Source organism: Haemorhous mexicanus, chromosome 5 (assembly GCF_027477595.1).
Source record: "Haemorhous mexicanus isolate bHaeMex1 chromosome 5, bHaeMex1.pri, whole genome shotgun sequence".
Taxonomy (NCBI): Eukaryota; Metazoa; Chordata; class Aves; order Passeriformes; family Fringillidae; genus Haemorhous; species Haemorhous mexicanus.
In genome coordinates, this window is record NC_082345.1 from 62456509 (window position 1) to 62592721 (window position 136213).

At 41.8% G+C, this 136213-nt stretch overlaps 3 protein-coding genes across 4 annotated transcripts; 2 read left to right on the forward strand and 1 right to left on the reverse strand.

Moving 5' to 3' along the window:
* The first annotated feature begins 10650 nt into the window (after positions 1-10650).
* On the forward strand, positions 10651-41777 carry NAMPT (nicotinamide phosphoribosyltransferase). 2 transcript variants are annotated; one of them, XM_059847360.1, is made up of 12 exons: positions 10651-10813; positions 22620-22776; positions 24018-24121; positions 26955-27083; positions 27548-27706; positions 28057-28193; positions 29989-30214; positions 31399-31518; positions 34014-34031; positions 36704-36844; positions 36991-37125; positions 38868-41777. In XM_059847360.1, exons 1-12 carry the CDS (start codon positions 10754-10756, stop codon positions 38979-38981), a joined length of 1500 nt encoding a protein of 499 aa, XP_059703343.1. In that variant the 5' UTR covers positions 10651-10753; the 3' UTR covers positions 38982-41777. The 2 variants fall into 2 exon arrangements, with proteins under 2 accessions (XP_059703343.1, XP_059703344.1); XM_059847361.1 differs by lacking the exon at positions 34014-34031 and having other exon boundaries at positions 10652-10813.
* A 25518-nt stretch (positions 41778-67295) lies between these two features.
* SYPL1 (synaptophysin like 1) lies at positions 67296-72682 on the forward strand. Its single transcript, XM_059847936.1, has 5 exons — positions 67296-67364; positions 68030-68148; positions 69315-69519; positions 70344-70532; positions 71419-72682. The coding sequence occupies exons 1-5, from the start codon at positions 67296-67298 to the stop codon at positions 71533-71535; spliced, it is 699 nt and encodes a 232-aa protein (XP_059703919.1). The 3' UTR covers positions 71536-72682.
* An 11725-nt stretch (positions 72683-84407) lies between these two features.
* Positions 84408-118682, reverse strand: CDHR3 (cadherin related family member 3; the record flags this gene model as incomplete). The annotated part of the gene is made up of 19 exons (XM_059847362.1): positions 84408-85620; positions 88344-88392; positions 89459-89490; positions 90938-90951; positions 92326-92507; positions 95073-95317; positions 96909-97080; positions 98789-99015; positions 99625-99723; positions 99879-99978; positions 101426-101594; positions 101889-102078; positions 103396-103544; positions 107536-107640; positions 107740-107834; positions 108805-108890; positions 111148-111316; positions 115646-115848; positions 118586-118682. Coding segments are annotated over 19 exons (2697 nt in total), but the record flags the coding sequence as incomplete, so codon positions are not given.
* Between the last annotated feature and the right edge of the window lie 17531 nt (positions 118683-136213).

The following is a 136213-nucleotide window of genomic DNA, read 5'->3' on the forward strand; positions in this document are numbered from 1 at the left end:
ATCAGTGGGGGAAAAGAGGAAACGCTGTGTGCAGGGGCCATGCTGTAATTCAGTTCATTGCAACTTATCACATTGGCAAATTCTCCAAATGTCACCACAGAGAAAGGGCAAAGCCAGACCCTACAGGTATCTGTTAGGTCAGTGCAATCCAAATCAAATAGCTCAGACTGGGGCCCCACGTTGATTCCTGATGCAGCACAAGCTGTCACACAGAATGCCTGCCCTCTCTCTCCCTAACAGGCACAGGCAGCTCTTCCTTCTACTCCTCAGCCTCATAATTTAAGAAAATGTGGGGTTTTTTAAATTTATGCATCTGTCTGATCTGTATTGATATTGAGGTGTACAGTTCATTCCTGTCTCTTCCTGCCACAGTAGGCTCCAATCTGCAGTTTCCATTTCATGTTTAATTACAAAGCACTAAATAAAAATTAGGACAACTGTGAGTAAGATTGTAGAGTTTTTCATGGGCCTTGGGTCTTCAAAGAGACAAGAGCAGTTGTTGGTTGTAGTAAAGCTGTTTATTGCATGAATACAATCCTTGAAGGCAAGGATTTCAGACTATTAAAGTCCATGCTAAAGCTTTCTGGCACAAAGTCCTGAGCAGAAGCAGCAGCAGCTCCCACACCTTTTTCTGCTTCTTTCCTCTTCTTTTCTGCACCCCAATACAGGGATTTTATTCATAAATAATCCAGTCAGCCAAAAGCAAGATTCTAAAACATTCTTCCTAAACCTATCCTGGCTTGATTCTAATGTGTGAAAGTAATGTCAGTTCTTACACAAAATCTACACATATAATTTTATCTATTTACACAAATGGTTCTAGCTACTCTATCTAGAGAGGCAAGCAATGTTCTGCTATGTTTTCATTGTCTGGAACTAATTTTGGGAAAGGTAACGCTACAGTGAAAAACGTTCACTCTCCTGTGAAAATGCAAAAAGTTTAATAAACGACAGTAGGAGACAAGGAGCATAGAGCAAAGGTTATTGCAGCTGGGTGCTGTTATCTTTGGGGATACCCCTTAAATACCTTTCCCCTTACATCAGATTGTTGCATATTCATAGACCCTTATGCATAGTAAACTTTTCCCCAAACTAGTTTAAATGTTCCAAGAATTGTTTAGCATGGCTCCTCCTTGGATCTGCCTTTTTAGAGCATGTGTATTCCTTGGTTGTGGTTTTAGTCCATTCTTATCACCTCCAATTTTTAGGCCTTGGTCCACACTGTCTTCAGACAGTGAGTGCTGATAGTTGGCATATCAGCAGGTATCTTCTTCACATGTTCATTGGATGTTATCCCATCCAAGCAGGCATTTTAACAGGAGCATACTTATATCAGCTATTTCACTGCTATGTCTAAACTTAATTAACTAGAGAGAAAAAACTCTATCTATATAACATAGTTACTTTAACACTACACATATAAAATCCATTTTAATATTTGCAAAAAGCCAATATTATAATATGTATCTATAACACTACTGACCTTTAAACTAAGCTTTAGGGCCTTTTACTAGCTAACACAGTCTCTTAAGGCACTTAAGGTATATTTCTACTTACTTAAAACGAAAACTTACACTTCTATTTCATATCTGTGTGGCTTAATAGATTTCAGCTTCTCTAGAGGTTCTAATTCAAATGCTGCATTCCCTTCTCTCTCTGAGGGACTCAGAGACCTTCCTATTTCATGCATTCCAACACAGAGTAGAATTTAATAGAAAGAAAAGGAGCTAAATCCAGATGCAGCATTCACAGAAAACTCAGTGTATCACAGCAGGTGCCTTGTTTAGCCCAGGGAGCCCTGGATGCCTATCGGTGCTTCTGTGAGTGCCTGCAGCCCGACTGCTCCAGCGCCTGCCTCTCCCCAGCCCGCTCCTTTGCTGACATCCCCAGCACATTTCTAGGCCATGCTCCTTGCACACTAATGGGATTAAGCTCTTCACAAAATGCAGCTGCAATCTTTTCCCATGTGGACGGTGGGAGCAGAAAATTGCCCACGTGTTTAAGCTGCAGCCCCAGAGCAAAGGGCAGTGCAGGGGCTCCCAGCCCCGGCTCCTGAGGCTGCTGCCAGCCAGGCTGTGCCCTGTGGGGAACATTGAGGGTGGACTGGGTCTGCAAGAAGGCCAAGAAGAAACCTACATCTCATCTACCTTGTAAGGATTGCAGGGCAGTGCTCTGGGAGAGTGTCTGCTGCTCCAGTGACTCTGCATTTCCTGTAAATCAGTCCACAGAGATCTTGGGAACCACAGGGACCTGTGCAGTACAAATATTGTATAAGACCACTTTACAAAAGCCCAGCAACTTTTTTTTCAGAGATTATTTATGTTTGAGACATCAAAGAGAAAGACCTCCAGCTCTGCAAATCAGTTTACTTAGACACAACTTCATCATTTTTACACTTACTCACTAAACACACCAATTTTAATCCTGCTCAGTTCAACAGACTGCTAACATCCTAAATTTAAGCACCCAAGGCAGTTTTTGTCTGCTATCAGCTTAGGCTAATATTCTAAAGACAAATCTTTTCCCTTCATTTTTACCTTGAGAAGCAACAAAATACAAACCTATAAATTTCCACGAGGATGTCCCTGTTTTTAAAGGAATTCTCCTACACAATCGTATTTCAACCTCTGCACAGAAGGAGCCCAAGGAATGGCTCAGTCCAGCAGCAATTTACATACAGCAGCTCTGAAGGAGCAGAAATGCTCCTGCATCTGTGTGCTGGGAGTCCTCACCTGCAGCTGGGATGACTTAGCAGAACAGCACTGCATCTCTATGCAGCACCACAGCCCCAGCCACGTTACAAACACCCTTGCTGACTGAAATGGTCTTGATTTGTCTCTGAGACAAACTGTAATCTGGGATGCACTGTTATGAGAATGGACAATGCCTGGGGCTGTGTCCAACCCCTATCAATTTATATTTACTCTCCCCATGAACAACAGGAGCAAGGTATTTCCCTGATAAACCTCACAGTTCTTTTTCAGAAAGGATGCCGGGGGGGAAAAAAAAAATCACATTTCTTTAAAATTATAGTGCAACAAATTTTATAACCTTGTGATACTTTTTGGTCAGAACACTGTCTGTATAGTAGAGCTTGCCCTCCATACAATTCTTTTAGTGAGCATAAATATATGATTCAGTTTGTTTTTCCCCTTCTCTTTAAAGACACTGTGCACAAGAGTGTACTAAAGTCAGTGGCAGCTCACTAGAATACCACTGCATTTTACAGGATCAGGCTGAACTAGAAAGTGTTTGAGCATGTTAACACCAGCCCAGAGAAAACCACAGTTCAAGACTGAAGTTCAGGTGAGGACAGTGGCTGATGTCATAAACTGAAACTGTAACTCCTCTTACTGATGGGTTGTAGCAAAATGCCCTCTGTCAGTCCCTCTACTGCTTCTTACAAATGCGTTGATTTACCCTGTTTTACTTCAGGTGTTCTCCTGCAAAGCCAGCATGAATATTACAGAAACTGGGCAATCAGTAAATATGTATAATCTTCCATGCTGTCTACTCATCAAAAAAAAAGAAACTCTGGATAATTGGTGTTTCTAGGGAGTTCCATTTTTTGGGTTTTGGTTTTGTTTCATTTTTCCTTCACAGAAGGCGCAAATCAAATGAAGAAAACAGAACCTTCAGCTTGCTAGAATGAAAATGGAGACCTGAATCATTAGAAAGTCATCTTCTGTATTTATAAACTGGACAGGTGGCATTTGATGCTCAGACATAACTGTGGCAGCTTGGTTGAACTTTACATGTGCTGCAGAAGTGTTGAAACCTTGTATTTTCACCTAGACACACAACTGTGTGTCTGTCCCATGGTCTAATCCACATTGCATTGTGAAATACAAAACAAAAGTCAATCAGTTTAGCTCCAGGTCTCTGATCCCTCCATCACATAAAGCTCAATTATGCCCTGCAGACATTGTGGTTGCTGTTGTGACTGTGTTAGTGTAGGGGCTCTGGTTGGAATCAGCCCACACATCAGGTGATAAACAAATACATAACTAGAAATGGTCTCAGCTCCAGAGGATTCAGCATTTACTCCAGAGCAGTAAACATTGATTAAATCATAAACTTAACTCTAGATAAACAGCAGTAAAATCTTCAATCTGTGACAGAACATCACAAATTCTGCATTGGCCAAACACTGCTGAAGAAACAATTTAGAAGTATATCTGAATTCAGAAATAAATGTATTGGAAATATCTCATTATTTTTCCTATAAAAGCCAGAGACATTCATTATTATGAACTCTATTTGACCAAGCTGATACTCACCACTGTAATGAAGAGGAGGATAGCTGGTTTGGGAGGCAGAGAAAATACTTCATGCTGATTTGATTCAAAAGGAAAAGAAACTCAGCTCTTTGGATGTTTGGGAATCTCAGTGTGTGGACAAAGTACAGGTGATTGAGTCTAATATTCCTGTCAGCTCCCTTCCTGCACTGCATCCCACACTCCACAGCCATCACTTGACCAGCTGCAGAGGCTTATTTTAGTTGCACACTGCATCAGGGACACACTCAGTACAGCTCAGAGGTTACAATTACAAAGTTTATTGGCTCAGGTACAGCACTGCACAAACCACATTACACAGTGGTTGGTGACAGTTCAGGAAGTGGTTTTGCCATTTTTATATGACCTGGGATATAGAGAACCAGCTTTATTAACCCAAGCCAGCTCCATACAACTCTATATCTGAGCCACAGTACAAAACCAGGAAAAGCCAGAAATGCAAGACTTGCACTGTTAACCTTATGAAGCCACATTGGATTCAGTAAGCCCCTGCTCAGGAGGGTGCTTCTTGATTCAAGCTGATGCTGGACAGATGCACTCAAATACCCATCAACAACATTTACTTGTCACCCAGCTCCTGAGGAGAGCTCAGCATGGAAAAAAGAGACTGCAGGCCCACCTGAGTGTCTCTTGGTAGAGGCACCTCAGTACACCCAAAACTGGTAAACTGTGCTGGATCCACCGTGCCAACTCAGAACCAGTAAGGCAGATTTGTAACAGTCATTTTCAGCATGTCCTGTGGCATTTCACCCGTCTGTGTGACAGCAATTTCAAGCTACCTCAGCTTTACAATACTCTGAGCAATGAAGTGACTGAACTTCTCTTATTCTTTGAAGAACATGCAAACACCTCAGTACTGGCTATGCAATGCATATCAAGAAACAACAATTTATGTGGTGTGATACAAAGCTGTCCCCATAATCTAAAATTTGTCTCTTCCAAAAGTCAAGGCAAGAAGTCTCACAGCGTGTCTGGAAGTCTACCAATCCAAGTGCCAGCAGAAACATAGGCATTGGCTTCCAGAGAACTGACCTAGGGGCTCAATGTAGTTCTTAAGAAGTTAGAAAGAAAAGCTGACTTGCAGTGAGTCATGCTCAGAAGCACAAAACCAGACAAAAATGTGAAGGCCAGAAATATTTTTTCACTTCTATGGAAAATAATCTACTTCTCTGTGATTCCTTGTGACTGGGATACTATTTACCAGGACTATTGGTGGATATGGTTTAGCAAAGAGAATTAAATTCTCCAGCACTTTAAAATCTGCTTAGATGATTTTAACCAATTATGCACTAATTTATTCTGGAGTCCCAGACAGGTATCCAAGCTGAAAGAACACTATGAGAACACAACTAGATATTGCAGAATGGTGTAGGATGGGAAGCTTTAGAAAGGATAAAAGAAGTATAGCCTTGGAGGAAGAAAGAGTCCACAGGTTCCACTCTGTTTTCCTTACAGCTTCACAGCAAAGAACTGTATGCAGCAAGGTGGCAAGTGACAGATGTCTGATAAACTCCAGCTGCACCAGCCTGGCCATCAGGCACCAAGGCCCCTGCTGCAAAAATTGTAAGTTTAAAAACTACCACAAGTAACTAAAGCACAAAGAAGCACATTTAAAATCCTGCCCTTTTGCCAGCATATCTGAAAAGAAAAACAGCAGTATTAAGAAACAATGTTAACATTCAATCTGTCAATATGCCTTGGAATTATCACCCAGATAAAGGGAGCACAGGGGATTTGTTCAGGCTCAGAAGTAACAATCAAAACTACCAGAAACACTAGAGAGGAAAATTCATGCCCTGTACATAATAATGGTGTGTGCAGAAATTCCAGTCACAGCAATCTGCTATGTAGGGGTGACGGGACTCTCACAGATAGATTAAATAAATATCAAGTTTTGCAGCAGTGATTGAAGAAAGGATATAGTGTAATATCTATCCTAATTTGTCTGTCCTTGCATACTTCCTAAGACATCAGCCTGAGGACATATTTAGAGCATAGCCTTCCTCCAGATACAGCACCACATTATGGACTTTATATACACAAGATGCTAAGTGCACAATTTTGCTACACAAAGCATCATCATTTATTATCAGGAATCCCTGAGGAACAAAACACATCCCTGGATTAATATGAATTCATTACAGCCACCATTACAGCTTTGTTTATTAAAAATATCTAAACAAGTGCCTCTAAAAATCTCTCACATGCCAAAGGAAAATGTTGGAAGATAATTGTTGAAGAACCTTGCCTCTGTTTGTAGGCAAATGGTAGCAGAAACAATTTAGCTGAGCTCACATTTAAATTGAAGAACATTATTTCTTGGTGTGGTTCCTTCTGGAGGGAGAAGTTAAGCCCCATATATGTTACAAATCCTGATTTCAACAAGCCAGTTGAACAGTCCAAAGCCAGTTTTACAGAGAATAGAGGACAGATACAGCACAGAAATCAAGTATTTGAGTTTCCCAGAATTTTTTCTCTTTCAACATTGTGACAGTACTCCCACCATCTACAGCTGCCAGAGTTGTATTTCATTTTTTTCCAAAATTAAAATATGTCCTCCTCACCAGCCAATAGTGATTTAACTTAGCTCTGTTCAGCATAGTACCATTTTCTATTAATACTCTGAAATGCCCTAACTTTACAATATTTCATTATAGATACAGCTTAAGATATGTTCATATGAGCGAAATTAAACCATTATTCAAGATCTGGCACAATGTAAGGTGCCAGAAAGAGCCAACAAGATGCTGACAAAAACTCTGTCTGAGCAAATCATCATTAATTATTCCACTGAAGGCTTGAAGATATATCAGCAGAATTCTGTCGTGAAAAATTCCATTTAAAAACAAAGCAAAACAAATCAAATAAACTGTAGTATTTTTCTGACTTTTCCAGTTTCTTGCTAAGGTTTAGATAAAAGACTGATCTGATAAAAATAAGTTTTGCATTTTACTAATCAGCTTTATATTAAAGCAGAATTTAAAAAAAAAAAGTTAGGCTTTGTCTCCTGCAGCAGAGAGATTTCACCATGAAAAAGATAAGGACAGATAACACAGATAAAGGATGTGTTAAGGGGCAAAGTCCTGATGTGACACCACAGAATAAAATTTTGTGACAAAACATGGGAGATTTGCATATAAAGATAATTTCAAATGATCACATGATCGTGTTGTCACATTGATGGGACACTCCACAAAAGGAATTCTCAGAAGGAACTAAGGAAGGGTTAAGTCCAGGGAATTTCAGAAAAATAATTTTTTATTTAAGGTAGACCAGCTTTTAAAAAGGTAGACCAGCTTTTAAAACTAGCAAGCACTTTTAGATCAGTCTTGCCAGTGGAAGAGAGCAGACTGGTTGTCTATGCAGCAACAACAAGCAGAGATAAAAGGGGAAGAGCTACAGAGAAACCTTAGAAAGAAAATGGAAATTAAATTTTTTTTGCTCTGATGGGGAAGTTATGGTAAGAAGATAACTTTGTGTCCAAGAGACTGAACAAAAGAAAGCAGAACATCTAAGACAAGAATTAGTTGCAAGTTCATGGTGGCTAACAGCAACAAAAGCAATTACCATTGCTATTTGCAGATTTTGGTAAAAAACAGCACTCAAACAAGATGGCAGAGGGAAGTGTACATGAAACTCCTGATATATGGAGTCTCTTGATGTTTCCAACTTCTTCACAGACCTTTCCCTGTTCTAGGGAAACCCTTTCCCTCCTAAGAAAACTAGTGAAAGTAGTTTCCCCAAATCACAGAATGGGTAGAGCTGGAAGGGACCACAGTGGGTGTCTTGTCCAACCTCCCTGCTCAGGCCGGGTCAGCCTAGAGTACATGGCACAGGACTGTGACTGGATGGTTCCTGAATATCTCCAGCAAGGGAAACCCCACAGCCTCCCTGGGCAAGTTATATATATTTATATATATAAAACTGGTGCTTTTCTCTCATGGAATGGCATGAAACAAGAGCATGCTGATGTCAACAGGGACTCACAAGGGTAACCAAATTAATGTGGCCCACAGGGACATTATGGATACACTAGGATCTGTATAGAATGATGTCAGAAATACCTAGATCTCATTCCTAATCTTACTCTTTAAAATTTTTTTAGGCATTCTTATTTCCACCAAAATCTGACTGGTGAAACAGTGTATGAATATGTGTCTGAATCATATTAATAAACAGTAGTTATACAATTTTTTTATTTGTTTACAATCAAGCAACAACTTAAGTTTTAATTCACTAGTGATATTACAGAAAAGGCTAACTGAGAAGCTTTCTTTCTTTTTTTTTTTTAGTGCAGCAGAGTAGCATTGTTAACAGGTAGTTATTTTTCCATATGCCTGATTAGCAGAGAGCAAGACAACAATCTTCCAGTTGTGCAGCAGCCATGGCTGTGACAGGAACTGGATTTGCTGCTTTGGAGCAACAAATACAGAGAGTGTTCTATACTACTAAGTGTATAATGCTATATACTACCAAGTGTTATATAGTGTTATATACCACTGAGTGTTCTAGAGTGTTATATACTACTACAAGTGTTCTATACTAGTGCTCTAGACTACCAAGTTCTAGTACTACCAAGTGTTCTCTCGTCTCAGAACAATTCACAGACTCACAGAATCCATTAAGTTGGAAAAGACCTTTGAGATACCAAGCCCATGCTCTGACCAAACACTGCTGTGCCAACCAGACTGTGAAAAACGCCAATCACTTGTTTTTTAAGATTTTAAAAGTTTAATGATAATAAAATGGTTATAAAAATAGCAATATAATTAGAGTAATGATAATTTGGACAATTTGGATTAGGACAATATGAGACAACAGAAACAAAGAGTTACGGACGTCCGGGTACCTTTTTCTGGGCAGCATAAGCCCAAAAGAGGACACACATTAAGAGAGGATTAACCCTTAAAAGCAATAACTTGTTCCATATTCATACATCTCATACAAGATGCATAAATTCCATTCAAACACAGGAGTCTGTCTGGTCATCGCCAGCTGCTTTCTCTTAATCCTAACGGCGTCTTCATGACTGAGCGAGGCGGGAAGAAGTTCGTTTCTCCTGATAAGACAGCAATAAATTCTCTTTCTCTGAAAGATTTCGGTGTCCTGTGGCTGCTATCTCACTGCGAGTCCTTTCTTTAAAAAAAAAAGTATCTTACATAGCATAGTTTGTATTTTAACATTTTGTTATACCCTAAAACTATATTTAACACACTCCTTAAGAAAAGTAATACAGCATAACTTTCTAACATAGCACATATAATATTCATTTTAATATTTACGAAAAGCCAATCGTAAACCACGCATTTTTCACACAGACCCTAGCACTGAGAGCCACATCCAGCCTTTCCTCGAGCTCCTCCAGGGACTGTGCCTCCACCACCTCCCTGGGCACACCGTTCGGAGGTCGAACCACCCTTTCCGTGAGGAAGTTCTCCTTGATGTCCGAGCTGAACCTGCCCAGGGAGATCGAGCCATTCCCTGGGGGAAGGACCCGACCCCCGCCAGGCTACAAGGCCCTGTCAGGGGCCGGGGGGGAGATAAAGTCACCCGAGCCTCCTCTTCCTCCTCTATGCGAATGCCAGATAAATGCGGCTCGAAAACCTCAAGTATTTCCTCGAATGAGAATACCAGTTAAGGCTGTAATGAGTATAAAAGAAAGCTTTTGGAAAGCGGGTGTAACTTTATATGTAATCCCTGATCAACAGCAACTTTGAAGAATGCTCGGAAGTATTTTCTGTCAAAAAGTGTCATGCTCTTCCACTGAGGCAGCCGGCGCCGAACGTCGGCAGTGGGGGGGATGGAGATCGGGGTGCTCGGGAAGGCCGGGAGGTCCTTCCCCACACGGGCATCAGCCCCAGGCCCTGGTAAAAGGGACCGCAGGGCGCAGCGCCTGCCCCGGAGGGAATGCGGGAGCAGGTGCGGGCGGAGGTCCCCCCGCGTGCCGGTGGTGCTGGTGCCGGCGCCGCCTCCCCTTTCCCGGAACCGCGGCTGCCGAGAACCGAAACCGGGGCCCCTCCGCGCCTGCGCGCCGCCCCCGCTCGCCTCCGCCCCGCCGCCCGTTCAGCCGAGCGCGCGCCGCCGGCCACCGCCAGAGGGAGCTCGCCGGCCGCGCGGTGACGTCACCGGGCCGGCCCCGCCCAAACCCCAATGAAAGAGAACGTGCGGCGCGGGACGCTCCCCGCCCGCCCCTCCCCCTGCACCGGCCAGCGGCGGGACCAATCAGAGCCCCCGCGGCGCCCCGACCCCGCCCCTCTCGTCGTGACGTCAGGGAACCACCCACGGTGGCAGTGCAGCCCAACCAATCAGCGTCCCCGCGCGCGCCCGCCCAGGCCGCGATCCCGTGTTTCCGCCCCGCCCCCTCTCTCCGTGCTCCCCCCGCTCAAAACGCCAGCGGTGGCGGCGGAGCCCGGTTCTGTCCGTGCGGGCGGTGGCGCCTCCCGGGTCTCGGCGACATGGAGTGCGCTGCGGCGGGAGCCGAGTTCAACATCCTCCTCGCCACCGACTCCTACAAGGTGGGCACGGACAGCCGGGCGGGAGAGAGGGGGTCACCTCTGCGGACACCGGACCCGCCGGTGCGCGCCGTCCGCGGGACGCCGAGCCAGGCCGGTCCCGCCGCCACCGGCCACCGGCCCCCTGCCCGCCTGGCCGGGGTTGGGAGATCCCCCAGGGCGCCAGTGAGGGTGCCCGGCCTCACCCGGGCGGTGCGGCGGGGGACGGCGCAGGCCTGGCCGGGGCTGCCCCTTTCGCCCCCGGCAGCCCCGAGCCGCTGCCCGCGGGGTGCCGGGGGCCGCGCAGCCGTGGGGCAGCGGCGGGGCCAGAAAAGAAAGTGAAAGCGGGCGAGGTGGGCGCCGCCATCCCGCCGCCTCTGGGCGCGGGGGGCGGCCATGGCGGGCACGCGGGAGGCGGGGGCCGCCCGGCCCGAGCATCGTCCGGCCCCGCCGGGCTGCCCGCCCCCCGCCCTGGCCGGGGTCGGGGAGGGCGCGCACGTCGCTGCCGCGGGGCAGTCACTCCTTCCCTCTCCCGCGTCGCGTCCCTCACGCTCCGTCCGCCGCTCGCTGCCTGCGGTCGTGCGCCTGGCGGTGATGCAGCGCGCTCCGGGAACCGGCTGGCGCAAAATACGTGTTTGCTAGCCCTGTGCTTAGCTCCCGGCCACTGCGGTGTCACATTCGCTAGGCAAGGTAGAGGCTCAGAGGGGAGAGGCGCACCGCGCGGCCCTCCCTCCCTTCGTTTCTTGGAAATAGCGGAGCTGACAGCAGTGACAAAGTGCAGGCGCCCTGTCCGCGCTCCGAGCCGGTGCTCTCTGCCCCGGCAGCTCCTGCCGTGCCTCGCAGCGAGTGTGCCCGGGCCGGAGAGCTGCCCCTGCGCTGCGCTCATGGGAGCGCTCAGCCGCCGCGTCCTGGGCAGAGCCCGCTCGTGACTCCCCCTGCCTGGCTGGACACGTGTGCCCGGCCTCTCCGGGGATGGAAGGCTCGCTTATTTCCTTCAGGAGCTGCGTTGCAATGTGACGAGGTTGTTGTTGTAAACAAAACTACAGTAACAGTCCCGGTTATCGTTGTAAAGCATTTATTGTGTTTTAGATCTTTGAGCGTTGGGATGCTGGGATGAGTTTCAGGGATGAGGGTACTTCTGGATAGAGGAATTGAAAAAGCAAAAGCTATGTTGTGACCAGGTCTCGTTACTGAGTAACTACCAAAGTACAAACGTCAGCAGTTGCTGACTTGTGGTGATATTATTATTACTATTATTTTCATTATTGTTGTTATTACTGTAAGTTACATCGAGGCATAAAGAAAGTTAACAGCTATTGTTGCTGTTTGTGGGAAGGAGTTTTGGAAGGTGGGGAGATGCTGATAAATCTTGGAGCAGCTCAATCAAAGCATCCTGACCTGCGACTGAGGACTTGCAAAGCTGCTTCCATTCTGGGTGTAATCAGACTACAGCGCTCTTTATGAACAGGGTTTAAGTGTTTGTTATCTAACTTATTCAAATATAAAAGATGCACTTTTTTCCATGTTTGCGACGAATCACATTAAATACTGCAGGCCTGGGTTAAAACAGTAGCTACTTCAAATCTAATTTGCACACTACTTTTTCTAAATGCGCTGGGTGTGCTCAAGGATTGGTGGCAGTTCAGCACACTGGAGTGACATAAAACCAGTTTGCTTCTGTTTTGTTTGCTGTCTCATAGTATAGATCATTTGGTAACATTCCAGGAGTGGTAGACATCTTAACGACGTCAAATAAAGGCCTGAGGTGTTTTTTGGGTTTCTTTCCCAGTTTAAAACCAAATTTGGATGAGGTTTTCTGTGGCAGCTTAGGAGCATTTTGTATTATATTTAGAACAGTTGCCCCCTTCAGCTGCTTTGTTAGGGCTATTCAAATTGTCTGTCTTTCCATATGCTTTTTTCCAAATCTTAGGAACAGCAGTGTCTCTGAACAATGCTTAAACAAGTAGCTGCTTTTATCTTGTTAGGTAATATGAGCAAACATCACTTATCTTCTCCCTGGATGATACTGTTGTTTCCTGATCAATGAAACACACTTAGTGAGAGCACTTTCAGTAAAATTGCACTAAAATATCTGATAGTTTGCAATGTCAAGCTTTTTACAGAAGTTACCAGACGCTTTTACTAGCAATTAAAACAACAGTGAGAGTTGATTGGGGAATTTTTTCTTTTCTTTTTATTTTGTTTAGATAGTTCTGCTGTATCCACAACTGTAGCATCTGTTTGTATATGCAGAACTGTCTGTACATAACATTTAGACTGAGAAAAAACATGGATCAGCTCAGAAGCTTACATGGTGATCTAATTGCAGTAGGTGCCAGTCCATACAAGCTAATGCTGGTGACAAAAAATCACATGGGAATAAACACCTGTAAAAGGAAAAATACATGCAGAACATAGTGAGTGGTACAACCCTAGCTTAGGCAGTTGTCCATCAGAAAAAAAGTTGTGGCATCTCAGGGTCATGTCTGTCACAACTTGTTTGTTTGAGTACTAGCTCCAGTGTCCCAGTTCTCTGTTGCTGCAGTTGGAAATTTGGGGTGAAAAAACAACTCATTACTGGTTTAGTGCTATACAATTTCAGAAACAAAGTAATTCAATAGGCAAAGATTTGTCTATCCAGCCTCCCCTCCTTCTACACTATTTTCCTGTCTGCATCTGCATCATAGGACATTTCCTTTTAAACAACAGAGATTATTAAATATTAAATATTAACAATATTATTAAATCAGTTTCAAAATCTTGCAAGTGTTTTTGAACAACTGCTGCGTATCATGCTGGTTGCTAATAAAGTGAATATTCCTAGGCAGGAGTAGTTCCCAGCAGGTGAATATGCACTGGTTCCAGTACCGAGCTTCTGTTATAGACTGGAAATTACTCAATTGTACAAGTGCTCCCGGATTTTGGGGCTGGGCTTCAAATTATACTGTTTATCTCTGAACCCAATAACAAGATAAATGTTTTTACTTCACTTAGATTCTTCTTCCTGTGTACTTTGTTCTGTACTCTTAAGCTTTTACAAATCCCCCAAAAGTATAATTCCTCCTGTATGCTGGTAATTATATGCCATTCCCTCCGAGTGTGGGCATGGGCATTTGGTATAGTGTGTGTGCAACACGCTGATAAGTAACAGCACTCTTTTTAATTCTTCTGATCATGAGACTCTCAAGAGATTCATCAATGCAGTGTTATCTGGGGAACCTCATTGTCTTTATGTGCACTATAGCAATGGCATTTCTATTAATGAAGTTTTCTGCTGGTGACTTGGCATTACTGAAAAGGGGAAGTATTTGAAGCCAAAGCCCTTGTTGATAGAAAGCTGCAAGTGAGGGGGTATCAGCTGGCTCCTTGAAAATCACTGTTTGTGTGGTGTGATATCTTAGTCTTGTGTCTACAGCAAGACACAATTTATATAGCTCCATCTATACAGGTAGCTATATATACATTATACAGTATTCTAAAGCAGTCTTGCCCCTCTGTGACAGTGGGGTTCTGTTCACTCTCTGCCCTTCCCCAGTGAAAGGGTCCATGCCTCTCTGTGCCTCATTTTTCTGACATCATTGATACTCCTCCTCTGCATTTTCTTTCTCTCTGATTCCCAGTGCTCTGTGTAGCCCATATTTGTTTATTTCTGCACAGGCAAGAAATATTCCAGAGTATAGGCAGTATGAAACTGTGTTGAGAGGATCAGCTTGGCAGAGCTGTGCTGTTCAGTGGGAAGACAGCCGTGACTGGCACGGACCAGGCCTGGGTTGGATGGACCATGAGCTGCAAGTGGGGAAAGCCTATTGACTGAACCTTGTTTGCTGGAGTAATAATAGCTTATTTTGCTTTTGCCAATGAGATCTGTTACTGTTGCTTGGCATGTTTTGTAATTAAGCTGATAGTTATAATAAGCTGCCATGCAATTACCTCTTAGGAGGAGCTGACTTGCCATCTAGACTGTAAATGAGATCTGTTTCAGAATTAATTTCTTTCTGGATGCTTCAAGGAAACCCAAAATGTATGTTTTAATTCTGTATGCCTTACATGTTGAATTTTAAGTATTTTTCACTTCAGATGACTTTTTACTCTGTGTGGATGTAGGAGAGCACTGAGTTCTGAAACCCTTCACGTGAGTGTGTGTTTATTCTAGGCTCTGACAGCCTGTATATTCTTTATTTAGAAGACTAGAGGTATATGAGGAAGAAACATGAGTACTCTTTAGCCTACTGGATTTGGCTAGTACTTAATGACTGCAAAATATTCTTTACAGCAGCCCATATATTTTTTTTTTTCTAATTTAAATCTTGTGGTGGGAGTGTGAGCGTGTTATCTCCTGTAATTCTGCCAGTGGAAAGCTTCGGAAGCGTCTGGCTCGATACTCCTTGTAAGACACAGTCTTCACACTCTCTAGCTTCATTATTTTCCAAGTTTTGATTTGCAGTCACACGGTCCTGTTACAAACCCCAAGACACCATTGCTCGAAAGGAGCATGGCAACTGTAGAGAATTCAAACAATTTTTAAATTAATGGGAAGCAGCCCTTCTTGAAGCACTGCAGCTTTCATTGTTGAAAAGGTAAATGTTTTTCCTTTTTCATTAAGAAGTAGGAAACTTACCACAGCGTGTGTGGTAGTACAGCAGACTAGTGACAAATGTGTAGATAGTAAACATAAGGCATTTTGTCATCTCTTTTGTGATAATCTTGGATGTAAAACTGCTGGCTTGACTGAGGTAATTTTCTTCCTAGTAGCTGGTATGAGGCTGTGTTTGGATTTGTGCTAAAAACAATGCTGATCATTCAGGGATATTTTTGATTTTGCTGAGTAGTGCCTGCACAGAGTCCAGACCTTTTTCTGCCCCATACACCATCCCGCCAGCAAGGAGGCTGGGGGTGCACAAGAAGCTGGGAGGGGACACCAGGACAGCTGACCCCAGCTGACCCAAGGGATGTTCCATACCACATGACGTCATGCTTAGTGAATAAAGCTGGGGGAAGAAGGAGTAAAGGGGGGGATGTTTGGAGTAGTGGCATTTATCTTCCCCAGTAACTGCTGCACAGGCTGGAGCCCTGCTTTTCTGGGAATGCCTGAACACCTGTCTGCCTGTGGGAAGTGATGAATGAATTCCCTGTTCTGCTTTGCTTACATGCAGAGAAGTTTTGCTTTCCCTTTTAAACTGTCTTTGTCCCAACCCATGAGTTTTCCACTTTTACCCTTTGGTTTCTCTCTCTTGTCTCACTGGGAGGAGTGAGTGAGTGGCATTTGGGGCTTGGTTGCCAGTTGGGGTTAAACCACAACAAAACCCATGATAGTCTTTAGTGGTAAAGCAATCTGCTGCAAAATGTAGCTGGTTTTAAGCACTGTGGTTTGTCTGAGAAATTGAGAGCACTTTCAGTTCCAGTGCTTACACCTGACCTTGTGTTTTAAATGAATGTGGACCTGGTCATGCAAGCATCTCTGCTGATAATGCACAACTTCCATAGGAATTCAATTGCTTGCATGTGCTTTCCTTATTTTTCATACTGCTGACTGGTCTCTTAGCTTCTTTTTTCTCTGGTCCTCTTATTTTTCAATACACATATAAGAAATGATGGCTGAACTCAAATATGGAGACATTAGAAGTGATACAAGGTCATCATTCAGTCATAACCTCCATTAGCTTATCTCTCTCATCTCTTAAGAGCAGCTATCTCCCAGTATTCTCACTTTGGTTCTTGAACATTGTCTCAATCTTATGCATTCTAATAATGGGCCTGGAGTCTCTCTAAGGCTTTTTTTTTCTCCTATGGTAATCTGAAGCTCATATAATGAAAATAGTAAGATTCTATTTGGCTCTTATATATTTTTTTTCTCATTTAAGAATGTCTTGCACTTTACCTGCTGTTATTGGATGTCCTTTCTCTTGAATTATTAAAGATTGATTCTTCTGGCATTTCTTCTCTTGTTCAAATAAATTTATCATTTAACCATACTGGCTTTTGGTTTGGTTTTCATTTCCACTGTTGTGGTGCACATTCCTTCTGTGATTGCTTTAATGCTACCAAAGCATCCCTGTTGAATATAACTGTTAGTCACAGTTGTGTTGGGTCTTTTCCTGAAGAGGGTCACAATGCCTTATCACTGCTGTTAATTATCTCATCTCAGTGAGGTATATCTGATAGAGCAGCCCCTTTGCTCCTAAGTCCTGGTTCATCTCCTTATTGTTGCTAATAATGTTGTTTTCCGTGTAGGTTTTTGGCAACCTTTGCTTTTAGCTGCTCTGTTGGCTAAATCTTCTGAAGGTTTAGGTGAAGCAGTATTTCATCACATGGCCTGTTTCCACAATATTTGCAAATAATATGTAATACCACAGCTCATGGAAGTCTTGGGGTGCTTTGCAGAAGTCTCCCTGGTGTAAATACCAGCAATGCCACTGCACTAAAATTGGGTAAGGCAGTGGGGGTGAGTAAGGCTGACTGGGGGTGAGGATCCCCCAAATGTCTCTTGCAGATCAAGGCTTGCAGTACAGTGACCAAGGCTGTGACCAAACTTTGGCCCCTGTGCTGCAGACCTGCAGTGCCTTGGCCAGGTGGCCCAGAGTCCAGGCCATGCTACTTCTGCTCTACCTGCCACCTGTCCTTCTGATTCTCTGTGGTTGTGGCTGCGTGGCACTATGGGTTTGGTGGCCAGGTTGTTCTGTACCCATTCAGCACTAAGGATTTTAAGGATTTTTCAGAATAGCTCCAGAAGGTTCAAATACTGTCTTACTTGAACAGGTATCATCTTGTCACGTGAGAGTTACAGTACAGGCAGGATCCTGCTGGGTGAATGTTTGGGGGTTTGCTTTCTCCACTGTAGACAGGGCTTGGAAGCATCTTTCTGATGGTTCATGTTGGCATCTGACCTAGGGGAGCATCAGGAATTACCACCAGTGGAGATTTTGGCCACACCTGACTTCTCATGTCCTATCTGTTTTTCCCATGTTTTCAAGTGGTTGAATTCCGTAGGCTTAAATAACCTTTTATAGTAAGTATGTCACAATATCCTATACAACAAAGCTTGTAGATTATAATATTTATATTTTATGTCAAATATCTTCTTATCTAGCTTAGAAAAATGCAGCATTTACCTCATACTATTTTATGATGAATACCCATTAATTCCCTTTTCTTAAAATTTAACTCTTATTGTTTGGGGTTTTTTGATCTAAATGCAATTTGTGGTTCATGGGTTTTTTTCCTCAAAAAACTTGATTTAATTAAATAGATGTAGTCCTTGATGAGAGTATTCTTTGTTCAGAATATACCTTTATTTGCATTAAATTAAACAAGGAGCTATCACAACTGGAATAAAAGTGCTCTATTTCAGTCATAGTACATAATCTTGTAGGTAGTAGTGCCAAGGCTGTTTGTCATATGTTTTATAGACAAAACCTAAACCACAGCCTTTGAACTAAACATCAAAAGGCCTTTGAAGGTACTTGGGAGAGTTGTTTTCTTGTAAGGGTCTCTTAATCCCAATAGAGGCTTTTGTTTGCTTTTCTGTTTGTTGGTTGGGGTTTTTTCCTTCCTGAAGAGAAGGGCTTTGCTGCTGACTTTATAGTCACTGCTACTTATCAAGAGCTCATCTGTACAAGTCCTGCTTCTGTCATCCCCTAACTGAAAGCATAGAGTTATCAATGCTGCCTTAATCTCTTAAGTCACATAAAATTTAATATCATATATTGTACATTGCCTCTGGTTGTTCTTTCTACTCTCCTTGAGGGTATAGAAAGATGCAAATCTTCATCAGACAGCAAGGAAAGATCAGGCATTTTTTTGAAGCATAGTTTTCATTGTCCAAGTGCCTTATAGTGTTGTGTCAGGTTTTTTCTTGTTGGTTGGTTTGTTTTGTTTTCATTTGCATTCTTTGTGTCTTCTGTGAACTGTTCCCACTCCTAGACCCTGACCTTTTTTCCCCCACTTTTTTTTACCACCAGGCATTCCACTCCATGCCAAGCCTCCTGACCACCACTATGGCAGATGGGTATTATTCCCCCAAGTGGTAGAAGCCCAGAAATGACAGCTAATACAATCAGCTGCTGTGACATTTTGTGGGCAGATACTCCTGATAAGTATGGTGCCCTGTCTGAGGGCTTGGGAGCAAAACAGATGGTCAGATAACTCAGCAGGGGTTATAGGTGTTGTGCTTAATTTCTTACACGCCTATACAACATAGAATCAAAGAATACTTTGGGTTGAAAGGGACCTTCCAAGGCCATCTAGTCCAGCCCCTTTGCAGTGAGCAGGGACATCTTCAACTAGACCAGTTTGCTCAAAGGCCCATCCAACTTGACCTTGAGAGTTTCCATGGATGGGTCATCTGTCAACTCTCTGGGCAACCTGCTCCAGTGTTTCACTAACTTCATCACAAAAAATTTATTATGTCTAGTTTGAATCTAGCCTCCTTTAGTTTAAAACCATCACTCCTTGTCCCGTTGCTGCAGGACCTGCTAAAAAGTGTGTCCACATCTTTTTTAAAAGCCCCCTTCAAGTAGCCAGTGGTTAGGAAGTGTGGTATTTTTAAGATTGTGATTGTGCCTTTAAATATTGAGTAATATTTAAAAGGGTGTCTCAGCTTTGTAGGTAAAACTAACAGCTTTGTGGATTGTCAAAAGAGGTATCTTTAAAATTACAGCTGTAAGGTTTGCTCAGATTTAAATCTTTTAATTGCCAGGGAGGTGTATTTTCAGTGTTCAAATAGTTTTTAAAGTGTGAAGAATATAATTGAATACAAGTGTGACTTGCAAAGCTAGTTCCTTATCTCCTTCAAGTACTTACAGCAACTTAATCAATAAAATTATATTTCTGTCAAACAGGAAACGTTCATATATGTTTTAATCCCTAGAAGTAACTCTCTTCTGGACACTAGCTAGTATGTATTTTCAGGTTAAGATCTAATCTTATGTCAGAAAAGATAGCTAAACCTGTGATGCAATGTTTAAGAAACCTGAGTGGGGTTTTTTTAGGTTGAAACTGTCAGCAAGGTAGTCAGGAGGAGCTGTGTCCCCAGGTATGCAATATAAAGGATAAATCTGTTAGCATTTCAGCCTCATTTCAACTCTCAAGTTCTGCTTTGCAGCCAGAGCACTGTGTTTTGTGATCATGCTTCAAAGCAGAGCTAGAATAAGTCCCTAGAAGAATGTACTTAAATGCAATAAGAAAAGGTGACACTAGCTCAATGGGTGCACTAAGTTAATTTGGGCCTGTAACCATTTTGGCAGAGAAGCATGCTGCAGGAGGAGATCCCTTTGCACTGTCAAAGTTGAATATATTTTCAAGATGTGAGTGGAAGATCACACAGATTTTCATTACAATGTAGGTGTGGCTTCTGTAACTTGCCCATAGTTGGTAAGCTGTATAGACTTTTTAAAGGAAACCTGAGTATCCTATCTCATGCAGGCATAGTTTTCATTGTTTGAACTGTTGAGATGAGTACAGCAGCATTGCTTTGGTTTGCTCTCGAGCTTGCCACAAGGAATTGAGATATTCATGTGGAGAATTGCTCCTGGGACATGTGCTGTGTACACTTGCAGCTGCTGAGCTCTGTGTCCAGCCTTTACTCTGAAATCACAAACTCAAAAGTCCTGTAGCAGTTGTAAAATGGGGCAAAATTTTTCATGGTGTTGCTGTAGCTTATCTTGGTGGCACCAGTGGGAAGGGAGGAGTTCCCACTCTGTGTCTTTACAGTGCATGAACATTCTAAGGATTTATTACAGGATCTTTTTCTTAGAGTGCATTTAATACAATTTAATACATAATATGTGTGTGTGTTCATATACCCACTAGTTAGAAAGACATGTCAAATGGAGCCTATTGGTGTTTGCTCCATAGTAAAGAAGTGAGGATGGTGTGTGTGTGTGTTTTCTTTTGTGCAGGGATTTTGTTTTCCTTTAAATGTGATGATATCACGCAAAGAGTTTTCTTTGAGCTGGCAGTGTGATGTACTTCTTGGAAGTTCTGCATAGAACTAGGAAAGGACCTGCTGTAATTTGTGAAGCGAGACATTTATTAATAGCTAGAACTAAATCTAAAAGCCAGGTTTTGTCTTTGGGTCTAACATTGCTACTCTTAGGCATTCTGCTTTTGAGTGGCTGTGGAATTGTAACAGAATAGGTTTGTGCTCCATTAAATGCCTGTGGTGCTGTGCTTTGTTTGAAGTCAGGGCAGAAAACGTGCAATGACAAGCTTGGGTTTTATTTGATTGGCCTTGTAAACTTCATACAAGCAAAGACAATAGAAAGGTCAATTTAAAGATCATTCTTGAATGTTTCCTTGCAGCATTGGAAACACAACCATAACAGCCTTGTCCTGGTACAGGAGAACCAAAAAATTCAGTTGAGTAAGTTCATTTAATTTAACTCAATCAGAGTGAAATACTACATTTAAATGACATTTGAGAGGAGAAGGGAAACTGTTATTTTAAAATCCTTTAACATACAGTTTTAGGAATGTAGGTAAGGCAACCTTCAAATATTTTTATTTGAGAATGTTGGGGATATGTTTAAAAAATCAGGACAAGAAGGAAGAAACAGTAAAACTATCCCTTTTCCAATTCCTTGTGGTATTAGAAAGAAATTTTTAAGATTGAGTAAATAACAGCAAGGAACATACAATGAATTCATACTCGAACCTGTGAATACGGGAATTTGAAAATAATTCAGACGTGAGTTTCCAACCATTTGAATTTTGTTCTGAAGTACAATATTGGTTTCTTAGCTGTAGGAAGTTTTTCCTTATGGAATGTATAGACATGTTCACAGACTTCTCATCATGATTTAAGAAAACTCTTGATACCTTCAACTTTGGGGATACTTTACCTTGATTTGTGTATTCTGTAATTTAAACATTGATAGTGTGAAGTTTCTGTTATTGTGTATTCTTTTTGTTCAGTATGGAATTAAGGATTTTGAATGGAGTTTGCTTTTCACACATTAGGAGATGAAATTTTGCAGGTTTAAAGTTTTAAGTGTTTAATAGAGTGTACTTGTTTCAAATGCTGTTATTACTCAAAGTAAATTTCTGTCTAGATTTACTATGAGGAGCTCTGAAAAGCTGTAATAGTTGAATTCAGCATAACATTGTTTTATGGCCAGTTTGCATGTAATACACACAGGCAGCAACTTCTCATGCTTCCTTTATGTAAACTTTTTCAAAATTTGAAAAAAAGCCCATCTAGCAAACTTTGTAGGGAGGTACAAACCTGAGGTAGATTTTAGCAGCATTTCTGACAGTTACAGGTTTGTAAACTGGCTTTGCTGTGACCAGGGCTTGAGAGACCCGCTCTGCTCACGGGGAATGGGACACTTGGGTAAAGGCCATTGCCTCTCCCTTCTTCAGTCTGGGTGGGTTTATCTGAGCTATGGCATGGTAGCCTTCCAAACTGAAGTCAAATACAAGCAGGTGTTTGGTAGTGGCATGGAATTTTGTGCTTCCTGTAGCTATTGGGCTTGGCCAAAGTGTGGCTGATCAAAAACCGACCTGGCATGTTGGTGCTCAGTGCTGCTCCTGAAATCCTAGCCAGTGTCTTTCCCAGTTAGTCAAAGCCAGGTCACCATGGGAGGGGGAGGTTAACCTCAGGAAAGATTTTGTAAAGAAGCAAGGAATAACAGAGGGAAGACAGTCTTGAACTGAAAATTGAAAGAGGTTAAAAACCTGGAAATCCTGTAACTACTTGTCTAGAATGTGAATGGATAAATAATCACAGTCCAGAAGAGCTGGGAGTTACTTTTAAGCTTTAATGTACAAATGTGATTTCTCTTCTGCTTTGTAGTGATGTTTTGAGTTCTTACTGAAGTTTTTCTTGATGTAGGTTACACACTACAAGCAATATCCACCTAACACAAGCAAAGTGTATTCCTACTTTGAATGTCGTGAAAAGAAGACTGAAAATTCCAAATTAAAGAAAGTGAAATATGAAGAAACAGTTTTTTATGGCTTGCAGTACATTCTGAATAAATATTTAAAAGGTAACTGTCTCAAATTCCAGTAAAACCTTTTCTCTAATTAAATATCTAACTTTTTCTCAAGCTTGTAGTCTTATAGCTGAAACAATTCCAGGTTATCCTGATACACCACAAGTAGTGACATGCATAATATCTTATTTATGTGATTGTGAAAAAAGTTGTCCACCCTCATAAATTGGTATTAACTTCTTAATCCAGACACCTCTCTACGGTCTTTATTTATGCCAATGCTATATTAAAAATGAAAAGGTGTTCATGTTGCAGCTTCAGTGGGCAAAATTGAAACAAATGGAAAGAGACCAAAGCTGTGCATAGAGTCACAAGCAGAGAGAAGATTTGATGGAAATACACTTTGCATGTTGAACATTAACTTCAGTTCTGTATTTACTGGTTTGTTTACTGTGTAAACCAATAATGGTTTTAAATTTCCTTAAATTAAATTTTAATTTTCCCTAAATTTTAGATGGCAGCTACACGTGAAAGTGGTTTTTGTACTGATAATTTTAAGAGTAACATGTTTAAGATCTTTTTTGCCTTATGTACAAATGTCACCTGTTCTGACCTGAGTGCATGTTCTTCTGCCAAGCTTTAAAGGAAAACTTTAGTCATATGTCTTACATGTTTTTGTCTTGATCCAGTAAACATCTCTGCCAATTCCACCAAAGACTGAAATTCCACTGTAATTAAAACACTTGATAATTTTGTTTCTTTTGTCTTTAGCAATCTGAGGGTTGTTCTCTAAGGTAGATGACTGGCCCTACAGCAGCAGCAGCATGCTTATTCAAATAATGCAGTTAGTCTGCTGGTTCCTAGCACAAGTGGTCAGCCAAAGGTTGGTTGCAAAGTCTCTCCATGGGGAATCTCCCTGGAATGGCATAGCTTAACCCTTGTGCTAGATATGTCCTTGCTGCATGTACCAGCTTGCACAATCAACACATTTCCTCTGCAAAAAGCACTGCTGTTAAACCTCTTGACTGGTTTTTGACCGTCATAAAACAGAAATAATCTCAAAAGTTTCCTGAGTCATCTGCAAACCAAAAGTGTATTTTACCCTCATGGTTTCTTGAGCATTCTAATCTGTATAAGAAATTAAAGTTTGGTTTAAACATTGTGCGTTTCACATTTTCTTAATATCTTTGTCGAAGGCTAAGTAACTTTGCTGTACCTAAACCTTTTTGTTATTTATTTTATCAGTTGATGAATATTGCAAGTTTCTAAGCTTTAATCTGTTTCTGAAACTCCAGGTAAAGTGGTGACCAAAGAGAAAATCAAGGAAGCCAAAGAAGTATATAGGGAGCATTTTCAAGATGATGTCTTCAATGAAAAGGGATGGAACTATATTCTAGAGGTAAAAAAAATTGTGAAAATAGTTGGAGATCATTGTGACGGATTTCTGAATCAACAGTAGAATAACTATGGCAGTCTCTCCTTTTAATCTTGATAGTAAAGACTGGATAAATTTAGCTTTTCATGTTTAGTGTACAGGGAGTAGCAGCTGTCAAAGAATAATCATATAATTGTAATTCCTTAGAGAAAAGTAATTTTCATCGTTTCAGATGCCAAATGCAGCTTTGCAGGTAATAAGGATTTATGGCTGCCATCAGCCAGCTCCTGTGAGTGAGTGAGTGAGTAAGTGGGGGCTTGTTGGCAGCTCTCCACGTGTGCTACAGCACTGAGTGCTTGCCTGCATCATTTACATTTCTCTCTCTAGCTAATCATTACAGTGTTTACTCCAATGCAGAAAGCATTGCAACTTCTTGGGTAAATAAATAGTTGGAGAAAATGCATGTTTTGTTCAGTTGTTTTATAAATTTTTCAGAGCTATGAGTGTTGAATTTTATTATAAAATACAAGACTTGAGCACTTCTGACACATGAAACCTTTTAACTTTAGTCTTTTCACAATTATCCTTTTCCCCTTTTGTTTAAAAAAGTGTTAGACTTCAAGTAATTGCAGACATCTCTTCTCTGTAAAAGCAGCAGATTTAGACCAATGGCATTCATCAGAGCTGTACTAATCTCTGCAGAGCAATTAAATGCTTAGTTTCATTGTGGGTTTTGGTGAGTGAATATTTTTGGCATTTGAAAGCCCCTTTTTTAGTCCTCTGCATTTATATTTCCCTGAATACCCTAACTGTATGTACTTTTATGGTGGCATGTCGTTGATAATGTATCTGGATGTCATCCTGCCACTGGAGTGGGCTGTAGGAGTGCAAGAGAAGAGTGACTTTCAACTTAAGTGTTGCAAATGGCAACAAGGTAAATAAGCCCACAGTTTTCGAAGAGAGTTATGGAGAGGTTTGTAGAGGACTTGCAACCAGTTCAAATAACTACAAATGTGAATTCAATATATATTTGTGTTTAAGCTACGTTATACATTGTGAACTGCTTTCATCTGTGTTAAAGTAAGCTTGATCCCTCTTTGGATAAACAGAATTGATACACTTTTAATTTTGCATGTCTGTCCTCACTGAGTTGTCATGTGGCTTGACTAAGTCCATTCAACTTTTGTTCTAGTCAAAATAAACATTCCTGCATACCTTCTCTGTATGTTTATTCCTTTGTCATGTTTTCTTATTAAATTAAAATTGTGTGTGTGTTTATTTATATCTATAAAAACCCAAACATGATTTTCATGTCTTGATCTCATGTACTGGTGGCTCTCAGACTGGAAGTGTATGTACTCTTTGAGTCTTTGTGTGCCCTTTATGCACAGAGTCCCTGCTTCTACTCCCTGAATTCCAGTGTGTGTTCACACACCTGCCACTGTTTCTCCCTAGCTCAGTTGCCTCAGGCGAGGTAGGGAAAGTGGAGGGTGCAGTGGCTGTGTGAGTGAAGTGCCAGGATGAATTTGAGATGTACACCTATCAGTTTGTACTTGAGAGTAAATGAATGGGTAAATACTGATAGGGTGAAGGGCTGGAAGAAAGAAAAGGATTTCCTGGAGAGAACAGTGGGCTGGTGGAAAGGCTGGAAGTTGGCAGGAATCGGTGATGAGGGATAGAGATGCAAGTCCTGAATTGTACAAGTCAAGTCTATCCAAAGTTTTTGCAAAGGGCTATAATACAGAGCCATGGCATGATCATATCATTTTTTTTCCATGGGCAAAATCAACACCTACAGCAACTTTGAAATATTTTCTTTTTTTTTTTTTTTCCACTTAACTATACTTTTGCCTTTATTGAATCGTGAATAAATTATTTTGAGCCTTTTTGAAGGCTTTGTTGTCTTTTGTTAATCCATTATCTTCAAATCTGACAACTAGACCCTGTGTGGTATATAAACACAGTTTGCTTCAGGTTATTACATTTTTGCATAAACTTTTAAACTGTAAGGTAGAATAGATTTCTGATGTCTGTCGAGTACTGGAGAATATGCTTTGGTGCTACTTATGAATCTGTAATTTCTCTGAATTGATGCAATATTTGTTGCCTTTAACAGGATATCTCATGGAAAGCTTTCTGTCAAAATATATTACCATCCAAAACATTTTCAGTATTGCCAGTACAGCTTGCAGAGCTCTTTGAGAAAGTTATAATTAGTCTTCTAGAGTTGCTATTTGCAGGTTACTCTTTTTCAAAGGCATATTTTACACAATGTCTAGTCCTTTGGGGATAAAAGACTGACAAAGGAGTGACATTCCAATGTAAGACTTCATGTTTAAGACATTTAAGTAATTAAGATGAAAATATTCTCTAAAATAGTGATTAAATGGATCCTGCTGTAATAAATGAACAAAGCACACATTCATACTAAGCAAAACTAGTGGATTTAAAAAAAAAAAAAAGAATAATGGCTAAACTTTTTTTAGCTTACTACGTATGAAAGCATTGAAGAAAATGAGTAGTAAGTATTTCTCACTCTGTGGGTAGAACTTAGATATTTTTATAGAATGCTTAAGTTCTACCCTTGGGCTCAGTTTGCCCAAGGAATACAACTGATAACCATAATTTTTTTGGATGAAGAGACTGGGTTTTAAGTTACAGGACTTCTGTCCTTTTTTGATAAATGCGGATATTTAAAATTTATTTGGACTGGTGGGTTTATATTTAGAGTTGAAAGAAATTAAAAAGAAGAAAACTTTTACTCATTCATAGCCTTTTTGTCCATTGCAGTTAAAGAAAAGAGCTGTAAGTCCTGACCCTCTCCTGTTGTCTAACAACATTACTGTTCCTTACACAGAAATATGATGGCCATCTTCCCATAGAAATAAAGGCTGTTCCTGAGGGCTCTGTAATTCCCAGAGGAAATGTTCTTTTCACAGTAGAAAACACAGATCCAGAGTGCTATTGGCTCACAAATTGGATTGAGGTAAGTTTTGGAAATTTAGCACCTTTTTTCTGAGTACATATTAATGCACTTAAATTGAAGGTTGAATCCTGCATTGCTTTACAGGAAATCTCTGGCAACTTTCATTTTCTATTTTAATTCTTTTCTGGAGTCATCTTACACAGACCTTTTCCCCCCACCTGGCAAGGGACCATAATAATTGTACAGGAAGTTCACAGCAGAGCAGTACTTTTATCCATAAAAAAGGAGGGTGGGAGGAACTGTGTGTCTGTAGTTTGCTAGTGATAACTCCTGAGAAGGTCAATACCTTGCCTACCTTATAAAGGCTAATTACTTAAGCCCTAAAGCAAATAGTTGGAGGCCTCAGTGCTTTCTGAACAGGGAATGAAAGTAAATAGACCTTTTTGTGCCTGAATAAATGCCAGGTGGGCATTGTCAAGCTCTAAACAAATATGCACCTAATATTATGATGGATTTTGTTTTAGACTATTCTTGTGCAGTCATGGTACCCAATCACAGTGGCTACAAATTCTAGAGAGCAGAAAAAGATTTTGGCCAAATATTTGCTGGAGACTTCTGGCAGCTTGGAAGGACTGGAATATAAACTGCATGACTTTGGCTACAGAGGAGTTTCTTCACAAGAGGTAAAACTGCTTGTCTGGCATTTTGAAAACTCTGATTGTTCCTATCTATGAAGAGTTGTAGATGTGTCTGTTAACCTCTGTGGCCCTGTTCTGCTCTGAAATTGTGAATGCACAGAGCACTGTGTTTGGACTAAGTGTGGAGGGGGAGGTCTGGCATGGTGGTGGGTACAATGTCTGAACTGTGAGCACTAGGCTGGGAGAAGTTTTCTCTGTATTCCCAGTGTAAGTGAATGAAGAGAATATTGATGATGTGGGAATTGAGTCAGAGTCTTGCTGTTACAAACTAGTGCTAGGTGGTGACTGGAGGCTTTTGAATTTGGCATAGTAACTGACAGTTGCATCTTCTCCAGACTGCAGGAATAGGAGCTTCAGCTCACTTGGTGAACTTCAAAGGAACAGACACTGTAGCAGGAATTGCATTAATTAAAAAGTACTATGGTACAAAAGATCCAGTTCCAGGATATTCTGTTCCAGCTGCTGAACACAGGTAAGATACTAGTCTAAACTCTTCTAAGAATAGCTTAACAAAATGTAATTCTTTTCTTACCCCTCTTTGTATCAGAAATACACCATACAGTATTAGCCATGACTGATCCAGCTGTTGAAGCTGCAGTTCTGTACTGATGCCTCTGTATGTTCTAGGGGCACATAAGTAGCATGGTTGTTCTTAGCTATAAATGTATTTTAAATGTTTTTAACCTTCTTATCAGTGTCTTTTTAGAATAAACTTGAAGGTTTATAGTCTATAGATATTTAGGATTCACATTATGAACTTCAAATTTTGTCTTAAATATAAAATCATAAATTGACAAACTCTGAGTTGCAGTTCTGGACTCTCACTGTTCATGTTCTCCTTCTAAAAGAGGCAGTTGCTCTCAAGCTTCCCATCAGTATAACTTGTAATGGTAAATCCTTGCTGTATCACTAAGAATAGTGAATGAGTTTTTTTAAGAGTAAGGAAACTGATCTCAAACGTTTGAGAGAGAGAGAGAGCTCTTACTTTTTTTCAAATCACGTCCTGTACAAGGTTGGGAGTGAATGCAAATCCTTGAATTTCAGTTGCATGTCTACACACCGAAATGAGAATATAAAACAAGCTTGGTTGTGTTTCATAGTGAGCACAAAACCCAGTTAAATATTTACTGTTGATTTTAAATAGTTGTTATTCACTTAGGATTGCAAGAAAGGCTTACATGAATAGCCTTTGTAGGGTAGTGATCATCTTTAAGGCAGCACTGCTTCATAGAACTTTTGTACCATTGCTGTAGCGCCACTCTAGAACTCCTGCCTGACCAATAGACATGACAGTTTTTGTCTGAAATTTCTGATGATCAAAATGACTATAAAATTTTTGGTAATGAAAGCAAAAACAAACACCCGGAGTCAAGACCAAGTGTCTTTTGCTTAAAGTGGTGGCATTAGAGCAGAGAGCTTAAACTGCCCCACCTAAAGTTTGCACCACCAAATGTGACTGCAGTCACCCTTTCCAAGTTAATACACAAAAAGGGTCTCATACAAGAGGCCCAAGTTTTTACAGAATTGTTTTACTGTTTCGCAACCTCCAATACAGGGTGGTGTTGTGAGCGTGGTGCTTGCCCCTGGTGTCAGCAGGGCTCTTCTGAGACTGCACCAACCTCTGTGAAATAAAGTTTGTTTGTCTCCCTGCTACCATGATCTGGGACTTGGCCACACAGCAGATAATGCTGGAATTTTAAGGTAAAAATTCAATGCCCACTGACTCTTATGTTGTGCATGAGAGCATTTTAGGTCTTTGCACACAAGTTACTAAAGTCACTTATGTCAGCTGGTCTGAGCAGCTACTGCAGATCAACTGCATTCAGGAACTGCTCTCAGCAGCTCTGGTTTATGTGCTCTCCTGTGGCCTTGTACCAAGGGTAATGTTCTGAGGTTCCTCCAGGGGACTGTTTGTATAAGTGACAATATTCATTTTATATCACTATTAAAAAAGAAAATAAATTCTGTTTTCTTCTTTAGATTTTTCTAACACATGGCAAGGTGCTGCATTCTCGACTTCCCGTTTTGTAGTATGAAGTTGTCAGAGCAGATATTCTGTTCTTGCATCTGTAGTTCCCTAACTGTCTGAATTAAGTCTATTTAGCATATAGTATCTTTATAATCCATGCAACACAGAGCTGATAAGCACGTAGTTTCTGCTGTTGTGTAATCATACTGCTTATCATTGCCTTGAACTGATGCTGGTAGGAAATACAGAATGACATCTAAATCCAATTCTAATATGAATTTTTCAATTGCCTTTGCAGTACCATAACAGCTTGGGGGAAAGATCATGAAAAAGATGCTTTTGAACACATAGTAACACAGTTTTCTTCAGTGCCTGTGTCTGTGGTTAGTGACAGCTACGACATTTACAATGCTTGTGAAAAAATATGGGGTGATGACCTAAGGCATATAATTGAAGCCCGAAGTCCAGAGGCACCACTTATTATTAGACCAGATTCTGGGAATCCCCTTGACACTGTTCTAAAGGTAATCCTTTCTTGAAGCCATTTGTATACAAGATTGGGAGGTCAATTCTTTGTTTTGTAATGACTGACTAGCAAACATATAAGGCTCTAACTTGGTATGCATTGTATGTATTTGATGCTGGCTAATTTGGACCTATGAAAAATGTAAATGTTTACTTCACCCCAGTATATGTATGGAAACTCTTTTGCAGTCCAAATAGTTTCATATTTTTCATCAATCCCATTCTTGCATATGGTTCTTGAAGCTTTTGCAAATTACCAGTTTTGGTGATGTAGTGATGTTGGGATGCTTTCATAAAGAGAAACTTTTATCACTTAACAAATGCAATGGGAAGCCACTTCAGTGCTAGAAAATGCCAGGCCAATAACAATTCTTACTAATAAGTTTAGCTATCTTGGCATCCCATGTTAATGTAATTCACAATTTTGTGCTGTAAATACATGTGTAGCCCTCTTCTCTCTTTAATAAGATGTGCATTTAAGTCAGTGGCACTGACTCCACATTGAAAAATGCTTCTTGCCTTATTGCTCCTTAGAAAGCATAATGATTGTTTCAGTTCCATAATAAAAGCTGTTGATACCTCTGAATTTGAGTAACTGTCAGCACTGCCTAAGTCAGAAGGTAGGGGCAATGTTAGTTACACTGGTACTCTATCAAATTAGATCTATACAGATTTAACACTTTTTTTCCCCCCTTTGAGATAAGTGGCATATCACAAATTGGAACTCTGAATGACCTTTATCAGAGCTGATAAGAAAATCTCCTGGCTGAAGTGTTTCATTTTAAATATTTGTGGCTTTTACGAAATCGTGAAAAACTGAAAGGCTCATCCACCATCTTAAGGGAAGTCAAAAGAAGAGTAGGATCTTCAGCTGACACATTTCATAACAAAAAGTTACATCAAGCAAGGGGAGAAAGGGTGGAAGCATGGTTCTGATTAGCTCTTGGGTGCAACTTCTTAAAGACCATATTGTCTGTGCCTGCTTTAAGGGCTTCCACCACAATGGCTGGCATGCTTTTTTTTGTGTGTGGATAGATTTAGAGCATGTTTATGTGGGTATATTTGTGGACTTATTTTGATTTTTTTAGAAAAAGCATGACTCAAATGTGGAAATTTGGGGTTTTTTTTGGAATGGCAGGTTTTTATTTTAATTTTGAACTATCTTCTTTCCACTTTTCAATAGGTCTTGGAGATCTTGGGGAAGAGGTTTCCAATTACAGAGAATTCAAAAGGCTATAAGTTGTTGCCACCGTATCTCAGAGTTATTCAAGGGGATGGTGTGGATATCAACACATTGCAAGAGGTAGGAGATCCTGTTCACGTGTCAGGGTGACACTGATAAGGTTGATATTTAATCTGGACTCTGTTACAACTAGTCAGATGTTTCAGCAGACTGCTGACCCCACCCCTGCCCTTCATTCCAGACATTGGCAGTGATATCATAGTGCATAAAATAAATTTGTTAATACTCCACAGGAAATTATTAAGATGCATAAAAAAACCCTAAAAGGCATTTTCTAATCCCCCTGTTGTAAGCCTTCTCTTTCCACTGTCTCTCCTTTTGTTTGCTTTCATCATGCTTGTCAAGTCTCATTGAGGTCAAAATCTGGCAGTGTTTGGTCATTTCATTGATGTCTAAGGCACACTGCATGGTCACTGTGCTGCAGCAGTAATTAACTGCTTTGGCTCATTAGTTATGTACCATCTGAAGTCTGCTTGTCCTCCCATGTTGAAGGTGTGATTTTGAAGGAGACTTTTTAAAACCTAGGGTAAGGAAAGCAAGTTCCTTGATTGAGCAACTGGTGGACTAAGGATTATTTGAAAATCCTGAAAATATGTGTAAAAGATTAGGCTGTAGTCTGAGTCAAAATTGCACTTTTACTGAGACATAAGTTATTTAGTAAATTCTGCATGCTTGAAATAAGTCATAAATTCACCACTATTGACTAGAGGTAGATACTAGATAATACAATATATCTATAAAGGTATAGACTGCAGTAGCTACAAATGACAAAGGGCATGTAAGAGGAAGAGGATTTGACATTGTCTGGTTTGTCCTGAGTCTTTCATCTTCAGCTGTATTAGAGTTCAAAACCGGAAATAAGTCGAATTAAGTTAAGGTTTATTTTACTTGAATTTATTGACACTTGTCTTAGCTTTCTAGACTGACACATTTTTAGGTTCTTCTCAACAAAGCTGACTTTTGCTGCCTCTCAAAATTATGAGTAAGGGAGGTATCAGTTTGGGTTTTAGTTAGTCTGAAGCCATCTGCATGTCTAACATGGGCACATAATGTGAACCTCAGTGACACAACTGAGATGTGTCACTCAGATCCCTAGAGAGCAATTAATACTGAGATTGTAATCTGATAGATCAACTGAAGTGCAGGTTTTTTTCCCCCTCTAATGGCCTTTAAAGTAAATTCTATTCTATTTTTTTGTCCCATGTGGCTTTTTGAGAATGTACAACTATGCTAATATGCTTAACATAACACAAGCATGAGAGGTTAATCATTAGATAGCAGGGCAAGACACTCTGTTAAAGAGAGCAAAACCCACACAGAAGAAAAACATTTCTGGTTGTTCTGAACAATGATCTAAGGGGGCTCATGTGTTAGGCAAGTATGTTATGGCTGAGATTTTTATGACTTGTGAGAGGACAGAAGCTGGACTGTTCTTTCTTGTAAGGAAGCCTGGTTGCTTTTTCTAAGTTATACTGGACAAAATTCAAGGATGTCATATAGCATTGGTTCCAGTTAAATATTAAAGCAAGTGTTTAAAAATCTTTGCACTAGAGTGAAAAATGCTCTGCTCTCCAAGTTCTAAATAGAGCAGGAAAACAATTGCAACAGCTAATGGGAGAGAATGGGAAGAATAAGCAATCCATTGTTCAGGTGATCTGCCTGTTTATATATTTTCTTTATGAAGCTGTAATTAATTATGAAACACCTACCTGTAACATGTAATAAAAGAGAGCAGAAGATCCAGTTCCCCAAGACATACAGAGCAGACAGATCACTGCTGCCCAGTGGCATCTTCTCATTTCTTCCTGACTCAAATCTTGCTGTGCCTCATGTCATTGAACCACTAGTCATTAAAACAATTTAGACCTCACATGTAGCAGCAAACTAACTCAGCCAAAAGGGGATCACTTTGGTGGTTTAGTGAATTAAATTGTACCCCAGAAAGGGGCTAATACTTGCCAGCACTGTACAGAAGAAAACAAACTTGTTTTGAGCTGGGAGAAATGGGTAGGAAGTGCCATTTTTTTCTTTGATAGCAGCAAATTAGGTTGGACCAAAATGACCATGATTTTGCAACCTAACTTTAGTTTTATTTAAATATTGTGAATCTCTTCATCCTTTTATGTCAGCAAACCCCAGGTTTTACCATGCTGACTTTTAGAAGATTGTGTAATAGCATAACATTTAAAAAAACCCCTAAAGCAACAAACAAAACCCAAAATAAAACAACCCACCAAAACCAAGCCAACACTGAAGTATAATTCATTCTTTTCCAAAAGGAGTTTAAATGAACAAATACAAATATATCACTGTGGCCATCTTTTTTCCCCCTTCTTGTAGCCTATGCAAGATTTTTATTCCAAGTATGCTGTATCAGCTTTCAATTCTAGGCATGATTTATTGTTACAGATCAGATGAAAGGTAATGGGTACAGTAGGAAAGTCTAAAATGGGTAATGAGCAATAGTCTGATTTAGCTATCCAAAGTAGCTGAAACAACAATATAGAAAACAACTCAGAGTGTAAACTGGATTTTAAAATTCTTTGTTTTAATAGGGGATGCTGGTAGAACAGGTAAGGAAACTTTTTTGACTTATTTTGCATTTTCACTTTTAAAAATCATTCCAATCTGCTAACTCCACACTTTCAAAGGATTTTCTTTGAACATTCAATTTCCAGATGTCTTTAAATTTTTATACAAAATTAATCCTCTAATCTGGAGTCACAGTTCATGTATTAATCATGCTCATAGTAGTCAGAGGCAGCTGGTGAAAACCTTGGCACCTGAGTTGTTCTCTCTGTATAGGTTTGAAAGCATGAAGCAAAAAATTCTTCTGTATCATTTTCCTTGGGGGAAGCTTCAGTTGTTTCAGATCTCTCCCTTTTCTTCTTCCCTATTACCACTGCTGTTTGCCATCTCTTCTCCATACCTAAGCAAGTAATAGTAATATCTGGGCCTTGGCTGTGGGTCACTGGTGTAGTCAGAGGTGTCTTTCAGCTTAGTCTGGATTTCTCTTCCCCTCCTCTCCAGACAAAGATCAATCTAAGTATGGAAGTCCCTTGAGAGAGTAGAAAGCTAGAAGCCATTTCTTCACCCAGAGTAAGTGAGGAGTTGTGCCTGTAGCATGAGGTGAACAAACCATCTGTAAGTGAGAGCAGGAACAGGAGCTGGAAAGGGGTTCATGTTTCTTCTCACCCAGGCACGAGGGTTAAGCAGCCATGGCCCAGCTCTGCTGTACTTGCACTAACACCTGTTAACCTGCAGGTATCCATGAACATGAAGCCTCAGCATCACGTGCCTTGGTGTAGGATGTTGTTTATACCAGGTAGTTGTTACCCTGCAGGTGTGTTCAAGTGAGTTCAGTGTCATTCCTGGCCTGGGCAACTGCCCAGTGAGGTGAGCAGAACACACTGGCTCAGGCTTGGCCAGCAGCTCACATGGCTTCAGGCTTGCTCAGGGTCTGGACAGAACCAGAGGCCATGTGGAGTTTACCTGTATTTACTCTTTAAAAGACAGCACAGATAAGTAGAGTCCATATCCAGGCCCAGTTAAATTTCATTTCTTGTGGCACCGCTGGGTGTTGTTCTCAAGCAGAAGGTATACAAAATACCATTTCTTACCCTTCCTTTGTCAGCTTTAGTTACTTTTGTGGCACTTAAAGGAGAATTTAATTAATTTCAGTTGTTTATCCTCCCTGAGTACCTCTTTTAACTGCTTCCAGGAGAGTCTAATTACCTGAAAATAAAGATTCCTTTTGCTCTTGGTCGCTGAGAGGATATGATGCCTACTGCTAAAATCCACAGGACTGTCACATTTTTAAGAGGGCATTTGTTCAGAATACAAAGCTTTCAAAGGGTTCTCTTAAGTAGAAGTCATGGTGGTAGAGCTTGAGATGAATTTTGTTTGACTTGCCAAGTGAGGCTGAGTAAGTTGGTACCATTGGAATGATGGAAACTCACTGGTAAGATTTCTCCTGGGGAAATCTGTGACAGAAATGTAGTGGAAAGGTGTTCCCAGCATACCCTGAGGAGATGACTCTGCTGTCCACATGTCCTGTTGGCTGGCCTGTGTCAGGCATTCAGACTGACAGTATCTGTGAAGACAGCCTGCATGTGACTTAAATGCATAAACAAAATACTGGTGTGCTCTTTTGTTTACACTCCCAGTCTGAAATTGGAATTGTGTTTTCCATTTTTTCTCCCCTTTTATGAGCCTTGGTTGTCCCTTAAAAAAGCAGCTTGACATCAGTAGCTCCTGAAACAGTCCTGTTCAGTGTTAGTCTGGCATTTCTTCTTGATGCAGGACACTAAGATTGCCCAAAATATTACCAGATTTCTGACTATGCTGATTTTTTAAACTCTGCATTTTTCCCCTTAGATTGTTTTTCCATTATGCTTCTCACCTTCCTTTTTTTCTGGATGGATGGTACTTGCTGTCTCACCCACTCTGCTTTTGATAGTAAAATGTTAGAAGAAGAGAGTTTGAACTCCTGTTCTGGGGCTATGACCATCATAGGCTGTCATAAGAGTAACAGGTCAGGGGAACAAATCTTAGCCCTTTATGAGCATGACTAAATGAACACCCATTACTCCAGGCTAGAGGATGTCACATTTGTCAGGGTAGAATCAGGGTGGAGGGAAATGATCAGTAACTTTTACCTCCACTCTTGATAGCAGCACAGTTCACATTGATCTGTACCTGCTGGAGAAGGTGGCAGAGCAAACTCTCTGAGCAGTTTTATGTGTTTTAATTTCCAGTCTTTCTCTAGAGTAACATCAGCAAGTTCAATGAGATTTTCAAGAGATTTGCTCTGTTCAAGTCATTGGTCAGAGAGGGTAATAACTTTCTGGAGCTGAGCAGGATGGCTGCATTGTTTCAGGATACAGGCTCTGCTTCCAGGTCTTTCCATAATTCTGAGGAATTGGAAGGCTCTGAAATACTTCCATGAAGTCTCTTATTTTCTGTAAAGCTCTGTTTCTCTGGGCATGCCACCTTAGTTTGGGAAGTATACGTGCTGGCCTGGTAATTGTGTTACAGCAAAAGCTTTCCAGTTCCACACTGGAGCTGTAAGTAAAAATGCAAACAGTGTCCCAAGTATTGACCAAATTATTACATACATCTCCTGGAAACTGAATGTTAGTTGGCTTAATTGTCTGTAAAAGCATCTTGCTTAAGTAGTATATTTTTATGGGAAAATGGCGTGGCCTAAAAGTATGCTCCATCATAATTTTCTTTTTTTTATTAGATTGTGGAGGGAATGAAGAAGAATAAATGGAGTATTGAGAATATTGCCTTTGGATCTGGTGGAGCTTTGCTGCAGAAACTAACCAGAGACCTCTTAAACTGTTCCTTCAAATGTAGTTACGTGGTGACCAACGGCCTTGGGGTATGTCTCTGTACAACTTCTACCACTCTGCTTTCTGGAGAGGCCTCCCCATTTGAAAACCTGTGTGACATTTCCTGTTACATTACCACCATCTGCATTAGGTCCCACAAAGCCCTTTCCTCCTAAAAAAATCCTCTTCATTTTAGATAAATGTCTTCAAAGATCCCGTTGCCGATCCCAACAAAAGGTCAAAGAAAGGACGGCTGTCGTTGCATAGGACACCTGCAGGAGAGTATGTGACACTGGAGGAAGGCAAGGGAGATCTTGAAGAGTATGGACAGGTATGAATTTTCAAAATCTGTTGCATCATTCTTCATGCAAAAATAGACCAAGGAAAAGCAGGTTATAAATTAATTTAAGAATTTATTTCTGATCTGTCGTTTTCTTCAATTCCCATCTTATTACCTCAAAAATGACCTCAGTACCAGATTTGGTTAACAGCAGGATATTAGAATGACAGTAGAATGTTCAGGCTTTACAATTGCAGATCTTTGTTTTTCTTTTGTCTTCAGAAACACGAGAACATGACCACTTTTCCTCCAAAGTCTCAATGTTAGAGAAGATATACTGGCCAGGTGTAGTTTTGTTTGGTCAATATTGCACAATTTGAGTAGTGACCCTGGCTGGAGGTGGAATAGCTGTAACTGCTTTAGCAAGAGTGTAGCTTTAGTTACAGCTGTAGCTAAAATGTGTTTCTACTTCCCCACTGAGGTTTTTTTTTTAAATAGTTCCGGGAGTTAGTTCTCTGTACACAGAGTAATTCTGCAGTTTTTAATGATGTACATTTAAACCAGGAATTCAGTTTCCCTGTGAATTCTTTACAATTGCAAAATGGAATGCTATTTCTGTGAAATAAGCACAAACTTTATGCCAATCTCAGGCTTTCAATTTGATATGTCTTGTGTTTCAGCATCTGACAATGAATCATTAAACTGCATGTTGAGTCTCTTCCCAAGTTAAGAGGACTGAAAATAAGTTGTCAGATTGCATTTCTGCTTTTAGAAGTTGAAAGTTTTCTGGTGTACAGAAGCTGGTTTTGTACCACTAGGCAAAGGGTACTTATTAGGCACACTGCTTTACATAACTGTAAGCCTAAAACTTAGATCTCTGAGAAATTTCAAGATTAAAAAAAACTGACTTACACACAATGAAGATATTATGCTCTGGACTCAAAGATCTTCTATAAATTTGAAGCTTTTTTCTATGCAGATATTCTTCTACACATGTTAATTATGAACATTCCTATATAGGTAGAGAGGGAAGGACCTAATGGTGAGAAATCAGTTCAACACAAACTGCAAGACTTTGGCTCTGAAATTAGGCAATATGTTGTCCCTTCATTTTTGTCAGGTGAAATTACTCATTAAAATTTTTTAGTCCCAGGAAATTAGAGAGGGCCATTGGTGTGGTACCAGTTCTGGGGCTCCCTGGAAACGACAGGGAAATGTACCCTTCAGTGGGCCCTTTTCTCTAAAGCCACAGGTCCTTGCAGTAGGTCACCAAATGCAGGGACTCCTCAGTGTTGCTGCTGTGCTGACTTTTGTTACCAGCTGTGCTTGTTGCCCTTCCAGTGTGCTGTGTGCAAGCCTGTCCTGATATGCTCTTTTACAAAATATGAATAAAAGGCACAGTGAAGAAAGATTTTTTTTTTTTTAATTTTTTTTTCCTAGAGGGAAAAAATACTTCATTTAAACCTCTGTAATTGACTTGTATTTGGTTGTGTGTCACCTTTCTTACAAACTGCTCTAGCAAGGTGTATTTAGTGTGTATTTTGCTTTGGCCAGGTATAGACACCACACTCAAGGGACTGGTCAACACAAAGCTGCTGTCTGTGCACAGGATGACCCAGGCCCTTTCTTCTGTGTAACCATTAGTGAAAGGTGTCAGAAAAAGCTGTAAAGATTTAGTATCTTGGCAGTCTAAAGTTCCAGCCTTATCAGGCTGGGCTTGTGTGCTTGCTTTGGAGTTTGTGTAATCTGTGTTTGCCAAATCACTCTTGCTAAAGCAGCGGTGTTTCTTGCAGGACCTGCTTCACACTGTATTTAAGAATGGAAAGGTAACGAAGTCATATTCATTTGATGAAGTCAGACAAAATGCCAGGCTGAAGAACAGTGAATTACAAACAGCATCTCACTGAGTTCCATTCCATGTCTGTGTATGTGTGTGTAACTAGTTCGTACTGCATAGCTACTGGTTTATTGTACAGATTTGTGTGTTTGTGTTTTATGACATTGTAGCCAAATTATTTGTTGGTTTATGGACATACTGCCCTATCTTTTGCCAGTCTTTAGAAGATGAAATCAGGAAATGGTACTTACCTTGTAAAACATATTTAATGCTGAAGTGTGCTTTTTAGGGCCCTTTGCCAGTAGTGATTCAATCTGGTATTGATCTTTTCACAAATGAGACAGAGCTGCGAAACTTTTTTATATATAACAGAATATCACAAAATGGATTTACATAAAATTATCATGATTGCTTTATGTTTATATTTAACTTGTATTTTTGTACAAACAAGATTGTGTAAAATATATTTAAAGTTTCAATAATTAAGTCTTTCCAACTTTTCATAATTTTTATGAGCACAGACTTTCAAGAAAATATTCAGTGGGGGGGGAAATCCATTGCCTTTTGTCCATTAATCAGCAAATAAAACATGGCCTTAAAAGTTTGTTGTGACATTGTTCCATTTGACAACTAAATCAGGACTCGTATCTCCTTAAGATCCCATAGAGTTGCTGACCTCACCATTTCTTGTAGTTGTCTGTATTAGTAAATCTGCATTAAACAAAATTACTGTTCTTTCTAGAAGGTTTAGGTATTACTGACCTTGCTGGCACAGTAAGGTATGTAAGTGAAATGCCAAATTTGAAAGGATTCTCTACTGCAACTTAACTTGCCAAGTCTATCCCACTTGGTATATGCACCTCAATATTTTAAGAGTAAAGTTTTTAAGAGATCTCCTCTTCCACTATAGAATATATGTGTAAAATACTGAAATGCAGAAGCGGTGTATTTTAAAGTAATTACACTTCTGGGTTTATTTTTCATATACTGTAAGTGACATGAATTTAAAGCAAAATACTGGACTGGGTAGTGCACTTTTTTACTTTTTTGTATTTTTTTCATTGATTTGCCTTTTGTCAGACTGGATGTTAAATTGTAAAAATGTTTAACTATTTTTGTTAACAACTTTAATAAAACTATGCTAGCCAAACTCCTACATGAATGGCAGACCTGTTTCCCCTTCTCCCCCCATCTGTTTGGGGAGAGGAGGGGCTTTTATTTTGCAGAGGGTAACTGTAAAACAATGTGTTTGAGAGATACTTTTGAACTGTCTGCACTTGATTGTATTTGCTCTCTGCATATGCTTGATATAAGTATCTGCTGGAAAATGAAACTGTTGAGGATTTTATTTGAGAAGCTATGTAGTAACCTCTGAAATATTTGATAGTACTGTAGGATGGCTCTCACTAGAAAAGTACCTCCCTTACTTAAAGACAAGAAAACAACAGCAAAAGCAAACAGTTCCTGTTCTGCTGGTGATCAGCTATCAGCCAATTGCTTAATATACTAATGTAATTAATGCTTCTAATTAGTAGATGATGTTGCTGGAAAATGTTAAGGCCTAAGATAATTTAAGCCTACAAAATTTTATAAAACATGCTTTTAAAGGAAGATTGAAAAGCCATACTTCATTGTTCTTACTCTCACCAAAAAGGGCCACATCAAGGCATCCATAATATTTCCAGGGTTTGTGGTTAAGATGTTTATGCCCAGTCTCAATAGTTCTTGTTAATAAAAACCTGTTTTTCACTTGTAGTGTATGTGATTATACATTTAAGTGATGTATTGTTTCAAGAATAGTGTTTTAGTAAAACTAAAAGCTGACCTTTCACACTGAGGAACTGCCTTCCCTTAGCTATTAATTATATTGTTTGGTTTTGGCCCAGAAAGATTTTGAATCTGGCCTTAGGATCAGTAGCAGGTAAATAGTACAGAGCCTATTTCACTCCTCCACATGTGTACTAGGGAATTTTATGATGTATGGTTTAAAAAACAATAAAGTAAATGCTGCTTTCATTCTGTACCAATAAAAATTTTGATAACTATTGACTACCCATAAGTGATATTTTTGTACTTGAGAACTGAGGATATACTGTGGAAGCACTGTTTTCATGTGTACCATGAAATACATTATAATTGTTCAGTATTGTCTAAAACTTTTCAGCTTATTAGTTGAAAACTCAAAACAAATTCTCTACTTGTGCATGTCACTTTCAGAAAGTTGTAATGTCACTCATTTTATTAAATGTTAATAACTTTAAAAAGGGTGGGGGGGAAGAAAAACACCTGGTGCTATTCAGACCTGAACACTTGTCTCTTTGTGTTTGGCAGTTTGACATTCTGGGCATCAAGGAATTGACAGAAATTACTGCAGTGCTTGAACCATAAAATGTCCTAATTCTTCCACATGAAAGCAAACAGCATGTTTGTTTGCTTTAAATTACTAGATTTGTAGTCATTGATATATTTTAATTATCCCCATTTCATAATATAATACAGTATTTGTATTTAAAAATAGGAATTGGGAATTTTGTGTTTAATACTCTGATTTGTAACCATATTTAGCGTAAGAAATGGATTTTGTAAGACTATTTTTTTTCTTCAGCTGCATGATTATTTAAAAAATACTTTTTTGGTACTTTGAAAGATCTGAGGAGAGAACAGAAGAGTACTTAACTGTTTGGTTTGCCAAAATCAAAACAAAGCTTAAACAGTTCTTTTCTCATAGGTTTTTACATTCCTTCTTGTTTAGTGAAGAATAAGTATTCCTCACTTAAATCCTCTGTTAAAGTAATTTTAATGTACTTGGCATCAAATACCAGTATGTAATACACATGGAAATAAAGTTTAGTTCTGGCAGTGAAAATCCTAGCCATCTGACTGTGTCCTTAAGTTCTGATGTTGGGCATCAGATGTCATCCCGTGCTCTTTGTTGCCAAACACAGGCCAGAGCAGGGCTGTGCCGGCACTGCGTTCCTTTAAGGAGAGCTGCTCAGCTGCCTCCCACACAGTTGGGCTTACATTTACAGCCAGCTCACTTCTAGAGGAGAGAAAGCAAACTGAGCTCTTTTTTTTTTGTTTGGGGGGTGTGTGTGGTTTTGGGGGTTTGGTTTGGTTTCTGGGGTTTTTTTCTCCTCTTTTTTTTTTTTGTGTGTGTGTGTGTGAGTACATCTATGCTTCATCATTTTGTCTGTGTTGAAAAGCAAAGCACTTGGCTTTGAATTTGATATAAAAGATTATCTTCTATATTTGACATAATCCTTTCTCAAAGTTTCACTATTTCAACTTTAAAGTCACTAGAATGCTTGTCTAAAAGCAAATTACCCATCAGTATTGCATTCTTCAGTTTGCTGCAGTACTATAAAAATAACATCAGCTCTGTAGCAGAAAGAGTCCTTTGGACTGGATTTTTGTAAGTAGAAGGAGTTAACTCCTGCATGACTTTAAGTTGCAGCAGGTATGGTCCCAGCAGGAATGTGTCAGTAAGGGTGGGTAAGGCACATCCTGTAATGCTATCACCATTTGTTGCTGCTCCCTTCAGCTCTTGCTGTAAAAGGGGCTCTTATAGCCCACAATAATGCTGAATTTCAAGGTTCTGTTCCATGGTTTACAGAGAGCACACACAGCCCAAGTGCCAGGGCTCCTCCACCTCCTTTGCATGCAATTAAATCCCAGGAGCTGCAGCACTGCTGATTTCCTCATTCCTGTCAGCCTTTGTCCAAGTCAAGTCACTCACCAGCCCTGAGTGGGTGATGGTGGCTCCCAGGTCAGCTGCAGGAAATCAGCAGGGAAATTCCAGGCCTTGGCCTGTGCAGAAGGCAAGGGATTCACAGGAAGAGCCTAATTTATGTCCTCCAATCCTACTGTAGCAATTGAAGTTATACCTGTGCTGAGCTGCTTGAGCCAGGGGCTGTGAGGGTGCATTGGTATGATGGTAATTGCCTCTCTGCCTGAGAGTGCCACCAGGGTCCTGTAGGTGCACCTCTCCATCAGATTTGTAAACAGCTGGGTGAGAGCTCATCCTCTTAAACCTGATGAACAGGGGCCCTATGTGGAGAGCCACATGCCTTCTAAATTACCAGGTGATAAGGAAATAATGAGGTTAAAGATGCTCTGTAAAGTCATGCTTACTAAAATCACAGTTGCTAACCATGGATGTTCCTGGGGGGATTTTCCTGTTTTACTAGCAGCACAGCTGATCTTGGTAATGATTTTAAACACCCTTCACAGAAAGACATTTGGTTTTAATTAATCAAAAGGGCTGAAAAGCACTTAGCAATAGAGTATTTCCAAAAAGTATTTTACTGTGGCACCATATTTTGTTGAAAGGTACCCTGATGTCTGGTGTAATACAATCCAGGGCAATCCCCAAGACGCGCGAGAGAAGTCAGCAGGATTCTTCTCAAGTAACATATTTTGTTCCATATAATTTCCTTACTAGTCTTTGCATGAGTACTCCTAATTGCTTTTTGAACAGAATTTCTAGAATTTTCGAGTTATGGTGAGGTTTCCTGGCATCAGAATGGCAGTCTTGTCTTCTGCTTCTGGCTAGAGCAGAGGTCTTTTAAGAGCAGATGAGGAGCCATCACTCCTAGCAAGGTTTTTACTTCTGTCTTACCCAACTCTCCTCAGTTCAAGGGCAAATTTATTGTTTGTTTACCATTGAGGGGAAAAAAAATCAGTAAATTTGAATTGTATAACTCCTTTTTTTTCCCTAGCAGTTTAGTTTATATAGAAATCAATCCAAGATATTTCACAGGATCGCTAGATAAATTTGCACGAGCATACTCTGATTTTAAGTATATGTATGCTTCATTGATAACTTGATAGATCTGAGGATCTGATTCTTGGTAGTTGATGCAATGCTCATGTCAAGTAAATATACTGCATATAGCCAGGTAATTATAAATTGCTGAAAATGGCTTCAGAATTTTCATATAATTACAGTATGTAAGAAATTCAAGTGGGTAGATATAGGATGCATGGAAAGTTCTGAGGGCTGGACATTTTTACTTCTTTGTCATTAATTTTAGTTATTAATGTAGCTATTTAAAGCTTCCACATCATCTCTTCTAGGAAACTTGTTTGATACTGTCTGAGTACTCTTATCATCAAAATATTAATATAAGTAATACATGTGTCAAACAAGCTGCATGGACTCTGAACCTTATCTCTTATAAGGTAAAGGGGAGAACTTCAGCCTCAAGCTTAATTCCCTTTCCTGCAAACAGGAGAAGAAATGAGCTGTTTTCTTCAGCCTTTGGGACACGCTTTCCTCAGCTTCCTGGTAAAGAACAAGGCTGGCGTGCTCTTCCCTTTCAAGGAAGTTTTCCCTATTCCAAAAGATGCCACCCTATTTTAAGCATAAAGAATTGCAGCTCGTTGTTGGATGTGTCAGAAGGATGACATACCCCAGCAATTTAAGAGGATAATCTCTGGGTGAAATGGCTTTGGGTAGAGATATGTCTGTAAGTCACAGAAAGGTCAGTCAGAGCATGACAACTAATCTCCCTCTGGTGGGGGTGCCTCCCTGCCATTTCTGTCTGAGCAGGTTCAAGTCTATCCTGTAATCTGCTGTGAAAACATTGAATCTGTTCAACCAAAACAAAGTGTTGCCAGGCCCCTGTGATTACCAAGCAGTGGTCTGTTAATGTGCCCCAGTCTAACCTTAATCCATTTTTCAAGCCTTGTATCTGCTTCTTAGACCAAATGCCAGTGGCAAACTGATAAAGCTCCTGTTCTTCCCCCACACTGTGGGTTTTGCAGCCTCACCTCCAGCACTGCTGCTTGAAGACCATTCATTGTTTTTATTGCTACTGTAAGTCTCCAGAAGATAAAAAGAATTATTTCACCTCTGTACAAGGTTTTGCAATCATTACACCTTCAAATAAAAGCTAATAGATTCATGCATTAAGATCAGAGAGAGGTGGCCCTTTGTTACCTTTTGTGTCCAAGCTGTGACCATGAAAATGTTAAGAGACATGAATCTGGCAAAAATAAGGATATGTTCTCCTGAAAACTGGTTTCCATGTAAAAGCCCTGTACTGAAACATACATTTAGAACTTTAATAGTCATTAGTGAAGCACTGCTGAATACCCAAGCATTTTAGCTTGGTTTCTGCAGGTGCTTCTTGACAGTCCAGTCTCACCTGTGTCCCATGTGGGTTACCCACACATAATCCCATCAGACAGGGGCTGCACTGGCACGTGGAGTAGCAAGAGGAAGTTCTTGAGTTCATGGAGACCACAATCCTGTCTTGTGTCTGCTGGGAAATCCAACACTACATGAAATAACCTGTCCCACTGCCATCCTGACCTCCAAAGGTGGGTTTGCTGAGCCTAATTCAGCTCCAGCTCTGGTTATAGCTGTGCAGACTATTCCCATGGCTGTTTTGTTGGCAGAGAGCACACATGCTTAATTCCTGGTCTGTCTTTCACAGCCCATTGTGGATTAGGCAAGACCTGGGAAGAGTTTCAGTCGTTTCTTCTCTCTTACAACAGAGTCCTGCCCAAAGGCATTTTGAGACAAGAACCCATATGGTTATTGAATATGTGGTATGCTGTAACCCAGCATGAGAGGAGGGAGTGACTTTGGGGTTGTGGTATGATTGTAAATAATTCCTTCCCAAGTCAATTGATTAGACACGAGTGCTGTCACTGGGATGGTTGTTGTAACATCACAGCAGACACAAGGCAATCAAGGCAAGTCAGCTAAGGCCTCTGGTTCTTTCCCAAGTGACTTTCTCTATCCACTACTCTCTTAACACTCATGGAATTTGGGAAGTACCACTACCATCAATCCCCCATGTGTAATTTTCCTACAATGGCATAAATCTCTGTGTCACACTCTCTGTTCTTGCCTGGAATTTGAATTGCCAGGGTTTGATTTGGTTTGGCTTGGCTTGAGTGCTTCTGCACTTTGTACTGACATTTTTATTAAGCTATTTTTTATAACACCAGGACTTTCTATTGAAGAGGTAGCAGATGAATCATAGCATGTCACTTTATGCAAGGTTAGGATTATTTTTTCCTGTGCACATTGGTTTATGCCAAACTTCATGTCCTATTATAATTTGTATTCACAGTGTTTCATAAAGTCCTTTTGCAGTTCTTCACAATCAGCTCCCACCTTTATTGCTGTGCATGACTCAGCACCTCCAGCAAGCTGTCACCTCCTTACCCACCCTTTTCTACATTGTTTAACATGATAAGCAGCAGGAGCTCCAGCACAGATCAAGTGGAATTTCACCCTCTGAGGAAGCTGAGTAACTTCCTATTATTTTCTTTGATCAATGTTGTATACATGTAAGGACCTCTCCTCGTGTCTCAAAACTTCTTTGAAAACTTTATCATAAATCTTGTTGAATGCCTTTTTTAAATTAAAGTAGGTTATAGCCACACACCTATTGACTCCTTTAAAGGACTTCAAAGAAGGTAACTTTCTCTTCCATTTATCAATCAGAATCTCCCTCAAGAGCTTAAATTCATTCTTTCGACTGTAATTTCTCCCTTAGTCTTACTGTGCCTTTGTCCACAAGATCAAAAGTCTTCTGAAAAAATTGGAAAATCCAGCTCCAGACAGCTCAGGGAATTTTGTGAAATGGATTCTTGTTCTCATGCTGTTCTTGTCCTTTTGCAGTACAGTGCTTGATGGTGAATGGCACAAGATTCTGCAGTGTGGGACCTTGGGATAAGAAAAGCACTGAGCCATTGGGACAAATCTCTTCAGGTTTGAATTAAAGAGGGACAATTATCAAGGAACAGACCAACTTATGGGAGGCTTCACCTGGTGATGCCTCTCAGGGACTTGCATGAACAGGAAAGCTGGACATAATAACAGAGCCCCACCAAGCACTGTGGGCTGGAGGCAAAGATAACCTAGTTTGCACAGTGCTCATCCTTGGACTCTAAAAAAATTCTGTTCAGAAGGGGACTCAGGATTAAACCAGATTCCAGAATATTTTGAGTGAAGAGCCATTTGTTTTGAAACCACAGGCATTATCTTCATGTCCCAAAAAGATAGATGTATAAACCTGGTCACCTCTGCACTTGAAACAAGGATTTATTGGAACCAGTAGTTCCAATGTGGGTGCCTCTGTCATGTTTGCTGAGCATCAAGTGAGCACTGGCAGTTGATATTTTATATAATACTCCTTGTATAGGGATCACATACACAGATGTACATATGTACAGTTTCTACACATGAGAATGCAAATCTGTCTATATATGAATAGACAGATGTTTACAGATGTGTATATATTCTAACTATAGAAGGAAATATCCATAAATGCTGAGGACATTCTATTAGTGATTCATGGACTATGATCTTTCATAAACTCTGTGTAACTGGATCATACTTGCTCTGTTTCTTTCTGATAACTTCATTTTATACATCTAAGGGTTGTGTAAGCAGCCTTTTCAGCCACCAGCTGACTGGCAGCTTAAGCTGAAATGAGAATCTGTGGTTACTCCCAACTCTGGCTCTGAATTGCTTCTCGCCAAGACACTGCATGTCAGTCTCTGGTGTTGTGTAAGTTGGTATTTGGCTACCTGCCAGTGGATGTCATGGGACTGTGATCAGGCAGGTCAGGTTTGCATAACAATAACCTGTCTTTGCCCCTCTTTATTACCCCTGACTTTCTCAATGAAAGGTTTATGTCATTGTCTAGGTCACCACTGAGCAAACAAATTGTGGCAAAGAGATCCCAGTCCTGTGGCATCACTGCTAAATGTGGTCCTGCTCATTGGTGATCTGCAATGATCAATATTTTGAGATCAATGAAAGAACCAGTTTTTAATCCACATGGTTAATTACCAGGTAGTTATATATTATTTGAGTTTTCTAAACCAAGTGCAGTGTTGTACTAATGCTTTGGAGGAATTAACATTGCATTTTGGTGGTTTTCTTTTTTCAACAGACCTGGAAAAATAAAATAACAAAAGAGAAAGCACCAGCCCAATTTCATTGCCTTTTTACTACCAGCTAGCAAAATGCTCTGAATTGCAATGTTAAGGACAATCTTCCTTCTCCACTTGGGATCCCCTTCTCCTTTTAGGTTTGAGCAGGACCTGCTGCTGGCCAAATCCTAGTTTCTACTGCAATACCTAATGATGAAAAATAATGTCTTTAGGTAAAGAATGTGTTGGGAATATTTGGCTGCAGAAAACACAGCCCCAGAGGAGAAGTGGGTTCTGTGCATTAGCTAGGTGAACTCACAGGAGAAGCAGGGTGACCATCACCCTGGGGACAGCCCAGGCCTCTTTTGTCAGCCATCCCCAGACACTGAGCTGCTCCAGCCAGGACCTGACAACCCATGGTGGCTCAACAAACCCCTCTGGGAGAGGAGCCTGTGCAGCTTTAGAGCAGCTCAAATGCAAATGTGTGCTGTGTTTAGGGATTACCTGTAGTGCATCAGAACAATGCACCACAAGACACCTCCCAGGGCCTGCCCTGGTCACCTGCCTGGTTCCTCCAGCCCTGCTCACTTGCTCAGAGTCAGGAGTGTTCATTTTCTGCAGAAATACTCAGATAGCCACTGCAGCCTCCACGAGCAGTTTCCTGGGGCCTATGAGATCCCCACGGGGTAACAGAGAGCTCTGCCTGGGGTGGGGTCCACCTGTGCAGGACAGGCACAAAGCAAAGCAAGGCTGTGCAGCTACAGGGGGCCAGCTCTGAGAATGCCAGATCCCTCTGCCTGCATCTAAGAAAAGCCAGAGGGGTGAACACTGCTTTGTGTAGCCTGTTAAGCTTTCCTGTATAGCTTTCACTGGTGACCTATCAGCTCCTAAATCCTGGCTATAACTTACTGAAATACATTTTGTCTTTGCTATCACACCTGCCCAAGTGGATGTGGAAGGAAGGAAATGGGCTGGAGCTGGCTGAGCACACTTTGAGCAGCTGCTCCCCTGGAGATGCCAAGCTGCAGTCAGCATGGCCAGGCTGTCCTGGGCCCTGCAGCAAGTCCTTTCCAGCAGCAGCTGCTGCCCAGATGCTGCTCTCAGGAGGAGCCTCTGGACCTGCAGCCCAGCAGCCCCTGGGGTGATTCCACTCACAGATCAGCAAAGTCCAAAAGGCTGGTTCAGCCTCCAGAAGGAGAGCACACCCCTGGGTGATGGGCAGGTGTGGCAGAGCCCGTGGCCCATGGGAGACACTCTGTACTCCTGCCTCATTCATTGGCACTTCCTTCCAGTGGGCTCAGTGTCAGCTTGGTGCTGGGCAGAAATAGGCAGCAGCAACACCTGGAAGGAAAAATAATTTCAAAATTGGAAAAATCTGGGATTCCCTGATGTCTTTCTCTGCTGCATGAATAACACACCACACGGCCTCAGTGTTTGTAAGTAGACTCTCTGTATTTTTAGCAACTGATCTATGAGATCATTTTGCTATTTTCAGTTGTTTGTGACTTGGGATTTTTCTGCTAGGAACATAGTGAGTGGGAGAGCACATACCCTCAGCTTCCAGTGAGGGCCTGAGCAGACCCTGTGTACCCAGTAAATAATACTCATTTTCTGAACAGCTTACCTCCTGGAGCATCATCAGTCCAGGGCATCTGCTGCAGTTTGAGAAATGCCCTCTAGTGTTCTACCAAGATGCAGGAGAACAAGCACACTGCCAGGAAAAGTGCAGGCAGTCTTCAGTGAGCTGGCCAAAGCTTCCATAGAAGCAGGCAGTCTGCCTGTGGGCCTGGATGGGCTCTGCCATGCCCCATTCACAAGCAAACAGCCTCTTGCTTAAAGCCAGAAATACCATTTGGTGGATTCAGTGCCAGGGGTCTCACAGCACCTTTCCATACCCTGCAGCTCCTGCACCATTCCCAGCGTCCACACAGTGCTGGCTACAAGCTCCCAAGTCTGCCAGCTGGGCACCACTGGCAGGCCTGGTCTTCCAAAGGGACAGCTGGATCACCTCCCTCCTGCCTGCCCTGGGGCCCTGCAGTGCCTCTACTGCATCCCTTCCCTCAAAGCACAGAGCCTGTGACCCTGAGTGCTGCTGTTCATGCATCGAACAAGGATGCAATAATTAATTGACTGAGAGATAAACCACAGATTTAATTGTACATCAGGCCTGCAGGATTCCCTCAACACCACCCACACGGTGCTAAAACTGTTGATTTCTGCACTGATGGCAGAATTTTAACATGTATTAAACTGAGACATCCTTTTGCACCCAGGCCCAGGTGATTTGCTGGGGCTGCCTGTGCATGGCACAGCCCTGGCAGTGCAGGGGTTGGAAAGCAGGGCTGCTGGCCACAGCTCCAGGCCCTCCTGCCTGGCACCTTAGACACAGCCTTTGCCCCTTGCTCCACCCAACAAACTTGTTTCACATTGTAGATGAGATTTCCTGGTAGCAGCCTGAGTTCTCCCTTACCTCCCTTTTCTCCTCCATCAGCAAGGTATGGACGTGCACCCACCTCTCTCATGGCATAAATAATCTCCCACTGCAACAGGCCTTATCAAAAGAAGTTTATCCTCCTTCCTTCCCCAGCCAACCTGCACCACATCACCCACCCTGCAGCAGTCCCTGCAGCAGTGGCCACCTGGGTGCCAGCAGCACCACTGTCCCCTCTGCCCATGTCCCCCCAGCCAGGCCTGGAGGGGACACTCACAGTGTCTGTCTGTCCTCACAGGGACTGTCTCACAGCAGGACGAGTGGGCTTGGCTCACACCCCAGCCCTGATGACCTTCAGACCTTGGCAGAGCAGCAGAGTTTGCAGCCAGGATGAAATTCTGGCTCTGGAAACCCGAGGTAAACCTGGGGCCAGAAAAGCTAAATTCCACCTGTGCACACCCCCAAGCTGCAGCTCATTTTTCCATGTTGAGAGCTTTGGCAGGACTTCCACCAGTGATGTTTGAACAGTGACCCAAAAACCCCACATGGAGCCACAGGGCACTGGAGGAACTCCCCAGCAGCCTGATGGCCACCTCTGGCTTTCAGTGAGGAACAACTGTCTCACGCTGGCAGTTTGGTGTTCCCACAGCTTCACAGCCACCAGCTCAGCCACAGAAGCCTTAAGCATAAGAATACATTAAAAATGTACTTTACTACATTTTTTATAGAGATTATAAGAGTACAAAATGGCACTTTAAGTACCAAAAGGAGGCTGTTTATCTATTTTTATTTCCTTTTGGGTTAGAAGAGGGGAGTGAAAGAAAATATGAACTTGCTTTCTCCAAGAAAACAAACTGACCTTTGAGTGTTATAAAAGCCTTTATACAAGAATTTGGCTGAAGAGGACTGGAATTTCTTCTGTGAAACGTGTTTTTCCTTTAAAAATGCCAGTTTGCTGAACCAGAACAGTTTGCAGAAAGGCTTGGTTTAAGTGAATCTGCCCATTTGATAACTACTAAGAAAATTTTTGAACTGCTGAAAGGCTGAATTTGTCAGCATAAATCTCCAAATATGAAGTTAATCTACAGGTAGGATTTTAAAAAGTAGAACTTTAAAAATAGAAAAAATAAATACAATTTAAATCAAAATGAAGTGGTTTTGCATTATTTAAATCCAAAATGTTTAAACTGACCAAAATATTCCAAAACTCATTGTGATCATCACAACAGCTTTGAGATGTGCCTTTCTGGGGTGTGGAAAGGTCACTCCCTCCCAGGTAAAGCTGCTCTGGAAAGCTTCAGGCAAGCGTAGACCAGGCTGTGGGAGGAAGTTTCATGCCTGTGCTCTAGAGAAAGCTGGGAACCTTGTTCAATGAAACAGGTGATTCAAAGGTCATAAAACATTCATTGCCATAAAAAATAAAAATGCCTGGGGCTTTTGGGGTAAATCAAGTACAAGCTCAAAGATCATCCATCAGGGATGCCTTTAATAGATATTTAATTAATCAATCATTGGATCATGCAACTCCTAGTTCCCTTCTAGGAGACATTTTCCCTGTTAATTAGTTTATCTGTGCACTGATCTCACACCACAGCCCAGTGTCCTCCTCCTATTCCTGTCCATCTTTCTGAACTCCTCTGTTGTTAGATGGAGCTGGTTTCTTTCGAGGACCATCTTTTCTTTAACCATTTCTTTAGTAGATTTATTTTGACAATCAAACTAGCATTAAAAATGCTGGTTTTAATGCAGCCCCAGGGTAACTGCTTTGGGCTGAGATTCCTGCTTTAGCTTTCAGACACAAGAAACCAGTACTGGGCTTGCTGAGGGTGCTCAGCTGCAGCCCAGTGGCAGGATGTATCACACCCAGCTTTGCCTCTTGCCTCTTTTCTCTCAACAGGACCACAAGGTCTTGTACAGGGAAATTATTTATAACCTCTACTAATCATAAAAGAAATTAGGTAAAAAGCCACATAGGAACACTCTAGTTAGGATCCAGAGCTGCATTTTGCCAAAAGAGAGAGCTGACGTCTCCTGGAGTGAAAGGCTGTGTTTGTCCTCCTCAAAGGACAAGAAAATACAAGGATGTCCCCACCACTGTGGACAGATGGACACATACTCCATCCTGCACCTCTTCGAAGGTGCAAAGCCTTCATGCCCACTGGTGGGCTCACCCTCAGGCTGGTGCTGCTTCCTGGGGGCTGGGATCTGCTGGAGCAATCCCATGGACACAAGAGCACATTAATGTGTTTTGTCATAAGGGTGACACCAGATTGCCTTCATGGCTCTGCTCAGCAGTGTGTTGGAGCAAGGCTGCTGGTCAAACTTGCCACTGTGTGATGGGATTGTGAGCTTTGGGAGAAGCCAGAATCAATCATTCTCAGCAACTTCAGCACCAGCCTCTGTTACAGGAAGAGCCATCTGATTCTGTGAGCACTTTCCCCACATCCCACTATGGTCCAAGCAAATTTCTTAGCTGCCTCCTTACGCCTGTGCTGGGGCACTTCTCGTTGGGAGGGCTGGGATAGTGTCTCTCTCCCTCTGTGCTCCCAGGCTGAGTAGCTGCTCCCCAGCTGGCAGGGACACTGCCACCCTCATCCTCACCATGGGGTTCCCTGAGAGAGCGTGGCAGCACCAGGGACTGCACAGCAAGGGCAGGGGACAGTCCGTGCGTCACACATGTCACCGTGTCACTTGTCACCCCTGCTGCAGGGTGACTGCTGATCTCTCACTGATTGCAATTCTTTTTAATGAGAGTAGCTGGACTTTAAAGCTCCAAAGGAGTGGTTTCAGGCAGGGGAAGGTTGATGCATGGCTCAGTCTTGCTGAGCAACTCCATGTGCTAAGGCTAAGATGAATTAGCTGTGGTGGGTGAGACATGTGTGGATGTGCCTCTGCTCCAGGAGACACAGCTGCCCAGGCAGCCCCTGGCTGCTGTGACCTCCCCCGGCTCTATGGGGATACAAACAAATTTTCCATGACTTGCCTTAGTGGCAGGATGCACATCTGTGTTGGGCACAGTCACAGGGAAGGATTTCAAGAGGCTCCCAGTGCTGGCAGGGAGCTACCAGGACAAGAACCACTGGAAAACAAGCCAGCACAGCTTGGCACTGACCAGCAATCTGGTGAGGCCACAGCAGCACGCATGGGCTTGATGTGTGGGTGCAGGTATGGCTGGGAGGGGTTCAAGAAAAGGAAAAGGAGACACCATGTAGACAAAGAGGAACAAATACGATTTTTTTTTTTTCCAAGGAAAAAACTACTTTTAAAACAAAAATAGGAAACCCTGGAGGAGTTGGGGTGCTGCTGCTCTGCCATCCTTGCTGTGAGCAAGGCAGGGATCTGAAAAGCAGCTGCCAAACAACCTGGGGAGTGTGAGTCCAAGGCACATGGCAACCACAGCTGGCACCAGCTCAGCCCCAGGCTTTGTTCTCCTGGGACTGAAAACCCATAGGGTAGTTATCCCTGACTCTGCTCTCATATCAGTCACTACAAATCAGACACAGAGTGACATTAATGCCATCTGTACCTCAGTCTCAGACCCTCATACGCATTTCACAAGGATTCCCTAACTTCTTGGTGCAAGTCTCCTTTTCCACACATTTTAATGGAAGTGAATTAACCTGAGCCTGTTAATGTGTAAATCAAGTTGAAATATTTGCTGGTAGAACACAGAGCTTGGGTTGACACTGACAGCTATAAATGGAGCTAGAGCAAAATGTAGCATCTGGAAACAGAACATCTGGCTATGCACACGAGGCTGAACTGGTTGGATGGGGAGCACTGATTTTCCCCTACAGTTGCTGCCACTAAAGCTAAGAACCACCTGCAGCACTGGGGAAAGGATAGATGAAACAATAGCTCTTTCTGTCTTTTCTGTTCTTGGCAACATGGGGAGAGCAAATTGTGAGGGGAAAAAAAAGAAACAAATACATATCTGCCAAGATGAGGTTTGCTCTTTCGGCCAGTGGGCTGAGCAGAGCTCATAGCACCTTTTTCAGAGGAATCACGACTGCAGTGCAAATTACAACACCAGTGTCAGGAAATTCAAAGCTTTCCCACACGGAATGACCAGAGGAGATTTTTTGTCACTGAAGACTATTAGCCTTTTCCCCAAAGACATCACAGGATTTAAAAGGGCAAGCAGATATTCTCAAGTGACAGGATATAAATCTCTGTCTCAAGGGCAATAGAAATGAAAGTACCTCAAGAACAATTGGAAAATCTTTCATTGTTTCTTACTGGGTACAACCAAACAAAATTAAATGTCTGTTTCTTTCCTTACTTTGGGCTATGCATCTTGTTCATAAAGGAAGATAAATGTACAACCATCCACCTCTGGCAGCTTGTGTGGTTGATACTCTCTGCACAGGGGCTGTAGAAAACCAACTTGCAGAGTGAGGCATTGACTCATCTGTACTGAAATCAGGCCCTATTTTTTCTTTCAGCTAGGGAAGATCCAATATCAACATTGCTGTCATAGCTGTTGCACAGGGAAATAAGTGATTTCCTGTCTGAGCGTGTTCCATCACTCAGCATTTTATTTTTGTGCTGAACCAAAGCCAGGCATGTCACCCCACCCTGTGCTGGGGCACTCTTCCCCATCCTCTGCCACTGGAAAAGCACTGGGAAAACATCACAGGGGTAACACCTGACACAAGAAGCCCCCTCAGTATTTGTGCCAAATGTGTTTCTAGCCAAGACAGGTTTTTTTTGACTTTTGGAATAGCCAAACACTATTCTCTCAGCATATACCACTTTCTCCCAGAGCTGTCAACCTGGTCCTGGCTTTGGCTGGGATAGAGTTCATTTTTTTACTTAGTAGCTGGGACGGTGCTGTGTTTGGGATTAAGTATGGGAATAATGTTGGTATCACCCTGATGGTTCAGTTGTTGCTCAGCAGAGCTGACCCCTAAGTCAAGGACTTTCAGTACCTCGTGCTCTGCCAGGGAGCAGGTGCACAAGAACCAGGAGGAGCAAGGCCAGGACAGCTGACCCAAACTGCCAAAGGGATATTCCATGCCATAGGATGCCATGGCCAGACTATAAACGGGGGGACTTGGCTGGGAGGAGCTAATCACTGCTCAGGGTGGGAGGGGTATTGGTCAGCAGGGGGTGACAATTGTCTTGGGCATCACATGGATTTTCCCTGGGATTTTATTCCTTTCCCTCTACCTCTCTTTTCCGTTACAATTGGTTCTGCTAATATATTTACTGTACTTTACTTTATTTCAATTATTAAATTGTTCTTAACTCACAGGCTCTACTTATTTCAAATTCTGTTCTTCATCTTAATGAAAGAGTGGGAGGTGAGCAAGTGGCCACGTGGGGCTGAATTGCTGCCTGAGGTTAAACCATGACACCGTGGCACATCTTCCAGTCCAAACTTGCTCCAGAACCCAGGAGATAAGGAAACCTTCAGTCTGGCTGTGTAAAGAATGGAGAAAAAAAGCCCAGACATCGTCTGCTCTTATTTTTTTTGTTTTCCTTTCAGTAGTAATAATGTCTTTTAATAAGACAAAAGGGTTAACCAGCATCCTAAGATCATCCCGCTTGGGTGCAGTGCCTCTGATGTCCGTGAGAGGGCTATGGGGAGGCGCATTGGGTGTTTCCCACTAATACAGAAAAATACAGAAAAGTACAGAAAAACGCTCTGCCAGCTGCTTGCAAAATCCATGGGCACCCCCTGCTCCCCTCAAGCTTTTGCACAATCCCTGCTCCCAGCGAGGTGCCCTTGGGGCAGGAGGCAGCAGCCGGGTGCAATGTCACCTCCTCTGCCCAAAGCAGCCCTCGCAGCGGCAAATCCTTTTTAATGACTCCATGTGTCCAGGGGTTCTACTCCCACCCTGGCTCCCCGCAGGCTTCTGAGCAATTTTTAGCGTTGTCAGAGTGTTTGAGACAAGTGCCAAGGATTGATTTTGTTAATATGGCAGTTGAAATAAACCTCATTTTTATCACACGCAGCTGGAAGATTCTGTCAGATCCAAAATGATATGTTTTGTGTCTGATCCGGTAAGAATTTATTCTCCTGATTAAATAAGGAACATTTCAGAATAAAATGTGCTTCCACAGTGGAAAAACTAGAGCATTTGAACAGAAAACATGTAAAAGTGGAATCTTGTCTCTAAATAAAAATATTTCATACCTTTTTCTTCTCTGTATATATCATACCATTACCTTAATCCAAAAGATGCTTCCTATATTAGATATAGTTTTTGGTCAATACCTGAGAGGTTTTGGGTGAGTAAGTGATCTATAAGAAGGAAAAGAAAAAAAAAAATGAACAAAAAAGGGAAACACAAACCCCAAAACCTTTTCTAGATCTGAGATTTTGTTTCCATTCACTTCTGCAGTCCCCAAGAGAGCTGTTGGCTCTTCTGAGTGCACCTTGAGGGAAATTCAATCCAGTCCTGAGGTCAACATGAATGTCAGCATTACCTAGATGGACAGGTCCTGCTTGAGAGGGGCATGATCTGTGGACTTTGCTGCTTAATTGCAAAGGGCTGAATGTGCCCTTTAGATTGCTCCTTCCTCTCATCTGAGACTTTGTACATTATTTTTGGGACATTAAGCACAGCAGGATGAGTCCTCCAGGGAAATTTTGCAGCGTTGCCAGCATTCTGGTGGCTGGTCCCCTGGAACGTGGTGTACTTCCATCTCCAGTGTCTGGAGTCATATGATTATGGGAGGATCTCAGCTTTCACGACAATGAAAAGCAGGGTTTTAGTCCTTGAGATTGTGGGGAAAAGCTGGCAAATGTGACCTCCAAAAGGTTATGGATCAAAAAACAAATCAAAGGGATCTCAGCTATATCAAGCACCTGAATGTAAATGCATGTGTTAAAAACAGCATCATGAGGACGAGCTGTTAAATTTTCAATAGTTGGAATTTTTGTGAAGAGGGAAAAAGTTTCTGCTTGCTTTTTTCTTCTTCCCTCCTTGCAATTATTCCTTCCTTTCTCAGACTCCATCCTGTTGCTTATGCTCCTTGGCTGTTCTCAGTCTGGAGCTGCCATCGGACACCAGTCAGACAGAGTGTGAGCACTGGGAATTTTCCAGGTTTACAAAATGTTTTCCTTGCCTCTGCCAAAGCCAACGGCAGCCGTCGCTGAACACGTGCCGCTGGAAAATCACAAGCGGGCTGGCTGCCAGGGGTGCAGGGCCCTTCGGACCGAGGCACGCCGGGGTCTGTGGCTGTGCGGGGCCGCGGGGCCGTGGCCGGGCGCGGCTCCTCCGGCCGGGCGGGCTCCGGGAGCGCCGGGAGCTCCGCGCAGAGCCCGCGGGAGCCAGCCTGCACCTCCAATCGAACAGTTTGGGTGGAAGTAAAGTGTTCCGCAGGGAACAAACAATCTCAGCAAATGGCTTGCTGACATTCAATCACAGTTCAGCAAGGACATTCCCAACACCTCTTGAAATCTGGTGCCAAGCCATTAAACCCTCTCACTTGGCAATGGGCGTTTGCAAAAGGAGGCTAAAACGGAGGTTACAGAGTCATTATGTACCGTGAGGGCAAGAAGTGTGGTGATGGGAAATTTTAAATTTATATTGCCTGTGTATGCCCATTCCCTCTGGCAGTGCTCAGAACTGAAGGAAGGATATCTAAAAGTATGGAAGGTTTTGTCCCAGCCTTAAATGAGATGTGACACACAGGATTTGATGATGGAGTCAGTTTGCTATTCCGTTTGTTGTTTTTAATTTATAGCAACTTAATGAAAAAAAAAAAATCAAATCTATCTTACAGAAGGTTTTGTCAAAACTTTTAGGGCCTAAATTCTGCCTTCTATTAACGATATGCATTTTAAAGTGTTTGAAGTTTGTATCTTAATGTAGATTATGTGCACATACATTATGTGCCAAGCCTATATATATACACCTGTTTGAGGAAGATCCTAAAAACCCCACACCGTCTGTTTTGGATGTTAAGAAATACAGAGAGCATGGAGAAGGTAGAAATTTTAGGCACTTTTAGGCAAGAATTTGGTGCATGCTCAGTGCAGAAGGGATGAAGGGGGGAAATACAAGTGGATTTATGGTTTTGCAGAACCAGCCTAGCTGGGACAGCCTCGCAGTTTGCTGCCGGTGCCCCCCAGAGGTTGTTGCAGCTTTATGTTCCAAGGCGCTGCCTGGGGTGACAGACTACCAGCAGGACCGATGAAACCAGCTACTGGAAAAAGCCCCGGGAAGCTTGTCAAAACACAGCGTTTCCAGCGCTGAAACACGAGCTGTGCTAGTGCCTGGAAGCGGCTCCTGGATCCGGCTGTGGGAGTTTCCCGGTCACACCCGGAGCGCAGCCCTGGCAGGGAGGTGGCAGCAGTCGGGCGCCTCCCCCAGCCCTGGGCACAGCTGGGGCACGTCCCACAGCTGGGCACTGCTGACAGGCACGTGTTTGCTGAGAGACACATTGCAGCGGCACCAGCAGGTATAAATGACCCCAGAGTAACCACATAACTAAGAAACACAGGTCTTCCTTCTCAGCTTCCTGTTCTTCAAAATTTTCTCTGAGCAAAGGGCTCGTTTATGAGTATGATGAATGGCTCGTGAAATGGCTTGTACAGCAGGATGCTTACAATAAAATGCATTTGGAGCATAAAAGGCAGCGTTATTATTATTATTCCTGTGCCTGGCTGGCTTCTTGCCAGCCTCCTGCTGCCTTCTATCTCCCATCATGGGAGGATGGAAAAATTCCCCTAGGATTGATTGGCATGAGAGAGACCTGTGAGAAGCGGAGGCGGTGTGAAGGAGGGAGGTGATGGCTGGAGGGAGAAACCAGGCTTGCAAGCACTGACACAAGCAGTTAAGTGCCTGGAGAGGTGAGAGAGCAATGAGAGTCTCTGCAAGAGGGAATGAGAAGAGAATCCCAGACAACTTCTCCCTCCATGAATGTACCAGCCCTCCCACAAAAATGCTGATTTGTTATGAGAAAAAGTCAAGAGTGGCAAGGGAAGCCACCTGCCCTCAAGTGCTGTCAGCCAGCAAATTGGTGAGGCACTCCAGAGCAGGAACTGGTCACGTAGACATGCTCCCAAATAATTCCCAGGCACATTTCAGGAGTGACAGTGGTCCAGGGATGGTTAAAACCAGCACACAGAGCCACCATGGTTTGTAGGCTGAGGCTTTTTGAGCAGAAAGTCACAGAACACCATGGCAGCTGGCTCAGAGCTCAGGAAGGCCCCTGGCCACGTTTCAGTTACTGCAGCTGAAACATCTTAGGAAATGAAGGTTTTCTGCTGCATTTTCTATTACATTTTATTCTGCATTCATACTGCCACATGCTGCATTAATGAGGTCTAGAAAGTTAAGAAAACTTTTCTGAAAATTGAAAAGTCTTAAAGCAACTCTAATACATGATTTCTAAATTCCTTCTGTGGGGCCCAGCTTTTTACTGTCCACATACTTGAAAATCTAGACTTGTGAGGGCACATAAAGGAGATTTTTTTCTTTTGTTTTCCCTGTGATATTGCTTTCCTAGGATAATTCCCAACATTGCAATATCTCTTAGCTCAATTTTCCTGCCAGAGTTCATGCTCCTGTTGAACCCTGCAGTGTGACAGGCAGGTACCAGCAGTGGCCCAATTTATCCCCTGACTCGAGCAGCAAGAAAAGGCCAGGATAAGTGTGTGCTTGCTTGATTTGTTTCTGCTAAATGTCAGGTGCTGAAGCAGTCTTGAGGAAAGTTGTTAAACATGCAGCTGCCAAACTGCAGTGCCAGAAGTGCAGTTGGTTTTTTCTACCTGAAGATGATCTCGGGCAAAAACTTGGCTTGCACCAAAAGAAAGCTCACCCTTGCATTTGAAGGACTATGAACTTTGAGACTAAGGATTTTTGAACTGAGTAGCATTTGCATTTAATGGCATTAAGAAAGACTTTTTCATTTACATAGGCTTCTTGAGACTTATTTAGTTTGTGTTTCATTTTCTAGATAATTTAGTCCAGTCAGATAATAACTGAATTACCTACAAAGCCACATTTAAATTTTCCTACATCCTCTATTTTAGTTTTCACTTTACTTCTCATAGCTGTTTGCATTTTATTTAACCTGCATGTATTTTTGCAATTTATGATTTAAAATATATGATCTGCCCAGTGTATTTCATTGCTTTCAGTTTCTGAGCAGACTCTGTAACAATATCTATTGTGTCTCATTTGGCAGACAAATATTACCTGTTTGACCATCTGCATTCCTGTGTAGTTATTCCACCCAACCCCACAGACTTCCTTTCTCACCATTTAGAATAAGAAATACTTGTACTGTTAAATAGATTAATTTTTATTTTGTGGCCTGATGTCCATGGATTTGAGTTATAAACCTGTCATTTGCCAGGGCTCATTATCCACTGATTGCATAAGCTATTGTTACCAGGATAAATTTTGAATTCATCTGAAAATCACAACCGTTTGACCAGCTCTACAAATAAGGTCAGCCAACATCTCCTGTCCCTAAGTTCAGTAAGTTTGCTGCCAGATTGTCTTCTGAGTTTTAGCTGCCTTGATTTGTGTTATAATGAGAAATATCTCATTTCAGATTCAAATTACAACATGAACTCAAGTGTGTTGGCAAGTCTTTTAAAGACTCTCGTATTCTAAATATGTGCATAGATGATAAAGTAGCAAGATCTGAAATAATTACTATTTATATCCTTCCGTTGTTTCCTCCAAAAACAGTATTTTAGACTTAGATATTGTTTTCAAAATGATTAAGCTGACTCCTAGAATGTTTTTCCTAAAATGTTTTTGTTTTTTCAAGTCCAATAATGCTTCACAACTATTTCCATCTGGTAGTAATAGTCTTGTTTATTCTGGAACATCTTGGTTTATATTATGCCTCTGTGTAACAAAATCTATTGAAATCATGCAAAACACCAATCTCTCTGCCAAAGTCAATAAAATTACTACTTGTTGAAGAAAACAGTAAACAACAGAACTTCATAATGATGTCATTAGCACATACTTTGTCAACACTTGGAAAATCTGGAAACTTCAAGAAAAATAAAGAAGGAAAAAAATGAATGCATTCAGCTCAGTTGTATAATTAATTATACATAAACTTTTAATGAGGTTTGGTTAAAAATGCAAACAATTTTATGGCAGCATTTGCTGCACAGCAGCATAGCAGCAGTAGTTCAGCAAGCAGGGTGGATGCTGTGTTTTATCCATCCATCAAATAAATGGGCACATTTTAAAGCTTCTTCAGTGCTGAGAGTCAGTGTGCTGCAGCAGGCCCTGAGCTGATCCTGAGTCCAGTTTGATACATTTGGGAGCTCCAAAGGCATTTTGTCCTGCCCTGGATTTTCTGCTGGGAGCAGAATTCTACTTTTTGTGTTCAGATGCTCCTGGGACGTTCCCTCAAAACACCTTCTGCTTTGTGCATGCACAAGATTTTTGTATCCATTTGGTACCAAAAAATACTATTTATGGGTTTATTCATTGTCCTGATCAGTTCAAATCTGTGACAGCATAACCTTCTGCAGAAAAGAGTGCAGCCATGGGTGGAGCATGTTTATTTAGCTGTCAGTGCCAACCAAGCAACACATAAAACACCACAAAACCCAGGGGTAGGCTGAAGCATTAGGGGCAGATATTGCCTGAAGTGGCATGATATGGTCAAAACTTAATTTACTAGATTAGTTCTCAGAGATTACTGTCAAGAAATGAAGAGAAGGAAAAGGGGAAGGGCTTTTCTGATTTCTAGATTCATCAAAAAGTAAATTTACAGTAGCACTACAGAGCTGTGCTTTGCTGTAAGGTACATATCATGTGCAGTACGAAATGCAGTGGGACCAGTGTACATCCAGAGATGCTGCTGGTGATCCACACTGAATTCAAGAGGTCTGGCTGCAGCAGAGAATGTTTTCTACCCCTTTTCCACCACGTGGACATCAGCATCCCCGGCTTCTTAATGGCTTGCCTTCATCCAGGAAATTCTGTTGGCGTTCAGAAATGACAAACATAAATCGGTAATAATTTATTAAATTAATGGAAACTTCCCTACCCTGAAAATGAGCCATTTCCACCCGTGCACTGTCTCAAGGCGCCGCTAGATGGTAGAACAGGACTCCGCACAGTCCCGCAGCTCCCCGACAAACCCTTCCAAACCAAACCCTTCCAAATTCCCAGACAAACCCTCCCAAACCAAACCCTTCCAAATTCCCAGACAAACCCTTCCAAGCCAGAGAAACCCTTCCAAATTCCCAGACAAACCCTTCCAAAAAGCAGCCGAGTCAATCCTGCCTGAAGATTCACAGCTCTACAGTACAGTAACTTAGAATTGTTATTCCAACTGCACACCTCATATTCTTTGTCCTTTGTAGCTAATTGATATCTTCTAGAACTCTCTCTTCAGTGACAGTTCTCCAAGGGATGTTGGAGAGCAAGGCACACCCCAGCACACTGCCCAGGGGAGGTCCCATGGCACCCAACCAACACCTGTAGGGAGATAAGCTATGGAAATTAAACCACAGGATTGTAAACTGTGATCCCCTGTGTAAATCACATTGCCAGGGAGGGAAGGGCAGCTGTAAGAAACTTCTGCTCAGAATCATCTTCCAGATGAGCCACTGCCTCTCTGGGCAGGGCTGTGTGCCCTCCTGCCCTTTGGAAATGTGCACAGAAATGTGGGGGTAGGGGACACGACCACCTGCTCATCAGTGGCTTCTACAGGCATAGAGAAGAATAATGAGAATTTTTCCACATGCAGTAGTAGAAAATTTAAATTCAAGGCAGCAAGGATACCAGTAATAGCTCAGAGATAACGAAACTGATATGAGTAAATGCAAAAGAGGCAGTGTAAGATTGCTAGGTTTTTTTTTTTTTTTTTTTTTAATGGTACAATATCTTGTGAAATCTAACTTGTATTAGCCACAGAACTTAGAACCTGCTTGGATGCAAAAGATGACTGGCACATGTGGTGAAATATGTCTCAAGAACTTTCAGCAAAAATCAAACACATTAAACAGTGATTTCCAAGCTTTGGAATAAAGGCAGAGGTGTGCTACAGAAGTCAGGGAAAAGGAACAATCTAACTTAATGTTGTTGTAAGAGAGCCAACGAGAAATAAACTGAATAATAAATATACTTCCAGGTCTAAAGAGGAAAGATTTACAGAATCAAGAGTGTACAAGCAAATAGAATAAAGCAGGTCCTTGAAAACACACAGATAGCTAACAAAATGCAGGAACTGTCTGCAGACAGATATGGGGCAAGTTTTATTTACTATGGGAGAAAGAAAAGGACTTTCTTCACCTGGTGTTTCCAGCCCTGCTGAATAGACAGTGCTGGGGACAGAGCAGTCCTGGGCAATTGTTCCTCCCCTGACAGATAAGTATTCACTTAATCACCCACTTTGCTTTATCTGCAAACACAGAGCTCAGGACTTCCCTGAATTAATCCTTGTTTGGACTGCGTAGGGGATTGGATGGGCAAAGAACACAATGAACCATCAAGTTCCACTTGATGGGTTTTCTCCACTGCTATCACAAACAACAATATTGCAAATATTCTGATTTCCCTAAAAAACAACTTCCAGTGTTTGTCTTCTGTTGGAAGATATTCTCAGAATCTCATACATTATGTTCAATATAAATTATATTCTTTGATTACATGCAGGATCCTTTAGATAAAACTGTCTCTTTGTATAAATCTCTGCCTTTCCTGTGTATACTCCCTTGCAGGCCAGCAGTAATACCTGTTAGTTACTCTTCCTTTTGCTAAGCCACCCAAGTTCTTTCAGTCTTAGAAAGTGAGCTCTCAGTGACTCTTAATCATCCAGGTAGTTTGAATTATTCTTCCACAGGCATTATTCAACGAGACTGTTGCACAGTGCTTCAGGGGAAGCCCCCTCTCTCCTCACTGTGCTGTCTCTGTTGCACACTCATCTGGGACAGCCAGGAATTCCACTGCTCTCTCCCACAGCTCTGTCAGACACCATGAGACCAGATATAGAGATGCCACAGGTTTTGTTCTTTTTTTAACCCCCGAGGGATGGGACTTGGTATTCTGAGAAACAATTTTTTTCCACTAATTATATTGATTTCCAGTTAAAGAACAGTAAGGTACCTGTTTTCTAATTAAATCAGTGATTACAAGAGTTTTATATCCTTCTAGAGTCATCAAATAACAGGCCAAATTCCTCACAGAACCTGAATAAAGTTACAGTGTCAAACATTATCTATCAGCCCAGCCTTTTGGTCTGCTTAAGCACTGGCTAATCAGCAAAACCTGACTCCCAAATGACCACGCAGCTTGACATTAACTGCATTGTTCTCATTTAATTCTCTGTCAAGAGGGTTCTGCAGCAGTCCCCCTTCCTCCTTTCTTAGGAACAGGGATGAGTGGACAGGCCTGTGCAGCCACAGCAGTCAGACCCCTGGCTCCCAGGGTTTCAGAGGGGACCCTCAATCACTGTCCACATTAACAGAGCTCCTTTATCAGCCCTGTCCAAACTGGGGGTGCTGGCTATTGACAACTGGTAGAGAAGCTTTAGCAGATGTGACTCAGCACTCCCCTGAGCCCTGCTGGAGTGGAAAGGATTTGTTACATGATTAGCATATTAATACTGCCCTGCTTTTTCCCAAGTACAAAATGCAATACTGGCTGTTCCTGCTTAACCTTTTTTTCCTTCCCTCTTTCTTTTTTTTTTTTTTTTTTTTCTGTAGATTTTTATACTTTGGTCACTTTTTCTCTAAGCAAAGCTGATTTTGCAATCAAAAGAACTATTTTTTTTTGTTTGGTTTGTTTGTTTTTGGGTTTTTTTTTTTTTTTTTTTTTTTTTTTGTAGTGAACATTTTTAGCACTCCTTACCTATAAAGTCTTTCTGCCTAAACCTTTCCTTGCAGAGACTTGATCCAGAGTTGCTTTCAGGTTATGAAATTAGCCATTTGGAAGAACCACCTGCTTTTAAAATGTTTAGTATCACTTTGGAATAAAATCCACAAGCAGAGATGCTCCAAAATACTTTTAAACTCAGGGAAGGGATAAGTTCTATGGAGTGAAAAATTAAGAGCCTTTCCAATTTTGAATTAACGAGCCCACAGCCAGAACATTGTATGTAGTTCAGAGTACATCCCTACTGGACATCTGACATCTGAGAAAGCTTGAGGAAGAAAAAGCATAGAAATCAGGACTGAGAGCCTTTTTGAAAAATTCTTTAAATAATGGCATTGTTTTAATTAATTGACAAGTGGAAAAGCAGAGTAATCAAACCAATGTCTATATGTATTCTTAGGGAGATATATTGCCTATGGGGTTTAAGTAGAATATGCAGAAGAAGGAAGACAGCAAAAATTGCAGAGGCACATTGGATGGGAGGACAGAGAGTTACTTGGTTCATTTAGGTTGGACTAAGATTGTATATGTCACATATGTAGAACAGATTTTATTTGGTGTGGAAGATGTCAAGAAGATGAGCAAATAGACATTTCACCTCAGTCTGTCCCTGCTTTTATACTCCTATTTTACTCCTTAAAGGCACTGGCTGTGCAGGCAGTGAAGCTAACCAAGGTGGCCTGAACCCTCAGCACTGCTTGTCTGGATCATGGTGGATTTTCTGGGAGTTTCATGTGCTATTTAACAAAGCTGTAAAAGAAAGGAAAGAGCCATCCTTTCCACAGCTTTAGCTTGTACTCCCTCAGGATCTGCAGCAGCAGGCAGATGTCAGCACCTCTCTGGGTCATTGCACAGAAAAATTCTCCTTGAATTGTGTGAGAATGGCAGACCCTGTAGCCACTCAGGCAGTTTGCAGCAGTGCAGCCCCAGGCCAGCTGAGCACTGGCTTTGTTGCCATTCTCACAGGTAGTTCCAAGCCTGGAAGCTTCCTCCTGTATTCCTACCCTTGGCTGGCCTCCCGTGACTTACTCACAGCAAGAGCATCTGTTACACAGCAAACTCAGTCAAGCCCCCAGCCCCCACAGCCCTGAGCAGTCCTTCCTTACCTGCTGGTTTCAGGTCCATAGAGCACCTCAGCTTGTCAGACCCAGGGCTGGGGAGCTGCAACCCCTCGGCAGCTCCATCTGAGCCAAGGGAGAGCTGATCCTGGCAGTGCTGGAACTGAGACCCTCAGCACACCACCACCATCACCACCAAGCACACCTCCGCTGCCCTGTGGAGGCTGCAGGCCCCCTTTGGCACAAGCTGCTGCAGCCTCTCACTACACCCAGGAGCTGCACTCAAAGCCAGCTCTTCCACTGGCATCTCCTCAGCACCTTCTGCAAGGCTGCCTGGCAGCAATAATGGCACTCAGCTGGGACCCAGGGCCTTTGGCCAGGATCTGCTTGCAGGTCTTGCTATAAGCTGTCAGATCAGCTGGATCCTGCTAGAAGCAGCCACAGCCTCCCGTAGCCACCCCTTTCCAAGAGCAGCACCAGACGCCCTGATGTTCTTCAAAGGCCCCCAGCAATCCCAGAAGGAATTCCTACAGGATCTTGAATCAGAGCCAGGAAACTGGCAGTGAGTGCTGTGCCCATGGCCACCTTGGCTGTCCATGGTCTCTGGCCAGGGAAGAAGGAAGCCCCTCTGAGAGTCCTCAAACCTTCTTCAGCATGAGCTTTAGCTCTTCACTTTTACTGATGGTTAACATATCAGCAACAAAGTGCAGTCACAGAAAACAATTAAAGCTTAAATAGTCAAAGGCAGTCAATGAGATTTTGGCAAGCACACAGACAATTAAAACTTAAATAGTCAAAGGCAGTCAATGGGATTTTGGCAAGCACGTAGACTGCCAGGTGCCTGTGCCTTGTTTGCCATCAAATCATCAAGCTCAAGGTACAGCACATGTAACTGCCCAAAGTGTGCTGGGTGGGAGAGAGGAAGAGGAAGGAGCTGAGGAAGCAGTCACTGCTGCCTCATTGCCCAAAAGAGCCAGTGTTGTTCCTCCTTGTGACAGCCCCTGCACCATTTCCCCAGCCAGGGCCTGGGGCTGAAGAGCCCCACCTGGGTATCTGTGGGTGGGTCCATGCCCACCTCCAGGTGGGGGGTGTGGCAAGGGGTGCCCTTATAGAGACCTGCCAGGGAGGCTGCAGCAGTTGGCTGGTGCTGGTTCCTGCTGGCTGCCTTGGGCTCTCCCAGGATGGTGGGCTTGAGGATGGACATCAGCATGCTCCTGGAGCCTCTGGGCTTTGTGAAGGTCCTTGAATGGGTGAGTGGAGCTGGGGGGGGCTGTTTGCTGTGCCTGGGCTGGGTACTCCTGGGGAGGTGTGAGCCCCTGGGCTGACAGACCCTGCCCCAGGTTGTCCAGCCCTGGGCTGCTCCTCAGCCATGCCCTTGGAGTGTGGATACATGCACTTGATGTGTTAATTACAAGTGTGTTACAGCAGCTTTTGCTGCTCTGTCTTGTGTGTTATGATGATTGGAGATTTAAGGTCTGGATAGTGAGAAAAGGGAACATAAGAGCTATTTAGAGAGTCAAGTTGATGTGTGATACTCTGAGCATGTACTGTCTGTTTGAATTCATAGTTGTGGATGTGCAGGACTTGTAAAAATATTTCCTATATCACCTGCAAGAAAAACTATGCTGGCTGTTAGCATACAAAAAAACCCAACAAAATACAAACCCTGAAAAATTTTCTGTACAACTGAAAATAAAATATAGAGAAAGCACTTTTAAATGGGCTTTGGTTAGCAGTGTTGCTCATGCTTTTGGATTTCAGAAACTCAGCATTTTCTTCTTGACATCACTTCATACTTCAGCTTTGCTAACTTTGTTGCTATTTCTTGTCCCTAGCTATTTCAGCGAAATGTTGAGTTTCCTTCCTTGGAGCTCTAGTGGTGTGCACTAATGTGTCTGTGTATCAATTCCTACAGGTTTTTGCCATCTTTGTTTTTGCCACATGTGGAGGCTTTCGAGGTGAAACTGCTCTTCTAGTTTCCTGTGAAGGTGTGGTAAACAAAACAGTTACAGCTGCTTTTACTTATCCATTCAGGTGAGCATTAGCTCTTCAGGTATTACTTGATAATTACTTTTTATTCCCCTTTTCCCTATCTGCCTCCTTATGAACACGTGCTTACTGTATAAGTGAAGATGTGAAACTTCTGGCTTGCTCTGTAGCAGCAATAAAATATTTAGTTGAAGTCATTCAAAGCACTGTATTTGTTAGTGCCCTACAGAAAGAAGTAGTTAGAAATGGCAGTAGGCTTTTATGCTCTGCATTACTCTATCTTAAGCTCTAGTCTAGCAGTGTATGAATGCTACAGAAGGTAATTAGTAAGACAAAAACCACAATCCATTTTAACAACCTAATTCTTCATCAATTTGTAGCTGCTTTGGAGGTCCAGATAAGATTATTTTGAATGTGCCATTATCCTATTTTTGTTCAGAGACTGAATGGAAAATTATTTTCAGTTTATTCCAGCATTATCTTGGTGAGGATGTTGGGCAAAAAAGACCTAAATGCTTCAGTGTCATTGCAGTGCTCCTGTAGAGACAAGCTCCTTTCCTGGAGCAGCAGGAAGGAGGTTTCCTCTTAACTCTTGCAGCTGCACAGCTATGGAGAGTGCAGTGTTGGTGTTCCATATGTGTTCAATAAACATAATAACATAAAGAAATATAAAAATTGATTTAATGGAGGCAGTAAAATACACTACAACAGTTTAGAATTTGGTCACAAAACCCAGCATTTGGAGGGGGGAGAGGATCTGAAATAATTCTGAGCTGGTCACAGAGTGGTCAATGTAGTCACACAGCTTAATTTATTCAGCTTCAGTGCTTGTGGGTTTTGTAGCTAAATTGCCTCTCAAGTCCTGATCACCTTGTTTAACTGCCAAGTAATGTTGCTAAGTCTGCTTCCAAATTGGGAATTTTTTGTTCAACCACTCTAAAAAGGCAGTTAGGGTTCTTCTCCTGAAGGTGCTATTGTGTATCTTAGTGCAGGACTGGATACAATCTTCAGAGAGCTTGACAAATCTTTGTGTTGCACAACTGATTATTTATATATCTGTAGTGTGTCTTTCAGAGTACACTTATACAATCAGAATGCTGAAGCTCTGTTGCTGTGAAGCATGGAGTATAATTAATGAAGTATAAACAATGAAGAAAATTAAGCTCTGGCTGGTATAGCAAGCTCTGACTATATGGATATAATCTTCACAGGTTGAATACTGTTGTATTTAGTGCACCAGACCCAAAAGGCTGTGGTGGTACTTGGACTGATGTCTACCTCATGGGTGACTTCTCCTCCTCTGCACACTTCTTTGTTACCCTGGCAGCATTGGTGTTCCTCTACTGTGTTACTGCCCTTGTGGTGTATATTGGATATAACCATGTGTATCAGCAAAATAACAAGTTTCCACTAACTGTAAGTAATACTGAGATGTTTTAATGCTTTGACTTTGAAGCTGCAAAGGGATGAGAAATATTGTTAATGCAAGAATAATTGGTGAATATCCAGTAGTTACAAAAGTTAAAGGGAGTGTGAACACAAGTATCTCAGACTGGTCCCTACAGGACTTGAGCAGAAAAAGGACCCAAAGCCCTTGGCCATCCTGGGCATCACACCTTATGCAGTTATTGAAGGAGTGGAATGAACTTTCACTTTTTCAGATGAACAGTATCTTCACCACAACTTTTCTTTTGTATCATGTATTTGCGTGTACAATTGTTCCATAGGTGGGACCTCCTCTGTTAATCTGAATTTTTTCCCTGTATGGAGCACCTGCTGCAATTGGCAGAGGAAAATAGTTACATTGTGAATTTTAGTCACCTTTAATATTGAAGCTCTGAATGAGAAATTTTATAACATGCCTGAAAATGGACAAGTGACTTTTCAAACCAAATTTTAGCCTATCAGCCATCCAGACTTAAATCCTCTGCCCTTATCCCATAACCCTCACTTTACTTAACTTTGGTTTAAATTCTCATAAAATAGGTGCTAGGCATCTGATTTTAGAAACAGATTTCTTAGGTTAGGATTGTCTTTTGTGACTATCAAGCACAAGCATATAGTTTTGTAGCTGGTCATCAACACTGAGTTGTAACTATAACATTGTTAACGACTAAATTTGCTTGTGATTGTTATCACTGATGCAGTTATCTTGGTGATATAACTGATACTGTCTCTGCCTTGCTCTCACATACATGCCTGCATTTTTTAACCTATTAATGAGTATTTCTCCTGTGCAGGACTTGGCAATCAGTGTCTTGATAGCCTTCCTGTGGCTGGTCAGTACGTTTGTTTGGGCAAAGGCGCTTGCTGACATCAAGGTGGCCACAGGAGCCAGCATTGTTCCAGGAATTGAATCTTGCAAAGCACCAGGAACAACTTGCCATTTTCTTTCTGTGACCAGCATGGGAATTCTGAATGTGTCTGTGGTATGTATGCCTTCCACCATATGGGTACAGAAAATGTGTTGGGAAACAACAAATGGTACCTGAGAGCCCTGTTCTACTGATTGCAGGTGTTGCTCTGTGTTAAGATTTCTTTTTGAGCTATTTGTCATTCAGGTCCATTAAGAATGTGGTGAAACACTGAGCAAATAACTTTTTGGTGGAAACAAGTTTTTTTCTAAAGGAAACTAAGAGAAACATCTTGCAGGATCTGCCTCTAGAGCTGTTACATGCAGCATTTCTAGACACATTGGCGTGTCTATTTATGCTTTTAGCCAAGAGCAACTTAAAATATCTTACTGAGCCACCCAAGTGGTTTGGTGACTGATATAAGTAAAGAGGAAATGCTGTGCTGGTGCTGAACCTAGCTTTTCACTCAACTGTGAACATTTTTACACGTCAAATTGAAGTTCCTTGAAACATAATGGTATGAAGCTCATGTTCATACAAAGAGCACTTCATATCAGAGCAAATTAGGTTTATTGTATGATCTTCCTAGTGAATCCTACTTTTTAAAACTCAGGCTGTTATTCATTGGCCTAATAATAATCAGTCATTTGGTATGAGAGTTCATATGTGAGGGTGCTCAGTGACTGAAAAGAATTTGTCTAATTCTGTGTGAAGTATGGAGTAAGTTTGACTATCTGGTCTACAAAGAGCTCTGTTAAACAGCTAAGATAGCTTTTATTGCTCTGAAGAGTTTGGAAATGGCTTGCCAAAATGAAAGGGGTGCCAAAGATTGTCTCTTCAAGGCAAACCAGTAACAAGCACTTTCTGGCTTTTTTTAAAAAAGGAAAAACAAAATCCAATCAAGCACAACAAATTTAATTTTACATTTTCTCCCCCCCCTTTTTTTTTCTTTACCCTACAGGTGTTTGGCTTGCTTAATATGATTTTATGGGCAGGAAATGTTTGGCTTGTATACAAGGACACCAACTTACACAGCCAATGGAACAGAATTTCTGAAAGTCCAACTGAAAGGGTATAAGAACAAGTTGGTATTTTGAAGTGCTTCCACTTTCATGTCACACAACGAAGAGCATGGAGCCACAAGGATTCATTTCAGTAATGACTGAGTATTCGAACTTGTATACAAACTTCTACTTTGTGCTGTGGTTTGATGGAAGGTCTTAGGTAGTCCAACTGAAGTGTTTAATCATCATGCAATATATTGTGTCTTTCAAGGCTGTGCAGCATTGTATTACAGTTTTTGAAGAGCAAAATGAAGAGGTTATCTGGATGTTGACCCTTTCTGGTTCTTAAATTAGCCTTATAAGGAGGCAAGGCTGAGGAGCAGCTCTACCTGGGTTATTACTGCTTCATGTTTAGTTCTGCCACGTCTTCTCTGAAAAATGGGAAAGTAAATTCACCCAGACCAGGTAAAAATGTAGTTCAATTTCTTCCTGCCATTGATACCTTGCAGAAGTCACCTGAGTAGAATTCATGGCTCTGTCAAAGTTGCAGCCAAGATGTGTAGGTTTTCAGACAGTCCTTTCAGATCTGCTGCTGAGCCTGTCAGGAAGGACATTACTTCTATATTTAATGTCTTGTTACTGTTTAACAGCTTGAGGACAATATCTGAACAAGGCAATTTGTTGAATGAGTTCATAGCTTCAAGTCTCACTAATATGAGAATTTCTATATGGGTGCAATAGATTATTTTTCCTCCCTCACCTCCTTCAAGTGTTTAAATCAAGTATGGCCCAAAACACTTACAAATACTGTAGAAATCAAAGTTGATATGGTCTGCTACTGCTTGGGCATCTCTCTATTACTTTTGAGGTGCATGAACAAAGTTTGTTCATGAAAGGATGGAAGGGGAGATGTCTGAATATGACAAATTCTTCATTGATGTTCAGCTCATTCATTGGAAATGGTATTTGGGTCTTCTCGTGTGGGCTTCTTTATTAAGGTGTCTGACTCCCTGTGAATTGCCCAGAAAGAATGCTTCAACAAACTTAATACAAAGGCTGTTCAGTTCTTTTTGGTTTGTTCAAACTGTTTGTGGTAAAAACAGACATAGTGGTGTGTATATAATGCAAATTGTAATTGTTTGGTGTGCCAGAGCTATTGACCTTCTGATAGTGAACTGTAGTGTCAAAGAGTGTAATAAAGTCAGTGTGACTGCTGCTGAAGGAATGTGCCTTGGGTGCTTGCTGCTGCAGCAGTGGATGCAGATGCATTCATTGGCTTTGCAGCTTCTGGGGCAGGGCTTTAGCTGTGGTGGCTGGAGGAGCTTTTACACTGGGGCCCTGAGGGTTTTTTTGGTAAAGAGGGCTCTGTATCACTCCTGCAGGCTTCTGCTGCCTAGTGCTGCTCAGCACTTCTTCCTGTCAGTTCAGAGCAGAGGCTTTTGTAACCATCCAGAATTTCATTTGAATGGCCTTTTGGAAGAGGTAATATGGGCAATATTCACTTGTTTGCATCACTGTGTAGGTTTATTAATTTAAAAATACATATTTCATCCTAAAATCTGAAACTCCTATTTTCATATTGTCTAAGAAAAAAATATGGTAATTATGCATTAAGTTTTTCAGTCTTTTGGACTTAAGGTTACATGTGATGTGGCTAAATTTTTTTTATTAACCTCTAATATTTTCAACAGAACTATGTTACTGTCTATTTCTTATGTGCTTATCTATTTTGTCACAAACAGATCTGTTAGTCATTGGTGTGGCCTAGTTGTACAAATGGTAATAGTGAGTATTTTTGCACACATGAGCTGTAATGGATTAGATCAGTATATGCCTTATTGATGGCTGAGGTCTAGCCAACCAGTGAAACAGAGCTGGAAAGCTCAGCACACTGATTGTTTCAACAAAAGCTTTAATGTCATACTCACTCAAAAAGACATCCCTTGTTTCCTTAAGGCTGAAATTTACCCTTATGCTTTTTGTAGAAGAAACAAGTGTGTCCCACCCCCAGAGTGCTGTCCTTCAAAAGACGAGGAGATAGAGTGTGACAGGCAGGACTATAGCTGGTAAAATAGAGATTCACAGAAAAGGGATTGTGTTTTGTGCAAATTTAGGCTGCATGTGTGTCTGTTCCACAGAGCTAAATGCAGAGCCAGGTTGCTGTTAACAGGCCAAGGTAAGTGTGATATGTAGTCCACAGCAAACAAGATGTTAAGACAGGAAAAGTTAATCCCGTGTGCTCTTCAGGCTCCTTAGGATAAAGCTTGTTTCCCTCTGTGGGGGGAAGGAGTGATGCAGAAAACTGCAGGCTTTGATGGCTGCTCGGGTCCTGCAGCTGGGATGACATGGAAAGCATCATGCAGCAGGGGTAAGCAGCTGCTCTCATTTACCCTGAACACCCACAAAGGGCTGAGCAGTCCCTGCCTTTGAAATAACATCATATTTGTGCTGGCAGCACCCACACATTCAGTGTCTTATTTACTGGGGAGGGGAGGGGGTGGCTGATTTACCAGCTTTATCTTGAGAGCACAAGAGTCACCACTGCTATCAGAAGATGCAGTGTGCTTGATCCCTCTGTACTGAGGCAACAAAGGGCCTGGATCTCTGCCAGCTCTCTACAGGTTTGTAATCCTCAGCTGGCAGCAATTTTACTTGCAGCCATCAGTGGAGCAAGCTCATAAAAATCCTCTCATGCTGCAGGAATTATCCTGGTGGCAGGCTATAGTTGTGCAGCCCTAGCAAGTCAAGTGCTGTATGATCCCTGGTGTGATGCTAGAGAGGGTAGAAGGGCTGTAAGGTGATGGTGAGGGAAATAAAGCTGAGGGGTCAGCACAGGCTCAAAATAGAGAACTCCTTAGTCAAGAAGAAAATCCATTAGCATTAGGAGATGTTTAAGAAAGCAAATACATAGTGATTTAGGCTGCTGTGACCAGTGATCTGGGGAATCAGGCCTCTGTGGCAATGCTGGGAAGTGTATATTCTGTATGTGCTACTCCTGGGAGCGTCCCTGCTGTGGGAGCTGGCATGGTGTCAGTGCTGGCTGAGAGCTTTGCCACCAGCCTGCAGGAGAAGCAGTAGGAAATTAAATCCAAGAGAGGCCTGGCACTGCCAAATCCCCAAGAGCCAGTGGCAATAGTGCAGGATGGAGTCACTCTGGGGTCTGTACTGCTTTGGCCCTGTCACCTCAGCAAGCAAACCCATCTGCAGCACAGGCTGGGGCTGGGACACTGAAACACCAGCTGACAGGCCAGCACCATTGCTAGGATGGATTGTACTGGAGCCAAACAGTGATGGGTGGTGAATTCCTCAAGGCTCTGGCTCTGCTGCACGCTTGGCTGGCTGTGGTAGCCATGGGGGTGGAGCTGCTGCTGAAGGAGAGAAAGAAGACAGATGCTACCTTGATGGGAAGGGCTGTGAGACTGTGGGTTCATCACCTGCTTGTGCACACAGGGTACCTGCAGCCTGCTTGTTTCCCCTCATTGCCCAGAACTGAGCAGCACATAAAGCTGGGGCCATGCTGTGCTGGTTTGGCTGCCTGCCCTACTGCAAACTCCTGGGCAGCTGGTAGGGCACCTCACTCCTGGAAACTGCCTGAAGCCAGTCCCCCATGCTTCCACCAAGGCCCCACTCCTGAGCAAGTCATGACAGCACAACAAATATTCTGGATCATCATGGATCATCTACTTCTGTTCTTGTGGGAGGACTTAGTGTGTGTTCATTCCTAACAGATTTGCTGTACTGCCTAAAGCAAAACTGTTGTCACAGAGACCAGAGTCAGAAGCAAGACTGTGCTGCTTAATCACCTTGAAATACTAAGCTGAATAATTAGTCAAAAGAATGATACAGGATAGGAGTGCATCCTCCTCCTTAAATATTAGAGAATGAGGGCATTTTCTTCAAGTTTAAGATCCAGTCTCTGTATATTAGTTGTGTTTTAGAAACTAATTCAAATGTGGAATTCCCTTCTGTCATGGCAAGTTGAACCCAGGTGTACCCTTATAAACACTGCTTTCCTACAGACACTATGTATTTAGAGCAGGGAGAAGAAATTAAAATTCTAGCCTTGTGGTTTTACAAATTTTCCTTTTAATTTTCAGTTGTAACATCCAAAAATTTGCCTGTACTCAGTAGCACTCTTCCAGCCTGGATCTTTCATTCTTCATCCTGAGTTAGGAAAGCAGCAAGATAGAGCTGTGTTGTGCCATCCATAAAATTTGTGGCCACATGGACACAGTCAAAGCTTTGCCCGTTGTTTCAGAACAAGCACTCTAGGGGCTAGGGAAATATGTGCCAACCCTGACCATGTTTTTCTTTCATTCTTTCTTTGAGGAAATCTTATTCTCTGTTATCCATGTTTTCAGTTAATGTTTCACTGTGGGTTCTGCTTGGCTGATACAGGAATGCTTCCTCAGGCTTTTCCCCCCCCCCCCCCACCTCCTGGAGAAACCCCATGATGCTCAGTAGAGTATTCTTCTATAAGAGTATTCTTCTTGCTCTCTAAGTAGGTTCCCTCTCATTCTGCTACATCAGTGTTGGCTGCAGACAGTAGGGGTGTATTTGGACAGCTGGCTCTCATGATCCATCAGGCCCATGGAATCTGATTGATTGCTGTTGCTGCCAGGAGATGGTACCTGCTGCTTGCAGGTACCTGTGGCCTGACAGCAAAGGGTGGTTTGTGCTTGTTGTTACATCCTGCCAACAACTGAGCAACTCCTCATTTATTCCTAAATCTGGCTCTGTCTTTTCTTGGCTTGTGACTTCACGTTATTGCTGCCAGCTGGGTTTCCTCCTTACCTGTCTGTGCAGCCTTTTGACTTAATGCAGTCATGGAGGAGGCTGTATGCTGATATTTAACTCACAATCTGAGTAAAAACTGGTATTAGCACAAGTTTTAATCAATTCACCTGTTTGGCTTCAATTTCATTTGAAGTTTGAAGTAGCCTGCACTCAGATCCAGAGTTGCTGCTTTCTGTGGCCTAAGATCAGTAGCTGAATCCCCTGGGTTATTTCTTGTCATGTAAAGCAGTTGTCATTTCATATGCTGCACCTGCCCTGCCTTGGGATGGTATTCTATCTGTTGTTATACATGTTGATCTTCCTAGCTCCTTTTTATTTTCTCATTTATATATAACATCCCCTAAATCATCTTCCTCCTTCCTCTGGTGACTTCAAATCTAATTCTCCACTACTTTCTGCAGATACAGCAGCTATTTCTAATTTTTGCATCCCGATCTGCTTTTGCAAGCATCTAATTTTAGCTTCACATTTAATATGATCAGGTTCCCTTGGAGCTCTCCTTTGCTCTGGGGTGAATGGCTGCACTGTGCATGCTAATCCTTCTGCTGGATTCTCCTGCTTTACGCCTCTGTGGCTTTTCTTTCCCCTTTTCTGAATTGAAGATACTATATTTCACTATTACCTTTATGAGCTACTTGACTGTAATCCTTTTCAAGTTTTGTAGTATTTTCTTTTTAAACAGCTTCCAGATCAGAGAAATTATTTTCTGCTTTTACACTGGCTCTAGCAGAACAAAATGTTTTAGCTTCTCCCCCAACAGCCACATTAATACAGGAATTGTATTCTCAAGTTTCATTTCATAATCACTCTAAAATAGCTAGAGAACACTTATTTCTATATTGTGCCTGATCCTCTGAACTGGAATGGCACATCTCTTCTTCCACAGAGAGGTGGCTGCAGCATGGACGATCTCAGGAGTGGTTTTTTGTAGATTCTCTTATATTGCTCAGATTTTCAGTTGGCATTTGGGTGGCATCAGTGGCTTGTTGAGGCCTCTGCCTGCGATGACATAATGATTGCTGTCCAGCAAAGAAACAAAAGACCGGGCAAACTATAAAGGACAGATGTTGGCTGTCTAATAAAAACTCTTTTTCTGGTACCTAGCCTAGTCTGCACACAGCAAAAGGAGATTATGATGCCTAGAGACTGAATTTGACTGACTCTTGCACGGGGAGTTTTCCCTCTCTTCAGAAGGGCCACTGTTGGCTCTGGGCCCTTTACTGACATGATGTGTTTCTACTGCCCTGGAACAGGTCCTGCTTACACCATGGAAACAGCCTGAAATTCAGATAGGCATTTCACTGTGAGCTGACCAGCAAAGATCCCTGATCAGCAGCAGAAGAGGAGGGAACACAACATTCTCATAATGAGTGCCAAGGAGAAACATGGGGATAGAGTCCTGCAAGCTGCAGCAGCTCAGAGCTGAATTTGGGGTTTTCAGAGGTTCCCAGTAGTGACTGTGGATGCAAGGCATCTTTATGACAGCATGCAGGCAGTGATTCCAGGCACGACACCAGCAGTACCCCTGGAGAGGGCTGATACAGAATTTGGCATGATACCAGGAAGGTCTCTTCCTAGAAGATCATGAGTGCAGGTAGATCAAGCAATCATGGTTAGAAAATAAAATAGTATGTGCTTGTAGAGGAGACAAGGATGATTATTTTTAGCTTTAGTTTCCACAGAGACTGTGCATCAAAAGTAATGAGAAAGGACTGGCAGGCACAGGAGGCTTTTTGCATTCAGCTCCTTGAAGAGCATCTAGAGAATGAAGATAGACCAAGAAATAAATTTGAGAAATGCTTTGTTAAAGCAAAAAAGCCAAAGGGTCTGTATTTCTTTTTTTGTCCTGAGGCCCTGAAAGCTCTTAAGTAAGGAAGTAATTTAATTTTGTGCTTTACTGACTGTCTGGTTTAATATGTGGCCAATGTGGGCACTCAGAGCTTTCAACATTTTCTTGGTGGAAGTAGAGCAGGACTGCTGCAAACTTGGAAGATCTCTATTTTCTTCTTCAAGAGACCATGAACTTACTTAATTTTCCATGAGCTGGGCAGTTACTTGTGTGGATTTACAGCAAGTGCAATAGGCCCCCAGGCTGGAGAGATGGAGTTTACTGGCCATGCATATGTGCTGGTGGCCCAAAATGGACAGAAAGGATCAGTCCCTTCTGGATTCATCTCTTGAGCTGCCATTCTGTTGCAGCCACGTGTCATGACCTACAGCTAGCAAAGCTGAAAGGACAGTGATTCTTTCAAGCAAGAAGAGCCAGCAGAGTGATTACAGCCAAGTTCTGGCTGGAGGCACCCTGGGGCTGGCTGCTGCTTAATTTTGTTAAGAGGGTAAGTTCATGCCCTTCTAACTCTGTGGAAAAAGCTTCTGGTTCAGTGATGGGGCAGGATCTCTCCAGGAGCATGTAAGAGCGTGGTATTGATTCAGCACTGGCTGTGCAGGAGGAAATCCCTGTCCTGACCTAGGTGTCAGAGCCACACTAAGATGCTCTCCTGAAATGTCAGTTTCTCTAGTTCTTTGTTGATCATCCAAGCTGGCTCCCTCAGTGCATGTGCACCCGTGGTGGGGAGGGGACAAAAGGGTGTAAGGTACAACCTGCAGCTGTGCTGGTCCTGGAGGGTGCCCTGCTGTGGGTGAGCTGTCAGCTGTCCCAGGGACACCACCCACCCTGTGCAGACAGACATTACACCAATGCTCTGCTCACTTCCCCCTTCTCTCTCATCCCCTCCGGCACCAGTGGGGTTGGTCAAATGCCAAAACACATCCTGGCATCAGGCAAAGTAGTTTGGGAAATTCTTCACTTAGGTTTATGTATCACTGAGCTTGATATGCTGCTGTTAGACATTGGTGGAACTTGGATCTACCTGGACAGGCTCAAATGGGGTGCTCAAATATTTGGGGAGGCTTTTGGGGTAGTGATTGACAGAACAAGGTGTCAAACTTCTTCAGACCCTTTCATAGCTGAATAGCAGCTAAATAGGTGAGGTTTCATATCTGGATTTTAGTCCTTGGTTTTTAGTATTTCGTAGCAAGCAAATACTGCTGTATTTTGGTATAGTGACTAGGAAATACCTTTTGGCAGAAAGCCACTGGCAGAAATTAGTGTCCATTTTGATGTCTTTGAATGCTGTCACTTTCCTAAACTGCTGCTTTTTTTTCCCCCCCTGAATTGTTGGGGTTTTCTAATCTCGTAGATATTTCTGCCACAGGCTGCAAGCTTTCACATCTCTAAGGGCATTTCAAAGTGTATTAGACAGCTAGCCCTGGTGCTGGTAGTTAATAGAGGAACCTCAGCCTCCTCCCTAGGTGTCAGTGTGGTTATACTGCTCGCATGAAGTGGGAAGATGTGATCAGGCTGGATGTTGGAGGGGAGGAGCATTTAGAAATTCAGTGTGAAAATGGATTGAATATGGTTCTCCTATCTTTGGTGCCCATGGCTGTGCAGAGAACTGCCGGAGCATCCTTCCCTGCCTACAAAAGAGTAGGTGATGAAGTACAGGAGCACCCATCCTGTGTCTCAGCTAAACAGCAAGGAACGGGTTCAGTTCAGTGTGGCAAAGGGAAGAGCTCAAAGCAAACAGAAAATAGGTCATTTGATCGTTCCTGGAGTGACCCAGTGCGCTCTGCAGCGGAGAAATCCTGTAAGGGGATCATCTCTTTCCGGATACGCCTGCATCGCTATCGGGCTCCTCTCCCTCGTTTTTCTCCAATTCACTTTTCCTTCTGCCTGACCCTCTCTCACGGGCCCTGCAGCCGCCGGCCCTCCGGTGCTCGGGGCCCGTGCGGAGCTGGGGGAGTGCGGGCAGCCCGAGGAGCCCGGGGCCGGTGCCGCCGGTGTCACCGCGGGGCTGGGCAGCGCCGGGGCCGCTCCGGGGCGGGGGGAGCCCGGGGAGGCTGAGAGAGCCCGGGCAGCAGGGGCGGGGAGTCCGGAGCCCCGGGAGGCTGCGGGAGCCCGGGGGCAGGAGCGGGGAGCCCGGAGCCCGGGCGGCAGGAGCGGAGCTCCGCGGGCTCCCCGCAGCAGTGCTGCCCTGGGCCAAGGCCGTGCCTCCGCTCCCCCGCCTCAAGCGCGGTCCTTGCCCTGCCTTCCTCTCTGCCAGCAGCGCCTGGAGAGTTTCAGCGGAGCAGCCGCTGACACGATGGCACAGAGCCCTTCTCTGCCATCGCTTTCTGTACCTGCAGGAAAGGAGAAATGGCTGGAGAGAACTGGGACAAGGCCAGTGCCTGCAGTCTCTCCTCATAAGAGAGATGCTCCAGACCCCTCACTGTCCCTGTTGCCTTTTGCTGGACCCTCTCCCCTCACAGGGTGCTGTGCTAAATGTGCAGATACAGCAGCTTGTGCATCCTCCAGCCTTCCTGCCCACATGGACAGGAGCCAGGCTGCAAACCCTCCCAGAGTGAGGTTTGTGTGCATGGGATACACACAGCCCCTCTGGAAGCAGCCAGCTGTCACAGCTGCCCAGCAGGCAGTGATGGCCACAGAGGGGCTAATCCTGTGCAAACACAGACCTGCTGCTCCAGTCTGCATGGCCCCAGCTGGTGTCCACAAGCAGGAATCAGAAATGAAGCACAGCTGCAAGGCCAGACCAAGCTGTGCCTTGCCCATGTCATTTCACCAGCTGAAATCCCAGGCATCTATTGACCTACAGCAGCTGAAGTTTTGTACCAAAGAACTGCAGAGTGGTACTGTTCTTGAACACAATTCAGGGTCAGATGCATTCATCTGTTTTGTTTGCAGGTGTGTCTCTCACTCAATAACTCCTAGCCTGCTGCAGAAACTTGCTGAAGCTCCTGGCTGGGCCCATGCTTTTCTACTGGGCTGCTTTGATGCACATCTCATGACATCTGCTTCTAGATAGAGAGTTACCCCACGACAGGTCCCAGAAAGCAGACCTTGGAGCACTGACAAAGTGTGGGTGGTGGCCCATCTCCCCCTGGGACCTGAGCAGGCAGCAGCAGAGCCCGGCTGACCTCCGTGCTGGTTTTCCCTCGTTTTCAGCTTCCTCAGGCACTGGAGCACCAGGCCTGCCCTCACCTGAACAACCTGGGCTGAGACTCAGCTGATTTACCTTTGTGTGCACTCTGTAGGCCTTGGTATCTGATCTAGGCATGCAGAAAGAGCTGCTTTCAGGGCACAGCTCATCTGATCTATTCTAGATGTCTGCTTTTTAATAAGCCACCCCCACTGTCTCTTTCTCCCCTGTGACAACACAGGGAGCTTGCAGGGACTAGTTCAGACAAGGCATGTGCAGATGGAGCCCAGTGGGGGCCAAGCCTGTGCTCAGCCTTTCAGCTGGAGCTGTGCAAAGGGCCTGTTGTGGCTGGGGGTGTCAGACACCCAACCAGCATGGGCATGTGCAGTTGTGGCTGCTTGCTGTTAAAATGTTAGTTACATTATGGTGTTGCAATCTGGCTCTCATAAAATAAGCTAGCAGCCAGATTCTTTGCTCACGAGGAGAAGGATTGTTCTCCTTGTCTGTCTCTCCTCCTCTGAGGGGATCCAAACACCATCTCCTGCTCCTATGAGCAGTCACAAAGTGGCAGCCTCCTGGGCAGACCTCCTCCACCTCTGCAGCTCAAGTAGTTCTTACGTGTAATTCTCTTTTAGATCACAAGAAATGTAGTACCAGCACTTTTATATTCCTTGATACAAATGAAGTTACATTGCCAGAAGCTGAGACTTCTGATGTTTATTACAAGTGCTATTTATAACACCAGCATGAAAGCAGAGCCTTTGGAGAAGAGCACAAAAACCCCAGTAACATGATCACACATAAACTGCCTGGGGGAATTAGACCCCACCAGGAAAAGTGACCTGTGCTCTTTCCTAATCACTCTTGAAACTTTCAGAGCAATGTCAATCCACAGATCTGGAAGCACTTCAGAGATGTGTAATAGGTGGAGATACAGCAATTAAAAGCTGTGGCAGAACTCACACTGATTTTTGTAGATTTCAGATAAAATTATTGCGTAACATGCAATAGGGCAGCTGTAGGTCAGGAACTGCTGCCCCCCAGCCAGTCTGCTTGAACCACCAGGTGCCTTTCCTCCTCTTCTAGTCTCAGCTTATCAGTGCCATCACTCTAAAATAAATGGCACCAAAGTTCACACTTTGTGTCTGTGTTCACAAACAGAGCTGTTGAAGACTAGAGAGGCTGTTCTCATCATCTAGTCTGACCCTCTACAGCACACAGCAGCTGTTCTTGACCTCTGAAGGCTTCAAATGATGGAAAGGGCCCATGGTCTTGGCTAATTGTTCCAATAATCAAATGCCTTTATTGTGTAGAGCTGCACTTAATCTTTGCTCTCAGTCCATCTAGCGGCAGTTCTAGACACTGACTCTGTGTTCCCAAAAGACTTCTGAATAAAAAAAAAGCACAAAAGCTCCTCTGACAATTAGAAGAGGTTTCAAACATTTAAAGCTGTACTGCACAGCATATTATAATCTTCTATTTTATGAAAAAAATATATGTTACTCTTATATTCAAAGTATCTTTTCACATATTGTTTGATACAATAAGTAACAAGCATACACCTGGGTCAGCCAGTTCTACCTTCTCTGCTCTTGTCCTGCCAAAGACAAGCCAGAGACATGAATGAGACCAAGGATTCATCCTTGATTCCTTCACAGGAAGGAACACTTATAGTAGTAGAGGCAACTGATAGGAAAATGATGCTGCTTAACATAAAGCTACTGCTCATGTAAAACCTTGTTATTCCTTGATTTTGTGGATCCTAAGCAAGGGAAGTAGCCCTATGCATGTCCAAAATAAGGTTTTATAGGAAAGATCAAGATGAAGAAAGAGTTGGATCTGGAGATCAGCGTTTCACACCAGGAAGGGTGAAGCTGTGCTTTGTGGTCAGCACTCTTGTTTCCTCATGTAGGAGCAGCATGGGACTCACAGAATGCTTTACCTTGCTTAACCCTGCCCCTGCAAATGCTGAGCACACCAGCTAAACTCACCTCAACTGGATGCAGGCATTCTAACAGTGTTAGTGCTTGAATCTGGCATCTCTTATTTCCATGGCTCCTCTTAATTCAGCTGTCAGCTCTTCTGAGTCTGGACTATGAGAGCACCACTCCAAGAGCAGTTGCTTTTCACCCAGCTGTTGCCCAGCTGTGGGAGACCATGGCACCAGCAGTGTTGGCATACATGGAGTTCAGAGCCTGCTGTGATACCAGATTATGCTGCTGTTGGGGTTTTTTCTAAGAAGGAAGGAAATAAGTTTGTGCAGTTCAGCAGCAGGAGCAGTAGTAAAGAAAGATGAGTATTCCTCTGCCTCTTTGCCAGTTTCCTGGCTGAGACTACAGCCTGTCTCCCCCTTGCCTTAAAAAAAATCACTTATCCCTTAATCACTGAAGTAGAGCTAGAATAATCTAGGAAGCAAAGCAGCTGCCCTAGAGAAATGCTCAGGAAAGTAAGTACAAAAACCTGTGTGTCTTCCTGACACAAAAATAATACAGTTAACTTTTTCAGGTAACAAAGTCTAATGTCTGGAGGTGCCAGGTATGCATGTGGATAGATTGGTGTCAGAGTGCTAGGAAGATCAGAGTTACAGCAGCACTACCAGCTACTGCAGGGTTTCTTTATGTCACTGGAAAACCACCTGAATAGAAACTGAATGTTCTGCATTTACAGCTGAAAAATGCAAACAATGGTGGGTTGGAGGACTGAATGTGTGGCTGCCCCTGTTGGTGCTGGAGGGTCAAACAATGTTATGACAACTGCCATGGACACAGTAAAGTGATAATGTGCTCAGGGAGTATAAATCAGTCTTTCCTATCTGTATCATTGTGGTGTTCATTACACACTGGGTTTCTGATTGTGCAACAAAATAACATTTGACTGAAGATGATTGTGTTAGGGAAGTTGCTCCCGAGCCAAGCCACTCCTTTGGAGCACAGCAAAGGGTTACAGCATCATGACAGCTGTTTTTGTGAAATGTAGGATCCAGTAATTTCACTGTGGATTTCTCCATCCAGGTCCTTCATGACAAAAACAATGTATGTGAGAGACTGAATATAATCTTCATTGACTGCCACTGCTCAACTTAAACTGAAATTTTCTTTTACCACCTGATATCAGTCCCTTGCTGTCAAAAAATGTTTTTGCAATCAGGAAAGAAAACAAGCCAAGACAAGCCATGGAGTATTAAGTCATCATTTATAATTACTTTTCTTCAGATTAAAATAATTTTATAAAATCTTGTTGGGTTTGTTTGTTTTATATCAGGTTTTTAGACAGCACTTACATTATACATGCTCACACTCAGAAAAGATTATTTCACCCCATGTGTTTACTGTCATTATTCTTTTGAGTATATTCCACTTGATCCTGTAAAGCATTAAATGTGCCAGAGGAAATACCAAAGGTGAAGATATTGAATGCTCTTAGTGTTACAAAAGATAAATAAGCTGAAAGTGTTGACAGCCTGAGATGCCACAAGAAGCTGTGAGTTTTCTCTACTCCAGAACTGCTTTCAAGCCATGGACTTTTCTACAGCAAGATGGGAGGGCAAGGAAGGGCTGAGATAAAACACTGAATGAAAAGAAAATATTTTTAGCTTCTACCGGCAAACATTTCTACCCTGGTGTGCTTTTCACTCATTTGGTTGTTCAGCAGGGACAGAAGACCCCATTCACTGTGGAGAAAGCACATCTGTGTGTGCTGCCATTCCCAAAGGCAGGCAGAGGATGGGGCCATGCCTGCCAGACGTGCAGACTTTTCTAGGGGGAAATTGCCAGAGTCTGTAGGATGCAGTGGGCACTGAATGCTTCTGTCCATGACTCTGCTTTGTTTCCTCTTCTTCTGTTCTGCTCTTACATGCACTTGACAAAGGTGCATCCATATTCATCCTACCTTTGGGTCTGGTTTACACTCTTTATGACCACCTTTTGTTTTACAGCTGAGAGAGAGAGAAAAATCACATCTGATTCTTTGGCTGTTCAGATCGGGGGTCAGTTGGGAGGTGCCTTGGAGTCTCATGCACTCTGGCCTAATAGAAAAGCAGAGTTCATTTTGGGAGAGGAGGTCAGTTCCTGCCTTAAGGGGCTGGTGAGGATAAGCCCCCATCCTCAGACTCCTCTTTCCTCTTTTGCAATCTCAGCCCGGTTTGGCCTGGTGTTTCTGATTGCCCTGCTGAGGGCTTGGCAGCTGGTTTTGTTGCTGCAGTCAGCTCTTTCCTCTTCTCTGAAGGCTCTTTTTTGCTTGGTGCCTCTGCTTTATTCACCCCTTGGCCACTATGTTCTGTGACACTGGACACTACCTGCATAGCCAGCACTGGCTGAAGGGGCTCATTGCTCTTCTTCCACCTCCGGGCCCCCGACCATGTATTGAACTCATACATTCTGCCAGTAACTTGAAAGAACAAAAAGACAACAGATTAAAATCATTCCTGCTTTATCAGATTAAGACATGACAGTTCTCAGCATGGAACTGAAATGAGAAATGCGAAGCACTTGGAATTCAGCTGAGCTGGGGAGGCAGCCCTGAGAGGGAAATCCTCATTTCTGTGGGGTGCTGGGCATAGCTGCTCAGAGGAGATGCTGCCACTATAAGAATTGTCTTTGCAGTTAGGAGAACAAGGATATTTAAAACATTCCTGTTCCAAAAGAAATAAATTTCTAATCACCCTATAAATCTATCCAAGTTCCAGCTACCAGGGGTTAACGTGGGCAGTGTAACAAACACATCCATAGCTGTAAGGACAAAACTTCTGTCTTCAGCCATACTGAGCAAGACCATTGTATATGTCTGTGCATATTTTGTCATATAGAGTTGCCTACTAGAGGTAGCAAACCCTGCTTAGGAGCACAGTATGCTACATACATCTTCCAGACCATGCCAGCTCATCTGGACTGACCCAGGATTTGGAGATCCAGCGAGTCTTGTCTGCACACATTCCTTCTCCATTTACACAAAATGCTTTCTTCCAGGCTTGCTGTTCACTTTGCCATTAATAGAGTGAGGTACTGTGTGTTTCATACAAGTACATGATTTTCTCATATAGATAAAATACTGTTAAATTTGTGTTGTTTAGCACACATGGCTGTCTCTCATTGTCAGAAAGTCTTCTGTCTCTATTCAGGTTTTATGGGTAATTTCTACTTGTACATTAAAAGCAAAATGTTTTCTCCTTCAGTTCATTGCTACCTAGAGATAAGTGAAAAAATTGCTGTGTGTCCAGCGTGATCACCTCACAGTCTAACTCACTGAATCTTGTTACAAAGAGAATCAGAGGCTATAATGGCACTATCTGTAATTAAACACTAGAAGACAAACAAAAGACCATTAAGGCTTGGAAATAAACAGTGGTTACATGTTACTAAATGTTGCAGTTTGTATCAGAATTAATGGTTAGTGACACATTAATACAATTTGAGCAACTCAAGATGAAACTGGACATCTTTACCTGTTTTTATTTTGACTGCTTACAAGTGGGGCATGTTAAAGCAGCCCAGATCAGGAAACAGCTTCTGACCATCACTCTTAATCATATTCAACAGATGATGTCCTGGGAATTATTAAATCTCATTTCCAAACCAGCAAGCTTTGATCCTCTAGGGTTTACAATGAGTTGTAGAGAAGAGAGGGGAGGAGTGAGGAACTTACATTTCCCTGTTGTCACCACAGAGCTGTGTTAGAGCTTAATGTTTGTGTCAGGCACAACACAAATGCTATGGCTCTGGAAGAATGTTTGGATGGGCTCAGATATCCTTAAGTCCAGTATGGTCAGGTTTGTTGAGAAAGGGAGCCCCCAGCTGTCCTGCAGGAAGACTGGAAAGTGGCTCTTGCAGCAGCCTAGAGACTACCCATGTTTAATATGTTACAAATGCAGTTACACAGGGAAAAAAGCAGAGATTTTGGAACCCATTCCTCCAGATCTCTTTATAAATAGCAGGTGAGCTTGGACCTGGATCAAACCAGCCTTGAGCAGCCTTGTGGATGGACTTAATTGCACAGTAGGGTCCCACTTGTTTGCCCAAATTGTACTGAAGTCTCCATGCCTAGTGTTTCCCATTAGCTCAACACATCCAACAGCTCTGAGCCAGCTAATAAGAAACACAAGTTACAGGCACTTTGGTGGAAATTGGCCAGATGAATCCAAGCCTTGAAACAAGCCTGCCTTCCTCTGGATGCTTTCTAGACATATTGTTTCAGGCTTCTTTTCAGATCTATTTTTTAAAACTTATTTTGTCTGATTGTCACATTTACCAGCCCCCCATCTCCATGCTGGGGCTCTCAGCCATTAGGCACAGGGCTGGGCACCCTAATTCCAGGCCAAGAATTGAAGTAAGGGGCTCAGGCAGGGGCCGTGTTTCAGTGGAATGAGGTAAGCCAGATCAGTCCTCAGTAAAACAAAAATATTTTTCCTGTAATGAGCCCTGCTGCAGAGCAGTGGCTGTCACGTGGGGAGCTGGATGAGCTCCCCAGCTCATCCTGAGGTTTGTAGCTTTCAACTTATTTTTGCTTTTCCCATCTGTTTAATCAGATATGCCCAGAGTTTGCATAGCCTGGTGACACAGCAGCTGTTGCCAGCTGATGCCTTCCCTTTTCTCCCTGACAAGCAATGTCTGAGCCTTGGATAAAGAGCAGCAACTCACTGTTGCTCTAAGGAAGGAGGTTTGTGCAGGAGCCAGCAACTCACCCACCCACTTCTCCAGGGAGAAGTTTAGGAGGTGAAGGCAGCACTTCTGCAGTGACAATAATCTTCTGGCCACTTCCCAGACAAGAGATGGATGAGACCACGTAGCTATGACAGCACCAGAGCAGGAGGCTTGCAACACATTCCTTCTCCCCTCCCACCTTCCTATACCACATCCATACATTCCAGTTTAGCAGAGGAGTGGTGAACAGTCTGACCATCAGAAGTGTGCTTTCAAGGGCTGTAAGTATATTCTACCACTACAAATGTTACTGAGGCACTGTCTTGATTTTCATTATCTGAGACATAGCTCCTATTCTCCTTGGAATTAGCCAACTGGAAATATGAAAAGCCAATGTCAAGCCATATTTAAATTAACTAATCCAGTTTGTTTCCAGCCTAATATTCATATCCTCAGTTAATTGCTTTTTATTACCTGGGTCTCTGGCTTCTCCATCAAAGACAGTGTCTAGCTTTGTCATTGTCTGTGAAGAAACACAAAATGTAAAATGGAAACTGTGAATTAAGTTAAGTCAGAAGGAGGAGCAGTAACTTGGAAATGGTGATTTACATGGATGAAGGTGGATCTGTGTGACTTGTATATTGCATTCCTTTAGGCTGGGTTTTATTTAAACCAGTCCAGTGGCAACACATTGGACCACAGTCCAATGACAAGAGCCCTTTGTGGTGAAGGGTTTCCTCACTAGATATTTAAAGGAGAATTGATAAGTTCTGACATGCTAAATGTCTCCATTAGTGTTACCACGAGAGGATCTCCTCCACCCAGAGTAGGTGTGGGAATCTCCTCTCTGAAAAATCTGGGGAGAGAGAGTTCACTAATCAAAGTGCCTGGCACAGATTCACAGAATGTCCTGAGTTGGAAGGGACCCACAAGGGTAATCCCAGTTCAGCTGCTGGACCTGCAAAGGATCACACCATGTGCCTGAGAGCATTCTGTCTATTTATGCAATTATGCATACTTTATGCAATCATGCATACTTTATGCAATTATCCCTATGAAAAGGAAGGAGCCCTGAGACCCAGGAGCAAAGAAACATCTCCAACAGTGGAAACATCTATGACATTGTGCTGCAAACAGCTTATCAAGGCCAAACTCTTTACAGCCTGGGCGGGCTGGCACACCTTGCTGGTTGCACTCAGGTGGATCAGAGCTGGCTCCACAGGTCAGTGGAGTCTCAGCAGTGCACGGCTGCCATCAGTGAAGCTGGGGGACTTGTTGTCCCACCTCTGCAGCAAGTGTCCCTGTCATTGTTGTGGGCACAGCCTGTCTGACCTCCTGAGTACAGCATTTGGGCACCTGGAAGCAAAGGGGCCCCAGTGAAGGTGAGCACCCCTCACACCCATTTTTGCTTCCAAATGCAGAGGCCAGCTGGGACAGTGTTTTGCCCTTGAGGGCAATCATTATTTCCTTGCCTATCATTCCTTTATTCTCTATGGAAAGCAGACACCATTCATGGAAAGGGTCCTATGGTCATATTGCATGATGGAGCTGGCAAAACTGGGGTTTCCTTTGAGGCCAGCAGTACTTACCACAGCTACTTCTTTCTTAGGCTTCTTCTTTTCTACAGAAAGGAAAATGCACATTGTTAATAATCAGAATTTTCTGATGGTGGTTGTTGACACTAATGTCAAGATTTCCTCAAAGAAATAGACATTCTTTCTACTCAAATTCTGAGACATCTTCAATAAGTCTTATTTATTTTCAAACGCTGAGTGAGAATCCACAGTTGCCAGTGACTAATTGAAAGACTAGCCGTGAAAAGTCAGTAATGAATTAAAAGTAATTTTATTAAACAATTTTCCCCTTCTAAATAATATGAACAAATTCAGAAATTCACCCTTGGGAATATCTGAACTAGAAATGCAGATTATTGTTTTACACAAATGCTTGTGGTTGCAAAGCTTGTGTCAAATATCGGCTTGGAGACAAAACATGGAAGAGCTGCATTTTCAGTCAAGCGAAATTCAGATTGAAGAACAGTTTGGTTGTGTGTGAATTTGCCACACTATTAGCTCATCCCAAATGCAAACAAATACAGCAGCAGTGCCATGGGCATCTCAACAGCATGGATTTGTGGATGATACCCAACCAAGTGCTATGATTTCTTCTCTCACTCCTTGCCAATTTGTTTAATGGTCTTTCTTTGGAGAACTGTGCCTGGCCACAAATGTGTTTCCCAGCCAGGTGTGCAAAACTCTGAAGTGCTGCAGGTGGATCTCAACCTGAGCACTGATGGGAAACCTATTCTGTCTGGCCTTTTCTGCCCTGCATTTGGGCACCAGTTTTTCAGAAAGCAAAAAGCATTCACTCTTTGGAAATCAGCCAACACTGAAATGTCTCAAATTGGGCAACCAAGAGAACAGCTAATTTTGTGGGGTTTGTTAGTCCTGCATTTTTTTCCAGTTGGGAGATACTGACTGAGGAAAGGGGAATTACAAGAGCAGAGTCCTACTCAGCCCATATGAGCAGTGCTTTCTAGCAGAAATTTAATGGAACTAAAAAGAACAAGACTGCTTAAAAAAACATGCTTTTCCATGTGTGATTTATCTCCCTGCTAGGTTATACAAACCCTTTTGAAAGCACCAATACTTCAAAACAAATCTTTATATATGTGAAATAGTGGTGCCAAGGGAGCAAATGATCAGAGAAGTGATCAGAGAACAGGGAATTAGAGTGGAGAGGACTCTTGAAGGTGCTATAGATGGCTGGGATTATTTTTTAACAGATAGCATATAAATTGTGTGTGAAAAATACAGTCATTCTTTAGCATCTATGCCAGAATACCAGACTACTCTGAATTTGGGTTTTGCCTGATAGTTAATAGATTTGAAGACTAAAAAGGCAATGAAATCACTTTGTCAGGACTCCCAAAACTGGCCAGAATTATCTAATCTCAGTACCTTTCTACTGTGTCAAATTTCTATCCAGAAATTAATTTACAGAGTTTACATGGAATCATAAACAAGGTCTTATTTTGAAGCATTAAAATATAGAAAAGAGATACACACCTGGAGCCTTTATCCTGTAATGAAAAGAAGATTAAGAGTGTAGTTAACAAATGTCATGGTTTTCACTAAAAAAAAAAAAAAAAGATTTTTATTCTCTTTCACTTGGCAAGAAGGATGTGTTTCCTTGAGTTCTGAGATTTGCTTGATTCATTTGGTTTCTGATTTTGCTTTCACAGAAAGCCTGCATCATTTAATACTGTTCTCAAACAGGAAAACAATCTTGAGCATTGCCTTAAGGCTTCTTCAAGAAGGAATGCTCTTAAAATAATAAAGTCTTATTGAGGATAGTGTACAAATCCATTGATTTACGTAATCTGGAAAAATATTTTTTCAGATATTGTCATTTTGTTCCATCGTGGGAGGAAGGTCAATTTTTTAGATCTGATGTGCTCAGAGAATGTCTTTTAAAATATTTGAAAGTTTATAAATGTTTTTGAAAATATAAAAATTGCTTTTTAATGGAAGACTCTGGTTCCCAATAAATTGTTTACCCAAATAATAAATAATATCAGTATCTTAGATTTATTTGTCATTTTTATCACAACCTTTTAATTTCTTGCACACATGATCTGAACTATAGTCACAGTCATTTAGTGGTTCTTTACATTTAATGTAACTTCTAAATCAATGTCCAAACCCTGAGAATACTTGTAGAAATCCTTTTTTAAAAAAAATCCCAGGCACTTAAAGGACTGCTTATCTTTGTTTTGTGAAGTACAAAGTCAATTCAGAGGCAGCCTGGCTCCAGCCCACTGAGAAAGCAGCCAGCAGGGATCTCTCCACTTCCCACAGTGACTCAGAGCTGGTCCCAGGTGCTTCCATGCCTTCTGCCAAGCATGAACATTTAGAGGTAAGCTTTATGGGCCAGAGCCTTATAAATGCCTTGGTAAAACTCCAGGAAATCTGCAGAAGTTTTGCCAGAACAATGAATTTGGCATGGACACCAATATTTGCAAAGGACACTGGGATCTGTAGCTGAGAGGGAGGAAAATGCTTCCAGTAACTACCTAGATGGGAGCTCCCTTGGAGAGGGAGTCAAATACAAACCAAAATATTTGTGGTCAGCGCAGTCTGGCACAGGCTCCAACTGAGCCTCATGAGCATAGATGTTTACAATTTATTTTAACCTGCCTTTAGAGGTTACAATTGCTAATTCCACTCCTACCTTCTCCTAATGTTAATGTTACTAAACCCACCCAAAAAAATGCCAGGGACACATTTCCTTGAGTTCATATCATTACCACCCATTAATATTGCTGCATTAGCATCTACTGCAGTACAGCCATGCTGCTAGAAAACATTCAAAGCGCCGACATCATCAGGCCTGAGCCATCTCTGTCCCTGCCAGGTGGTGCTGGGGCTTGCCCAGGGTGCATTTGGGGACTCACAGAGGGGTGCTGCGTGCCTTCCCTGCCGGGGGGCAGCAGCAGTGGAGCCGTGTCAGCAGCGGGAGCCCCAGGAGGCCCAGCAGAGCGAGGAGCAGCAGAGCGCCGAGGGTGACCGCGAACGGCACGTACCACGCCGATGGGGAGTACAGGTTCTCCCTTCTGGTCACTACAGTGATGCCAGGCTTTTGAAACAAGACAGGAAGAGTTCCTCAGGGCTGCGTACTGACACCAGGTCACCTTTCATCTGGCTGAACTTCTGCACTGAGGCACCCCAGCTTGGCCCGGGGCTCAGCAGGTGATGGGCACAGGGAGGTGGAGGGAGGCAGTGACTCGTGCCATGCTCCTGCCTGCTGACTGCCAAGCAGCTCTGGTGGCTGGAATGGACCACTGAGCTCCTGGGGCAGCCAAAGGCGGGTGAAATGGAAAACACAAGGAAAAGGGGAGGTTCCAGGTCATGTTTTGATATCTTATATTAAAACAAGCATGTCAAGGTGGGGTATAAGAGCCTCAGGTTGCCCGAGTTGCTGTAAGCACACTGGTGGAGGGCAGGCAAGTTCAGGGAATACTGCCATTACTGAGATACTGTTTTCTTTTTACCTAAGGCAAAACTGGAAGTAGGTCATCTTCACTGCAGTAATCATTCAGACTGCTTTGTAAGAGGAGTTGAACCCTAAGGAACTGGGTTATTGTATAAAAAGAAATGGAACTCCTTCTTTTTTACCCAGTGACTTGTTCCAGAAGGAAAAACCACACTTCCTGAGCAGTTGCAATCTCCCACATCTTCCTGAGTGTCAGGAGACGCATCTCTGAGCTGGCACATCACTTGGTGCTAACAGCTCATTCATTAAGGTCCCATCATGAAACTACTCTCACACATTTCAAAAATTACTCATTCACTCTACCTGGTTCATTACCCAGTGTGGTACTATTAGTTTTGATCAGCTACTGAAGTTTTTATTTAATTTTCTGTAAGACATTGGTAATCACATTGAGTATTAAATTGAGCAGGGTATCTATTTCTTTGCAGTTTAAGGATAATTTTAAAATAGTCTATTTAGTCTTGTCAAAAAAAGATACATCCAATCCTTAGAGAAATACTCAAATGATCTCAATATCACCACCACCATTTTCTCCTCACCTGGACTGAAGTCATGAGTGACATTTTGTAATGGGACTTCTTTTCTACACTACCAGCTTTCCAGTTTCTGACTCATTGAGCTGCTGCACTGAACACATGTAAAGAGTAGTGATGGGAGAACTTGCTGTACTGGAAGTGCTCTTCTGGAAAATAGCCTGCAAGTGGAAGGCTGATATCTCTGGGGAGACAGATTTAATGCTGTGGTATGTGGTTGAGACTGTTTGTAGTTGTGGTGAAGCACAGGAAAGAAATACAGAATAAGTTTATTCAGCTTAACTTTTCATTTCCACATCAAGTTGGGGGAGTAGAAGGCTGTGAAAAAATAATGCATTCCTTCCCAAAAGAGCATTAGATAAGAATAGGGTTATTAATCAGTCTGAAAATTTGGATTTAAGCATGTTCATAGCAAAGCAACCAGACTTGTATGTGCTGTTTGCAGGATCCTTTGGTTCTGGCTCAGTTACCAGAAGATCTAGACCATTTTACAGTAAAGGCCTCTTTTACCACTTCACTTGGATACTCATATTTTCATTCCTGCATGCAAGAGAGAAAAGGGTAATGCCATCTGCAGGCAGACAGGGAATGGATGGACTGTAGATGATGGAATATGGTGCAGCAAGGCATGAAAGGGGTGACTGGTAGCGATAGAGACAGAGTTGTCTGTACCCTCAGGCTGTGTCACATCTACAGATAAGACAAAAGCAAGATCTCCACACATCCTGCACCAGCCTGATGGAAATTAGCTTCAAAATTAAATTAGTATGACAGAGCTCAACTGGCATGGCTGTACAGAGGGGTGGACAGTATTGCTGGGACACAGGCCCACAGCTCCACAGGCACTGCAAGGTTAGATCCCACCTGGGCTGCCAAAAGCTGTGCAGGCTTACTCAGCTCAGCCATGGACCATCACATGGGCGTGGAGCTCAGGAAAGACCCACCACACCCCTCTGGATTTGCTGTCTGAAACCTGCTGAAACCACAGTGACACACTGAGGCAGTGCAAAACTGCTTCTGTTCCTGACATGCTGCTCCAAGTTTTACATGACAGTGACCTCATGTCTGGAAAAGAGACCCTTTTAAGTGATGAGCATTTGTTGTTGTTGTTGTTTTTGTTGTCTGTTTCAACTTTAACAGCCACAGATTAATGTGCTCCCATGATAAAGAAGCACACAAAACTGCAAGGCACATGGGGGACTGAATAGTTATGAATAAAAAAAGAAGTAGTACAAAATGCATGAGGTAATTTTAAGGTTCCAGGCAAAGGTTAATCCCTGCTCTTTTCTTATTAATAAAGCTGCCAAAATCTTTAACTTTCCAGTTGTATGGTAATGGCAGTGTGCCCAGTCCTTTGGCTTCCTGCCCTTTTTGTTTTAGAAACTGAAATACAAAACACATGTTATGACTCTGTACCTGGGACTAATCCTCCATGACACTAAGCACATCAACCACCTCTGGCTTCATCAGAAGAGTGAAGGGCTCAGAACCTCCCAGGACTAGATGCACTCTAGGGTTTTGGTTTCCTTTTGCAGACATCTACCCTCTTCTTACTCCTGTGGACATTACTCCATAAAAGAAATGCAGAACTGGACATAATTTTTAGTGAACTTACCGTAGTGGTTGTGGCAGTAGTTGGGTTTGGGATAACTCTGATGCTTAAAGTCACTGTTCCAGTTTTAGTTAAGTGGGTAGTTTTGTCCCTGGCAGATACTAAATTGTCATCTGTTATGTGGACACGCAAACTGTAAACCCAGTTGGTATCAAGTCCACTCTCATAGTCAAACCTTGATGCAAGAATCAGACGAGATGTGTTGGAGCCAGCACTTGGTGAAAAGGTGAAATGATTGTTCTCATTGCCTGCAAAAAAGTAACAAGATGCAAAAAGTAAATGTGTGTAACTAGTGGTGAAGTGTGGTAAAATGTCAGTGACAAGAAGGGTTCCTTGATCTTCGTTGTACCATATAAAATAATTTAAAGCAATACAGTCACAAAAGCATTACAATCTAGAATAAGACCTTCTATGGGGACAAAGCAGAGAGGAGGCTGTGGAAACACTTCAGAGCCATAGGGCACAAAGAGGTCACCACCTGAATGACCTGAACTGAAGGGGAGCACCCAAAAACACTCAGCTGGGGTGAGAACCCTGCACTATGGCGGGGCTCATTCCACTACTGGGGTGTCCCTGGAGTGCTGCTACAGCCCCTCTCCATGGCTTCTCCATCTGCCCAGAGGCAGTGGCCACTGAAGAGAGTTAATGGCTCAGGGACACTCATTAAAAATCCTTCTTTGAACCTCGTGATCAGCTGCATCCGCTTGGAGAACCGCAGTGGTATGGGATGACATGGTGCTTTGTCAGCACCATGGGGAAGGGAGGAGAGTTCAGAAATGCTGGCCCCCACCCCTTGCTTTCTGTCTACTGTAGCTGGAGAGCTGCTCATGGCCCAGGCTGCAGGCAGACCAGCTCCAGCTGTGAGGATATGGACAGACCACATAAACAGGAAATCAGAGCCTTGAAAAGGCACCAAATGTACTTCAGGTTTGCTTTTGTGGCCCCACAGAGATCAAGAGTTGACATGTCCTTGAAGGCCATGCCTGTTTTATAGCACAAAAAGGACCATGAGCTACTCTGTGGCTCAGAGGCCAATGCATGACACAGCTCAGGTCTGTACCACCAGGACTGAGCCTGTGGTCAGACACTGATTTACTAACATAGCCATGCCATTTGTATGGAATCATGTGTCAATACCATGTCTGCAGAGCTCCTTCTGTGGCATCAAAGTGCTGCAGTAGGACAGAGATTGCCTCTTTTGATGTTCACAGCTATTTTACTGGCACCTGGACAATCTGCTCCCTCCTTCACAGCAGTCACCTCAGCAACAAAAGAAGGAATTGCCCCAAGAGAGTGTGTTTCCATTTTTGTGAAGCTGAGTATCATCCCATACCACTGCAGTTCTCCAAGTAGATGCAGCTGATCATGAGGTTCAAAGAAGGATTTTTAAAGGAAGGGTTTATTGCATACAGTATGGACCTACAACATGCAAATAGTTGTTTTGAAGAGTGCACCAGCATCTATGTGATGGTGAGATACCCAGAAATACAGAACTTTCCATCATTTCTCAAGATTTACTCAGCTGTAATTGGAAGGGAAATTTTATTCCAGCTCATTCTTCTGAAGTTCTTGTCAACTGTGTAATTAATAGCCTATTAATTAATATGGCAGGCAATGCAGCCTTGCAAGGGAGTGGTTCCAGCTGCTAGCACCTGTAGCACCACTAGCCAGCTTGTGGAAAGGATCAATGTAATGATGTGCAGAACTTGTGGATCACAGCTAGCTCACTATGAAATTAGCACACAAACTATGTTAGATATTTGTTTACAAATATAGGTGAACTATCAGCATCTGGTATTTTTTTCCACTGTTCCCAGCTCGCCCACTGTAACACAGTACCTTCATTAATGAAGTAACGGAAAGACCTGGGGTCAGAATCCCGATCTTGACATTCAATCCTGAAGCCATTAATATTGGTCCCAACAGCTAAATTGACTGGGATTTGAAGTGAGAAGAAATTGGGTGAACAAACTGGTTCTTCATCATTTACTTCCAAAACATTCACAGTTACCTGGAAGAAAAGAGCAATAGCAAAGTGAAGCTGCTCCAATGTGCCAGGAGAGAATTTTGCTAATTTCAGAAACTGTTTGCTTTTGCCCATTTTGTTCTTTTGATCAACAACAACTGAGGAGCACCGAAGTCCCCTTCCAACCTAGCTCCTGCCAAAAAATGTCTGTAAACATTTGTCCTTCAATTCTTCTTGTGATCATCATTCTTCCTGGAACAGGTTCCATAACCTGAGCCATCTTCCAAAAGTGAAGTCTTTTCAAGCTGATATAACTGTTTGAACAATCTGAATTGTGTTATAGTTAAAATGAGAAATAATAAAAGTACCACAGATACATTAAACTCCCTTCCAAAACTCAGTTTGCTTCACAATCATTAGTTATGCTCCTTAGCATATTTAATAACCATTTAGAGTATGATCCATGGGAGGAAAAGTGTTTATAGACTGTTCCCAGTGAGAGAGAAATGATGGTAATGGCCTTCTGCATGGGTAGGAACACCCTGAGTAGAACCAGATGTGTTTGATGTCACCTGGGATCAGTTAGCTAAAAGAAAAAGGTTACCCTTCCCAAAGTTTTTTTTTTCTAATGTCTGTTAGGCAAAGTTTTTTCTAATGTCTGTTAGGCAAAAGATAACCCTGACATTGTTAAAAGCTTCTGATGCTAAATTGCCATTAAAAGTCACCTTGAAACATTATAGCTGATAAAGAGATTAAAAACCTCCTAGATAGCAACTCTATGGGTGGTGCTTGGCTGGAGTGAAAAGTAAGCCTAGTACCTGTGTCACCTCCAAGAGATGTGTAAAAATCAAATGTAAAGCACTCATGAGGGAGAAAGTGTGGAAAGAAGTCAGAAGGAGCCTGTCTGTGAAGGACACCAGGATTCCTTGAAAAAAGTTACTATAACATACCCTTGTGAATATGTGAATCTAGCATCTATGCTTTTTCTTCTGAATAAAATAGGTCTGGGTAGAAAACGCAAGCCCAACCCTGCTGTTAGAGGTTATCTTGGTCTATACCTGGCATGGTCTTGGCTCCTGCCAGATAGCACCATCAGGGAAAAAAGTAGATCTTGGCCAGGGCAAGGCACCATTCCAGCAGGCCAAGTGGACAGAGCTACTGGGCTGGCCCTCTGACACTAACCCAAGAGGCCACCCAAGCCTTCCTCCCATCCACTTCCTCTCTGTACCACTCCATGAAAACACAGCTCTGGTATGCTGCAATACAATTCTCACATTACTTTGGACACTTTGCAAGGAAAAAAATGACAAACACAATCAAAAGTATGTTTGAGGGCCCAAGGAAACTACAAAGACTCCAAAAAGAGTTTACCACTAAGCATGGCTACAATTAAATTGTGCTACCTGGCTTCAAGACCCTGTCCTTGTTCTATTTTCTAGTACCTCTGTAGCCATAAAGAATAACTCAAATTGTCTAGGGCACTGAAAACAATTTCACTGTCCAGGTAAAATAAGAAAAAAAAGTCTGAGAAGCAAACACCACTGTCAAAAATACTAAAATATGGTTTTAGCCTTTTTGTAAGAAATAAACCACGACTGAGTAAACAACACTTCTTTCATCTGAGTAATATATAACTGGGCAGGGTTGTGCTTGCCTTTTACAGAAAGTGCTTTGCCCAGTGTCTTACTGCTCTTACTAGGAAGAAGAGAGAAAGATGTAGGTAAAAGCAAGGTAGTAGAGTGGATTTACTCACTGATGCTGTTGTAGACTTCTCTTGGTCTGAGGCCTGTACTATGAAAATATGTTTCTGAGTTGTTTCATAGTCTAACCTTGCTAAAATCTTCACATCTCCTTTCGTTGGGCTGATCCAGAAGATATTTGTGTAATCCCTGGTGCCAGCTCCAGCTACAATGGAGTAAGTGATGACATTGGGTGGCCAGTCATTGTCTATGGCATGCACTCTTCCAATGCTAGATCCAACTGAGAGACAAAAAAATCCATATTTCATTAACATTTAAAGTAATAGAAGGTACAGATGAAACTGAACTAAAGATTTAGAGTTTTTCACCCAAGAAAATTAAAGCAATTATATGATAAGCACTATTTCCCTGTGGTGTGCTATGGCTCCCCTGTACATGGGCTGCTAGCAGCAAATACCAAAACATAGGAGTGTGTAGAGAAGCTCAGCAGAAGTGCTCCATGGCTGGGCCAAGGGAGTCCTCACTCATCTGCTCATCTGTGTCAGTCTGTAAAGGTTTCTGTGCACCACCACAGTCCCTCCAAAAGGCTAATTTAGCATAAGCAGAAAGACAGTCTAAAACAAGACATCTGAGTTCAGTTCCTGGCACTGCCAAAGATTTCTTGTGCAATTGCTGAATTTGTCTGTGTCTCAGCTTCCATCTGTACAATTGGAGTTTTTGCCAGTTTAGTCTATTTAAGGGTAGTAGGTGGTTGTATGATGGAGACCCTATTTGAACTGGAACTTTGAGCCATTTGCCTCATCTACATATATGAAAATTCGTTTGGAGCAAAAAGGCACTTAACAACATGTCAACATTATTTCTATCATTTAGGTGCTACTTACTGTACCTTTAGTAATTTCTGAAACACTAAATACATAAGATAAGTTATGGAAGACTGGAAAAAATTCATTCACTGGCTTTATCCTGATGTAAATGTAGATGATATCTGGAAATATAACAGAAGATTAAATCAGATTAAATCATAGTTAAGTATGGCTGTGAAATTTTCACATGCATATATTCAAAATACATATGGTATTCCTCTCTCCATGCTGTTACAGCACAGAAAACTATCAAAAGAAATGTAAAAGGGATACTTGCTTGAGTAGTTAGGATGGGCAATATCTTGCACCCTGACAGTCAAAGTATAAACTTCAACTCTTGGATTAGCTGGGTTTTCTAGATCAATAGTTCCAGTCATCTAAATAGAAAGGAACATAATCATATTTGTACCTCCATACTTTAAGTCACAGTACACATGATGACAATTACCCTTTTCAGCATTCTGTAATTATGATTTGCCCCTTGGGTATATAGAACTGTTCTATAGGAATAACACAGACTAATAGTCAATTCCAGGATTGAATTCCAGGCTTTTTGTACATGCTCACACTTCTGCCAACAAAATTTCTTCCCCTTTAGAGCAGAAAGTTGAATCATTTGGATGATAAGGTCTTGACCTTTTACCTAGTCAATTCATACCTTGTGTAATAAACTGGCTATTTATGCTGCCCTTTCTTGGCTCAACAAGGATCTGCAACTGCTAACAGCAATAGCTTGAGCTATTACCTGAGCTCATGCCTGCAGACATTAAAAAATGTATCAGGTCCAGCCACGAGTCTTTGCTCAGGAACCAAGTTGTTACTAAATGGTGGCTCACAGAGGTTTAAATCCTAATCTTCTGAGCTCTCTATCTTGCTGTGGCAGCCTCATGAACTTTGGGGCAGTGGGAGTAACACACAGGCATGCCCTGCTGGCTGTCTCTTCAGGGAGGTTCCGGGAGGAACAGGTTGCTTGGTGTAGTCTGTTACATTGTACATGCATAGGAATCAAAGACTTGACAACAATCTTATCCTGGGCAGGAAGGAAAATGCTTTTTATGTTGGCAGGCGAAGCAGCTAGGGGCAGTTCTTATTGACTGGAAACCTCAGTTCTAAAATTAAAATAAACCATACAAAATCATTTTACTGCTCCTGTAGCACTCTTGTCTTTTAGACAGCATGCCTATTTTCTGTTGTTTCCCTTTTTCTAAAGGGTTTTTTTTAAAAGTAAAAGAACAACCACCATTGCACGTGTCCAGGAACTGGTGGGGTTCCGGGCCAATGCCACTTTGCCAGCTATCAGCAGAAGGAATCCATATTTTGACATGTAAAATCACAGAAGTGCAAATCCCACCACACTTTTGTGAAAATTTGCCACTCAAAGTGATTTTACAATTCTGACCAGTTACTGAGTGTGATATTTCTCAAGTATTTAAATTCTTCGTGCTGAATAGCAAGGATCTTCCACAGTCTGTCATGAGTAAATGGGTATGAAATGGCATCAAATTTCTCTGTTTATCCATATCAAAGTTGGTGCTTCACACTCCCTAAAAAAGAATTTTTTTTTAACCATATCTAGCACATTTATTTAAAACTGAAGAAAACACTCTCCGTTCACTAAATTCTGTAGAATCCTTAGAAAGCATCCTATCTAGGGGTATATAGTTCACAACCAGTCAAAACAGTCATTCTCCACATCACACCTACTGTGAAATGGATTACAGTAATTTCTTTTTCTTGTGCAATAAATTTAAAAAATCCCTTTTAATATTTCATAAGTTGACTTCTTTAATGGGGTAATCTAACATAAAGCCACAAATGACCGACCACAAGTCTTCCAGACACAGTGGACTCCAGAGCAAAGTTATTGCTTCCAAAACCAGATAATCCAGTGAAAATAAATTGGTTGTTTGATGGATCAGCATCAATATCTTTACAGTAATTTCTAAGATCAACAAGAAATGTCCCAGGAGCCGTATTTTCATTTTCTTCTTTCCTGTTTAAAACAAACACATTTCCCGTCAAAGCAACTCATATTTCTGCTTTTGAACTCTTCATATATCACAGGCCAAAACATTGATTTACTTTTTAAATTATCTAAATATGCAACCATGGAGGAAGCAACCCAGACACCAACCCATGTGCTGTGATGGACAACAGCCCGGTACAATGGGCAGGCAAATGATCAATGTCCACTTGATCCTCCGCCTGTAGGTCTGGGGATGTGCCCTAGTCAGCACACAGGCCCGGGGCAGCAAGGCAGCACCAAGGCGAGGAAGAGACTCCATACCTGAAGGCAGAAGGATTGCATTCTGGGGGGTTGTCATTGACATCCTCAATAACAATGGTGATCTCCATTTCTCTGGCATGGCCACTGCTGGGGCTGTCCTCCACCCGGACCATCAGTGAGATGTTGGGATGGAGCCGCAGTGGAAGCGCATCCCGGTCGATTCTCCCGGTCACCTGCAACTCTCCAGTTGCTGTCAGGGACCAGGCAGAAGTCAGACATTCACCGTGGGGGGAAGCAACAAACAGCCATGGTGTACGTGCAAGGGGGCAGGGCAATTCAACAGAAAGGCAGCAGAATAAAAATTCTTCTGTTCTGTGCAAATCATGGAGGGTTTAGTTACTTTTGTAAGTGATGCAAAATGGTTCTGAACATTCTGGGTAAGATTAATGGCTAGATACCGTTGCTGAAAAATATACCTTAGGAGGTCTCAGCAGAGGGTTTGTAAAGCATTTAGGTCTCCCTTGCTTTCAAGCTTCTAGTGCAAGCCAGAGTTGAGTGCATTCACAGAGCATCAAGGACAAGCTGCTAATGCCTGTGCTGTCCTGGCTCCCTAGCTAGTAAAACAGCTTCTCTTTCCACTGTCATCATTCAAGCATCCGTCAGCACATCTAAATCTACTCACAGATCAACAGAGCTGTGACAGACTGTGCCAAGTGCTCTGGTCAGATACTCACTTAATACTTTTTTTTCACTTCTGTTAACCTCTGTCAAAAATAGAAGATTTTTATGGCACAGTACTATTCCCAGAGCACAAAGGAGTTTAAAAAGCAGTGCACACATCCTCTGCATTTTGGAGTGTAATGAGGAGGAAGGTGGCAATACAAGGCCAAAGGACCTAGGGAATCCAGAGCATTTATGGATCATCCTGATCCCCCACAGCACTGTGTTTTGTGGCACTTCTTGCAACTGTGATAAACAAATCCAAAGCAATAGCAGACAAGGAGCAAAGCTGTCACTGAATTCCGGCTCTGGAGGAAAAACCCCTGGGGAATGGATGTACAGACCCCAGAGAGCATGAAGGAGATGGGATCACCAAGAGAAAGAGGACTCCTTTGCATGGTCTTGTCTGAGGAGGGTCGTGAATGAAATGATGAACTTGAGGTGTAGATTTGCCATGCACTTCAGGGCTAGAGAGGATTTCAGGCAGGAGGGAGGACATCACAGTCTAACTACCTGCAGACATTTCAGGAGCCCCAGAAGGGTCACTGCAATCCTCAAAGATTAAAAATAAGTCAGCAATCTTACTTCCACCCATGGAACCACCTCCAGCCACAAGTCAGTATTTGTCAAGAAGTCACCTTTGGTCTACTTCTTCAAGATAGCTTATCAAGTCTTGGTCAGCTGACCAAAGAATTGCACCCTTATCAGGGACTGGGCATTCCTTAGTGCTATAGGGAGTCACTAAATAAAATAAGTCTATTTAAAACTAAGGCAAAAATAATTTCTCTAATAGACTTTTTTTATTTTATTTTTCAGATGTCAGAAGTCACATTTTTGTTTGTCTGACCTGGATTTATGGAAAAATGTCTGTCAGATGACCGGATGCTGTAGAAAAGTCTGCTGGGAGAATCTCCATCATCAGGATCTTTAGCTGTTATATTGGCAACACTGGTGCCCGGGCTTTGCTCCTCTGGAATCCTGTATATTCTTTGTTTTCTACAAGATAAAATTCAGCAAAGCATGCATCTTGTTTGTAAGGGCAGCTGATTACAGACTTAGCTGAGAAGCCATCTGTAGAAGCAGAGCCATGGTGCTGCTGGGCTCAGAGATGGCTATTTGCATGTCTGGATAAATATCCCAGTCATGGGTTCTGCCAGATGGACTTGTAGCAGTAGCTGAACTGGCACGTGGTCATGAAGCATGACACAGACACACAAGTAAGTATTCTTCCTCTGCAACTTTTCCACAGTAAAAGCAATTTGACTTTCACAGGACCATGGAAGCTGAAGAGGTAGGAGGCCATTAAGTCATGCCATCCATCTCCCTAAAGAGCCACCAGCTCATAAAGCCATTTCCTTTAATTCCCTTATTTTGCAAGAGAAAAGCAAAAATTACAAGTAATGTAGTTAATCATCTTTTGGAATGAGTGCTGGAGCCTTCTGGGGGGCAATAGTATTACAGAAAAACTGAATTGTTGCTACAGTAGGTGAAGGCAGGAAGCAGCACTCTTCTGGTCACCTAACAGATGAACATGCCTCAAACTCCCAGCAGCATCTGTCTATCTGATGCATTTCACATTGGGAAAATGGTTATCTACTGCTGCTGGTTGGTATGCCAGTGCTCCCAAATTTCCCATGAATTGAGTTTTATAGGTCAAATCCAGCCTGGCAGGCAGTTGTGCAGGATTGCTTACAGTGGTTGCAGTTTGATGTTCACATGGGTACTCAGGTGGACAATTACAGTATTTGTACCGTGTGTGAAAATAGGCATGGGCCAGGACAAAAATGGTGCAAGGAATTTCAGAAGACTGATTCATTTTACTGAAACACACACAAACTCACACAAGTCACCTGATTCTAGAACTCAAAGGGAGTTGAAGGTCCTCAAGAGTTCAAAAAACATTAGAAGTGTATTTCAGAACTAAATACTTTTTGCACTATTAAAGCATGCCATGCTGCCACTGAGGTAATTGACTGTTCTGTAGTTCCCAGCACAGGAAGACATGAATCCTTGGCTGTTCTCTGAAGACACACATCATGGGGCACTCAGCAATTGGAGCAGAGAATTGCAGAGACAGAACAGAAGATCCCACGCCTCAAGATTTCCACTTGCAATTTCAAAAATGATTATGGATACACACTATCTTCAACAGTTCTGTCAGTTCATATGAAAGGAGGCAAGTATACAGGAGAGAAATCACATAGGGTTTTCCCAGTAAAAACACCTAACTCACAGCCAGAAGAAAACCAGAGGTTATGAAGCCTGCTGTGCCAGTTATTTATGAAGTTTCTAGTCTTGGCATTGAATCCCTTCCTTCCTTGTTGTCCTGCTGCTTCCAGGGTCACACAGAAAGAAACAGATCCCACTCACTCCCACAGCTCTAAGTGGTTTGGGCCCAAAGTAGGAAACTCCCCAGGCCCACTGGGACCCCAACTCCAACCTCTGTGAACAGCAAACTCACCACAGCTCCACCCTCACCAACGCTTCTGCAACCTGGTTGTTATCCCATCCCCACTACACATTTTGGGAAGAAGTGGCACATTATTGAGCACACCCCCACAGCACAAAGCACCAGTACAGCTGGGGAGGAGCTGGGACCACTTCCTACACAGCTATGTCTGGGATGTGTCCTGTTGTCCATCTGTCTGCCACCAATGGCTTTTTACAGGATGGTTCAAGCAGACCTTTTAGTCACTGCAGTGCAATTGCAAGGGAAGCGTATGCTTGTTTTCTTGTCTTTTCCTTGGTTTTCCTGACTCCACAAGTTTTCCATTGATTTTAACAGCAACAATTTCAAAAGGCTGAATGCCAACGTAGTGTTGTGAACACCAAAACCAGATGTGCTTGCATATACTATAGGAACAATTAAAAAGACTCTTTGAAACTCAGTTCTTGACAGCTGTGATTGGGGTAAAATAAAGGAGGTTTGCTAATTCTTCAGGTTTTCCCAGCTCTTACCCCAGCACTAATTACGAGAGTGTCAGGCAGTACTCAGCCCCAGCATGCAGCTCTCATTGTAGCAGGGACAGACCATACATTTGCATATTAAGGATAGATCATGAAGTGCAATTTAATGTAAAATTCTTTACAAACTGAGCTGCTTTTTTTGATCTGTAGTGTCAATCTAACAGGGAGAAGATTCAAACCAATACCAGACTCTTTTTGTGGTATGTGAGTCTTAGAACTTAGGTGTTACAGATTCTCAAGTCACTGCAGTTTTCACTAATTCAAACAAGTAGATAAATATTTAAAATAGCTCTTTTAGCATTCCAGACACAAGGATAAATACACAGAAATGGCAGCATTAGGAGGGAATAATCAGTCTAGAACACAATGTTCAGACACTGGCACCAGGTAGAAGATGATTCCTTATGATGCCTTAAGTTTTGGCTTTCATGTTTTCCAGATTCTGTACTGCATTAGTATATAAATCTGAACGTCATATAAAGTGTTAGCAAGTTTTCTTCACAGCTCAGTTAGACAAAACAATCCTTTTCCATCTTGAGAACCAAGGACACCATTGCAGCTTCATGCCCCAAAAGGATAAAAAACTGCAAATTGAGGAGAGCAGTCTGCGAGGATGGGAGTGCATAACTTGAAGCTGTAATTGGCCAATTAACCCCAATATGTAAATGGAATGGAACTTCTAAAAGTGTGAAAACTCGTGAACGGTTGTCCATCTTGGGTGTAGCCTTGGCTGGGCTCTTGTACTGCCCAAGGTGTATCCTCTGAAGGCCTTTTAATGAATACCTACTTTATTCCTTTAACTCTGGCTAGCCTCTGTTCTAGGCAGCCTCCCAAGGCACCACTCCTGCTTGCAGAAGTACAGTAACATGGAATGAGCTGTTAAAGTTCTTGTTTATTGCAGATATGAGGTTCAAGTATTAAGTAGGTAGCAAAAAAAAAAAAAAAAAATCAACAGCAACAACAATTCATGCCTATTTCTAACATTTAATTCTTTTGTTTCTTCAGATTCTTCACTCCTTTATCCATGAAGGTCCAGATCATTGGCCTCAGCCCAGGAGCCATGCATTGCTCTGGGTCGAGACAACACCCAGAAGATTGTTCCAAACATGTTGCTGGAACCTCCTGGCATGATGGCCCCAGGTGCTATGTTATCCTGTCTCCACTTTTGCAAAGATGGCAGGAGAGGAGCCATCATAAATATTCTCACCAGGGACCTTGTAGAGTCTCACAACCAGAAGACACAATAACAGTGCCTTAAATCCCATCAGTGTCTCAAGCAAGTGAAATAGATAAATCAACAACAGAGGCAGATCAACTGTAATAATTGTCAAGCTCCTGCTTCAGAGACAGCCATCCGTTGTGCTTTCCACAATAAAACAGTCTGCTTGTAGTACATGCATATTTGTTCCCATTTTTCTAAATTCTTAATATATCCTGACTCCATTAGCCTTCAAAAGCTATTTCTGACTTGTGTGTTATGACACAATTTCCTGCTTATGACACAGTAAGAGACAACGTTTCAAAGATCACCAGGATTGTTTACAAATGTGTCTGGGAAGAAAAGACTGATCAAAAGGAAGACCTTTTTATGTCTAGACATTTCTGCATGAATAAACACAATTATGGTGAAATGCACACCTGCATAAGGAGCAAACCCTATATGATTGTATTCACACTGGGTGAAATTAATCTCCTTGTCTGAACTTGTCCACAGATCTTTGCATAGCTTTAACCTCTGTAAATGCTAACAAGTAAAACAAGCCTGTTTGGCTGTTCTTAGTGTGAAGGCAGAGCCTGGAAAACTTTAAACTATTAAGAGTACAAATAAGAATAAATGAGCGACATTAGGACAAAGCTTTCCAGTATAAGAATAAGAATCATAGCAAAATTAAAATGCTTTTTTCAGTCGTATTTTGTTGTCATAGTTATTTGCCCTTATGTTAAGCCCTCCCACTGGTGCCAAAGCAGTAAACCTGAGAAAACAACTACATTCTGAGAGCTATGGAAAATTTTTACTCACGTGGTAAAGTAAGGCCTTTCATCATTGATGTTAATTATATTTATATTCACTGTTCTAGTTGAGTTGAGTCCATCTGGATCTGTTACTGTTATATTTAAGAAGTAACTGTTAAATAAGAAAAACAGAACAAGAATCATTCTCTGTATGTCAGAAGACATTTCTCTGAATACTATAAGCTAATGGGCCATATAAATACATTCTCACCTATGTGGATCTTTCTCATAATCAAATTCTTTTGTAGAAAAAATGGCTCCACTTTCCCTGATTGAGAATGGAGCTGTTGCAGGGAGCAGTGAATACTGAAATGAAGAGAACAAGAAATGAGTTTTTTTATCTTTAAACATCTCTCCATTCATTCCTTGCCTTGTCGAGCAGGGAAAGTTACAGAGGGTCATGCACCACGCAAATAACCTGCAAAAGCCTCTGAGCAGATCTGTCCAAGGGTGTAACAGTAATCTTTATTTGCAGCTTCCTATGCCTCAGATGTGTCAGGGGTTAGAAGGCACGCGGAACTCACTGCCATTGCTTTTACAAACAAAGCAGAGCTACACCCCCTCAGCTCTGCTTCCCTCCTCACCAGCTCAGCTTGACTGGGCAAAGGCTGAGGACAAACTTCAAGATAATTGCTTTCTTGAAAACACTAAACATTGAAGCAGCATCTTCGGGTTCAGTTCTTGAATGTACTGTATTTCATAAAGCCAAACTAAATAAAGCAAAGACACAACATAATTCTTAGCTAAGAGCAAGTTACTTTCCCCCAGCTACCATTTTATCATTTTCCACAAGTTTTTCTGAATACCAAGAGTATTTTCAGATCAGCCAACACATTTTCGTAACGGAAGGTAGGTCACAGATTGTCCTGGGATTGTCCAAAACCTGATATTCATTTGCCTTGTGATTGCCCTACTGTCTCATTTAAGAGAATTTAAATGGTGATACAGAAGGTTAAAAATTTTATTTACTTTTAGTCACTCTTATCTACAAGAAACAATTAAATTCACAATTTCTACTGTGTCTCTGATTAACTATATCAAATTTTGCTTTCAATATCCCTTAATTTTGGAAGGCTGAGAACTTAAAATATAGATTGTGTCTAAGCACTAAGGCTGCTTTTTCTTAGTTTAGTATTGAGAATGCTTCTTTTTTCCCAGACTAAAACTTTTCCTGTGTTTCTGATAAGGAAGGAAGTTGTTGAAAGACGATGGTAATTCACATTTCAGACACAGCAGATTATATAATCTCTGGAGTTTCTTGTTTAGTACAACTTACTTTGAGTTTTGCATTTTCAGGATCAGCCGCATCAACTTGGTAAATGCGTTCTGGAGGTGTCCCTTCCAGCACATAGATCATCACAGCTGCAGGGATGTAAGACTAAGTGTCATCTGAATGAAAGCAAAGGGCACAGCAGCAAAGAGACTGATGCACTGAAGCTGTCAGGATGTATTACTGCCTGCTGCATCTTCTCACCTCACAAGTGTAATTCCAAAATCATCACAAAGATCACAGATACTCAAAGGATAAAAAGAAATCAATTACATATCTGTAAACAGGCAACCACCACTGCAATATGAATTGTCCCTCCAAGGCAAAGACTGATCTTCCCTTATGGCCTATCTTGAGTTGTTCACAGATTATGGAGTAAATTGTGCATTTGGGCTACATCTGTGGGGGTTTTTACCATGCAGATGGGAAGAATGCAATCCTGTGCTAGGTCCTCACCACCATCCCCTTCCTGTCCATACCCTGTGCCCTGCCAGGAGTGCTCAGAGCCTTTCCTCTTCATTTCTGCTTTTCCTTTATACCTGTGAGGCAGATAACTAGCAAATGGTCTGCACTGACATAAATGCTTGTTTTACTAAGGCTGATCATTCAGTGCAAGATATGTTCTTTTCCATACCAGGGATTCTCACAGCTGGGCTGTCCCACACTGGACCACTGGCAACAGGATCATCTCTCCTTGGGCAGAGCAATTAACAGGACAACAGATCTTCACATCACATTATTTGCTTTATGCCCTTTTGTGTCTGCTGGATCTGCTCTTTCTGGACTATTAATTTCCAGTGTGACCCCTACTGACTGCTGCTCCTCATCAGAGCAGTGGGAATCCCAGAGCAGCGTAATGAGTTGTTCCCAGAGGACAACAACATGAATACAAAGTTTAATGAGAGGGAGATGCTTTTTCATAAACAGCAAATGCGCAATTAGTGTCTAATTGTGGCTGGTACTGTTAACTAAAGCCACACAGTTAGACAGATCAGACATCTGTGCTCACCAATTTATGGCAGCTCTAGCTGAGAGTTAAGCTGATGCCTTTATTGGTAACAAGCTCCCACATAGAGTGTTTCATGCTGTGTCGATCTCTCGAAGTGTCAGATTTAATTATTATTAGATTCCAGTGGCACCCATGATATGCAAGACACCAGCTATAACAAGAAGATGACACAGCCTCTTCCCTGGGGGAAGCTAATTTGCTTTACAAACTAAGTATTGTATGGAATCAGGGATGTCAATGTGCTCAGGAGGCATCAGTGAGGAGAGCTGAATGTGAGCAGGCTGCTCTGAACGTGTCCCTGAGCAGCAGGTAAAAGTGCAGCTGGTGTGGCCAGTGCAGACCTGGGGGATTAGCAGCCAGCTCTGAATACTTGCCACAAAGGGATCACAGTTTAGTATTTTCAGATTTTTTAACACTGCATATATGAAGTATGCTTGGCCATACAGTGCTGTTAGGACAGCAAGTCTTCAAACAGGCTCTCAGTACTTTATGGAATGAACTGAACTGTTCTGTCTGCATGTGAACACATAATAAACAAATCATTATATTCTGATGCATCTGGTACAATTTTTGCAGGTCTTCTTCATTAGTAAATAAGCAAGATAAAATCTCAGTGAGTAAGACAGTTATTTCCCATCCTTTCTATCAATGGCAGTGTCACTCACATCAGGTACAGCACGACTTGCAAAGCCTGCACTGGCCACAGCTGCAGTCCAGGCTCTCCAGCCCCATTCCTAAGGCTACTGCACATTCCTCCCCCTTGCATCTTTGCCCCTGGTCTAAAAGTCAAGATGGTTAACATCAACTGCCCCATGTAGGAGACAGAATTCTCTGCTCTTTCCATTTGTACCACCATAGATTACAGGCTCTGAGGTCAAACTCTTAAGACTGATTCCCAACTTAATTTCTTGTGTGAAGGTGTAAATGCAATATGCATATAAAACGTCTGCAAAGGAAGGTTTTTATGGTTTTCCCACAGAAATTCTTGCACATACAATATGAACTTGTATATAATCCCAGAAAACTCCAATTTTCTAATTAAAAAAGAACATGCATTTATTGGTATAATTTTTCTTTTAATTCTTCAACTGCTTCAAAATGGTTAAATAATTTTTTTAAAAAACTTCAAGAAAAATAAAAGGGCATTTCCAAAGATGAAGCATACCAGCTCTTTGTGTAAAACAAAGCCCTAATAAAAACAGTGTCCTGTTCCTCCCTTGTTTTCCTAAAGGAAAATGCCTAGACTACCTTACCTACAGGCACTGTATGAGATAAATTTTTTTTTAAGCTGTTGTCATCTTTTCAAGTATTGTTCTTTTCAAATTCTACCATCATCTTACTTTGAATTGCCATATTTCCTCGAAATACAGGATGTTCATTTTTATCTGTTACATGAATAGTCAATATGTTAAGGTCAGTTCTTCCAGTTGTATCTTCAACAAAAATCTGCAAATCAAAGCTCTTTGGCATAGTTTCATAATCTAGGACAGGGTTTCCAGTGGTAATAACCTGAAAATAAAAGATTATTATTAGCACATGATGTAAGAGATGAAACTTAAAGTCCAAATGAGAGAATACAAATAAAGGGACATTTTCAATCAGTAAAGAGTGAGTGTTTAAGATAATCTTTTACTTGTTGGCACATTTCTCATCAGTGGCAAAAATGTGACAGAACCAGGCTTAAGAGACCAAAATATTGTGTGCCTTCATGGAGTAACTCAAAGATCATTTGTGTGAGGAGCAGTTTGAGGAGGAGATAGCCCAGAAGAAACTGCCCTGCCTCACAGCTTTGTCTTCAAGTTCAGGACTGTATCTTGCAGGTACATGTCTGTTTCAAGTGTTTTCCTTTCCACATCACATTCCAGGAACGTTCAAGGTGTGATGAGACTGAGAATTCAGAGGAAGCCTTGCAAGACACAAGGGAAGCTTCACTTTTTCTGTGACTTAGGAACATGAGGAGGAAGATCTTTTACTTGAAATAAAGAGTGTGGAGTCAGGAGACCATGTAGTCTAGATGCTACCAGAACCTTGTGTTACCTGTATCTGGGAGAAGACTGCAGGAAAACCACAGAAGAAGGTAAATTGTCTGAGAGAGGCAACAGAATTATTTGGTGAAAATACTGAACTAATTGAAAAAATAACCTAGGCCTTGAGTTTTGCAAGATTGATAAGGCAAAATTATTTTGTTTTGGGGATTTTATTTCAAAGGTTTCCAGCTCTGCAGATATCTTCTTAACACAGAATATGTACTAGCACAAGACTGACATTCTATGAAAAAAGTAAAGTGCAATCATTCTGGGTTTAGGATGAGTCCAGAGCAACAGGAGGATGCTGAAAGTTGTATGCGTCAATCTTCACTGCTGAAACCAACAGATCTTCCCTTTCTTGGACAAGAAAGGAAAAGGTGACAGTTAAGTTTTTTGTGTGGCTAAAAAACTGAAACTTGAACACAGTATCAGGGTGCTGTGAAACTGGAGAAGGAAAACTCTTGGGGCTCATGAGTGTATGTGACAAGTAGCATGTCAGTGTATTTACAATAGATAAATTGTAAATACAGAATAAAGGAGGCTGGAGAGCATGCAGAAGGAGAGCAAGGAAATAAATCCTTGGGTTTAGATGAGATGCTGTGTGCCAGAGGACAAACACAAAATTGATGTCAGCACAGTTAGAAGACAGAAGTCAAAATAGAGACAAATAACAAAGAGCTGGAGGGGAATGAAGAGAAGCACAAATGTTTTGTGCCTTCTGGTACATAAAAAAGCTTCTGTCTGGAACCTCATGGATCTTTTTGCTACAGTACTGCAGGAGAAAATAACTGTGTCCTGGATGCTCTCCTCTCCTCCTACTGTACAGATACAAGTTTCCCATAAAAGTGGTGCTAACACAGAAGAAACATTCAAAAAAGCTTGTCATAACAGTGGAAAGCTTGATGTACAAAATGAATGTTTGATGGAGATCTAAACACCATAAACACATACAATGAATTCAACACTTTAAACTGTCCAGTTCTAAGCAGAAGTTATGTGTTCTGGAGATTATCCCTCCAATTCACCACCAAATATTTTCATTGGTGCTGTAACTACAGCCAGACTAAATGTTTCTAAACATACATCTTCCACCCTCCTTTATGAAGGCCTTAGAAGTGAAGATGTGAATCTAAATGGTCTCCTTCTAGGTTGCTTTTGAATCTTTTTGGGAACAGCATGTCACTGGTGTAGGCTGTGAGCCAGAATTCACTTTTCCTTCAGGTAGGAGCAAAGCTTAGTGATAAAGGCAGGACTGCACACACTTGAAGCAGCTGCAGGCTTCATGAAAGGGGATCCAGAGTCACCCCTAAACTGTCTATCATTCATTCCACATGAGAATTTTACTGCTCCCTGCTCCATCACTAGTATATTCAGAGAGCACCACTAAGAGCACCCAGGTAGATTCAGGCAGCAGCAGGGTTTTATGCATTCAACACATCTGCCCCTGAGAACCCTCAAACAGGAGTAAGGTGAGGAGGAAGGGACAGGACTGAGATCTCAGAAACTGTTACTTTCTCAGAAGTCTCAAAATATACCAAGAAATGTGATCTTGCTTTCTGCTGCTGCAACTGGGCTAAATGTGCTTCATAAATACTGAAGAGCCTATTCTAGCAGGTACTTAGTAATCTCATAACTCATTTATGAAATACTGCCTTTTTCTATATCTTAACAAAGATTTCATAGCAGCAGGTAGAGCTGAGGTGTCTGGTTTTGGATCACATCACTTTTGTGAAATGTTGTACAGATCTGCTACAACATGGCATAAATAATTAAAAGTAGCAATCCTCATCAAATAAATTAACTAAGAAAACCCATGTATTTATCCTTGCTTTATAAGTTGTAATTAGCACTCCTCTACTAATTTGCAGAATTTGTATGTAGATTGCTTTATGATTTTTTCATGACTGATGTTCACTGGCTCAAACTCTTTGTTCTAGTCCTCTGAGTGACTGAGGGAATGTTGGAAAAAGCAACAGCTCAAGCAAAACCCAGAAAGGTTCACAGGCCATTCTGGTAATGTGGCTGTGGTATGAAATGGATACAAACTGGCACTTTGGAAGAAGCAGTCTCCAGCTCCTTTGGCCATCCATTTTCATCCTTGTGTCACCTTCCACTGTTCTGAAACAATAATTTCTCCATCATCCTTGCCATGAAAAAAAACAAGAAGGACTTTTTATCTAAATTTGTCAATCTAAATTCTTGTGCATCACAACATAAAAATGGCATGGGATGGGACCAAGCAGGTATATAAAAGGACTGAGGATTTTTTTCCAGCAGAAGGGATCACTTTAATTCAAAATGCCAAAATAAAGCTTAGGAAGGGAGTCCTACATTATGGATTATCTGTCAGCAAAGCCAGTTTAAGGATGTATCCATTTCTTCTGATTGTTACACAGGAGTCAATGAAAGAGCATGAAGCAGAGTTCAGGGATGTTTAGGTTAGATATCGGGCAAATGTTTTTCACCCAGAAAATGGCTGGATCCTGGGACAGCTCCCCAGGGCAGTGGGCCCAGCACCAAGCCTGGCAGAGTTAAAGAAGCAATTGGACAATGCTCTCAGGCACATGGAGTGATTCTTGGGGTGTCCTGTATAGAACCAGGAGCTGGATTAGATAATCCTGAAGGAACCCTTCCAACTCAGCATATTCTATAATGCTATGATTCTATGATCTCTTCAGCTGACCCAGTCCAGGTATTTTCACCCTATGTTTCACAGGTGAAAGATGGCTTTTTTGAGAGTTTTTTAACCATTTCACTGACCTGGCTGGGGAGCAGTAAAGAGCCATCAGAGCTGGCACAAGTGAACTTTGTGCTGTGCTGGGAGTCTGGAGCATGGGAGCCACAGCAGCTCACTGCAGGCTCATCAAATCCATGAGCCAATACCACCCAGGGCCACAGCCTTTCCTTTCCCAAATTTTCTTCCAGAATCGCCAGCAAGGAGAACTAGAAAAGAGCTGTTGCATCAGTTCTGTGAAAACCTGAACTTCCTTGGAAACACCCAGAAAAGGATATTCAAACCACCTTTTTAAAACTCTTCACCATTTCTATCTGTATCTATTAAAGCCACCCTTCAGAGTCACTGTACAAGCTCAGACATACAAGCAAGTTGCAGTGGGATGACAAGTTATCATGCATCTGAACACTCATTGCCTGTGACAAATGTAAGATAATACTTGCTGATTTATTCAACAGTGAAAATCAGCCTGAAGTAATGGAAATTGCTCTGCATTTGCCATAGGACAAGAGGATGCAATGGATAGAGACAGGTCACAGTTGTGTGGAAGGGTGATAACTTCTACATCAAGATAACTTCCTCATGTGTCACAGCCTTTGTTCAGAATTAAAAATTACTTTTATTTAATTCAGCTTCATTTATTTTGGGAGTGAAAAAAATTAATTTTAATTCTTGATGAGAGTGGCCAAACAGAAGCCGTATGTGGTTTAACCAAGGAACTTTAATTTCACAGTGACTTCATATATATTAATCTGAAAAACTTTGGGTAAAACCTCAAAACAGAAGCAGATCCTTCACGTTTTTCTTCACCTCTTATTTTCTAAAAATCACATTTTTTCTATCACAGAATTAATGCAATTATTGTGATGAGTGATTCTTACTAGATGCAATTAAAAATCATAATTACTATTGCTATTCATCTGTCATATCTATTACAGCATTTTTGAATACTACCACAGTCTGCATTTAAATTTCTTTTCTGATTAAAAGATGAGACATTGTGCACTGTCAGTGCTCAGTAATCCAGGAAACATCAGCCTACAACTGAAAATTACTCAAGTGAAACTTAAAACTCACCCTGAACTCAAGACCTCCTTTTGATTCAATGTCAAAAGCTTCTGTGAGTGGATTTGAATTTACTATGGTAGGAAGAATTGCAACACCTTCAGAAGCCAATGGAGAAAGAGTCACATTAAAGTTATAGACTTCAACACCAGCTGCTGAGTTTTCTTCAACAGTGCTTGTTGCAGGTAAGCCCTTAAGCAACTGGAATCTTCTTCCTGCAGATGAAAATGAATGCAAAATTACTTGAGCTAACAAGTACACAGTTTTTGTCACGAGCAGCCATTAAGGAATGCAAAATGCCCTGACTCTCTTTTTACCTATGAATGGAGGCATGTGGTAGTAAATCCAGTGTTAATGGCAAAAGAAGCCATCTTTTCTGTAATTCAGTCCTATAGTGTTGTCATCTAGAGTGGTCATTGTCGAATTTTACTGCATCATTTGCCTTCATATATGTCTTTACACAGAAGCAAAGAAGCCAAAAATGTTTCTGTTTTTTCATTTTGCTCCCTGAACTAATTAGTGCCTCTGTTCACTGTTACATCAAGAAGCACCTTGAATCACACAGACCCAGATACTAAAGAAGCAATGGTTTTTTGCAGACTACACTATCTGCAGCACCTATTTCCTCTGTTTTCCCTCTTCTAATTCTTTCTGCAGCAGCTGTGTGCAAGCCTGACTCTTGAGTAGTGTGAGTTAGTAACAGTTTCAGGGGTGGCACTGTCATGTCTCCTGCTTTGAGCAAGGAAGAGCTGCCTGGAGTCTCTGGAGAAGATGTAGGCCCACAAAAGCACCCTATAGTTCAAAACTGCATGGAAGATGCACATGCTGGTGAGGCAACCAACAGATTTGCACAAGCTCCTTGTTTGTCCAGACCTCTGGACTCCCCAAACCAAACCTTTTGCTTTCTCTGTCATTTAGCTTCTAGGTTTTGGTACTTTTGACTAAGGTCTGTTGCGCTTCATCTTATGAACAGTGTCTAGAAAACTTAAATCAGGACTGCTTTTGATGCCCTGAAACAACACTTCAGTAATCTCACATCCCTGAACCAGCAATGTGCTTCAACACCAGACTATGGCAGGGTTGACTGTTACTTGGGGATGGATGCTTCATTGGCTCATCCAAAACACTATCCAATAAAGCTGGCTGTGTTCAGCCAAACTTCCTACACACTCTGTGCCAAGAGGGAGACAGACAGTGCCCTCTCAAGGGTCTGGACAGGCTCTTCATACACCAGCAATTACTGTAGCAAAAGCCACTTGAAGTCTTTTTTTTTTTTTTTTTGCTGCAGAGTTGCAGGATGAAAAGCTGCTACAGGAACTGGTCTGAGACCATTAGAGCTGCATGGAGATTCTCATGCTCCCACACAGCAGATCCAGCAGGTTCATGGGTCACTGATCCAGCTGGGATTACTCTGGCATTTATGGAAAAAAATTACTTTGGAGATACTCTACAGGTACAGGGTAGGATATGGGACACTGTGAGGTGGGAACTGCCTGAAAGAGTTAATCTGAACAGGTCAGTCTGACACCCTGGCAGGGCTGAGTTCAGCTGAGCTGTTATTGATTTATGTCAGCAGGAGCAAGATACAGTGAAGAACTAAGTTTTTATTACTGTTATTACAAATTCCGGAAAACATCATCAACAAAAATCACCCATCCAAATGAGGCTGGGCTGAGAGGGGCTTCTAGAGATACATTTCCATAAGTGGAGCTGAACTTCAAATGTAATCTCCTGTGGATGGTACTTGATGAATTCAGCTCACTCATCAAGCCACAGTTCATTAATGGAAACCATTTATAAAAGCAATGAAATAATTTACAGTATTTAGAAATGTAGAAAGGAGTTGCTATTTTTGTGTTATGTCCGAAGATTGCATTGGCTGTTTATTCAGAATTTGTCTTTCTAAATCAAAAGTTCTAACTTCTTGCTCTTCATTTTAACTGAAATTTTAGGTACTGCATCTGAACAGCTTCTTCTTTTTCCAACCAATTTTACAAAAACTCTCCTTCCATATTCACAAATCCTTGCTTACCTCTTTACTTTGCAGAACAAAATATTTCTGAAGCAATTTAACGCATTATTTATCAGAATTATCAATGACAATCATTGACAAATGATGAGCCCTAGACAAAGCAATAATGAGATTATTTTGAAGTAGTTTATGTATATTTAATACTTATTTATCTGTGATGTGCCAGTCTTTAGAGTGTGCTTGAGTAACACCTTCAAGATTTTCTCTATCCACAACAATGCAGGTTAGAAAAATGTTATTTTTCAAAGAAAGTTGAAAGTGGCAGGCAGTGTCCTAATCACAGTTTTAGGAACATCGCTGAATATTGACAAGTTCCTGAGGGATGGCAGAACTCTTACAGTTCCTTGAGAGCAAAATGACCCTACCTGAGCTGGTAGCCTACAGCAACACCAGTGCTTCGTGTGCCATGCAGACTTCAGACAGTTTGAAGATTTACTAAGTTGCTAATGTGCAAATACTCATATTGGCAAATCTCCCATGTATTCACACTGATCAAAGTTAGTTATGTTATACTACAAATATTGTCCACGACTTACTTTCTGTTTGGTCCTGTTTGGTTGCTTGTTTTACTTTATCAAAGAGAAATGTTATCAATATCTGAAAGGAGGATACTGGAGTATAACGACTAGTTATAGTTTCTTGGAGAGCTGACCTCCTTTCCCACTCCAGTGCTGTCACACTGAGCAGTGGCTATTAGAAATGAAGTGCCTCATCCAAAAAAGAGTTTTAGCAAAGAGTCATATTCTCTTCATTATACTGCTGTAACCACAGAGCCCAATCTATTTCAGTCGGAAAATAATTGTTACTTGATTTTTCCCATCTGTGTCTGATCCCTAAATATGTCATATAAAGTTCCCTAGAGAAAGTATAACAGCCAACAGTGTTCTAATTTTAGCAGCATAATGAAATCATGTTCTTACCAGATACTACTCCCAGCAAAATTAGGAAAAGGAGCATGCTCTTCATTGTCTTTATGACCCTTTTCCTCACGTTCCCAGGATGCAAATTGAAGGAAGATCACAGTATGTTTTCCCCAGTTTACATCAGCTCCATCTAAATTCTTCCTCTTTTTCATGCTGTGCAGTGAGAAATGAAACAAAGGACCTGTGTCTCCAAGGGAGTTTCCAAACACCATCAGCTTGTTTGCTTGTCAGGGAACTGCTCCTTGCTGACACCTCATTCACAGCCCTGGTCTGTACTTGGGAAAACAGTCATTAATTGGCCTTTCACTATAATCATCTTATTCAATGAAGCATTATGAAGAGAATCTAGTATGTTTTAAATCTTGAAATACCATGCTGCTTTCACTACTCTGGCTCTCTTCATTCACCAGATTCAAATACTCATTTTTTTTACCCAAACCGGGAACCTGAAGTTTTCTTGGTTTTCTGACTACCAGAGAATCATTCAGAACACACATACTACATACTTGGAGGTGAGGCATGTGCACATGATGAAGTTTGTACATGATGCAGCTTTGCTGTAGTTTGCACAGAAGTGCACTAGTTCCCTTAGATTAGGCATTTAACTTGCTAGCTCACAATACAACCAGCCTTTTTTTTTTTTTTTTTTTTTTTTTTTGACTAAGGACAGTCCTACTGCTATTTCATGGAGCATAGGAGAGAAGTGACATGAATACTGGAATTGGATGCAATATAGGTACATTAGAATTGACTCTCAGAATAATTTAGCCTGGAAGGGACCTCTGGAGGTCACCTAGTCAAATATCCTGCTCAAAGCAGGCTTAATTAAATCAGCTTGCTCAGGGGTTCATCTAGTTGATTCTCAACACCTCTGCACAAACTTAGCAGCTCTGCTAAGAGGCAGAATTTTAAGATTCATAGTTAACACAGCTATGGAGCAACCTAACTGAATTGTGATCTAAGCTGGCATCTCTAGATGTTTCTGCACAACCCTCTGTGGTTGTCCCACTGAAAGCTGACAGTAGCTCAGAAAGTTCTGTCCCTTGCTTCTGTGTTTTGAGTAGCATGAGCATGTTAATTGAACATGCTGAGCATGAGCAGCCAGTTTAACACCAGGGCAGGCACTGCCTATGCCTGCTGCATTCACACCTCAGGCTATGGTACCTATGTGGCCTGGAGAATTCTGCTGACACAATGGACCTGGAAAAGATGCATCAGTAAAGCCTACTGATTGGAACTGAACCTACATATCAGATGCTGATTTGAGGAACCATGAGAAATACTCTTGAAATACTCATTTTATGGCCAATCTGCATCTATTTTAAAGTGCTTCTAGGACCTTGTAATGGTTTAAAGTGGATGTGGCCACACGGTATCAATTGGGAGCACAATCAGTATCAAGGAATCTGATCTTCCTTTGTCCCAGGAAATGTGAGCCTAGACTTCACATTAGTAAAAAAAGTGTATGGAAAATCTCACTCTCAAATGACCTAGTTATGCTGATAATAATGTAAATATATTTATATTGTCAAAAAATTGTAACTTGTCCCTTTACCTACCAGCTCTTTGCCCATCCCTTCATATGCATTTCCTGAGTTCACAAAGAAAATTTTGATGTGACTGGACACCTCACAAAGATGAGGTCTCTGTGCACAGGTATGAATCAGGTTTGTACAATGTCTTGTACAGTGATCTTCTACTAATTACCAGAACAGTGTAAAACTGCTGCTAGTTTTATTCCCTCCTTTTAGTTGTAATGTGTAACCTACCCCATTATAAGCCTGTTTAAGTCTTGAAAAAACTATAGAAGCATCAGGGATAAATTTCAGTGTCTTTTAGATACTTTTCTAAATTTGTTTAGTATCTGCTTTGAGGGATAGGACTGATTCCATTCTATGCTCTGGATAGACAAGCTTTTTCCAGAACTCATAGGTCACAATTTTATCCTTTATTTTCTTTCTTTTCTTCTTAGGCTGGGTTTTGGTGGGGAGAAGGGGGGATTTGGTTTTGGTTTGGCTTGAGGTGTTTTTTGTTCCTATAAATATCTTTCTCAGCTTCTTTGTTTTGATCCTCTTTCTGACATGTACACAGATCTAACTTCAGCAAGGATTCAAAGTCCATAAACATAAACCAGACATTATTTATGATATAAACACTATAGAGAGCTACAGGAGACATGTATAGGAAAGGCATCAGGAATGCACACGTGCTTGCAATGCTATCCTGTCCCCAGCTCCACCTGGAAATGCAATGGGTAATTGTTTCAGGTACTAAGTGAATACTCATGGAGTAGTTCATTTCTGCTTTCCCTCTAAATATGTCTTCAGGGCTTTCAAGTAGTTCCTGTTAAGTCTCATGGTTCAAGCCTGTTGTGAGGAGACTGTAAAGGTGACCATGGAGATGAGGGGAGAGCCAAGTAAGCATGCAAGATGGGGAGTGTGGAGAGCAGCTCATATGGGTGGAGTAAGGGTGAGCAGAAAGGGCTCTGGCTCTTTCTTCCTTGAGTCACTTCAAGTAATTTCCTTGAGTCACTTCCAGTCTCATTACTTTCCTTAGATCCCTCATTTCTTATATTCCTCCAAGTGGATTTCTGTTGTTCTCTGATTCCACCTGCCAGGATGTGAGGCATGAAGTGAAAGGGCAGCCAGTATTAAAAGAGAGCCTAGAAGAAGTTGAAAATCAAGTAGAGAAAAGCATACCAGCTGGTTAGGAACAGGTGAATTAGGAAAAGGTGAACAAGGCAGAAATTCACTGGCCAGTCTAGCAACAGCAGCACTTACACTGCAAGGAGGTCAGGAATGAGCTTCCTGGGAATATAGAGCAACTAGATGAAGAGAGGTCAAGGCAACACAAGCAAGAATACAACTAGGGAATTTTCAGGCAAAATAGAAGGAAGATTCATTTTGGAACAAATGAAGAGGACAAAAAAATAGGCTTTGTATTTCTCTGGTTTTCAAGATGATTTGCAACTTTATTTGGGTGCTTTGGAGCAAAATAAAATGCACTTCTGAAAAAAAATAAATCTTCTGGATAATCAGGCTAAGTGGAGAATATGAGGAAGGTGCAACATCTTTCAAGAGATTAAAGAATCCTAGTTCCAAGGAAAAGATCAACAGATGGGAGTATGATAGAATGCACTGGTCTGTGCTGAAAACAAGCCCTCCCATTACTCCAGCAGTTCTACACCCAGGGGATGAAAGCATTTGCCAGAGAAGAAGGAGTCCTGAGAGTCTGTCTTTTGCAACAAAGAATCTGAGCACTTATTTTAGGACCACAGGGAATGTGAAAGGCATTAAGCTAGCAGAGATTGTTCTGATCTGTCCTATTCCCTCTGCTTCATCTAGACAAGTGTGGTCTGAGGCAGACAGATGATAACAAGGACATGAATTCAGGCAAGCTCCAGAAGTACTTGAATGCTCCCAATGTAAAGATCAAGTGACAACAGCAAGGCCACATAGCAACTCCAGAAAAGACAGGGGTCTTAGTCCCACTCCCAAGCTCAGTCATAATGACTGTAAGACATCATGACTGCAAAAACCACATTGTTGCTAAATATTTTTCTCTTTAAGAAGTTCTTGTGATGCTTAAAAATATTACATTTTCTTCTGCCTTAACAATACATGGAAGCTAGTGATAACAAGTTTTAATATTCATTCACCCTAGCAAAAGTAGATGTTACCAGCAAGTATTCTGTGTTTTGTGATTTGAGATGAACATTGTGTTGTGGCATAGAACAACATTTGATGCCTGCAAGAAATTGTGTCACCTGTCCATACCAAATATGTTTAACACTAGAATTTTAATCATATCTTCTAAACTAAGTTCTAGTGCCATTAAAGATACAATGAAAAATGTGTTGAGGCCAATGAAGTCTTCTTTCTGCATTTACTGGTTGTTGCATGAGGGCCTGAACCCATGCAGCAATACTTTGTACCTCATGATACAGCGTTTACTCCCTATTACACCTTCCTTACTGTAATTGCTTGGCCACCTGAGCTGTTTGGTAAATATATAAACCAGGCTGTGAATAGCAAAAGATGCCAGTGCAAAAAGAAAGAATGCTCTGGGAAAATATGGGTACACAAACTCTAAGGTTTCTATGTACACAGTGTGATGCACTTCATTTAGTCAAGTATTTTATTATATCATCAAGAATTACTTAAACAGGCCTTTGCATCATGAAGCATGAAAAATCTTCCCTGTTTTACCAGCAAAAGGCATTTGATTATTTTTGCAAAAGCAACCTTGCATTTTAGCACACATTAAATATTTTCTATTGACTTTGAAGAAACAACCCACAGAAAAGTGTGCAACTAACAGAAAAGGGCATGGCTGGGCACAGGGTGAGGGCTCAGGTGGGGGAGTTTCACATGGAAATAGATGGGTTTTTACACATAAGTTCTTCCATCCTTTGAACAAAAGGAGTGAGAATAATTCACTACTTCCTAACAGCGTGAAATTTTGTTTGTTCTTTGGTTTCAAGAACCTTGAGATCTTCAGCTGGGCTCTGTGGCTCTCCAGGGGACCAGAAGAGGGACATGGTACGTAAGGAGGAGCGTTCCACTCTCCACTTTTGTTTCAGAGTACTTAATAATTGGAAAATCATTATAATGATAGTGGTCTCACAAAAATCAATGACAAGCCTGGTTTTGAAAGGAGCAATTTCAGTAGACCTGGACCTTGATAAAGTGATACAAAGGCAAAAAAAATCCTCATCACCCAAAGGAGATAGACAATATTCATTGCTGGCCCTTTTCCTTGTTGTTCTCTGCTGACTAGAAAAAACCTTTAGAAATATCACACAGGGATAGGGTTAAATTCATCTGGGTACAGCCACGGAATTACTTTTTTACAGTTGCTGAGTTTAGATTCTGCTGATTTTATATGAGAACAAACATGAGTGGAAGATATAATCCACTTACAATGGACATGAGGCAACATTATATCTGAGTAATGACTTGACTGAATCTGCCACTACATTAATACACAAAAGGCAGCAGGAAACCAGTGTAATATTCCAGATGCATATATTTCTTGCCTGTGGGTTTGAGCATCGACATCATGGAACAGCCTGAGACCATAAGAGCTTTCTTAATGAAACAGAAGATCCCACACAGTAAACCTAGTGTCCAATAAATGTTTTGACAGAGAGCTATGAAGCTGTAAAGGTAGGTGGATGAATGCACAGAGATTTTAAAAAGCCCTGCAGCCCGATTGAGTTTAGTCACATAAAACCTGGCTGTTATAATATGAACTACATGGGTGATAACAAGGAAACAAGGTCAGGATGTGTCCCTTTGCTGTGTATGGCTCCCCTGACCATTGCAGGAGCTGAGGGAATATTGCCATCTAGTGCCACACAGAAATCCAGCTGTCTAAACAGAAAAGAGCCATTTAATTCATGCAGGCAACGGTTACAAAGCATCCTAAAAGGATATTATGGGATATATGTGCCTAGGACACCATTTTGGTCAGTGTCTTTGCCAGGTTTGTTATTAGAGATGGTACATTTTCTCCTTTAAAGAAATGACTGCGTTATGGGAGCTGAGTCACGACACTTTGGAGGAAAGACTCTGTTTAGTTGCTCTGAGGTTGTGAAAAAAGTGCAAAATATTCTCATAGCAGTTTAGCAAGTAGCTGCCAGAATTATGGAATGTTGAGATTGGGATTTTTCTTGCCTGCCTAAAACACAGACCTGTATATGTTCCTGTTCTATGGTCACCTTAGGCTTGTTTTAGAAACAAGGAGGCACTAATAGGGCACAACTGGTGTGACCAGCTTTAGCAGTTGCATTTAGGATGGGAAGTGATGTACTTTTGAAACGTCTGTTTCTCTGCAGAGACAACAAGGGAGGTTTGGGAAATATGGTTCTGATGTTCAGAGCCTTTGAACTTTCAGTGCCTCTCTCTCTCTGGACCATTTTTTAACCAGATAGGCAATAATTTTGAGGACCTGTTGGTGGAAAAATAAGTACCACTTTTAGACTTGTAAAGCCCATGCTCTCAGTTGTGTGATTCTCATTCAGGTTATGAGGACACGTGCTCCCACAGAAGCTCCTGCTGGTCTGTACCAAGGTGCACTTGCTGCTGGGCAAGCACAATGGGACACATTTCACATTCTCCTCTGTGTGCAGCAGCTTTATGAAGTTCCTCCTGTCATGCCAGAAAGGGCCCTTAGGGGTGACAGAGCAGTTCAGTTCCCTTCAGCCAAAACCCTGCTGGGCCTGAGATGAGGGGGTTTTTAATCAGCACATATGCTTGAGATACTTTTAATGAGGCCATCAACTTGCTTATCTACGCTACCAAATACATGCCAGATTATAACAATTTTCAGTCATTGCCCATCTGGAGCAGATTCAAACCAGTGGTTGATTTTCTAAAGCGATTTGAAAATCCAAATCAGTTAAGTAATCAAATCTTCCAAAGCTGCAAATAATCGCCAGATTTTCAAGCCAGCAACATCATGTTTATAAATGTTGATTTAAAATTACTTAAATGTCCCACCAGTACCTCTGAGTTAATTGCCATGTTATTGCTTGTGGCTGTGGTTTTCCCACTATTTCTGCCCCCTGGGCAAGTAAAGGAAAGGATCAAATCACAAAGAGAATCAGAGTCAATAATATAAAAGAATATTTGTTTTCAACCTGAGAAAGCTTTAGACACCTGCTACTCCTTTTCTTTTAAATAGCATGAGTGCCAATTAAGCAGGAGGCTGTTAAGCTAATTTTATATATATAAGTATATATGTTTATGTTTTAAAAATCCCTTATTTCACATCATCAGATATAAATCCCTACATCAAATATAAATCCTTTCTTTTTCTACACTGATTAAAAATACCCTGCAAAAAATGTGTATCTGAAGTTCCTCCAAATGAGGAATTGTTTAGATAAGAAAATGTCTCACAATAATAGTACTGTATAAAGTTACTGATGTCAAACTCTGGCAGGATTTTAGGGTTATTTTCTTTGCTTTTGTTCATTTGGCAAAGTCCTTAAATGTGGTGTTAGAAAAGAAATAGAATATGTATACTCTCCTGAGTGTCCATAATGTGAATTAAAATTCCATCTAAAAAGGAACCTGAAAAGCAGGGTTGTAGATTCATAAACACATGTTAAAGAACCTAGAAATGTGACTTTCCAAAGCCCTCACTCTTATCCTCACAGTTCCCCATAACTAAGTTTGGCTAAAAAAATCTAAGCTAACAGCTTCCAGAAATAAATAGCAAGAAACTGGCAGCAAATTCTGGAACTCCCCCATACCTCTTAGTCCATGGGGACACAGACTGACCTTTCAGATGCAACACAAACCCAGCTGATTTCCTCAGGCTTTTGCCTGACTCAGGCAGTTTGGGTGTTCTAGGCAGGCAGGAAAGGATTACTAACATTAGCTATATCCTAATTGCTGTACTTAAGAGGCTGCATACTGCTGGATTCAGCCCAGAGAGAAAGCTCTCACTGACTTCACTGGGATCTGGATCAGTCTTTTAAAGTTTGAAGGAGCTGGGGAAGTGTCAGGAAAGATGGATGGCAGATTTTACCTGCTGGTACAAACTGCCAGGACTATACTGATATTTGCACCAGCTGAGCCTTTACACGAGGACATGCAGTGTTACAAAGCTGTGACATAAAATAGGGTCACAAATTGTTTTCCTGTGCTGAGGAGCAGCAGTGGGATGACATGCCAAATCTCTTTAAGATTCAAGAGATGAACACCCCAAAATGTCCACACACCCAGCAGTCTTGGATGAAGTCTTAACACAGAGAAGGTGATGACCATTTAAACTGAGAATCAGCACCTAAGGATCTTTTGTTTCAATCAACATTAATGGCAAGTGGCAGGGCTTGCATTTTTTGCTTTGCTGATATTTGCAAACATCTGAGACTGTTTCCTTGCACAAAACATTTTTCTGGGCATGGACATTTTTCTTGATGAAACTAAACTAAGCTGCACTGTCCACTCAGTTGTGTCACATCAACCTGGGCTGTCTCAGGCTAATGCACCTGCACAATTGCTGGTGTTGATGCACAGGGAACTGGATCCTTGAATTGAGGCTGGATAAGAACTGAGCAAGTGGGTGATACGTATAGGAAAAAATGGCCAGGAAATAGGGATCTGGGCAAAGAAATTCCTGTGGAATACAGCCTGAAACACACCCTTTGTTTATGTTCAGAGATGTGCAGTGATGCTGCTACTGTTTGTGGGATACACAAAGAATGGGTTTTAAGGGCCCTGAAGCCCCTAATGTTGTTGCTGTTTGTGACTACAAAAAAATTTAGCCTTGTTTCTATTAAAAAAAAAAAAAGTGCTAAACGTTATACTGTTAGCTTTTTTCTGTTGAATTAAATTCTCTGTGAAATAGCAGAGGGACAGTCACCATGTCCCAGCTAAATGGTTTGTTTGTAGCAAATTATTTTCTATTCTTAAGGAAAAAGAATTAATCAAGTGTCAGAAACAAAATATATCTTGACAGATTAACAGGATTGCTGCTGTTAAAATAAATTTGTTGCCAGATTTGTTTACAAAACTTATTTTTTCAGGGATGGGTGAACTTCCTGGCATTTGCCAATCTTTTGAATAAATATTGTGGAGGATTTGTAAAATGAGAATTAATTAAAACTTTTCCTGTGAGTGCAAACCAGACATTTTGCTCAGTGTAAATAAATTGCTTGAAAGCTAAAGGGAACACTTTGGAAGAGGTGGGTGGAGAGGCAAGGAAATTTGAGCACTGTCTTTCCTTTTCCTAAAAAATTATGGGGTATAACAAATATGACTAATACAGGAATTGTAATTTATATATCAGATTTGATGTATACATTTTAAACTTTCTTTGCAGTTCTGAATTGACCTCAAGACATTTCACTTCAGCTTTCAAGCTCCTCAGAGATTTGTTTATTTTTCTATAAATCTTTTTGGTTTGGCAGCTTCTGTATGAGACATGGCAGAGGTGCTCATTTCTGGATGTGGAGCTTTTAGATACTGGCTCCTATATATGATTTGTGTTGCTCTAAGAAGGCCTTTCAGTGTTAGCTTGGGTGGTATCACCCAGTCAGACAGAGATAAGCTTACTGTCATCATCCATTCATTCTGCTGGGGCGAGAAAAAGAATCAGATAATGAAATGCATATCCTAGCCAGGGAGAAAACAAGGACAAGTATTTGCATTCCACCTTTTCATTCATTGCAAGCTGGTTTTATTGGTGGGATTTGGAGTGTTTTACTGTTTTTTATAAGTGATTATGACAAAAATACTCTTCATCTATGAAACAGCAGACAGCACTTGTACTCTTTCATAGATAAAGTCAAGGAAGTGTCACTAAAGATCCTTAGAATGATTTTTCAGTGACTCCTCTGGAAAGAAAATCCAAAGATAAATTTCAAACAAAAGATAAACATTCCTCCCATTTAGACTAAGATTTTTCACCTTTTTTTTCTCCCCAGGCCCTAATGTCCCTAACCTGAGATATTAGTCCTGGACAAAAGCCTTCAGTGCTACAATTTGGAATACAGTTTCTGACAAAGCCAGGGGCAGAGGTCAGACTGGCAAAGGATAGTCTGCAAACGGCAGCAACAACTCAAGGGACACCAGCACTATCCAGGTTAATTAAGTACACAGGCCATCAGTAAGTCCTACAAATAAATTACAAAACAGCTCATGGATTTCACAGAAGACACAGGATTTTACACCATGCAACACTCAGTCAAACAGTGTTTCTTTGATTCTTTAGGTATCAAATCAGAAGGATTGATTCTTCCCAGTTACTTTTCCCTAAGATTTCCAGCTTTTACAATTACCATGCTCGGTCTTAAAGGTTTGATTAGTTAGAGCTACCACACACTGCTGCTGTACTAATTAAATTAAACTCCACTGGGTCCATCCTTCCAGAGCCTTGTGCATTTGAGCAGTGTTTCCCACGGTCATATGTAGGAAGCTGCATGTTGGCAGGAGGGATAAGCATCTCTTGTTTAGAGACAGCCTCAATCTTTTGCTTAAAGAGGCTAACACTGCCACTAACAACTAGGAAATCCTGGCAGATAGTCCACATGAATATCTCTTTCTATATTTGCACAGTGTCAAGCACACTGTCAGCCCTGAATAAATAATAATCATAGAAACCTGGAGTCAGCCAGGAAATAGCTGTGAATGAGACATTCATATTTTAAAACCTGAAACTGCAATATTATCTTATTATGACTCTGGGAAAACTATTCTTTTCCTTTTCCCCTCTTGTTTTTGTTTGGGTTTTTTCTCCCTAAAAAAGAAGAAATACCAATACTGCTGCTAAAGGTACTAAAAAATTTTTATTTGGCCCTGTATTACAGAATGAAACATCTGAAGTGTTCTGCCTGATAAACACATAAAATCCCTTTAAAGAGCAACATGGAGAACAGTGCTGATTTTAATTCCAAAGAATTTATTTCTAACTGAAAAACAAACTTGGAGATGGAATACAACTGCAACTACAAACTGGGAGACAACAATGATTATATGGGAGAAAAAGGAAGAGTAGCTGAAAAACAGTTTCACAAGGCAATATTGCTTTTGATAATGTCTTGGCAAAGTTGAATTTTTTTTCAAATTTAATTGAAGGTCCCTGTTTAAAAGCATTTATATTAGTCACAGATCTTTAAAACAATGAGCAAAATTTATGAGGAATTCAGTCTCCATCTCTATAGAAATAATAATGAAGGGCAACTCCCTGTAGTAAAACTAGTTGAAAGTGGTAATTCTTATTTAATTCAGGCTTGACAAACATTCAGAGTTACTTCTTCTTCACAAAAGAATCATTTATTTCTCCTTTTCTGTTCAGTTGTAGGGCTCTTATGCAGACTAAGCATGTTTCAAGACTGTATTTTTATGGTTATAGATGAGAAGAAACAGATTCTTACTTTAAAATGTGGTGTTATAATTGATGACGGGGATACATGTGAAAATTCTTTTTCATATATTGGTCACCTTTAACAGAAATCCAAAAAGATCTGAGATCTGAGGGCTGTCTCAGTATAACCAATTGCAATTAAGTTAGTCTAGAAGCATTTGTCAGAAGATATAATGGCAAGGACTATAAAGGAGAAGAATAAACTGAAAACACAGAATGCCAAAAATCACCATCTGCTGAGATGATGGGAGTATCATGCTCAAAGCTGTTAAGGTGTTACTAGAGCTGTTGTCTGTTACAACATTAAACAGTTAATTGCAGTTCATGGGTTTTAAGTAAAAGGACTGGGGACTGCTTTTTACCATAGCAACCACAAAAAAGAAATCTCTTCCAGCATGTGTGCAACATGCGCCAACATAAAAGCAAAGAAAATAAATATATTTGGAATTCAGCATTTAAACTACAATTATTTGGAGAAATTCCTCTTTCCAAATTTACATTCAGAGCATCCTGGAGAGAATTAGATGCTCATTCCAAATTTACCAAATGTCTTTCCTGAGGGACAAGAAGATGTATTACATTCTGTATCTTTTCCCACTAACAACTGTTGGGATGACTCCTGCTGGTTAGGTAAACAGAGCAGGGAAGTGAAAGAATACAAAAGAAAGGAAAACTTTATCATCTCACTAATGTGTGACCACATGTGTTGCAGGCAGGGCATGGGTATAAATGCATAGGTCAAGATCACATCACTTACCTTCTGCCGCTCCATCCATTTCTGCTCTGTCCTGAGGTCAGCCTACTTGTGATCTTTGGGCATGAGAAACATGCTATGGTGACAACACTTCTGATTGTTTAATCCCAGGTCAGGTCAAGTTTGAGAGAAGGACGGGAAAAAAGGAAAGTGACAGTCACATCATTATCATGCCTTAAAGGCTAACACATAATATTTTGGTGCCAATGAAACTTCTTATCCATGGAACTTTTCAAAATAAAATGCTGATGAGTTCAACCATCTTTCCAGACATGGTTTCATTTTGATTGAGTACTTATTTTGAGGCATGATTTTCCTGAAGCCTTTGCAAAATCCAGACAGCTGTAGAAGAAAGGCAGCCCAGCAAATTACCTGGAGCAGTGACCAAAAAGGTGAACCAGGCAGGTGAAAAGCAGCTAGAAAGAGAGAGGTCCTGCTGGTTGCTATCCCTAGAGGATGTCCTGAGGGCAGGAGACAATAGGAAGAATTGAATTTCACTAGCCCTCAACTAACTAAAGGTTTGAATATGGAAATGTTTTTAAAACATCTATTGTAGCTGCTGAAAACAATTATGTCTGTGGCATCTGCCAATTCTCATAATTATCTGCTGTTGTTTCAAAAACGTGTATGGGAAATTTTGCAAAATCTAGGACCAATAATCCCATAGCTGACACAGCATGCTCTTAGACTCTTACAGCACAAATGTAGTGTGAGATCAGAACAGTTGGCTACATTAAGATTCAGATTGACAAACACAGATTGAGGGGGTTTTGTCAGCTGATGTAAAAATTTCCATAGGCAAAATCATAAAGCCCTGAATAAATGGAGGAATTCACCCACATATGGGCACTTTCAGAACCCAGAGATGTCCTTCAAGCTTTCCCTCTACAAATCCAGAAGACTCAGGTTCATGGCTCTATGCACCTGTAAGTTCTCCATACAAGACCAATTCTAACCCCTTCAACGCAGACTTGTCTCTCAATTTCAATTCCTATTGTACTGCTATTATATATTGTGTTTATCAAGGTACTCAAGTTGTTAGGTCTTGTCACCACTAAAACTCACTCTGTTTCCATACACCCTCTAACACTGTATTTTTTTATAAGAGCATGACATAAGTTTTGCTCCATTGGTTACAAAAAACTAGAAATATTCAGAAGTGTCCAACTCTACTGTGACATGAACACATAATTCAATAAAATGCCACTGCTAATGCTACTAGTAGATTTCAGTGAGTTGTATTAATTGTACTAATTATGATGATGTGTGAGGGCACAGAAAAAGGGCTCCACTTCTCCTGTAAACAAAAGAGTAGACACCTCTTTTTATAGAGAACTGACAGTCAATATAAGCTTAGACAAATAATCTACTGCAAACATTTTCAGCCTACTATACATAAAGCATTCTCTTTTTGCCAGATTTCCTGTTACCACAGGCCACAACTGTAATATTTTGAAGTCACCAGTAGCTGCAGTGCCAATACACTTCTTAGTGCAGAAGGAAAACCAAGCATTGTATTATCAGATTAGTACAGAATCCTTGAATGTCAATATGAATGCAAGTAAAATTTTAAGGGCTCAGATTTAGTATAAACAGAAAAATATTCTAATTCCATAGAGGGAGGAAGAGAAGTTTGTGCTTAATGGTTTGGATTTCGGTATTTTCAAATAATCTGTTATGATTGTTATATATGATTTGCCAGAATTAAAAACAGACAGGGAATCCACAAATGCCTGCTGTATCCTAAAGAAAAAGCACTTTTCTATCTGTCAATTAAAAGATTTGGGAAACAACAGCCAGTTCTGTTAATCTTGGCTCAAATGAGTATCTGAAGTTGAATTACAAGATTCTCAAATGCTAATTTTGTAATGATTTTCAGTTAATTTTTTCCCTAAACCACTACTGTTCACTTTTCATGAGTCTTGCAACTTTTGCATATACCAGATGTCAAAAGCTGATTATCTACAAAACAAGATTTGATTAAATGCACAGATCTGTACCACTGGAGGTTATTAGCCAGTTAAAATGTTTGATGGCCATAGATGCACAAAGATTCTCTGAATCTCAGCCTGCCAAGTTGCAGTCTTAGCTCATAGGCATTTCAGAAGTATGCACCCTTCATAAGTAACGTGGGATATTTTTAATGATGTCTGAACTTTTGTCTTTACCAGCTATGGTTTCCATTTAAACCCAAAGTATTTTAGTAGTATGCTTATACTTGGATTCCTTAAAGGAAACAGTGCTTCAGGAACACTAATCAAACCACAGGTTTCCAAAAAATAGCAAAGGACAATGCATTTTTATCATTAAGAGAAGGATTTAATTAAAAATTCACTTGATCTGTGAGACCGTAACTGAGACCCATCCAACATCAGGTCTTCGCCTTTGTAAAAGGTCAGGGGAAGTCTGACGACAGAAGTTCAGGGTGGCCCACGAGAGGTTTACACATATAAGTCAATGCTTAAACATAACACATAATTTTTACTTTGGGTGCATTTTGTTGCCAAACATGTCACTAACTACACCCCAATCCTGCTAAGGCCTTTGAGATGCATTTTGACTGAGCACAGAACTTGCAATGCTTATCAGAAGATACTACATTTGACTCTTCCTGGTTGTAATGGGAATCTTATTAGGACAAATCTCCTTGCAAAATTAGCACAACAATGTAAAGAGCTACAAGAGAATTCCCTCTATAATAGATGAGACACAATTGATTTCTGGCACTCCACTTCCAGTCTCAGCCAGAAATACAAGATGAACAGGCTTGCTTTCTTCTGTGATTTCAACACGTCTGCTTCCTGTACGAGCTGGAAGTAGGACATACCATAACAACTGTCAAAACATTTCAGAACCTCGAGCAAGGTGTGATTGGAGCCAGCTTCGAGAAGCAGAGAGGACTTGGGGAGCCATGTGAGTAGGCTGGGCCCTCTGCTCTCCACTGATCCAAGGACCACATGTGACCTTACCAAAGGTGTAGCAGTGTGACTCCCACTCAAACCTCTTTTCTGGCTGGCCCCAAACTTTCACAGCCAGGCTGAAGGACACTCAAGTGACTCCCAAACACTGAGGGCCATCCCTCCCAGGCTGAAATCTTCTGGCAGCCTGTGGGTGCCTCCCCTCAGCCCACTCACACTTGGTGCCTGGCCCTGCCAGAGCTGAGTCCCTGTTTACAGTGGGATCAGTGAGCTGCTGAGAGAGGGGGACAGACAGGGCACCAGCACTTGTGGAAAATGATGGGAGGAAAGGCAGATCCCTGCACTGAGGCCAAGGGGCTCCAGCCAGGGCCAGGGAAAGGCTGGGAAGGACTGCTGGCCTTCCAGAGGAGAGCTGGCTGCTGAGAGGAGGGGAGAAGGACAGGCGACATGCCCTAAGACAGGAGGAATTGCTTGGAGAGGAAAAGAGGGCAACTCCAAACAGCTTTGTGATGGAAGAGGCAGCTCACTGGTGGGAGGAGGAGAGGTGACTCAGGACTGGTGACTGGTGAGACGTGTCCTCCACTGAGGGAGATATGGGAAATGAGAGGAAAGTCTTCTCACTGCAAAGTAGGGGATAAAATCAAGACACTGGCACCATGTCAAAAGACATGGTCAAGCTCTGGTGAGACAGCTGGGCTCAAGTGAGAGTGTGGTCAGAGATGAGCTGGGAGTGAAAAACAGGCCCCAAATTTGGGTTTCAGTGCAGGAGACAAAAACACACCATGCAGGATTAGGGTAAAGTGACAGAAAAGTGGGAACAAAACTAGAAAAGGGAAGTGTTTGGGAGAAGGAAGGATACAAACAGGACAAATATGGCATCTATGTTGAGAAGGAACCGGAGAAAACTGGCTACAATGCAATGAGGGAAAGGCAGGAAGCTGCTGTTGTGTGCTGCCAACACACGCAAACGTGGCTGGTGAATGGAAAGTTATAATATACATTATTCATCAGGGCAAACTTAATTTTTAATGAAAGAATATTTCTAGGCCTACCTCATGAGAAATGTGTGAAGATCTTTGGGGACTCATGTTTTGTGGTTTTGGTTATTCACACGGGCATTGTGGGAGAGCAAAGTACAGGAAAGCTGCACGCTATTCGAAAGCAGACTCCATACTGAGGCAAGGTAACTTTCTCCACCCCCAAGAGGTTTTATATCTCAAAATCTAAAGAACTTTGCTCTATCTTTCAAAAATGCAGGGAATTCCTACAAATTTCATCCTTTCTATCTCAACTGGACAGTTAAAAGCCTTCCTCTAAAATCTGGATATGGCCTTTGAAAATATTATTGTTACTATTATTTACCAAAAAATCTCTTTTAATTAAAAAAAACAAACATACCAACAAACAAAACTGATGAATATTTAGTAAGCATAATACAAGTGATTTGCTGCACCAGTGCTAGATATGCTTAATAATTTTAAGAAGCAGTACGAGACATGCAGTGATGATGTTTTGAAACAATTTGTCTGTGATCTTTCCTGAGCATCTGTCAATACAAGCAAACTGAATTTTAGCCTGCCAAGTACTCTTTGACCTGTCATTCTTGTCTTCCAATTTCCAAAACATTTGCATTAGTCGTCACTGCTCTTCAGTGAATGCACTCCTCTGACCTCGTCTAACCCTGTTTCTTGCCACAAGAGCAGCTGATGAAGTGTTAGACCAGGGACTCTGGGTAATGTGTTTTAAGAAGGGAGTTTGAGATCCATGTTTCATACAGGTTATACTATAGCACTGAGAGAGGATGTTCAGGTGTTTGGTGGAGGTCAGGACACTGGGAGTATTTTCGAGAGAGAAAATCCTGGCAACAGACATGGGTCAGAAACTGAATTCTCAGAGGCTCCTGGCTGAAACCTGAAAAAGTTGCAGAAAAAAAAGAAATTGTTTTGCTTCTCAGAAGCAATTGGCAAATCCTCGTGTTCAGTGAGGACACATGCCTGCACTGCACAAAGGGTACCACTGCCAGCTTTGGTATCAGAAACACTGCAGCAACAGTAATAAAGTAGAGAAGAAAACTGATCCTCTGGAAAAAGAAAGTACAGTAGTAGGTTAATGCATTTAGATGACAACCAACATATGAGAAAAATTGTTTAGGCACTGGAGCAAAAGGAAGTGCAATTTTTTTCACAGTGCTTGCATAACTCCCTTGGGTTTGAAATGTGCAGTAACTGTTGTTTTCCCTTGCTAGTTCATAGCCTTATTTTTGGTATAATTTCTTTAAACTTTCTAGAGTTCAATGTAGAAAGTTACCTAATTGTGTATTGTCTGTTCATAAACCTGTGTGGTGCACCTCTCTTTAGATTTCCCATTTCGTCTGATTAGAGCAGCTGTAGTGTTTCAAGCATTGCTTTGTTTTGTGTGAAGCAATTTGCAATCCCTTTTTGAGAAACATGTTTTTGTTGGGATACAAGTGTATCTCACTTTGAATTTCTTTTTCAGTTCTCCATTTTTTCTGTTTCTTTTTTAAGTGCTAGTTTCTTTGGCTAAGATGGAACCGAAAGCATAATTTAGGCTTTTTTTCTCGTGTTATTTCAGAGGACATTAAAAATAGATTTTTCTGCTATAAATGTCTATTTAATACAGTTTTCCAGCTGAAGTCTGCTATGATGGTACTCACATAGTGTTTGAGACACCTTCTGAAATGACAAAGAGATCAGAAATAGTACAGGGACCACATTTTTGGCCAGAGCGGCTCTAGGGACACTGGTTCGAAGTGGCTTCTACATTTGGCTTGCTAACTCCTGAGTTGTTTTAATGGGCACCCTGTACGCATCTTTTTGCAGAAAACTAGATATAGGACTTTCCTTAAAGTATCCAATTTATTTAATGAGCTCAGCTGCACTAATTATCACATGGCATACTAGAATGTTACATTGTATTAAAAAAAGTTTCAGAAGCAGTTTCAATGGAGAAATGCAGGACTATCCATTAGGCAGATTTTGTACCTTCTCAATACAAACTTTGCTGCTAACCTGAGGTGTTGCTGTAGCATTAAATAGAAACTTCGTTTATCCACTG

Bases quoted from the DNA above. Each gene is read 5' to 3' on its own strand.
- SYPL1 (XM_059847936.1), top strand. From the start codon at position 67,296: ATGGTGGGCTTGAGGATGGACATCAGCATGCTCCTGGAGCCTCTGGGC. The intron at 69,520-70,343 runs GTAAGTAATACT...TCTCCTGTGCAG, and splicing joins ATAACAAGTTTCCACTAACT to GACTTGGCAATCAGTGTCTT. The intron at 70,533-71,418 runs GTATGTATGCCT...TTTACCCTACAG, and splicing joins GAATTCTGAATGTGTCTGTG to GTGTTTGGCTTGCTTAATAT.
- NAMPT (XM_059847360.1), top strand. From the start codon at position 10,754: ATGGAGTGCGCTGCGGCGGGAGCCGAGTTCAACATCCTCCTCGCCACC. The intron at 27,707-28,056 runs GTAAAACTGCTT...CATCTTCTCCAG, and splicing joins GAGGAGTTTCTTCACAAGAG to ACTGCAGGAATAGGAGCTTC. The intron at 36,845-36,990 runs GTATGTCTCTGT...TCTTCATTTTAG, and splicing joins TGGTGACCAACGGCCTTGGG to ATAAATGTCTTCAAAGATCC.